The sequence below is a fragment of the Cibotium barometz genome, chromosome 19 (genome assembly GCF_041138505.1).
Source record: "Cibotium barometz isolate CiBa-2024 chromosome 19, ASM4113850v1, whole genome shotgun sequence".
NCBI lineage: Eukaryota > Viridiplantae > Streptophyta > Polypodiopsida > Cyatheales > Cibotiaceae > Cibotium > Cibotium barometz.
In genome coordinates this window covers 5,657,277-5,801,455 of record NC_141064.1, presented here as the reverse complement: position 1 = coordinate 5,801,455, position 144,179 = coordinate 5,657,277, and the positions used below count along the sequence as shown (strand labels likewise).

The following is a 144,179-nucleotide window of genomic DNA, read 5'->3' as shown; positions in this document are numbered from 1 at the left end:
AAGTATCTAATTGATGACCACGTAAGCTTATGATTTTAGCACTTTTTTAACATTTGATAACAATGAGACTCTAAAAGGTGGTGCTATCTGGAAAGAGGTATGCAACAAAAAGAAGTGCTATTATAAGTGGAGCAAGAGGAACCAAGATCAAATAAGAAGATTACTCTATCAAGTAACTTGATTACTCTGGGAAGAAATGTCTTGTAAGCCATTAGCTAGGAAATGTGCAACTTTCTCTCCCCATTCAAGAATCAAGCATAGTTGGAACAGGGGGCATCTGGCAAGTCATCAAATCATCAACACCCATCGACGGCTCTCCTTAGTAATGCACGACATATGGCTACTTCATGTTGGGAATCGTTATGTATGGTGTCGGTAAAATCAAAATCTAGGAGAATTAGGAGCCATTGGTTCATCCTACTCATGGTGTAAGGTTTATTCATCACCAAATAAAGAAGAGCTTGATGGTCTACAAAGAAAACAAATTTGGTTTCCAAAAGATAATGGTGGCAAAACTTTTTAACTATATAGACCATGGCCAACCCTTGTCTTTCCGTGGTGGTATAATTTTGTTCTGCTTTGTTTAATTGGTGAGCAAAGCTAACAGGGAAGTCCTTGTTATGTTCTCTAGATTGAGCTATCACACAACCAATTGCGAAGGTAGAGGCATTTATGTGGACATGAAATATGATTTACCAATTAGGGGATCCCAAAACGGGAGCACCTGTGCCAATTCTTTTTTGAGGTTATTATATGCTTGTTGGCACTCCTCTCTCCGTTAAAAATCACTAGGAGTCCATAAAGGGGACGAGCTATGTTGGCATACATAAAGATGAAACGTTAGTAATAACGTACATGCCCTATGAATCCTTGGACTCTCGTGAAGTTGATAGGGGGTGACAGATCAAGAACAAGTCACATCTTGCTATCATATGTGGAGATACCATGTTTTGAGACGATAATGATTACCAGCGCTAGGAGAGGCAACACACACACACACTCTCTCTCTCTCTCTCTCTCTCTCTCTCTCATTACTATGATTGGAGAGCACCATACTTGCAGCACCACAACTGGTACTGAAATAGCAAGACGGGCAACACAATGCCATGCGTGCAACAGCCACAAACATGCTACGAATCGAGTGCAACATCGCCGCATCCATAGCCACCACAACGGTGCAACTTCATCATGTTCAGTAGCAAAACCACAGAGGGTGCATAAAGGCGTGTTCGATGGATGGAGTTGGTTTCCATGCAATGAGTTTTTTTTCGAGCTTCCTTCAATGTCGTGGATCGCACAGGGTTTTTGTCAGTAAAATATGATGATGATGATGATCCTCCATGGGTTGGCCACCATCAAGCTTCCATCAATGCTACCACCATGCATCACAGAGAATTTTCATGTGCAAAAGACAACGATGTGGATCCTCCATGGGTTGGGGCCGGCCATGGATGCAGCTACAATAGCAACAATTCTAATGGATCCAATGGCCTGAAGCCACGCGCAGATATAATAGTCGAGATGATGAATGTGGCCTGCCAAATAAGCATGGTTTTTGTTGGAATGGTTTGTTAGCTGGAACCAAGATTCATCCCATCGCTACTATCGATGTATCACACGTTCGAAATTGGAGACCGCATAATTGCAGAAAAGGTGCACCCAGGCATTGGTTTCCAACAAAGCATAGTCCTAATTGCCCATTATAAGGTTGTTGTGACATAGCTCACAACGACCATGTTGAGACAGTTAGGATGATTTGTGTGTATAGGGGTGGTTGCAAGATGAGGGTACTCACTTTCGTTCACTCTCTCTAAAATTGGGACATCCATGCATCTCGGGCGGAGTACCTCGATCGTGATAGTGCCGCGAATTAAAAGACGACACGTGCCTCCCGAACCTAAATCGACATATCTCGATCGAGATGCCAACTAATGCCACGCTAGCAGGTCTGGGTTTCCAGGCGTCATCCATGTCACCAATACATGTCACCGCCACCACATTATCTCGATCGAGATATCTATGCCACTCGGATCCACATCAGGGCCACGCTGTATCCCCCTAGGCATATTTGACCAGCACATCTCCATCGTCCACGTATCTCGAACGAGAAATTAACATCAAATCGTGACCATTCATTGTTCGAGGTAATGGGATACAATCTCCACCGTCCCCATATCTCGATCGAGATACTGAGATCAAATCTCAACCGTCCAAATATCTCGATCGAGATACAGAGATACAATCTGCACCGTCCAAATATCTCGATCGAGATACGTAGATGCAATATCCACCGTCCAATTATCTCGATCGAGATACGTAAACGCAATCTATACCGTCCATTCACGTACGTTGGAAGATGCGATCTCGGTCGTTTAAATATCTCGATCGAGGTATATAATGAATCTTGACCGTCGACATACCTTGTCGTGGTAATGACTTTAAATCGTGGCCGTCCATGTACCTCGAACGAGATAGTAATATCAAATCTCAGCTGTCGATCCTTCCCCAACCCTAAAATTAGGTGTGTATCTTGGCCGTATGTTGCACTAACCCTAATATCTAGAGCGTTAATCTTGCAAACCCTAAATTGCATGATGTTACCGAACCTCGATCGAGGTTATAAAATCGAGAATTTTTTTTTGGCCTCATTGTCATAAGTCGTTTTCACTCTCCTTGCTCTCTTGATTTGGATTAGCATTAGTGAGCCCATTAGCATTGTTTTATAGTTTCATTAGTGCTACTTAGCACTAAGCATTAAACCCTTCACATTAGACCCTTCACATTGGACCTTTGTGTTTGGCTTAGGTTTTAGCATGGAGTCACACGAGGAGGGCCGCTCATCTATTGCGGACGTCATCGCGGAGATAGACCGCGAGTTAGTGGCTATCCGTAGGAGTGCTAGAGACACACCGTCTACATTACATATCGTGGCAGACTTGGAGGCGATGCTTGCGTCCCTTCGTAGCCTTCACGATATTGTTTATGTAGATGAGTGGATAGCCCACCATCGCGTTGCTCCTGTGTCACATGGCCTGACATATCGTCAGGTCTGTGATCTTGCTCCTATTAGGGATGGAGTCTACCTAGATCTTTTCCTCGATAGTCGTGGGATGAGGCCTGGGGCGGGCAAGCCCCTTACTATTTCGCAGTGTTCGCATCCTCGTATGGCGGCACATATCTATAGTCGATATGTTGCCGCATATGGGAGGATGCCGAACAACCGCCAGATTCCCATATACTTCGCAAAGCAGTTATATGCGGAGTTTGTCTTAGGGGAGGAGGTGGATTACACCAGCCATCGTCCGGGTGTGGTGGTGCTGGCCAAGGCCGTCTCCAGGACCAGGGTAGGCGGCCTCCACCAGCCCTTCGTGTAGCACCTACCACAGATCCTTCATTTGTGCCATTGTCGACAGTAGAGGCTCTTGGCACCCAGGTTGGCATTGACGTACGGAGTACCACGAAGAGCATCCAGCACGTGGTGCGCCTGTTCTCACGATCTATACCGACGACAGATGTCGAGGTATTTACATATATATTACGTCTTAAGTTTTTTTGGTCATTTATCTATATGTTTATATATACTTTTCTATATTTTTACATGAGCAGCATGGTTGATTGTGTCACGTAGGTTCCCACACCTACCACTGAGAGGCTCACTCAGGAGTTGGTAGAGGCGAGAGCGGAGATTGACCGCCTCGGAGCTGCATTACAGATGGCAGAGGCAGCTAGTGCAGAGGCACAGCATCTGAGAGAGTCCGACATCCAGCAGGTAGGTTTCTCTTGCACGTAAAAGAGTTATAATTAAGGTCCTAAGTTATAAATTTCTTTAAGTAATACCTAATGAGAGACTAATCAATTATTTTAATGCTTTACTTTTTTGCGTAGGCTCGGACCGAGGAGAGCTCCAGAGCTGAGGCACAGCATCATCAGATTATGGAGCAGATTGCCCAGCACAGGGCAGAGCAGCTGATGCTGCATGTTCGAGAGTTTCGTAGATCCTCGGACGTGACAATGCCTTACCTACCTTTATATCCACGGCCTGTCACATCACAGAGGTTTTTTGACGACCTCTCCCATAGGATGCACCACCCTTCCTACGTGATGCGTGCTGCGCTTTATGTATGAGGACATTGATAGTACAGGTGGATATGCCCTGGGATGTGGACATATTTTCCACTTGTCTTGCATCACCCAAGAGCTAGTCCGGTTCTCAGCATGCTCCTCCTGCCGTGCACGCGTCGACCTAGCGACGTACAGGGTTTTGGGCATCGATGATCTTCACCCAGGCCTCGTTCGAGTAGATGCCAGGACTGGCAGGCCTATGGATTTTACATCAGCTATTGACTTGGGACTCGACGCCTTCGACGATAGAGCCCAGGAGCCTGAGGTGCCTCCTGAGATAGAGTGGAGCTCACATGAGTTCGATGCTTACCAGAGAGTCCTACATGAGAGCCAGGTCACAGCATATGAGCGCGTGGGTGGTGTTGGCCCTAGTGGCACCTCGGGTGATGGTGCTAGCAGCAGTGCTGCTTCTCATGAGCAGCGTGTCCTTACAGCAGCAGAGGAGCTTACACGAGCAGAGTGGCAGACACGTACCATTGCAGATTATAGATTTTGGGTTTACAGACAGAGGCGTCTTGCATTAGCACGACGTAGAGAGAGAGAGAGGGCCATAGCAGCTTTTGGGACTCGTGAGCTCCCGAGTACATCGGCACCAGCTCACGATCCTGCCTTTGAGGCAGACCTCCCCGCAACCATTCGACGACCCCCGCAGCCGGCACAGCCTCCTCGACGTGCATAGCAGCCTTGACGCGCACGTCGACCGGCAGTTAGAGATGACGATTTTGATTGGGTTGCCGTTGATAGTGACTAAACTCAGACTAGCTGGGCTAGCTCACTTACATTGTACTTAGATTTTTGGGCAGTGACTAACCTCAGACTAGCTGGGGTAGCTCATTTTCATTCTGATGTACTTATTTGATGTTTATATCATTATGAGTTTTTTCATTATTGAGTATCATTACATTTTAGTTGATGTTCTTGATTTTATTATATTTTTTAACACTTTGGCTAACATATTGTTTGTTGAAAATCTCCATGCCATCGTACCCAAACATGCTCCGATGGGGACTAAACTTTGCAAGCATGGGGGGGGCACCCACCCCCACATGCTTGCAAAGTTTGGTCATAATCAGAGCATGTTTGGATTGGTAATTAGCGCCCAGTGCGGGTTTTTGAAGTCTCTTGGTGCTTAAGAGGCCATGGAAAATCCGGGCCTTCCCCATACCATCGTACAAAAACATGCTCCGATGGGGACCAAACTTTGCAAGCATGTGGGGGTGGGTCCCCCCCACATGCTTGCAAAGATTGGTCACAATCAGAGCATGTTTGGATTGGTAATTAGCGCCCAATGCGGGTTTTTGAAGTCTCTTGGTGCTTAAGAGGCCATGGAAAATCCGGGCCTTCCCCATACAATCGTACCCAAACATGCTCCGATGGGGACCAAACTTTGCAAGCATGTGGGGGTGGGTTCCCCCCCACATGCTTGCAAAGTTTGGTCACAATCAGAGCATGTTTGGATTGGTAATTAGCGCCCAGTTTGGCGGGGGGTTTTCAAGTCTCTTGGTGCTTAAGAGGCCATGGAAAATCCCGGCCTTCCCCATACCATCGTACCCAAACATGCTCCGATGGGGACCAAACTTTGCAAGCATGTGGGGGTGGGTCCCCCCCACATGCTTGCAAAGTTTGGTCACAATCAGAGCATGTTTGGATTGGTAATTAGCGCCCAGTGCAGGTTTTTCAAGTCTCTTGGTGCTTAAGAGGCCATGGAAAATCCGGGCCTTCCCCATACCATCGTACCCAAACATGCTCCGATGGGGACCAAACTTTGCAAGCATGTGGGGGTGGGTCCCCCCCACATGCTTGCAAAGTTTGGTCACAATCAGAGCATGTTTGGATTGGTAATTAGCGCCCAGTGCGGGTTTTTCAAGTCTCTTGGTGCTTAAGAGGCCATGGAAAATCCGGGCCTTCCCCATACCATCGTACCCAAACATGCTCTGATGGGGACCAAACTTTGCAAGCATGTGGGGGTGGGTCCCCTCCAAATTCTTGCAAAGTTTGGTCACAATCAGAGCATGTTTGGATTGGTAATTAACGCCTAGTGCGGGTTTTTCAAGTCTCTTGGTGCTTAAGAGGCCATGGAAAATCCGGGCCTTCCCCATACCATCGTACCCAAACATGCTCCGGTAGGGACCAAACTTTGCAAGAATGGGGGGGTGGGTCCCCCCCACATGCTTGCAAAGTTTGGTCCCCATCGGAGCATGTTTGGATTGGTATTTAGCGCCCAGTGCGGGTTTTTGAAGTCTCTTGGTGCTTAAGAGGCCATGGAAAATCCGGGCCTTCCCCATACCATCGTACCCAAACATGCTCCGATGGGGACCAAACTTTGCAAGCATGTGGGGGTGGGTCCCCCCCACATGCTTGCAAAGTTTGGTCACAATCAGAGCATGTTTAGATTGGTAATTAGCGCCCAGTGCGGGTTTTTCAAGTCTCTTGGTGCTTAAGAGGCCATGGAAAATCCGGGTCTTCCCCATACCATCGTACCCAAACATGCTCCGATGGGGACCAAACTTTGCAAGCATGTGGGGGTGGGTCCCCCCCACATGCTTGCAAAGTTTGGTCACAATCAGAGCATGTTTGGATTGGTAATTAGCGCCCAGTGCGGGTTTTTCAAGTCTCTTGGTGCTTAAGAGGCCATGGAAAATCCGGGCCTTCCCCATACCATCGTACCCAAACATGCTCCGATGGGGACCAAACTTTGCAAGCATGTGCCCCACATGCTTGCAAAGTTTGGTCACAATCAGAGCATGTTTGGATTGGTAATTAGCACCCAGTGCGGGTTTTTCAAGTCTCTTGGTGCTTAAGAGGCCATGGAAAATCCGGGCCTTCCCCATACCATCATACCCAAACATGCTCGGATGGGGACCAAACTTTGCAAGCATGTGGGGGTGGGTCCCCCCCACATGCTTGCAAAGTTTGGTCACAATCAGAGCATGTTTGGATTGGTAATTAGCGCCCAGTGTGGGTTTTTCAAGTCTCTTGGTGCTTAAGAGGCCATGGAAAATCCGGGCCTTCCCCATACCATCGTACCCAAACATGCTCCGATGGGGACCAAACTTTGCAAGAATGGGGGGGTGGGTCCCCCCCACATGCTTGCAAAGTGTGGTCCCCATCGGAGCATGTTTGGATTGGTAATTAGTGCCTAGTGCGGGTTTTTAAAGTCTCGGTGCTTAAGAGGCCATGGAAAATCTAGGCCTTCCCCATACCATCGTACCCAAACATGCTCTGATGGGGACCAAACTTTGCAAACATGTGGGGGTGGGTCCCCTCCAAATGCTTGCAAAGTTTGGTCACAATCAGAGCATGTTTGGATTGGTAATTAGCGCCCAGTGCGGGTTTTTCAAGTCTCTTGGTGCTTAAGAGGCCATGGAAAATCCGGGCCTTCCCCATACCATCGTACCCAAACATGCTCCGGTAGGGACCAAACTTTGCAAGAATGGGGGGGGTGGGTCCCCCCCACATGCTTGCAAAGTTTGGTCCCCATCGGAGCATGTTTGGATTGGTAATTAGCGCCCAGTGCGGGTTTTTGAAGTCTCTTGGTGCTTAAGAGGCCATGGAAAATCCGGGCCTTCCCCATACCATCGTACCCAAACATGCTCCGATGGGGACCAAACTTTGCAAGCATGTGGGGGTGGGTCCCCCACACATGCTTGCAAAGTTTGGTCACAATCAGAGCATGTTTGGATTGGTAATTAGCGCCCAGTGCGGGTTTTTCAAGTCTCTTGGTGCTTAAGAGGCCATGGAAAATCCGGGTCTTCCCCATACCATCGTACCCAAACATGCTCCGATGGGGACCAAACTTTGCAAGCATGTGGGGGTGGGTCCCCCCCACATGCTTGCAAAGTTTGGTCACAATCAGAGCATATTGGATTCAAAAACCCGCACTGGGCGCTAATTACCAATCCAAACATGCTCTGATTGTGACCAAACTTTGCAAGCATGTGGGGGGGACCCACCCCCACATGCTTGCAAAGTTTGGTCCCCATCGGAGCATGTTTGGGTACGATGGTATGGGGAAGGCCCGGATTTTCCATGGCCTCTTAAGCACCAAGAGACTTCAAAAACCCGCATTGGTCGCTAATTACCAATCCAAACATGCTCCGATGGGGACCAAACTTTGCAAGCATGTGGGGGGGACCCACCCCCACATGCTTGCAAAGTTTTGTCCCCATCGGAGCATGTTTGGGTACGATGGCATGGAGATTTTCAACAAACAATATGATAGCCAAAGTGTTAAAAAATATAATAAAATCAGGAACATCAACTAAAATGTAATGATCCTCAATAATGAGAAAACTCATAATGATATAAACTCAAATAAGTACATCAGAATGAAAATGAGCTATCCCAGCTAGTCTGAGGTTAGTCACTGCCCAAAAATCTAAGTACAATGTAAGTGAGCTAACCCAGCTAGTCTGAGTTTAGTCACTATCAAGATAGAGATCTAGTCAGCAGCACCCTCTCTAGCTCTCAACTGCTCTAGAATGCTCTCATGGTCATCCACTCGAAGCCGAAAACGAGGGTGAGAACTGTGTTTTCGGCTCTGTACTCGAACAAGAGTGAGCTTGGTAGCAACCACTAGATGAGAGAAGTGAAATGCCTCTAACTCTCACTTCCACTGCTGCTGGAACTCAAGACTCCCCCGATGAAGTCGAATCTGCTGGTAGAACCGGCCTTCCACCACAATCATGCTATGGGCGTCATAAGAAAACCCATGATCATCCACTGTATCCTGGTCAAGCATGCACTTTGGCCTAGTGCAACTCATCAGATAGTAGTCTACTCCCTCGCTATTTCCCTCATCATCACTGGCAATAACAGCAAATACATCACCCTCCTGTAGCAAATCTGTCAGGTCATCATAACTGACCATGAACGCAGGACCTGTGTGCTCATCAGACACCACTGTGGATGTGAAGGATGCTCGGGGGAGAGGAATGTCTGTATCCATGCATCTGCCCATCCATACATGCTCCACAGAAGCATGCAAACCGTCGTGTGTAAATCGTGGGAGCCGCCATGCACGTGCTCCTGATGGAATGTAAGCCCAAGGTGCCAGGTACTGTGTCACAATCATGGGAGGCTCTACGGTCAATCATGCCACCATCCACATGCCAAAAAATCTCCTGACAATCCGAGCATCACGTTTGGGGTACGATGATGCTGCACTCCCACACAAATGTTGGGAGCACCACTCGACTACGTGGCCCGCATCTCTGAACCGCTGAGCATCCTGTCGTAGCTGATGACGCCTCAAGGCACGTTTCACACACGCGCCCGCACCATCATGCTCTCCCTTCCCGTGACCAGTCTCAAAGAATGACCAAATCACTGGGATACTAAACTGCACATGCCACCTATAAATCCATAAAAGATAGTCTTAGTTATTGTTTTCTTTAAGATGTTCTAGTGAATTTAGTTTAATTGTAAATGTAAGAAAGCCATAAGTACTACCTGTAGAGCCAATAGAATTGACGTGATGACTTGAACTGTGCGCCACAACCATCCGACCAAACCCATCGCTGGACATGTCTGATCCCACAATCTCCTAAAAAATCGTCATGGAGACGAAAACAGTGTTGCACAAAATGTGCATCATGTGAACGATCATCACTGATATAGAAATGATACTCTCGAATAATGACACGGGTCTCGAGGGTACTCGCTATCCCATCTACATGAGCCTCTGCATGTCGATAGCTAATGTGGACCATAATAGCAACCTGGTGAGATAAGCAATACATACGTTTAGGACACAAAAAATCAAATAAGTAATGTAGCTCAAACATAAGACAAATATTACAAAATATAACCATTACCTGCTCTGAGAAGTAATACTCAGATTGTATCTCCTGAAAAGGTGTGAAAGTGTAGTTCTCTGCAAAATCAATCACAGAGACGACCACACCAATAGGAAACTCTGCTAGGCATGCTCGGAACTGACGATCCTGCCACTTGGCACAATGACTGTGTCGTATGTAGGGGTAGATCTGCTCCCTAAATGTGGTTGTGAAGTGACAACGTGGTGTATGTTTGTCCACGAGCTGCAACTTCCTGGACTGTCCACCACTCTGGAGCTGGTGTGTCACATACTCATAACGTTGCCATGCCACTATCTCTTGGTCACTTGCATCAAGGTCTACCATCTGTAGATGTGCAAGTGAACCACATGATGTCTCCACACAAGGCATCCTATGGAACTGGGCATCCTCCGTGCGTGCACACAAAAGAGCGTGGATGAAATCACATGGACTACGAGGCAACTCTCTATGCCCACTAAGAGAACGGAACACATCATAAAAAAGTTTGAACTCAACATGGTAGCGACAACAACATGTGTCATGCTGACGTGAGTACCTCACAAACCAAGGCTTACACCCCTCAAATGACCTTTGCCCAATTTTAAGCTCTGGATACGAAGCCACAAACTGAGAATACAACTCAGTTTGGGTCATTTCAAGAAAGCAAGCACCGTGCTCAATGAACACTCCTCTTGTCACTCTCTTACGCAAAGCTTTCTTAAAAATTGGCGATGCACGACAATTCTCCTCCCAAAAACTTTCTATCAAGGTTCTAGTGGTTTCATCTAGTAGGCGATCATGCCTAGCTACACGACCACTACTCGCCCACATAGCACCAACCTCATTGGCATCTAAACTTTGTCGCCTAATAGACCCAACTCTAAGTGCGTGTGGTGCTATGGAAAGGATGCGAGATGTGGCACTTACCTTACCCTTCATTTGGGAGCTACTTATGGCTGCCACAATAGCCCGTCGAGCAGCCAAAGCGTCCGCAGAGTTCCTCTTCTTGTTAACTATATAGGAATGACGAACACTTTGTAGCACCGCCATGCCAGCTCTCCTCTCTCTTCGACCTCCAATGTCGGAAAGCGCCCTGCACAGTTGGCCATGCAGATCAATCAAAGCATCAAGCACACATGCCTGTGATGAAGGCGTGAGGTCTTTGAAATAGGAATGGAAGATTGCATGGGCACGACGATGTGCCCCTGACTTTGATAGTTCTTTCCTATCCACACGAAGGGCGCCCAAAGGAGGGGGGTGGGTTCTTGTAGAAGAGAGGACTCAAGAAGGGCGGGTTCATGTGGATTATCTAAACTAAGGGGTAGTGGAGGGGAAGAGGGCGTAGGGAGAGAAAGTGGAAGAGGAGGAGCAAGGCTTGGATCATCGCCAACGGAAGGTGTTGCTCGTTGACGTGCTCTCCACTCTCTCTTTCTCTCCTCACGAGCTACCCTTCTCCTCTCCTCCTCTTGAACTTGGTGGATGGGGGGGAGTCTAGTCCTATCACGTTTCCGACTCCTACGACTTTGAGAACCCATTCTCAAGGAAGCTAAGAGAGAAAATATTATAAAGGCTCAATAATGGGATAGTACTAGAGATAAGTGTGGGATAGTACTAGAGATGTGTGATTATATAGGAAAAATAGGTTATCCACTTCAAATCTCATTGGATTTCCTATCTAAGATTGATTGGATAACTAAGATAAACACAAAGATAATTAAAGATAAACTATTATCCACTTAAAAATTAATATTATTTATAATATTTATTAACAAGTCTAAATATTTATCATTACTAGATATATAAATATATCTTTTATTTTATAATTATATAACTGTTTTTTTTAAATAAAGTATTTTTTTTAAATTTTATTCAAAGGTTTATTCTACATAAATTTTTTTTAAGAAATATTAAATTAATTTTTTTTAAATTAATAATATGATCTTTAATAATATTTTTATTGATCTAATCCCAAAATATAATCCTTTAAAATTAGTGATTTTAAATTCTTTTATTTAATAAGTTACATATATTTTATTACTTAAATTTTTATATTCTATTTCTCTAAATTACTAAATTAACTTTTCCAAAAATATGTTTTTGAAAAAAGAGGGGAGGTGGGAAGGAGATGCCACGTGTCACAAGCGTGTATGACACGTGGCATTCTCTTGACATGTGGCACTATTATGGTTGATGTGGCAATTCCATGATGTGGTATGCCATGTCACCATGTGCGAGGTGGCATGTAAAGGTGGCAAGATGATGTGGCATTAATGATGACTAGGATGATGAGGTGGGGAGTCAACTAGGTTGACCATGTTGACATGGAGGGTGGAGGTGGCAAGCTGAGGTGGCAAGCTGCTTATGTGGATCCTCTCGATGCTCATGTGGACATAAAGTGGCATGCATATATAAGATTTGTGCCTACCCAAGCCTCACACATGGAATGAAACCTAAGCTGTGAAGTTTACCAAGCCTAGATTTCCAAACCTAACTAGGATTGGTTTTAGACTTGAAAAGGGGAGAGTGGACACAATATGGGAATTTTCACTTGGGAGGATTGAAAATGGACCTTCCCATGCCAATTTTTTTTTAATAAATTCATGGCAACAAGAGTATTGATCCCTTGAGTTTTTAGATTGAAAGATTCAATATTTAATTTTCTAGAATTAAATTACTATTGATTTAATGGGCCTCTGACAGTCATAATAAATTTTCCAAAGTAAATCTACAAAAATCCAACCGTTAGATTTGTAATTTTACCTTATACCCGCATTATACTAATCTTTCCCAATCTAATCATCACTAGATCCATACAATTTGAGCATTTTAAATGGTAGATGTGGTGGGAAGATAAAATAGTATGTTTTTTAACAATTCTAATACCTTTTAAATAATATAGAAAATAGTAGAACACATCAAAAATTACTCGATAAATCAAGTTAAGCTCTATGTTATTTGTATTTGTGATATGCAAAGTGGGAACATCATATGAGTAATAATGTAAAAGTTATAGGCAATTTACTCACATTTACTGTACTTGTCTAAACCTAGGACAGGGCTTGTATACAAACTTGGTTCCCAAAGAAAAGGGGATTTGTAATTATTGGATATTCGATCAGATTATAGTTTTAGGTGCCCAACTTTGCATATGATGTTTCGTTAGAAGACCTTGAAGTGAAACTCCTTGGCTAACTATGAGAGATTGGCTATTCTTCTTGAAAAAATGCCTGTTTTCCAGCTAAAGCCAAGGGCGCCCACTACATGAAACTAGATAACCTCATCTTGCAACCACCCATAGTCACACACAGTGCACTTTATGCTATATACTTGATGGGCATGGGAAGAATCTTTTTTCATCAAAGTTTTCATTGAGAGCGTGGAGTAAAGGTTGGTGCTCATTTTTGTTTGCAAATTCTTGCGTATGGGGCCATAAAATGAATTTGTTCATATGATGTGTCATATTAATATTTTTAAGTTGTGTACATCACCAAGAACCATTACGTGCAGAAGGTCTTATACGCATTTTACACTCGTGACGTATGTGTTTGAGTATGATGGGCTTGGGATGTATGGGTTTGATGTGTTTCACACTCGATTATTTAAGCTTCATCCTCTAGTTACTCTGGTATTGGCCTCGTGTGGACATTTGAGTTTTTGTAAGTGAGCGTCTACATAAGCATGCATGTATGGGTCATACATGAGATTGAATATTATGTGCTTTTAGCATGCGATTAGAAGCATAGATATGTTTTGCATGCTTAAATCAAGTGTATGAAGGATGATTGGTCACATGTTTCAATACAACTGACTAGTGGGTGTAAGAACACCAGTTACGTTTGTTGATTCCTAGTGAAGTGCTAGTGATAATCAATAGTTAATGTTTTTAATGGAGTTAAGAGTGCACTACTTAGTAACTTACATAGCACTGGAAAGTTATGGACAAGAAATTTTTCCCTACTCTCTTTATGCATTATGTCGACAAATTTCAAACTATTTGAGAGTTTAGTTGAGGATTTGTTTTTCAAGTCTTTAATTTATGTCCAAGCAACTCATTTAAGTCATAGTCTACATGTCTTAGTGTAGTACCCTTGCTTGCATAGTAAACAAGCTTTTGCATGGTCGAGAAACCAATGCAATTGGGTTTACAAAGGGACATAGAGTTGTTGGCCCTAAAGTTTAAATATTTTTATGCATAGAGTTCACATCAAATAAGTTGGTTTGTGAATTTGTATCATAAGGTCCTATTGTGTCGATCAGATTCCTTTGGAAATTTATGGTCGAGGGTCTTTTACAATGTTGTGTGGCTAACCTATTAGCAAACACAGTTTGTGTTTTTTGTTAGTTAGTAACAGACTTCAATTTCAAAAGTTATGTCATATGCTCAATATGAACACATTCCAATGAGGTTTTACCTTTCCAAAGAAGTTTGTTACTTAAGGGGATATTCCTTTAATCATTGATTTTTCATTGAGTTCAAAAGGTTATCTAAAGATAAATGTTGATGTTTATGAATTGCACAAACAAGCACTTTAAGGTTGAATTCTTTTAGTGTTTATTTTGTGTACAGGCGCTTAAAGGTTAGTAATAACTATAGCGTTTGATCTTGATTTAGGTGAGTTGGCTCATAATGGAGTACAATTCACATCTATTATTAGGTAACTTCATTTGCAAAGTTTAAGGTTAATAAATGGTCATGGTGCCTCAAACGTAATCTTTTTAGGTTCATTTAAAAGTATGACTCATCGAAAAGTACCACTTTAGGTCATGAACAATACATGTTACCAATGTTGATTCGGGATGGTAAAGATAGTGAATGCATGGTAAAAGCAGCCTATCTATCTATAAATAAGAGTCTAATTCCTTGGAAAAAAGGAAATACTATAAATTCTCATGGTGGTGACATAATAAAGTGATGTTTGCTTCGGCCACATCGTAAAGGTATGAGTATGTGCTTGTATAATGAGATGTACTCATTTGCGAAAAGAAAAGGTGACCATAAAGAGAGGCACAATTACGAGTGGTTATGCTCATGGATTCCATAATGGTAGAGATGGTACAAGGAGCCTTATAATTGTTTCTTTATATGCATAAAAGTTATCAAGCAAATAAGTTGCTTGAAAAAGTGCTACCAGTAAAAAGAAATGTCTATGTGGACATTTTTTTCACTTACTGAAGTGTAACGAAAAAAAGTTATTGCATAGATCCAAATTTAAGGACGTCTAAACTTTTAAAAGGCAGGGTCTAGTGTTAATAACCGGGTTCTTGGAAGCAACTAGGTGGAATGGGATGCCTTGTGATGTGTGCTACGCCAACGTACGAGTAATCGAAAGGAGTTGCCTGAGAAAGGTTGAGGTTGTCTCATCCAAAAGAATTTCTCGATTGAGTCAACGGCCGAGAAGTAAAAGGTATTGGCCAAGGGAGTAAATGGTTACTTTACTCTTCATTGCTTATGGTATGCAAGGTCGGTCAACTAGTACATAAGGTACTAAAAGGTAATCGAACAATCTTATTTGGGAATTCTGTCTCACAGAAAGAAGGTTATCCGTAAGATTAGTTCTAGTTAAGTATATACAAGTGTGCACTAGAAAAAGGTTGATGGTAACTAGGTAAAGTTTTTAAGTGATCATGACGCTCAAGAAGTAAAAAAGAGCAATGAAAAGTCATTAATTGCATACAAGCCTCTGATCAAGGACACATGCAAAGTTGATCACATTGGTTTGTCCTCAAGTTTAGCATCAACCAGAATAAAGTATTTATCTTAGAATAAGGTGTTAAAGCCAACCAAAATAAAGTATTCATCTTAGAATAAGGTGTTAAAGCCAACCTCATTGTTCTAAGGGGAACATCACGTTCAACACCATGTCAAATTTGTATGGTGTAATGACACTTACAGTAGGTGTTCTTAAAAGAAAAAGATGCTCTCTTGTAGAAAGGGAGTTTAAAGGCACATGAACGAGGAAGTAATATTCCTCTACTAAAGGAAGTGTTTCTCTAACTGAAATACTTATAAAAGAGAACTTATTCCAAGTTAAAGAGTTGTTTAAGTTTGATTTAAAAGGAAAAACTAGAAATCTTTAAACAAGATTTCTATTATGATTATAAGCATGCTCTAGTATAAGAGAGTAAAAGTATTCTCTTGAAAAGAAGGGAAGTATGAGAGACGTTGAAAAAGAGAAGATTATCTTCTGAGATAGCAATAAGGTAAACCAAAGAGTTTAGGAGAACTCTGTTTATTTTAAAAGGGGGGAAAGGTTCTAACTTTCTCCAAAGTATTGTGCTTAATGGTTTTGAGATTTTTGACGATACTTAAAAGAATGAGTGTGATGAAAATTTAAGAGAATGTTGGCATACTCAAAAAGAAGTTACCCAGTTTTGTTTTCGAGGACAAAAACTTTTCTTTCAAGGAGGAGGAAATGTTATGAGACTGACAGGTAACACTAAAAGGTAAGACTAGGAAAGATTATTTATACGTAAAAGGTTGCATATAAATAAGGTTAAGGGGATTTCAAATAAAGAAATACCTAAGCAATGGTTAATAGGCATTAAAGTTAAAGTAAAAAGGAAAGTAGATGGTGCACAATGGAAGTTAAAGTAAAGTTAAAATAAAAAAGGGAAGTAGATGGTGCACAATGGAAGCCCAAGGGACACATGGGTAGTTGAAGAGGCGTTGGACAAGAAAAAGGCAATGACTAGCCAATGAAAGGTCAAGGGGATGAAGTTGGAAGGTCATGCATCATCTAGGCCTATATAACCACCATGAGGTAAGAGACTATTTGGGATATGGTTGGGTGGAGAATTAAGGTTCTAGTCTTATAAGTCCTCAAGCTTATAATGCAAGGAGAATTACAATGAACACCATGAGGTTGTGAGGACATGGTCATTGATGACATTTTGGATGAGTACTTGTTGATGACGAATGGGATGATGAATCATTTGTTGGTTTGACGACCATGCTTTGGATGATCATGCATTAAGTGACACATTGAGTGGTTTGTGGAAGATTCATGAGAATGCATTGTATGATCCATTTTCAAGTCTGGCTTGGAAGACATATGATTATCTCTTGTTTGACTATGAACGCTTAGAAGATGTGGATCATGATGCATACAAGGGATAATTGTCTCATGACAAGATTGTCCATACATGTGTTGAATGATCATGCATATATGGGTAATACACATGTTGTTCATGGAGATGATGATAGTCTTGAGGTGACATATTCTACTTCTATTGATCATGACTATCACATGGATTTTATGCATGCTACAAATGTTAATGATGCAGTATGCATTGGTATAGCAAAGATGCCATTCTTAAGGATGACACCTACACTTATGGGGATGTTAGTTATGAGACATGTGCCTTTACATTCTGTGGATGCCAATATGATTCTATGATCTATGGGAATGGTCTAACTTCTGCTTCTACCAATTGAAACCCCCAGCAGTTTCATCGGGCCAGGCCATCTTCTAACTTTACCTACTAGATAATAGATAATCGATTTACCTACTAGATAATAGATAAGGTGAATGATTTGGACTAGCCACTACCTACTTCTTCAAGCCACTAGAAGAGATCTTTACCTACTAGAGTTGATCATGATCCTATAAGCTGGTTTATGGTGGCCAACTATGTTTGGAGATTCTATGGATTTAGTCAACAAGAGGTGCAGTGAATGTCAATGCTTCAACATGCCTCAAGAGAAGGACAAAATGCCTCTAACCCTCGTAATTGTGTAGTAACCATTTGAAAAGTGGGGGATAGATTTTGTTGGTCCATCAGCCTAGTAGCTCTACAAAGTCAACCTCATTATGTTATTGTGTAGCCACCGATTATTTCACTAAATGGGCAAAGGTCTAGGCTACACAAAAGATGGACGCTTGTACCATAGGTAAATTCTTACATGAGCATATGATTTTAAGATTCCTGTGCCCATTAGAGCTAGCCAGTGAGATAGGGGCTTACCCTTCATTAATGAAGTGGTCGAACACCTTCTGATAGTCTAAGATCAATATTACCTTGCTCTCATCAGTGGAAATTCACACAATGTGCCATTTTTAGACACAATGTGCCTTAAGATTACACCGTGCGCTTGACCCAAAATTGACACTTTAAAGGGTTTAAGGATATACGATATAATTAACATCTTTCAAACACATTCCTCAAGCAAGCAAAGTGCTCAGTCCAGCATGAGTGTGCACATAGATCAAGCAAGCAAAGTGCTCAGTCCAGCATGAGTGTGCACATAGATCATCAATGAATACCTCCTGCCACTTTTGCATGTAGTCCTTGAAGGCTATGCACATCAGTCGTTAGAAAGTTGCTGGGGCATTGGTGAGGCCAAAAGGCATAACCTTGTAAGAATACGTTCCCCTCCTATTGAAGGCTGTGGTGCGAGAACCAACTGAGAAGACATTAGTGCACCTAAGTGTCCCCTCCTTAAGCTTGAATTGGGTTGAGGTTGCACAAAAGCTTGCCTTGAAGTTTTAGACTTCTTGCTTGTATGAAAAACTTGAGATTGAGAAGCCATGACCTGCAAAAAAATAAACAACCATGGGTAAAAGTTAATCTTGGATTCTAGAATCCACTACAGAGGACAAGAGAAGTGATCATCAAAACTAGAATCCAAATTCAAGAAAAAACTTGAGATTGAGAAGCCATGACTTGTAAAAAAAGTAACAACTATGGCTAAAAGTTAATCATAGATTCTAGAATCCACCAAGGACAAAACTAGAATAAAAAAATAGTAGAAAGAGGAGTGGAATTCTAGAATCCTGTAAAGTCGGGTGGTTGATAGTGCACATAGGTAAGTGCAGGCAACCAGGTTTGGTAGCACAAAATTTTAGGGTCAAGTGCAAGGGAGTCGGGGCAATGTATGTGGAGCAGCTGATAGTGTGGAGGATGAAACTATTCTTTTCATCCCTCAAGCCCCATCTGTAGAGCTGAGAACATCATCCAACTCAAAAGCCTCAAAGATTCAACAAAAAAGCTTCAACATGGGGTAGCCAAACTTCAATGCAGCTATGTGATTATGCATAGCTGCGTGTGATCTTGGGCATCAAACCTTCAGAGCATCAAACCCTCTGGAAAACTCTAACATAACCCCCACCAAAAAAAAACACACATGCAATCCACCTCTCTCTAATGCAATCCCCTCCTTTAGTGAAAGGAGATGGTTCTTCACCCCCCCACGATGGCCACCACCACTTCTTGTATATGAAAAATCCAATCAACATTGCTTCCCTTCCACCCATATGCTAGCTACTGTGACTAGCCGCCTTATGTTGTCTCCCCCTTGGCCACACATGAACCCATGCCTTTCGGGGTCTTGGCGGTGTTCACTCATAACCCCACGCTTGTTCTCTTTTCTCGGGAGTGATGGCCACACCTGAGAGCCAACGGTTTGGCTATTTTGGAAGCCACACACCACACCACACCCAACATAGAGGCGGGTTCTTGCACGGCTCTAAGAGAAGAGGCTATGACTCCACAGCCAAGAGAAGCGTAGATCATCTTGTCCACAACCTGCGCATCAAGAGAATACAAGCACGCGCATCAAGAGAAAACAAACACACTATAGTAGAGAGTAATATGTCTGCATCCCACACATCAGCAAAATTGAATAAAAGCACGCTTTTGTGGAGATTATATTGTTCGCAACCCACTTGTCCTCCCGCAGCCTGTGCATCCAACCACGCTTTTCTGGCCAAAACTGTCGAGAGAAGAAAAAGGCAGCCACCATCGCAAACACAAAACCAAACAAGAATTCTAAAAGCAAATCAACCATGCTAAATTTGCAAAACAAAGTAGCTCTCACCCCCACAGGTCGTAGCATGAGCTCAGCGCTCTGGGGGCTGTTGTCGAATCAAAACAAAGCTTTCAAAGCTTCAATAAGGGAAAAAAGCTTCAACATGGGGAGCTATGTCTTAGCTTAGGGGTTTTACACAAAAGCAACCACACAAAAGCTTCAAATCAACAAAGTACCTGCTTGATGGCTTGCTCCTTACAAAGCTTGCATGTTTTCTCTCCTTCTTCCTCACAAACCCTTGTGCTTTTGGTGCTTTTTGGATTCCAGAATCCACTTCTTCTGTCAAGTTGGATTCTAAAATCCACTTCTTATGTCAAGATGGATTCCAGAATCAACTTCTTCTATCAAGTTAGATTCCAGAATCCACTCCTTGTGTCAAGTTGGATTCTAGAATCCACTTTTTGTGTCAAGTTGGATTCTAAAATCCATTTCTTCAATGAGGCTGGATTCTAGAATCCAATTTTGCTCTTGAGCTAGATTATGGAATCCAGATTATCACAAAGTAGGATTTTAGAATCCACTTTGTCTCACAAGCTGAGTAGGGGATTATCAGAATTTACTCAAAGCAAAGATTTAAAAAAACAACTTGCACTTCATGTTTTGTTTTTTACCAAATAACTAACAATTTAATAATAGTACATGTTTTTCTCAAAACTTTGGATTTCGTTTCACCAAAAAAATAATTTACAAGTTCGATTTTTTTATAGAATTACAAAAAAGATTTTAGAATCCAAATGTTTTTTCCACTTGAGATATAGACCGTTATTTTTCACTTCAAAATTTCCAAAAAAAAGAATTTCAAAAAGAGAGTCATTTTTTAGCTTAAAATTCCAAATAACCAATATGACTTTTTAAATTTGTAAAAAATTTAAAACTTTTTTTGTGGAAAAAATGTTTTGTTTTCTAAATTTGTAGTTGTAGAATATTTTGTTCTTTTTATTTGTTTTAGGATTTTGAGACAATGTAATAAATTTTTAAAAAAATATTACTCCTAAAAATTCAAATTTCAAAAAGACACGCCTACCTTGAAGTAGAGTTTGCACAAAAAAAGACACGTTTGTAGAGAAGATAGTTGAATGCTCCAAAGCTCCAAACACAACTTGCGCATGTAAAAAATGAACCCCTCCCTCCCCTTTTAAAACCTCATAGCTTCTAAATTTAGAATTATTTAATTAATTAAATATTAAAATTATTTATCATTAAAAAAAGAATAACCCTACTAAGGCACCCCTTCAGAAGTCCAAGTTAGTTAATTTTGATTGTCACACTCTACCAAATAGAGCTTCTAAGTAGTCCTAGCAACTCACAACCCTTTTGACCTTCTATCTCACTAACACCTTCTGCGAATGAAGAAACTCCTTGTTCTAGACGGTGCTCAAGAATAGTTTCTTTTGACCTTCTATCTCACTAACACTTTTGACCTTCTATCTCACTAACACCTTCTCTATAAACACAAATTTAAATGCGAATGAAGAAACTCCTTGTTCTAGACGGTGCTCAAGAATAGTTTCTTTTGATGTGGTTGAACAAGAACCACAACAACTTAATGGGAATGTAGTAATCAATGAGGGTGATGTGAGCAACGACGACCTCGAATGGCAAGAGGTGAGAGAAAGCAGCGGCTTCTTTAACAAGATTTCAGAAAATCTAACTAGAGCATAGGAATTTTTTCAATTTAGGGAGAGGTCCACAAAATGTGTTTTTAAGGACTTGTGTGTGCGACACTCCACCTTGTCAACTAAATATGCGGTCTCAGATGTTCCAGTTTGCAGAGCAAGTTTCTTAAAGGTATTTAGTATAAGCAATCTCAGAATTTAAAAGAGTCTTAACAAATGTGACCCAAGAAGCTTTTCTTTAACATTGAGCACACATGAAACCCCCAATATTTTTCCTAAAGCAATGGTTTGGGAAACTTTATCACCTTCAACAGAGAATTACTACCTAACTCAAACTTCACACATCTCCCCGATAATTTTACTAAAAGATAGGTATACAATTTATATGTGGAGTCAAAAAAGAAAGTCTAAACGACACTCTCTCACTTCCCTCTTTCTTGAGAATATGGAGACAAGATTTCTCTCACGTCAAAATTACCAAGAAGAGTAGGATGGGTGTTTGCCAAATATGTGCGGAGTTGAAAGCAAAGCGAGACGCTACAAAGACTACAGTAAGTTAAGTTTGAAGTTCTAGATCTTTCAAAGTGGCTATGTTGGTCATTTTGAATTAATTTTTTATATTGAAAAAATATTGACACTCTTGAATCTCTTTTGCAGTGCCCATTCTACATGCCTTAAAGATCCACAGGGAGCAGCAAAGCACAAAGTGCCAAAAATTAGAAAAGCACAGGAAAAAGTGTTTAGAGAAGAAGGAGAAATATTCAAGCCTTATCATTGATGGCATGGATCAAAAGAAAAACATGTTTCCTCATTTTATGCGTCCTCCTAGGAATCTCCAAGGAGGAAAATTTTATCCAACTCCATGTTGTAGGAGCCTTAGTTTTCAATGGTGTCATGTCATCAAGGATCTCTGTTAATTTTCCTAACTCTCATAAGAATCCTAATTTGACAATCACCATCATTTAAAACATCATCGGAGAATGGCAAGGCGATTCTCTACTTACACAACTGGATAACACTAGTAGAGAAAACAAAAACCAAGTTCTCCTTGCGTACTTGAATATGCTGGTAAAAAAGAAGATATTCAAGAAAGTCAAGCTTGGGTTTTTGTTGGTGGGACACACATGACAGATTGACCAAATGTTTAGTAGGTTCTCAATTAAATTGGCAAAGAAAAGTGAATTTGACCTTCTAAACAGATCTGCACCTTGTTAGAGGATGCATATGTTTCCAAGCCCTCCATCAAAATCATGGAAGAAACATATGATTTTAGATGCTTTGCAACCAGCGAGGCCACTAACATGCCATCATTTGCATAGCTCAATGATCATAGTTTTCAGCATCAATTTAGAATTAAGAAAGGGGAGGAACATACTCTCATGTGGTCCAAAAAATACTCAAACTCTGAAGATTGGATGCCAGTAGAGGGTTTGAAGTTCTTACTATTTGTTCCTTGTCGTGAAATTAAAAGAGCAAAGTACATGTTGCTCTCTACAAAAAGCTGAGAAACAAAATCTCTTTGTTTATTTTCTGCAATGATTGAACGAGATTAAGGAGACAATACATGATGTTGCACATGTGTATTTTCCAGCGAGCTCTCTGGCATGGTGGAAGACTTTTTTGCAAAGTAGGAGAAGCTGGTTAAAGAGTTCAGGGATGACACATTTCAACTACAACATGCATTTGTGTGGCACAAGATTTGCCTTAGTGAAAGGAGTGTCATGCATTTGTATGGCATGAGAGTGGCCTTAGTGAAAGGAGTGACAATGATGTAGCTGTTGGTGTCAGCGATGTGCCAATTTCAGCAGAGTTATTATCTCTTGTTCATGGAGAAACAAGGGAAATGTATGTTGGTCCAAGGAAGATCAAAAAGCATCAACAACAAGAGAAAGAAATGTGGTTGGGAAGGAAATGTAAATGAGTTAAGTGAGGGCACAATGTTGATCGCAGTTCTTGCTACCAATGATGAAAAAGATAATCCATTTTGGCTTGCAAAAGTCACAAAGGCTTTCAAAGAGTAGGATGTATTGAATGTTGTGGAAGTGCATTGGTATTGGACAACTAGAGAAGATCCGTTGAAAGGCAAGTACGATCTTGAGATGCTGAAAAGTTATCGCCGCATGGACACGATCAATCTAGAGGACGTAGAAATCCTTGTGTATGGGTTTGATTTGAAAAATCTAGTCACTTGTGCAACACAACCATAGAGATCTAAGTTGCAACAAGGACAAGAGTTTGTTTTTTGCAATTATTGTAATGTTTTTTGTATTCAAATTTTCATGGAATGTGATGGTTTTGGTTTGGTACAAATCAAGTCTTTTTTTGAGAGTTCTCTTGATTTAAGTGATCAAATGCATTCTGAAAAGATAGCAATATTTTTTAATTTTTTAAAGCCCACCTACATAAAAAGTGATTTATTTCAAACAATCTCTAAAAACTAGTCCTTTTTTATGTTTTTTTGGGAAAAATGGACTTGAGTAATCGTTTGCACCTTGTTGTCGTTTTTCATGACTTGATGTTTCAACATATTCCCTAAGGAGTTGACTGAGATACTGTTTACACGAAGTGGACCATGAGATAGGGTTGATGCTTGGAGCCTAACTCACATCCAAGTAAGCATATAAGATGGCTATTTCAAAAGTAATTAAACTCGAGAAACAATTAAGGCAACTCCTAACGTAAGAGTTTATAGTGTGTCACCATGGTGGGAGGTGCGCTAGTGCTTTTCTAAAAGAAAAAGGATGGAACCCTTAGATTGTGTATTAACTACACAAGTTTAAATCATGTTAACATTTAAACTTGTGTATTAACTACACAAGTTTAAATCATGTTAACATTTTAAAAAAATATCCTACTCCTAGGATTGATGACCTTGTACATTGATTACATGGTATCTAAATATTACAAGATTGAAATGAAATCAGGGTACTACCAAGTCAAGATCAAGGAGTAGGATACCCCTAAGATAACTTTGAATACCATGTGTAGACACTACGAGTTCATAATTTGGGTTGACAAATGCTCTAGCTAGTCTCATGTAAGATATTTTTAGAGAAGAATTGGGATGATTGAAAAGTAGTAGACATGATGTGGCATGGGGTGAGGCTTACCAACTTGCATTGGTACCCCATCTCATAGAAGACTCAAGCTCTCCCTCTCCCCAGCATTCTCTTCATGGTATCAGAGCTCCGATTCCCGTTATTAGCACTCAGAAGGCAAGTAAGAGGCAAGAAAAAGGTAAGCAAGGAAGTGATACATGGGTAAGGGTATTTCTATCTTTGATTTTGGAGCAACACCTATGGGTAGCTGTGATGATGAGAGAGCTACACACGCAGATAGAGAAGTCACTATCTAATATTGAGGCATCATCGTCTTGGGTGAAGGAAGAAGACTGTATTCTGTGTAGTTAACTTTGCTTATTGACATTTTGCACGTTTTGATGTGTTTCGGATGCATTTTAGGGCCCGTTTTGGCTCTGCAAGTTTTTTGCAAGCACTCTGAGAAAGTAACGATTTTGACTGTGTATGCCAATTTATGGTTTGTTGCAAAGTTACGGTAGAAATATTTACTTCAAGATAGTCTATGCATAGATTCTATGATTTTCTTGGAGGACAATCTATGTAGAGATTCTGTGATTTGCTCTACTGGTGCTGGTGAATGTATGTGTATGTGACTGATTCACATACGTGGCATTGTAAACTGGTTTATAGTACCGCAGCAAGCAGTGGGACTATGAGAGTTTGTAGGTTATTATAAGTGCAGAAGTTATTAAAATTTCTCAGCTTACTGCAAGTAAAGATATCTAATAGCTTGTCTCACAAACAGATATTATAAGCAAGAAGTTAGACAAAAACAATTTGGAGGCATGAAAATTCAAGATGACCAATTTTGTTACGGGAAAAGAATATTGGGAGTTCATCACAGGTGATGAAAAGGACCAGAGATTGCTAAAGAAAATCTAACCCCACAACAAGTGCACACATATAAAGCATGGAATGAAAGAGATAAAAAGGTGTTTTATCGGTTGCCAACTGAGACTAAAGTGTGACAAACTCTATGGTTATGTATATATAGAATGCATGAACACCTAAGGAGGCTTGGGACACCTTGGTGAATATGTATAGTATAAACACCCAAGCTCTGAAGATACAACTAAAGCAGGAGCTACATAATGTGACCTTAGGAAGGCTGAGTATAAATGATTACTCAGTGAAGGTTAAAGGGCTTATAGATGCCCTTATTTCTATCAGATCACTATAAATGATGATGATGATATGGTGTATGTGACCTTGAATGGTCTGGCAAAGAATATAGCCAATTTTAGACCTCCAATGGAGTTTAAGAGAACTTCCTTGATGTTTAGGAAAACTGATAAATAATAGGGGAGGTTCATACAAGATGGATCCAACAAGGACACAGACTCTAATGTTTCATCATCATCCTCTGACAAGAGAAAATGATTCTACAACATCCTATGTTAGAGGAAGAAGGCATCGTTTATCAACCCAAACAACTTGCCAAAGAAGTTAGTAAGCACCCAAATCCCATGCAGATTGCACTCAAGATTTGGTCAAAGTTGCCAAGAGAAAATAGAGGGTGAACCTCCAATAGTCCCACCTGCATGAGCAGGTGCCCTATTCCAAACACTAACTTCACATTACTCAAGAGAAGACCTAAAAAGGAACCAGCTTCCTTCGTGGTGGTTAGGGAAGATTTGCAAGAAGCAAAGGATTTAAAATAGGATTCGTATGAGTTTTGACTTTGTCCTTTCCAAGGTCATATGAGACAACTTTCCACTCTCAAATGAAGAAACAACCACTAGGATCCCAAGCCAAAGAGAGCATGAGAAGCTACAAAACCATTAGTTCACCATGCATATGGTCCAAGTTTTACACTTGGACGAAGAAGAGTGGGAAGTTATGCGAGCCAGATTCTAGTTAAGCATGGCCACAAAGGGTGGAATTGAATAGAAACTAACCTTGCTTAATACTAGAGCTAGCTATAATCTTATGTCTCACAAAACCTAGTGTTCTTTAGGTCAACCTTCGCTAACACAAACTAAGGCATCTTTTAGAACAATTGATTCAAGCATTGTTGCATGCCTTGGGGTTTTTAGTAAGCTGTTTCACATTGGGAATAATCCCTCGGAACATGTGATGACTGTAGGTACCATGCAAGTCCTCCTTGGAATAAGTCCTCCTTGATTAGGACATGCGAACTGTGATGCTTTAACTTGCCTCTCTAGGCACATGACTATTCTCATGACACAGGAAGAACCCGAGCCCATGGTCTCCCTATCAATAGAAACCCTCCCTATCATTAAGTTTCCACCTAATAAGACATCATTATCAATTGTGCCGCCAAAGAAATAGCCCAGGTAAGTCACCTCGATTCATCGCGAATGCCCCTCCACTCAATAGCTAACTCTAGTGACCCATTAAAAGAAGCTCAAACAAAGCTAATCGCCACTAGACCCCAAAACCTCCAAGCCTATCATCAAAGCATGTCAGACGTGGTGGTGGGTACATAAGTGTTGGGTATCTAAGTGCATAATTCAAGCATAAGGGTACTACAAGGGTAACGGAAGTATCTCAACTCCTAAGATATTCCCCTAAAGCTATACCTACCATTACCAAGGCCAAGAAGAAGATGAGAGCAACTTGTAAGAATCCAAAGCTACAATCACACTCTTGGTGGGTCAAGGAAGAATTGTTGCAAGCAAAGGGGAACTAAGGGAAAAACATAGATATGGCCTCGAGGGGTTCACTATAAGTAAACCCTTTGTATCACGTGCACTATTCAACCTGTGAATAACCCCTTTAAATGGTACCCTTCTGTATGTGAAAAATGTGTAAAAAAGGGTTTTTTAAAATCCCTTTTGTTGAACCCACGTGCTATGCTTACATATTTATGAGTGACCCCCCACCCCCCCACCCCCCCCCGCCCCCCCGAGGATATGGCTCCTTAAATTAGCAACAAATCATTCTCCTACCTATAATAAGAGAAGGAAATATTGAGCCAAACCCATAGCAAAGAGATGGTGGGTACCAAGGCATTACTCACAACACAAGGCTATTATGAGGGTAACACCATGTGGTTGCCCAAGTCTACCCCAACCAAACCCCAGACCTCTTATGAGGGAAACACCCACATGTGGTTGCCCTACCCCAACCAAGCCCCAAACCTCATTCACTCAATCCACAAGCCACTACCGAGTGGCAATGATAGCCAAAAGCCTCCATACATACCTCAATGAAAGGCAAAGAGAAGACGCATGACGATCCAAAACATGAATGCTCATCGAGAAACCAATAGGAAAAGGATATTTCCTCCACATCCAGCATGCAACTAAAGGCACCAAGCTGAACCCATAATCCATTGAGGAGCTACCACAAAGTTGCTCTACTACCGGTAACCCAACCTCACCATCACCTTTAACATCACAACCACAACTAAAGCTCACCAAACTGTCCCAAATCTTGCTAAACCCTCAAGCCTTTCCGCATGGGGAAGAAACAAGTACAAACCCTCACACCAATTAAAATAAGAGTGTTACAACAACATCGTGATGTTGATTACCAAGAAAAGGGATAAGGCGTAAACGATGTAGAAGAATGCAATAAAGAGAGCCAAAGAAAGCCGTAGTGTTTGGAGATTGAGGAAAGCAACTAAGAAGAAAAAAGTAGTTGTGCAAGATCCTATGAGTTATAGAGAAATCCCCGTACACCAAGATTAAATAATTCCAATCTAAGTCCCCTCAAATGGGGACATGAGATAAGAAAAATTTCAAGTTAATTAGAGAAAACAGAGTCGAAGACAACAAAAGTGTTGGAGCCATGAGATGGAAGAAATGTTGAGAAGAGAAGAAGAACACACACTGGTGGACACACACTAGTCCATCAACGCATGCACAACACGTACATCTTACACAAATTGCTTAGCACTCACATGAAGGCAGCATAGCCTTATCATCGACAACATCTATAGATTTGGGGGGGGGGACATGGTAGTTGAAAGCCTAGTCCATGGTACAACCCATAGTGAGAAAAATCCTATTCACACTACTCAAACTCAACGCACCTTATAAACAAAGACTTATAAATGTGAACTAACATGAACTACTTGACTCTTATACACATGGACTACCTGATACCTATGCAATTACAAGTAGAGAATAAAGGCTAGCTTTGATTTTCAACAAGGACAAGTTTAAGCGCATTGCCTTCAAGTGATAATATAACAAAGCAATGCCAAATTCTTTGTTTTTTTTAATACCAATGAAGAAACTCATTTGAGACCCTTTCTTGCCAAAGTCAATTAAGAATATCAATTGGCATGATAGAGACTACTTTTTGTTGCAATGAAGTCTCAAAAACCATCATTTTTTTCATACAAGTCATAAAAGGCTCCATGAGCTAAGGTGCACATATGCAAATAATACATTTGTTCTTAAAATTGAATATATTTGCCACGTTGGCCATCATGTTTAAAAATGTTGCATTACTGTAAAACCTTATTATCGAAGTAATCGTTTCGAGAAAATTTTTACAATAATTCTCCCAAGAGCATACATCGCTTAGCTTTGGAACATCGTTTGAAAATCCTTGTATAGCTGACCAAGTGAGTGCTTCATTCTCTTACTGCCAAAACAAGCAATGTTTTGTGTCCCTTAAGAGAACAACATAAAACCCGCCACCACCATTCATTCCTTAAAATTGCAAATACCAAAATCTTCTTTGCAATTACCACCATTTTAATCCAACACTACACAATCTCTTTTGACAAACTTTATGATTGGAGACAATGGGTGATAACAAGATATCTCTTTTGACAAATTTTATTAGTAGAGGCAATGGAAGAGAATGTTAGGCTTCTAGAAAAACGGATTATTATTTCGTGATTTCTTTGATGAAAATGAAAAATCTCAGCATGACACGATTGCATCCGTACCTTCCACTACATACATACTTTCATCTACATTTGTATATTGTGTATGTATACCATGCTTGCATTGCTTTATCTCTGTATACTTGATCTCATTTCTCTATATATACCATGATTTTTCCTTGTTTCTCCATTTGGAGCTCTGTCCAATCTCTTTGGTTTCTTACTATTACACATCTATGGGTATATTGCTATCTACATGCATACTATCTACGTAAACCATGTATGTTTACTTGCATTGTTTGTACTTTAGTAAGATCTCTATATGTACCATGTATGTATCTTACTTGGTTTCTACTTCTCAAGTGTGAATCTTACCCATTTGATGCATCTCCCTATACTACTATGTATGCATGCTGTTGTATATCTTGCGTAGTTTGGTATTTGCATGTAAAATATCTATCCACATATTGACACATTGTTGTCCTTCAAAATTTTCATGTTTCTTTGCATATTGACTCTAAGAATGCATCATGTCAACAAAGTCTATATGTTAAGGCTTACATCTATTTTGGTTGTGATGCAAGGAGTGTGACATTGCACACTATCAATGAAAGATTTACCCTATATGCTTTAGTGAGTCAGGGGAGCAATGATCCTACAACAACAAAGAAATTGAAAGAGAACAAACACTCTATACATGACATTTTGGCATGTTTTAAGAGTCGAGCATTAAAGTTAGGATTTGGATTGTTCCAACACGTTTCTTTTGTAGTTATGTCAAATGGATCCTTCTATGGATGAGCCCACACGGTGGGTCTAGCTATGCAAAAAAAGAAACGGTTTGTTTTGCTAGAGGACTTCGCCCCTTTTCTTGTGACGTGTTGAAGAACCTCCCCCTCCCCCCCCTCTCACTCGCTCTCCTCCATCTCTGGGTGCCAATTTTTCCTCGGGGGTTTTAACTTTGATGAGAGTTGGTATCCTTGAATCACTAAAATGCAGTTGTCTGGAAATTTCTGTGAAAGGTTTCCACAAGACTTGTAAGTGTTGCTTTTGTGCTATTGTTACATGACAACCTATTGTGCCAAATGGTCTTTGCATGTGAGTACACGTTTATTTTGGTTAACTTCATTTCACTTTTTGTCTTACAAAAAACTGCTACCCAAGCACACTAGTTTGTGAAGATAAGTAAACTACTTGATGTTAGTCCACTCTATATTAATGATGGGTGTTTACACCAACAGGCCGGGCAGCTGACTTCTGGGGCTGCTTGTTTGCTGCCTTAGCTGTGGCAAAAATTTGAGCAGGCAGTAGTTCTTGGAAAAAAGGAAAGCTCATCTACCAACCTAGGTAGTACACTTAAATTGAAACAACCTGAACAACTTACATAATGTTATTGATAGATATTCGCCACAAGAGTTTAGAACTATTGTACATGGACTGCAAAAGCCGAAACTGCTTGAACTATGCAGTCATTTTCCTAATGACTGCAGGATATAGTATGCCCAACACAAATGATGGCAGGAGTCAAGGAGACAGCCATCTAGTATCTTCTAAAAAGATCCCTCAAGCCTATGTTTATAGCTGTTGTGAGGAGAGTTCTGTATTTATTTGAACCCGAGAAATACCTGCCAATAACAGTATGGTAAGGCGGACGCTGCTTCATTCGAGCCCAATAGTCCGACAGATGCAGCCGAGAAGATATGTACTCCTTATCTACATTCAACAACTCCAGCCTTGCGAGGACAGGAATGAACATAACATCTGCCATGGTGAATGAGCCCCCTGCTAAGTAGTCTGATGTTGAGAGCTCACTCTCAGCCGCATCAAGTAGATCAACAAGCTGGCTTTCATTTGCATGGACTACTTCCATGTTTCCCAGCAACTCTTCGGTGGCATAGGCCTTGTGCAGCTTGGCACGATACTTGCTCGAGAGTTCAGGGTTGCTCGCCATGCGTGCAATCGCCACCCTTCGTTTGAATCTGTCTACATAGCGACGGAGTCGGAATGGGATGTGGCTTAGTGTGAAGAGCTTTGGAGACCATGCATTCACTCTATTCATCCACTCAACCATCTTCTCCCGATCCACATCGTGTGCGCCAAGAGGTTCGTTGATGCTGTCTATAAACCTGCACTATGTGGAATGTATTTAGCTTACAGGTCAGCTTTTACACCAAGAAATCCTCAACATTTCAACATAGAATCCCATACAAGGCTGCATAGAGAAAACTCATGTACAAGAATTAACTGTATCAAATCTGCCAAGTAAAAGCACCCTTACTGTATGATAGGAAGAGTTTCACAGATGATGTGGCTGCCATTCGAGCAAACCGGAATCTTGCCGTTCGGATTCACTCGGAAAAATTCGGCATCCAAGTCTTTTCCTTTGAGAGGATTAAGGCTATGAGACACATAGTCTAGCCCTTTCTCCTCAAGTGCCAGCCTCACTTTCTGGCTGTTCATTGAAAACTCATGATGGTACAGATGCATTTCTTCACAAGGACTAAGCACACCAAGCAAGACCTGCAACAAATGTAAGATTGACTAATCAGTATTGAAAAAAGAATTGGCAAGAAAAATGCACAAATCGCATATATGCCTCAAGCCATTGGAGCCATTAGATAGTACCTGGTAAAAAGAGTTCTTTATAGCACATGGCACTTCCAAGTGTGTTTATTTGAGGTCAACCAACATTTGTGATTGTTGCACGTGCATCTTCCCTCGGATCCTACATAAGCACTATCAATAAGATCCAAGAGCATGCATGCACAAACACACACATACATAAATTTCACACGCATGCACCCACCCCCATAGTTGTCAAGTACAATACTGTACGGTTCGTACGATACAATACCGTACGGGAAAATACAGTATGATATATTTTTTTATTTTTTACTTTTTAAAAAAAATTCTTATTGTACGGTATCATATGGTCTTTTAAAAAAATACTTACAAACTTTAGTATTTTCAATTTCAAAGAGAAGACAAGTTGTCACATGATGATGACTCAAACCAAAATTCCATTAAAACCAAGTTGAAAACATGCATAGATGTTAGGCTAAAGCCTAAGTCATACAATGTGAGGCGCTCTAGGCGCATGTAGCCGTAGTAGTAAGTACAAAAAGTGGTGCACAAAAAAGGAAGGCTAGAGGGTTGGGGCTAGAATTTAGATGGAGAAGTGATCACTATCAAAATTAGACCTCTCGCTAGGATCATCTCCATCAGAAGAGTACCTATCGGAGCGCTTGCAGAAGTCACCCTCACTAAGGATGCTGCCCTCGTCATCAAACTCGGGCTCTCTAAGCTCTTGTGACAGGGAAATTAGAGCATCCTCATTTGCAAGAGCGGAAGAAGAACTACCGAAACCTCATCATGTGTTTTAAAAAATTACTTATAAACTTAGGTATTTCCAATTTCGAGATATGGAGTATTTTAAAAAGGAGGGAAGCATCATATCATAGAGGAAAGCTCATAGAGCCATAGAGAAGCAAAAACAAGACCATTACTCACCAAGAAAAAAAAAATGAAAAAAATATTTTTTTTGAAAAAACAATTTTCTGAAAAAAAAAATCTCAAAAAAATCCATGGAGTCCGTACAATATCGTACCGTACGGTATTCCATATGATATGTACATCATACGGAGACAACTATGCCCACCCCCAACCCTCCCCAAAACACACATGACAGAAGCAGAGTCCAAAACCTTCACACACAGAAAAAAACAAATTGCAAGGAGGACACATTGGTTGACACGATCTGGACATCTCGCAATGAAGGATGGTCTAGGTAGGCGAAGGTGGAGTGGCTACCATGGAGTCGAAGGGGTGAAACTAGAGATCAAAACAGAAACGCGGGAGGAGAGGAAGTGACAGAGAGGAAGGAGGGGTGGGGGGGTGGTGGTGGGGGGGGGGTGTGGGAAATCATGTAAGACATTGATATGCCATCTACACCACGTGCCTCTGGCATCTAAATCGACACATACATGCATAGAACAAAGGATATCACATGTAGAGTTAGATGTCCTAACTCGGGTAGTAGCTACTGGGTCTTGGCAGGAGCTTGGTTGACCCACAAGGCACGGCCATCGAGTTGGGTGTCATTAAGGGCCTCAATGGCTTTGTTCATCTCCAGGTTTCCTCCCCAGTGAACATGGTAATGAATCCAAAGCCACGTTAACGGCTTGTTTCACGAGGCACAATTGAGATAAAATGCATCTTGCTGGAGGTTCTCACCCAGCCAAAAATCCACCTGTGATAGAAAGGCAAAATCTTTGTGAGAAGAATGAGTCAAACTTCATCTCTGTGTGCAAAGCAAGAGAATCACAGATTTGAGAAAGCTGAATGAACAGAGCTTCCATCTTTGTAGTCTTTCCTGGCTTTGAAGTGTTGGCAACAGGGGGCCTTTGAAGGGTCAGTGGGAGACAGATGGAGGAGGAAAATAAGTGCTGGCATCTGCTGCTACTATGCGCTCCATCGTGCTTCTTGGCGTTGGCAATAGTGGGCCTTTGAAGGGTCAGTGGGAGAAGAGGACGGACATGCTGCAGTGAAAGTGAATTGACAATGGAAGTTTTCAGTCATCGCCATCCACTTCTCCTCTCTACAAAGGATGCGCATCAGCCTATTTGTTCCGTTCATTGTCCCACACTGCTGTACTGCTGTTCATACAGCATTTAATGCCATTGTATTTTCTGCGCAACATTTGCACCTTCTGTACCTGCTACTCCAGCCATTGTACTCGTTGCAGCCCCTGCTTCCCTTGCTGTTCCAGCACCTGTACCGACTGTGCTGCCATTAGTACTTGCTGTACTTGTAAGATCTCCACAGATTATGCCCAAGGATTTTCAAGACCTAGAACTGAAACCATAAGGAGGTTTCATAGACCTGACATCGTCGTATGCATCGTGACTGTGATGGATTGTGGCTAAAGACTTATCACCAACCATAGGTTTAGTGCCTCTAACCACCCCCAAGCCTGAGGTCTAATTACTGCGAGCCTTCTTGGTACCAATGGCTCCAACCTAGTGTCCCATACCACTAGGCAGAACCACCCACCTTGCAGGTCCATGGCCATGAGATCCTGCACGCGTCCTTGGTAGCCCCAGGACACCACGTGACTACCTGACCTCTTCTCTAATAAGTGACCCCAAGATCACTTATATAGTAATAACCCGAGTATTATTTGCTTTATTTATAAGTTTTTAGCCATTATTAGTCCTAGGCTATTAATTAAAAGCTCTTAGCCATTCTAGACTATTTCTTGCTAGTGCCCTTAGCCCACGTGTGAACTCTCCAGGTCCCCATGTCCTAGCTAAGCCTTAACCCTAATCTTGGGTTAACCCTATAAAACCCACGTGTGACCTCTCCAGGTCCCCATGTCCTAGCTAAGCCTTAACCCTAATCTTGGGTTAACCCTATAAAACCGGTCTATGGAGACATAAAGCGGTAATTCATTCACAAATAACCTGGACTTACTCAGACACACAATCACAGAATCCTCGCTCCCTCGCTCAACAACGCATTGGCCCCGAAGTCCGGCGCCCCTTGCGGTATTTCTTTATTGTTAAAAAGTTGGAAAAAATACAAAGCTCGAGTGCAACAAAGCACTCTACTTGCACCAGCTGAGTTTTACAAATTCTGGGAGAAATTTGCCAGCATAACTGCACTAAAACTGTTCCATAACATCTCAGAATGAGTCCCAACTGACAGGCTCACTTCCATAGGCATCAGACTACCCAATGGAGTACAAAACATCACAATTCAGCTTGCTGTAATTTTCTACACAGACCTGTTTTCAGCTCTGTTTTCAGCCCAAATTAACCCTTGTACTGTCCTGGAAGACTTTAGCAAAGTTCTACTGCATTCTGGCATCAACCGGGCAACATAACAGCCCAAAAACAGCACCTAAACAGTGCTGAAACAACGTTGTATTGAAGAGGTTATTACCCTCTTCCGTCCCTGCTTTGGTGTAGGAACTAACTACACGGGTTCCTGTTCAAGGAGGCAACTAGCCTCTCCATATAGGCATGAAATTCACACAACTGTACCTGATTTTATCTGATGAGAGCATTACCATAGTCTGCATACCATAGTCTGCAAGAGAGAGAGAGAGAGAGAGAGAGAGGCTGTGGGGAGCAAGCTCAACCCTCAATACATGAGTTGCAGGGCAAGGGAGTGCACCACAATAGCTCTTTACCTGCAACAATCCACCATAATGGCTGCAAATGAGCCTCATTCAGCCCAAAATCCCACGCTTCCCTCTTCCTAGTGTGGAAAATGCACAAAAATTTGACACTTGGCACATTTTTAAGCCTTTTCCACATGCAATCTTCCAAGCTAAAAATCTCTTGACTGGTTCACATTCTCACAACAGTCCTTTGCCAGCTTTTGGTCCCCTTGACATTCTGCACAAACTGACGCGAAGACTTTTCAATTCCGACTGCCAAAAATAGCAGTTCCCTAGATTTTAGGGATGATGTCATCTGCATTCCTTCTGGTCTCCTGACCATCTTTGACCACTATGGTCACTTCAGAATTTGCTTAGAATTCAAGATACATTCACATTTCGGTGGCAGCCACTTACTTGTGTAAACCGGCCTATGCTCTCATTCAGTGGCCATGTCCTGGACACTGTCATTCATCTTTCAGTGCAGTTCTCAGGCTTAGCCAACCACTGGTCCAAAGTCCCACCGGCTGACCCATTCTGACATTGCAATGGTCCAAGCCCTTCCAAGAGATCCTGGGAGATAACAACACCAACCAAAGAGAAAGAAAAGAAAAGAAAAAAATATATATATTTATAAAGAAATAAAAATAAAGAAAACAACTGCAAAGAGTTTCACCTCCTGGTGACATACCCCCCTCTTGAAAGAAGCAAGCGACCTCGATCGCAAGTCCACATGCAAACGGATGACACAGGACGATCACAAGATTCCCCAGGTGATTAGTGTCATCGCATGTATCTCCTGCGAACAGATGACACGGGGCGATGATAGGAATTCCCCACTACCATTTGTGTCATATGAGTCTTGTCCCTATCTACAATTGTGATTTTCCTGTTGAAAGCATCCAACACTGCATGTTTCCTATGACACCATGGAATTCCCAATAGGACATCACATCCTTCCAAGGGCATGATAAGAAACTCCTCTGTGTCGACATAACTCTGTATATGCATGCGAAGTTTGCCAAGTATAGGAGTGACAGGAACTGAATGCCCAGGGCATGCCAAATCAGCCTGTCCAACTGGTCCCATCTCTTCAGCACGAATTCCCAACTTGGCTGCCAATGCCGGTGAAATAAAGTTGGCTCGAGCACCAGGGTCAAAGAAAATCAGCACTGTAGCATCTCTGATTTTACCCCATGCTCTGCACAATTCTGTCGCATCATCACATGGCTGGTCACCAACCATGTCAGATATCAATCCTGCACTCGGCATTGTCTTCTTCTTGGGTGGCCCTTGTTTATCCTCCGCATCTTTTGCTGGCTGTTGTGGACATTTTGCAGCCATATGCCCTTTCTGTTCACAGATGAAACATTTCCCAGCTTGCATCAATGCCTTTCTCTCTTCAAATGACTTGCCATACAGTGGCCTCTTCTGTCCTTTGCCTTCAGGTTCCTTCTTCACTGTGCTCTTGAAACCACCTGAACCTCCCTGAAGCAGTGCATTAGCCATGTTTGCATTCTCAATTAGTTGAGTCATGTTGGAAACATTGGTCTTAATACAGTAATCCCTGATCTCTTTGGGCAAACCACAACAGTACTACTCTATTTGCTCTGACAATGGCACTGTCCTGTAAGAAGTTACTGGCAAGAGTGCATCCCAAAACTTCTTATTGTACTCTTCCAGATTTGCACAATTAGCCGCATCCAGTTTGTGCCATGCTGTCATCACATCCACTTCAAAAGTGTTTGTCAGCCATGCAAAAGAGAACTGCTGCTTGAATTGGACCCATGTAGCAAGTGCCTGTCCTTGCATCAACAGTGAGGTCCACCACTGCAATGCGTTAGCTTTCAAGAAAGTAGTAGCCTTCCGCACCTTAGAAGACTCTGTGAAGTTGCCTCCAGTGAATGCTGCATCAAACTGCTGAATGAAAGTCAACGCTTTCAATTTGTCCTGCATCCCACTGAAAGTCTCAAACTTGACTGCTTGACCACCTTCTTTGTAATCCTTTTGCTTACTGCTCTTGGGGGTCAAGTAATCATAGACCGGCGGCTGTAAGAATTGTAAATCCTTCTGCACTTTCTCTGCACCAGTCCTTGCTGCCCTTTGTCCACTAGGCTGAGAAAATTCAGCCACATTAACAGGTGCTGCAGGCATCAAAACTGGACTGAAATGTGTCTGAAGTCCAGGCTACACACCTATGTTGGCATAAAGAGGGTTCACAAATTCTGTAGGCATCAGTCCTGGTGACCCTCTTGGCATCAAACCTGGCAAAGCTGTGGGTGGTCTAGCCATGGCCTGGAAAATAGACCCACCACCAAAATAACCAGGTTGGGCAGCAACCAAAGGAGGAATGGTCGGCAGAACCATTTGTGCATTACTGCCCTGACCATTAACTGCCTGATCCTGTGCCTGTGTAACATGCTGCACTGGATCAGCTGCCACTGCTGGTGTCTGCTCTACATGCTGTGGCATCCTTCGCACTTGTTCCTGTGCCCTCTCAACTGCATGCTCAGATGATTCAGCCTGGGAATCCCCTGTCCTTGACTGCAAATATCTCTTCATCCTGGGAATCTTCACCAGCTGTTCAAAGGTACCAACCATGCTCAGGAGCTGCGCATGAAATAAATCCTCTTGTTCCTGTTCTTCTACTGACATGGCTGGTTGTGACAATGGCTGTGTCCACTCAGATGCTGACACTCTGGCACCTGTCATCTCTCTACGGTGTCGGCGGGTAGAAGAGGAACTCTCTTCTGCCGAGAGCTTTCCTTTTTTCCTATCTGCCATGCTGTCTACTGAGCCCTCAAAGGAATCCTGTATCCAAAGAAAGATCTCGTAATCTTTCTCACCTGTAATCAGCTGTACCTCTCTGTGTGTGTCTCTTGTTCACCCAATCCAATCCGTGTCCGGGCTCTTGCAGAAAAGAGGACCCTATCCCGGCAATGGAACCATAAAACCGGTCTATGGACACATAAAGCGGTAATTCATTCACAAATAACCTGGACTTACTCAGACACACAATCACAGAATCCTCGCTCCCTCGCTCAACAACACATTGGCCCCGAAGTCCGGCGCCCCTTGCCGTATTTCTTTATTGTTAAAAAGTTGGAAAAAATACAAAGCTCGAGTGCAACAGAGCACTCTACTTGCACCAGCTGAGTTTTACAAATTCTGGGAGAAATTTGCCAACATAACTGCACTAAAACTGTTCCATAACATCTCAGAATGAGTCCCAACTGACAGGCTCACTTCCATAGGCATCAGACTACCCAATGGAGTACAAAACATCACAATTCAGCTTGCTGTAATTTTCTACACAGACCTGTTTTCAGCTCTGTTTTCAGCCCAAATTAACCCTTGTACTGTCCTGGAAGACTTTAGCAAAGTCCTACTGCATTCTGGCATCAACCGGGCAGCATAACAGCGCAAAAACAGCACCTAAACAGTGCTGAAACAACGTTGTATTGAAGAGGTTATTACCCTCTTCCGTCCCTGCTTTGGTGTAGGAACTAACTACACGGGTTCCTGTTCAAGGAGGCAACTAGCCTCTCCATATAGGCATGAAATTCACACAACTGTACCTGATTTTATCTGATGAGAGCATTACCATAGTCTGCATACCATAGTCTGCAAGAGAGAGAGAGAGAGAGAGAGAGAGAGAGAGAGGCTGTGGGGAGCAAGCTCAACCCTCAATACATGAGTTGCAGGGCAAGGGAGTGCACCACAATAGCTCTTTACCTGCAACAATCCACCATAATGGCTGCAAATGAGCCTCATTCAGCCCAGAATCCCACGCTTCCCTCTTCCTAGTGTGGAAAATGAACAAAAATTTGACACTTGGCACATTTTTAAGCCTTTTCCACATGCAATCTTCCAAGCTAAAAATCTCTTGACTGGTTCACATTCTCACAACAGTCCTTTGCCAGCTTTTGGTCCCCTTGACATTCTGCACAAACTGACGCGAAGACTTTTCAATTCCGACACTGCCAAAAATAGCAGTTCCCTAGATTTTAGGGATGATGTCATCTGCATTCCTTCTGGTCTCCTGACCATCTTTGACCACTATGGTCACTTCAGAATTTGCTTAGAATTCAAGATACATTCACATTTCGGTGGCAGCCACTTACTTGTGTAAACCGGCCTATACCCTCTTTAAGTGGCCATGTCCTGGACACTGTCATTCATCTTTCAGTGCAGTTCTCAGGCTTAGCCAACCACTGGTCCAAAGTCCCACCGGCTGACCCATTCTGACATTGCAATGGTCCAAGCCCTTCCAAGAGATCCTGGGAGAAAACAACACCAACCAAAGAGAAAGAAAAGAAAAGAAAAAAATATATATATTTATAAAGAAATAAAAATAAAGAAAACAACTGCAAAGAGTTTCACCTCCTGGTGACATACCCCGCTCTTGAAAGAAGCAAGCGACCTCGATCGCAAGTCCACATGCAAACGGATGACACAGGACGATCACAAGATTCCCCAGGTGATTGGTGTCATCGCATGTATCTCCTGCGAACAGATGACACGGGGCGATGATAGGAATTCCCCACTACCATTTGTGTCATATGAGTCTTGTCCCTATCTACAATTGTGATTTTCCTGTTGAAAGCATCCAACACTGCATGTTTCCTATGACACCATGGAATTCCCAATAGGACATCACATCCTTCCAAGGGCATGATAAGAAACTCCTCTGTGTCGACATAACTCTGTATATGCATGCGAAGTTTGCCAAGTATAGGAGTGACAGGAACTGAATGCCCAGGGCATGCCAAATCAGCCTGTCCAACTGGTCCCATCTCTTCAGCACGAATTCCCAACTTGGCTGCCAATGCCGGTGAAATAAAGTTGGCTCGAGCACCAGGGTCAAAGAAAATCAGCACTGTAGCATCTCTGATTTTACCCCATGCTCTGCACAATTCTGTCGCATCATCACATGGCTGGTCACCAACCATGTCAGATATCAATCCTGCACTCGGCATTGTCTTCTTCTTGGGTGGCCCTTGTTTATCCTCCGCATCTTTTGCTGGCTGTTGTGGACATTTTGCAGCCATATGCCCTTTCTGTTCACAGATGAAACATTTCCCAGCTTGCATCAATGCCTTTCTCTCTTCAAATGACTTGCCATACAGTGGCCTCTTCTGTCCTTTGCCTTGAGGTTCCTTCTTCACTGTGCTCTTGAAACCACCTGAACCTCCCTGAAGCAATGCATTAGCCATGTTTGCATTCTCAATTAGTTCAGTCATGTTGGAAACATTGGTCTTAATACAGTAATCCCTGATCTCTTTGGGCAAACCACAGCAGTACTTCTCTATTTGCTCTAACAATGGCACTGTCCTGTAAGAAGTTACTGGCAAGAGTGCATCCCAAAACTTCTTATTGTACTCTTCCAGATTTGCACAATTAGCTGCATCCAGTTTGTGCCATGCTGTCATCACATCCACTTCAAAAGTGTTTGTCAGCCATGCAAAAGAGAACTGCTGCTTGAATTGGACCCATGTAGCAGGTGCCTGTCCTTGCATCAACAGTGAGGTCCACCACTGCAATGTGTTAGCTTTCAAGAAAGTAGCAGCCTTCCGCACCTTAGAAGACTCTGTGAAGTTGCCTCCAGTGAATGCTGCATCAAACTGCTGAATGAAAGTCAGCGCTTTCAATTTGTCCGGCATCCCACTGAAAGTCTCAAACTTGACTGCTTGACCACCTTCTTTGTAATCCTTTTGCTTACTGCTCTTGGGGGTCAAGTAATCATAGACCGGCGGCTGTAAGAATTGTAAATCCTTCTGCACTTTCTCTGCACCAGTCCTTGCTGCCCTTTGTCCACTAGGCTGAGAAAATTCAGCCACATTAACAGGTGCTGCAGGCATCAAAACTGGACTGAAATGTGTCTGAAGTCCAGGCTACACACCTATGTTGGCATAAAGAGGGTTCACAAATTCTGTAGGCATCAATCCTGGTGACCCTCTTGGCATCAAACCTGGCAAAGCTGTGGGCGGTCTAGCCATGGCCTGGAAAATAGACCCACCACCAAAATAACCAGGTTGGGCAGCAACCAAAGGAGGAATGGTCGGCAGAACCATTTGTGCATTACTGCCCTGACCATTAACTGCCTGATCCTGTGCCTGTGTAACATGCTGCACTGGATCAGCTGCCACTGCTGGTGTCTGCTCTACATGCTGTGGCATCCTTCGCACTTGTTCCTGTGCCCTCTCAACTGCATGCTCAGATGATTCAGCCTGGGAATCCCCTGTCCTTGACTGCAAATATCTCTTCATCCTGGGATTCTTCACCAGCTGTTCAAAGGTACCAACCATGCTCAGGAGCTGCACATGAAATAAATCCTCTTGTTCCTGTTCTTCTACTGACATGGCTGGTTGTGACAATGGCTGTGTCCGCTCAGATGCTGACACTCTGGCACCTGTCATCTCTCTACGGTGTCGGCGGGTAGAAGAGGAACTCTCTTCTGCCGGGAGCTTTCCTTTTTCCCTATCTGCCATGCTGTCTACTGAGCCCTCAAAGGAATCCTGTATCCAAAGAAAGATCTCGTAATCTTTCTCACCTGTAATCAGCTGTACCTCTCTGTGTGTGTCTCTTGTTCACCCAATCCAATCCGTGTCCGGGCTCTTGCAGAAAAGAGGACCCTATCCCGGCAATGGAACCATAAAACCGGTCTATGGACACATAAAGCGGTAATTCATTCACAAATAACCTGGACTTACTCAGACACACAATCACAGAATCCTCGCTCCCTCGCTCAACAACACATTGGCCCCGAAGTCCGGCGCCCCTTGCCGTATTTCTTTATTGTTAAAAAGTTGGAAAAAATACAAAGCTCGAGTGCAACATAGCACTCTACTTGCAACAGCTGAGTTTTAGAAATTCTGGGAGAAATTTGCCAGCATAACTGCACTAAAACTGTTCCATAACATCTCAGAATGAGTCCCAACTGACAGGCTCACTTCCATAGGCATCAGACTACCCAATGGAGTCCAAAACATCACAATTCAGCTTGCTGTAATTTTCTGCACACACCTGTTTTCAGTCCAAATTAACCCTTGTACTGTCCTGGAAGACTTTAGCAAAGTCCTACTGCATTCTGGCATCAACCGGGCAGCATAACAGCGCAAAAACAGCACCTAAACAGTGCTGAAACAACGTTGTATTGAAGAGGTTATTACCCTCTTCCGTCCCTGCTTTGGTGTAGGAACTAACTACACGGGTTCCTGTTCAAGGAGGCAACTAGCCTCTCCATATAGGCATGAAATTCACACAACTGTACCTGATTTTATCTGATGAGAGCATTACCATAGTCTGCATACCATAGTCTGCAAGAGAGAGAGAGAGAGAGAGAGGCTGTGGGGAGCAAGCTCAACCCTCAATACATGAGTTGCAGGGCAAGGGAGTGCACCACAATAGCTCTTTACCTGCAACAATCCACCATAATGGCTGCAAATGAGCCTCATTCAGCCCAGAATCCCACGCTTCCCTCTTCCTAGTGTGGAAAATGCACAAAAATTTGACACTTGGCACATTTTTAAGCCTTTTCCACACGCAATCTTCCAAGCTAAAAATCTCCTGACTGGTTCACATTCTCACAACAGTCCTTTGCCAGCTTTTGGTCCCCTTGACATTCTGCACAAACTGACGCGAAGACTTTTCAATTCCGACACTGCCAAAAATAGCAGTTCCCTAGATTTTAGGGATGATGTCATCTGCATTCCTTCTGGTCTCCTGACCATCTTTGACCACTATGGTCACTTCAGAATTTGCTTAGAATTCAAGATACATTCATATTTCGGTGGCAGCCACTTACTAGTGTAAACCGGCCTATGCCCTCATTCAATGGCCATGTCCTGGACACTGTCATTCATCTTTCAGTGCAGTTCTCAGGCTTAGCCAACCACTGGTCCAAAGTCCCACCGGCTAACCCATTCTGACATTGCAATGGTCCAAGCCCTTCCAACAGACCCTGGGAGAAAACAACACCAACCAAAGAGAAAGAAAAGAAAAGAAAAATATATATATATTTATAAAGAAATAAAAAAAAGGAAAACAACTGCAAAGAGTTTCACCTCCTGGTGACATACCCCCCTCTTGAAAGAAGCAAGCGACCTCGATCGCAAGTCCACATGCAAACGGATGACACAGGACGATCACAAGATTCCCAGGTGATTAGTGTCATCGCATGTATCTCCTGCGAACAGATGACACAGGGCGATGATAGGAATTCCCCACTACCATTTGTGTCATATGAGTCTTGTCCCTATGTACAATTGTGATTTTCCTGTTGAAAGCATCCAACACTGCATGTTTCCTATGACACCATGGAATTCCCAATAGGACATCACATCCTTCCAAGGGCATGATAAGAAACTCCTCTGTGTCAACATAACTCTGTATATGCATGCGAAGTTTGCCAAGTATAGGAGTGACAAGAACTGAATGCCCAGGGCATGCCAAATCAGCCTGTCCAACTGGTCCCATCTCTTCAGCACGAATTCCCAACTTGGCTGCCAATGCCGGTGAAATAAAGTTGGCTCGAGCACCAGGGTCAAAGAAAATCAGCACTGTAGCATCTCTGATTTTACCCCATGCTCTCCACAATTCTGTCGCATCATCACATGGCTGGTCACCAACCATGTCAGATATCAATCCTGCACTCGGCATTGTCTTCTTCTTGGGTGGCCCTTGTTTATCCTCCGCATCTTTTGCTGGCTGTTGTGGACATTTTGCAGCCATATGCCCTTTCTGTTCACAGATGAAACATTTCCCAGCTTGCATCAATGCCTTTCTCTCTTCAAATGACTTGCCATACAGTGGCCTCTTCTGTCCTTTGCCTTGAGGTTCCTTCTTCACTGTGCTCTTGAAACCACCTGAACCTCCCTGAAGCAGTGCATTAGCCATGTTTGCATTCTCAATTAGTTGAGTCATGTTGGAAACATTGGTCTTAATACAGTAATCCCTGATCTCTTTGGGCAAACCACAACAGTACTACTCTATTTGCTCTGACAATGGCACTGTCCTGTAAGAAGTTACTGGCAAGAGTGCATCCCAAAACTTCTTATTGTACTCTTCCAGATTTGCACAATTAGCCGCATCCAGTTTGTGCCATGCTGTCATCACATCCACTTCAAAAGTGTTTGTCAGCCATGCAAAAGAGAACTGCTGCTTGAATTGGACCCATGTAGCAAGTGCCTGTCCTTGCATCAACAGTGAGGTCCACCACTGCAATGCGTTAGCTTTCAAGAAAGTAGTAGCCTTCCGCACCTTAGAAGACTCTGTGAAGTTGCCTCCAGTGAATGCTGCATCAAACTGCTGAATGAAAGTCAACGCTTTCAATTTGTCCTGCATCCCACTGAAAGTCTCAAACTTGACTGCTTGACCACCTTCTTTGTAATCCTTTTGCTTACTGCTCTTGGGGGTCAAGTAATCATAGACCGGCGGCTGTAAGAATTGTAAATCCTTCTGCACTTTCTCTGCACCAGTCCTTGCTGCCCTTTGTCCACTAGGCTGAGAAAATTCAGCCACATTAACAGGTGCTGCAGGCATCAAAACTGGACTGAAATGTGTCTGAAGTCCAGGCTACACACCTATGTTGGCATAAAGAGGGTTCACAAATTCTGTAGGCATCAGTCCTGGTGACCCTCTTGGCATCAAACCTGGCAAAGCTGTGGGTGGTCTAGCCATGGCCTGGAAAATAGACCCACCACCAAAATAACCAGGTTGGGCAGCAACCAAAGGAGGAATGGTCGGCAGAACCATTTGTGCATTACTGCCCTGACCATTAACTGCCTGATCCTGTGCCTGTGTAACATGCTGCACTGGATCAGCTGCCACTGCTGGTGTCTGCTCTACATGCTGTGGCATCCTTCGCACTTGTTCCTGTGCCCTCTCAACTGCATGCTGAGATGATTCAGCTTGGGAATCCCCTGTCCTTGACTGCAAATATCTCTTCATCCTGGGATTCTTCACCAGCTGTTCAAAGGTACCAACCATGCTCAGGAGCTGCGCATGAAATAAATCGTCTTGTTCCTGTTCTTCTACTGACATGGCTGGCTGTGACAATGGCTGTGTCCGCTCAGATGCTGACACTCTGGCACCTGTCATCTCTCTACAATGTCGGCGGGTAGAAGAGGAACTCTCTTCTGTCGGGAGCTTTCCTTTTTCCTTATCTGCCATGCTGTCTACTGAGCCCTCAAAGGAATCCTGTATCCAAAGAAAGATCTCGTAATCTTTCTCACATGTAATCAGCTGTACCTCTCTGTGTGTGTCTCTTGTTCACCCAATCCAATCCGTGTCCGGGCTCTTGCAGAAAAGAGGACCCTATCCCGACAATGGATCCATAAAACCGGTCTATGGACACATAAAGCGGTACCATTCATTCACAAATAACCTGGACTTACTCAGACACACAATCACAGAATCCTCGCTCCCTCGCTCAACAACACATTGGCCCCGAAGTCCGGCGCCCCTTGCGGTATTTCTTTATTGTTAAAAAGTTGGAAAAAATACAAAGCTCGAGTGTAACAGAGCACTCTACTTGCACCAGCTGAGTTTTACAAATTCTGGGAGAAATTTGCCAGCATAACTGCACTAAAACTGTTCCATAACATCTCAGAATGAGTCCCAACTGACAGGCTCACTTCCATAGGCATCAGACTACCCAATGGAGTCCAAAACATCACAATTCAGCTTGCTGTAATTTTCTGCACAGACCTGTTTTCAGCTCTGTTTTCAACCCAAATTAACCCTTGTACTGTCCTGGAAGACTTTAGCAAAGTCCTACTGCATTCTAGCATCAACCGAGCAACATAACAGCCCAAAAACAGCACCTAAACAGTGCTGAAACAGCATTGTATTGAAGAGGTTATTACCCTCTTCCGTCCCTGCTTTGGTGTAGGAACTAACTACACGGGTTCCTGTTCAAGGAGGCAACTAGCCTCTCCATATAGGCATGAAATTCACACAACTGTATCTGATTTTATCTGATGAGAGCATTACCATAGTCTGCAAGAGAGAGAGAGAGAGAGAGAGAGAGAGAGAGAGAGAGAGAGAGAGAGAGGCTGTGGGGAGCAAGCTCAACCCTCAATACATGAGTTGCAGGGCAAGGGAGTGCACCACAATAGCTCTTTACCTGCAACAATCCACCATAATGGCTGCAAATGAGCCTCATTCAGCCCAAAATCCCACGCTTCTCTCTTCCTAGTGTGGAAAATGCACAAAAATTTGACGCTTGGCACATTTTTAAGCCTTTTCCACATGCAATCTTCCAAGCTAAAAATCTCCTGACTGGTTCACATTCTCACAACAGTCCTTTGCCAACTTTTGGTCCCCTTGACATTCTGCACAAACTGACGCGAAGACTTTTCAATTCCGACACTGCCAAAAATAGCAGTTCCCTAGATTTTAGGGATGATGTCATTTGCATTCCTTCTGGTCTCCTGACCATCTTTGACCACTAAGGTCACTTCAAAATTTGCTTAGAATTCAAGATACATTCACATTTCGGTGGCAGCCACTTACTAGTGTAAACCGGCCTATGCCCTCATTCACTGGCCATGTCCTGGATACTGTCATTCATCTTTCAGTGCAGTTCTCAGGCTTAGCCAACCACTGGTCCAAAGTCCCACAGGCTGACCCATTCTGACATTGCAATGGCCCAAGCCCTTCCAAGAGATCCCGGGGGAAAACAACAGCAACCAAAGAGAAAGAAAAGAAAAATATATATATATTTATAAAGAAATGTAAATAAAGAAAACAACTGCAAAAAGTTTCACCTCCTGGTGACACCTTAACCCTAATCTTGGGTTAGCACACATCGCTAGCACTAATCCTAGGCTTGTTGGGACGTAACATACTTTCCCCCTCAATCCAATTCATGTCCTGACTTCAAGAAAAATAGTGGCAAAAAGGTGATGGGTTATGGGCCGTAAAGTGAAAGGTTAGAGAAAAGATTTTAGGGTTGGTGAGAGGGTTGAGATGAGGTATGCGGCACAAACCTGCAGTATGATCCAACAAAGAGGGCAAGGTTGAATTTATAGGAGCAAGTGAGTTTATAAAAAGCTAGCTTTAATTTTGTGCTTTCTTAAAAAGCTAGGGCTTAAAATAACACCCCCCCCCCACCCCCTCCCCCTCAAAAAGAAAAAAAGAAAAAAAGAAAAAAAACACTTTTAGCACAAGAAAAAGCTTTTCTTGCTTTTATTTAAAGCACCACCCCCCTTTTTAGACTCAACATAAAAAATAACACATCCCTCTCTAATTTAGATCAACTCAATGTTTGACGTGAGCTTTTTTCACCATGTGCCAAGATGCCTTGCTATTTTGTGTGCCAAATCTGTCCTAGCTGGCTACCATGTGCTATGCTAAAAGCATGCGTGCCGGCCTGTTGTTCAGGCCTTGTAGCCAGGCAGGCTGCCGCCTTGTGCTTGCTGCCTGCTGCCCTGCGCATCAACACTTGCAGCTGCCCTGTCTGCTGCCTAGCAAGTGCATGCTGTTCTGGCCGCCCAGTTTGCTGCCCAGCCAATGCATGCTGCCCTGTACTGTTAGCAAAAAGCTGGTGAGATTCCACAACAAAAAGCATACTACCACCTTCTTAATCTGGCTACTCTTAATCTGGCTACTCTTTGCAAGCTATGCATAGACCAGTCCACGCCTGATTGCCTTTCCTCTTCTTGTGCGCATATAAGCCCACATACGCCCAACACTCTTGCTTTTCCTGTCTACCATCAAAAGGGTAAAATCAAGCAGGGCAAAGAGATGCTTTAGTACGTCATGGCTTCCTCACACCAGGGGTGTCTTCAGCCAGCATACCAAGGATGCTTTTTTTTACCCTCTCTCAGATCCTTGTGCATCCGTGCGAGAGATTTCTCCCTTTCTTACTTTCTTGCACATCCATGTGGAGAAACCATGGCTGTCATGCCAAAAACAGCCCGCACAAGGGTACTATCTTTGAGGGCAAAAGGACGAAAGGACCAGACGTACGAGAGATCAGAGCAAAACCACACAGCATGAAATAGGTGAGTGAGTCTATATATAATGGTGAGTGAACATATGTACAAGAGCCCTCTGATGTGAGGTGACTTTGAGTAGAAAGATCAGTGCAGAAGCAGAGATGATGTCGGAGTTGAAGCATAGTCCATGACGAAGGCTTGCGTCAGTGGAAGCAGAGGCACTCCGAGGTGGTAGTGGTAGCGGAAGATGAGGCGATGCAGGCTCTGGTGACAAGGGTGTTGTTGTACCTGAGGTGGTAAATGAAGAGCAGAGAGGGCTGCCGTCTCGAGTGGTGGTGGTGGTGCAAGCTCTGATGACAAGGGTGCTGCAAGACCTGAAGGGTGTAGGCTCTGATGACAAGGGTGCTGCGTACTTGAGTGGTGCAAGCTCTGGTGACACGGGTGCTGCGTACTTGAAGTGGTAAGGAGCAGAGAGGGCTACCGTCCCAAGTGGTGCAAGCTTTGGTGACATGTGTGCTACATACTTGAAGTGGTAAGGAGCAGAGAGGGCTGCCGTCTTGAGTGGTGCAAGCTCTGGTGACATGGGTGCTGCGTACCTTATGTGGTGTCGATGATGAAGATAAGGAGAGAGCGGGTTGCTGTCACCAGTTTGGGACATTTCCCAGTATGAAAGGGGTCTAGTGGACTCCAGGATGTCTAAATATTTGGAAAGTACAAGCTTTGGGAATGGGGGATTATCCTAGAATACAAAGGACCACACTCCTAAAATTTAGGAGAGTTGCTATTTTTGGCCCGACTCGGATAGAAATTCTGTTTGCGTCATTACATCTGGAACTGAGCAAATACCAAGAGTTGGCAAAGTGTCTATGACAGAATGTCTACTAGTTGAGATATTTTTAGAGGTAAAGATTATGGGAGAACCCATCTCTTAGATTGGGACATGTGGCAAGAAAGTGGATCAAAGTGAGACAAGTGGCCTCACACTTGTCACTCCAGCTATTGTGTGGCTCTCCACTTGTCATCATAGCCTTCTCTTTCCATTTTCACTCATGGGAGCCCCAAATCTATAGATTGGAGCCCTCTCTCTTCATTAATGGAGGCTCTCTTGCTGCACACTAGCCTCTACCACCGTTACAGGTTGCCCTAATGATGGCTACTCTCTTTCCCTCTCTCTTGAAGGCTGCCCATAAAGAATATCGGCTGTTGGGGACTGTTTTGGAGGCTTCCATCGCAAAGAAATAATGAAGGTAAGGGTATTTAATCATTTTATTATGATTTCTAGCCATTGTACTTGTTGTACCAACCCTTGTACTTGCTATACTTGTTGTACTAACCATTGTACCAACTGTACCAACCATTGTACCTATTATACCAATCATTGTACTTGTTGTACCAGCTGAATGGAGAGTTGTACTTGCTATACCCACTCTATTGCATGAAGACCCGTGGTTTTTGGGGAAGAATCGATATCCACACGGAGGTATATGGATTATACTGTTGGCTCGGCATTTCTACAGCCTATGTTCCGGCTTGGTTGCCTCGTGTTGGACTGTGTTATGGCATTTGTATATGGATAATCCGGCATCTCTCGTGGGGGGAGTAAGGCCCTCGAAGCTTGTACATGATATTATTCTCCTTGGGTAATAAAATACTCCAAGGGGGGGTCGGCCCATTCCGGCCTCTATGCGGTGTCACATGTGCAAGCTCCATTTTCAGCATTTGTGGATGTTTTGTCCAGCTTTATGTTTTATGCAAAGTGATGATGGATATGTGTTAAGGCTGTGGCCATGTTTAAATGTTTTAATATGCATTGATGGTATCAACAAGTGTGCCAAATGCCCTAGTCACCCGGGCGCCGCGAGTTTCATTGGTATCAGAGCATAGGCTTCCTTGGAAGCGGAGGCTTCCTTGGAAGCAGAGGCTTCCTTGGAAGCAGAGGCTTCCTTCTATATGGAGATATATCTTAGGATATCTTAAGGATATGGTGACGAGATATTTCTTTTGGCTTCATGACCAACCTGGCAAAGAAAAGCTAAGGAAACATTGTTTATGGCTCCCTTTATTAGGATGGATTATATCTATGGAGATTTCTTTCTTGGACGAGATTTATATAGATATTGGGCTTCACAAGCAATTTCTATGGACGAATCTGTTCTAGTTTATAGAGAAGAAATATTTGGATATCTCATGGATATGATGCTTTTATGGATAAAAGTCCACCTCTACTCCAAGGTGTGTCGTCAGCACGGAGCATGTGGTAAGAGTTATGGTATACAGGTCTATGGATTCCTGGATTTCTTTTCTAGGGATTTGGATCCATCCTCAGGTTTATGGATTATTCTTTTTAGCTCCCTTTATTTGGGATGCATTGGACTTATGAAACTCATTGTTCACATACCCAGTGTAGTGTTCTCTTGTCCTACGTGCTCTCTCGAAGATTGTTTCTACCATGTGTGGGTGGAACAATACAGAGCATATGGAAGGGAACATGGGCACTTCAGAGGATAGTGTCAAGCATAACATACCCTATGTAGTGTTCTCTTGTTCTACATGCTCTCTCGAAGATTGTTTCTGCCATGTATAGGTGGAACAATAGAGAGTAGATGGAAGGGAACATGGGCACTTGAGAGGGTAGTGTGAGTTAGTGGCCGAAATGCCTACAAACTATTGGTGAAATGCCTATAAACTATGTGTAGCAAAAATGCTTATGGAACACCAGGCTATCTATGCTTGCGAGTGATTGTTTTATCTTGTTACTTGAGCCCACCTCTCATCCAAGGTGTGTGGTCGGAGTACCAACACGGAGTGCAAGTGGTAAAGTGGACATGACGCCTGGTTGGCACGGGACTTATGTCTATGCCAAGGGTCATGTGGACTGATGCCTTGTTGGCAGGAGACTTATTTTGTCTCACCCATTTACTTGGGACATGGATTATGATATCTGGACTTATGGGACTGTTTTGTCTCGCCCATTTATTTGGGACATGGATTATTTTTTTTCCAGCCATATTAGAATCACTATCTTCCCATACAAAGGCCAAGAGATTCATTGTTCATCTCACCATGCATGTGGATTCATGTTGGGATTGTGACAGGGCAACTCAATGAACACTCCACCATACACGTGGATTCGTGTTGCGATTGTGGAGTGAGTGTTTCATTGTTTCCACACCATGCTTGTTGATCAGAGTTAGGATTGTATGGGAGAACATGGGAACTGTTGGGATTAGGAGAAAGGATTGCCAGAACTATGGAAAACCAACTTTTTTGTCACCATGGTTTGTGCTCTTGAATGGCACCAGTTTGTGTGCATAGCACATGTTTCTGTGCGAGACACTAGTTTCTTGTGCATGGCACTTAATTAAGTGTAGTTGGTGATTTTCATTGGCATATGATTATCTCATTGATATTGGTGATTGAGACACAATTGGCTCTTGTGCCTGTGTCTAGCATATCTTCCATGGAATTCTCACCCATTTATTTTGGGACATGATTTTGATATTGGTATTATGGAGACTTATTTAGTCTCGCCCATTTCTTTGGGACATGGATTCTTCAGTTATATTGGATTTTTGAGACTGGCTTGTCTCGCCCATTTAATGGGACATGATTATATCTTGAATATATGGCTTAAAGCTTAAAGTTGCGAGCAACTTTTAAGAAGCTAGGGAGGATGTCACCAGCCTGGACATTTCTCAGTATGAAAGGGGTCTGGTGGACTCCAAGATGCCTAATTATTTGGAAAGTACAAGCTTTGGGAATGGGGGATTATCCTAGAATACAAAGGACCACCTGCTCGACTCCGATGGAAATTCTGTTCGCGTCATTACATCTGGAATTGAGAAGATACCAAGAGTTGGCAAAGTGCCTATGACATAATGTCTACTAGTTGGGATATTTTTAGAGGTAAAGATTATGGAAGAACCCACCTCTTAGATTGAGACATGTGGCAAGAAAGTGGATCAAAGCGAGACAAGTGGCTTCACACTTGTCAAAAAGTGGATCAAAACAAGAGGCAATAAACCAAGCTGAGGCAAGCAATACCTGATTAGCCACCAAAGCTCTGGAAGCTAAATCTAATCTCCTAGAGCTCCAATGAAGGAGCTTCTTCCGAATACTCATAAATACCGGAGCAAACTGCTGTGCCAGAGAAATATCAATCCCAACCTGGCATCCCAATATCTAGCAGTGCATCCTCTACTGATCCAAGTAAAACCAAGATCTGCACCCCACGCAACTCTCGGTGAATCACTAACCCAAAAACCAACAGATTTGTGCCAATTAATGAGTGCCCCTGCTGCCAAACAAAACTCCTCTAGTGCTACCCGGAAGGAACATAAGCATATATGTGAAGCCTCCAAGAACATGGTTGTGTCATTAGCTAACTCAGAGTCAACCAATTCCTCTTGACTAAGAAGAGGCAACCTCAATCCAGAAATACCAACAGTGGAGCGGAGAAAGATGCTCATGGCCTCTGCAACTATGATATATAATAATGGGGCTAAAGGGCAACCTTGCCGTACTGAGCGAGAAATCTAAAACCGCTCTCCTCTATCACCACAAGCGGGCACACTACTGTGGGCATCACGATACATGCATGAAACTCCCTTGATCCATCTCTGAGAGAAGCCCATATAGCTAAGAGTACCCTCAAGGAAGTCCCAATCCACTCTATCATAGGCCTTCTCAAAATCCAAGAGCAAAATGGCTAAGGGCTGATTGCTCGCTTTAGCCCATTCAACGACCTCCCAAAACGAGAAAATGTTATCAAAGATGCTCCTTCCATGAATCCATTCTAAGTATCATGAATGACATCCTCCAAAATTGGCTGCAATCTGATACTCACTGCCTTAGCAAGAATCTTATATGCAGTCCCAACTAAGGTGATAGGTCTCCACTGGCCAATCAATGTCTTATCCCCACTCTTAGGAATAAGATATTTAAGCCCCTCAGTGAGAGAAGAAGGCATAGAACCAGTGTCCCACATCTCCTGGAGAGCCGATGTGATCTCAGCACCAATCTCATCCCAAAATGTAATGAAGAAAACAGGGGAGAGGCCATCCTCCCCTAGACGCTTACCATGAGGTAAGGCATCAAGAGCATGACTGAACTCTTGCATAGAAAAAGAGGCATCTAGAACAGCACACATCTCCTCGATGATCAAATGTGGCAATGCATTCCAAACCTTCCTTTGTGCCCTGCGTCTCAAATCAGAGTGCGGCTCAGCACTAAGAAGCTGACGATAGAAATCAGTGGCAATCTGTCCAACCATAAGAGGATCTGAGTGAAGAGTGCCATGTGAATCCTGCAATTGCCTGACACTATCTCTGGCATAAGATGAGCCATGAGTAGCAAAGAAATGTTTGTTGCATCTGCCACCCATCTTTGTCCAAAAGGATTCCTGGGGATGGTAACGGTACTCCGGACGCTGCTAAAGAGAGTGATGAAGTTCTGCCCTAACAATACATAAAGAATCTGCAACCCATTGAGCATGAGGATATTTCTCGTGTTCTTTCTGTAAGGCAGCCAATCTACGTCTAATAGCCCTTTCTAAATCCAAGGCCTCTTGCCTCTTAGACAGGGTACATGTGTCATAAAAGTCACTAATATCACAAAGTGGAGGCCAAGCTTTGAGAGGCCTGTGAAAAATCATGAGATCTCCAAAATCAAGCATACGACATGATAGCTCTGCATCTGAAAACAAATGATCAAGGATGCGTACATGGGGTGCTGATCCATGGCAATTTGGATCTCTAATACATAAAACCACTAGGCAATGACCCAATTTAGAGGTGCCTGTAGCAATAAAAGTATGCCCCCCTCTATCAAGCACCCAATCATCCACATAAAATCTGTATAGCCGTGCATAAATAGATCCTTAATCCCTTTTCCTATTAGACCATGAATAAAGAAGAGTGGATGGTCTCCTCGAAATGTCATCCTCATGCCAACAATCTCTGCCATGAATGGAGAGTATAAACCTCTCCCAAGACGCTCTTTCAAGAGGATGCACCAAGCCCTCATGTCCACCTCTTTTATCCGTTGGCATCTCAACCATGTTAAAATCCCCACCAATAATCCAATGCTCGGCAAGAGGCATCAACGTAGTGAGAGATTTCCAGAAGACAATCCTCTCACCTCTATGGTTAGGAGCATAGAGGTTGAGAATACCAATGCGTGTAGTACCCTACATAAGAAGGATCTGCTGTGCTCTTGCAAGCAAAATGACACCATGTCCAATGATGCAAGGCAAGATCAAAGCTGAAACAGAGATACAGACGCCACCCTTGGTACCAATAGTTGGTGACCAAAAGGTGTCCCAAGAGAAGCTTGCCTGATCTCCCACTCGCTAGCATCCAGTTTATGCTCTTGCAAGAGCAATACCTCCAGAGTCCATAGGTCCACCTGTAACTGCACAATGAAGCTGGGTTTTTACAATTTGTTTCCGCCGACGCAGAAAAAAACCCCCAAGACCCTGAATGTTCCAAGAGACAATCCTCATAAGGACTCAGAGTAGGAACGACCAGATCTCATGGTCGACAAAGGACCCCCTTTAGAGACGGAAGTACGTCTTGCATAGGTAAGGGAGGGAAAATCTGACGATGTAAACCTTACCTCTCTCTCCCACTCCGAGAAAAAGCCAAGGCTAGTCCTCAAAACTGGAGAGGTACCATGACAATGCGAATGCGCAACATCATCCTCAAGGGTACAATCATCCTGTAACTGTAATGCATCATCCTCCTATGAAGGATCTAGATCATGTGCCTGCAAAGCCTCATCCTCTAAAGAAGGATCAACGTCCTGTGAAGCAAGAGCTGCATAAGGCTTAGGGTGCTCCACAAGGGGTGTGGGTGAAGGGGTAGGTATGGGGGTCCGAGGGTGCCTGCCATCCCTAACCACAACCCAACGTTGTGTGGTCTACTGTGGCAAAGGAGCAACTAGAGTCTGGGCAACTGCAGAAGGCATCTGATGGGTAGGACCACGCCACCTCCTAGCATGGCCCCTCGATCTAGGACAATCTCTAGCAATGTGGCCCTGTCGACGACAAATCCGATCCTATTCAAGTCTGCTTGCAATCTCCATCCTCTGGTGGAAATGACTTCCGTCAAGTCTCTGAAGCATAATATGGTCGTCAGTAATCGATGGATCAAGAACAAGCACAAGGACCCAGGGTACACCATCAAGGGTAGCGGTAACAGCCGCCGCGGAAGCTGAGGTGAGAGAGCTCGAAAGGACTGGTACCTCTATAACCTGAAAGGATGCCCCTATGGAAGCTAAAAGCTTCCAATAGGATCGAGGAAGAGCAAGAAACCACAGTGAGACCAAGGTAGGACGTTGATCCTCCGCCACTGGATCAAAGCCCACCTGGTACTGAAAGAAGAAAATCTTCCTAGGGCCAAGAGGGAAGGGGCTGCCACCCAAAACCCGAGAAGTAGCTTTTGGAGAATGAAAGTCCACCTGGAAGAAGCCTCGACCAAGCAAACGAGTATTCTTGAAGTGCACAATCAACTCCGAAGGGAGAGCTGCTAGAAGTCATTCACGGGTCTACAAATGAGAGGGGTGGGAACCATAAACTCTCGCAACAAGGGTGGTCTGGACCTCAATGTCAATGTCGTGCTGAAGAGAGGTGAGCTTGTCTTGAGAAAAATTGATAATTCTCCCGCCCGATGGGGGTGACGAAAGATTGGCTGCGGCGGCAGAAGAAGCCATAAAGCCAATCTAGAATGTGTGGGCGGTCGACTTGAATCCAAATAAAAATGTTGTTGAAAGAAAAAGGGGAACAGAGGATGACAAGGCAGGTGCAGCAAGGTGGAAGCAAAATGCAGGAGCAACAGAGGCGGGTGCAAATGAAGGGGGCGGCAAAGGCGGGAGCAGATGGAGGGTGGCAAGGCGGGAGCAACTGGGGCAAAGGCAAGAGTAGAAGGGCAGGCGGGGGCAACAATGGGACAGGCAGGAGCAGCAAAGGTAAGGCAAGAGAAGCTAGGGCAGAGGCGGAAGGGGTAGGGGTAGGCGGGAGCAGAATGGGCAGAGGCGGGGCAAAGAGCAAGCGGTTGGGGCAGAGGCGGAAGGGGCAAGCGGGAAAGGAAGGAACAGAGGCGGGGGCAGAAATCAACAACGCAAGCTCACCCTTCGAAGCACCTTAGCCCAAAAAGCAGGGGAACACATTTTCTTTTGTGGATCCTTGCGATTTTAGGCTACCTAGTGGGTACCCAAAGTGAGTAATATTTTATTATAAAGTGGAAAGCAAAGGGAAAAAGGCAAAAGCAAAGGCTTGGTTAAGCTTTTGGCAAAAAACAAAGCCCTCTCAAGTATGAACCTCTCTTGTAGCATCATGAAGGAGATCGTGGAGTGTGTGGGCATCATTATGATCATGGAGAGCTTCTTCTTCACCATCAACACCTTCTCCAACTTGCTTTTCAGATGTACGATCAGCCCTAGACTTGTATGGACATATGCATGGGCAATAACGGACGCATGTATGGAGCAGTACAGACATGTGTGGAGCTCATAGTCACAGGGGACGGAAGGGACGAGGGCTTGGAACGGAGGGACGCTGAAACGAGACGGACCGGCGGGGACGGCAAGGGACGGACGGACATCCCCTAGGAATCGTCACTCACAGGGGATGGGGACATGGACGCCTTCAGGAACGGGGACGCCGGTGGGGGACGGCAGGGAGCCGTTGCGCAATTTTCTGCCTGTTCCTAGCCGTTTCTATCCGTTTATGGCTGTTGGCTTGGCCGTTTGGGGATGGCTTGGGCCTTGGCCCTTGAGCCTTGAGGCTTGGCTCTCTCTCTCTCTCTCTTGCCCTTGAGGCTTGCCTCTCTCTTGCCTATCTATATAAGAACAAGCCTCTACAAGGCTACAAGCACACACAACTTTCAAGCTTTCAAGCTTCTTCTAGCTTCCAAGTTCCAAGTTCCAAGCCTCTCACACACAAGGCTTGCAGGCCGCCGCCCTACTATCTAGACTCTCTCTCTCTCTCTCTCTCCCCCTCAAGCCTCTTGAGTCTTCCAACTTCCAAGCCTCTAGGCTCTAGGCCTCTCTCTCTCTCTCTCTCTCTCTCTCTCTCTCTCTCTCATTCCTCAAGGCTCAAGAGTCGAGCCATCTTCAACCATGGCATCCTCCTCACGTGCCGGGGCTTCCCATAGAAGGACAACGGGATGGACATGGTGGAAGGAGGTTAACTACACCCCATTCGCTCATGGAGGCGGTTCTCGGCCATGGGCATGCAAGCTTTGCCCATACCGGCGAACGGGTGGCGCCGAAAAAGTGCGAGCCCACCTCTTGCATGAGAGTGGGCATGAGGTGAGGTTTTGCACGAATGTCACGCCCGAGAAGAGACAGGAACTTCTTGACAAGCTTAGCGTCTACAAGGCGGTCGAAGCAACAAGGAGGACACCACAAGTGGCCGTGGATCCCACGACGATGGGGAGAGGAACTCAAGCCTCTACAATGGAGTCATGTGGTGGATCGAGATCATGCACACCATCACCTTCACCATCAAGTCGGAATGTTACTCCATCCACGACGCCGGCACCCTCCATCTCCACGGCCTCTCAACCATTATGTGGTCCACGACGACAATCTACACTTGGGGAGAATTGGAACCCCAAGTTGAAGGAGGAGGTGGATATGGCGGTGGCCGCTTCTTCTTCCACGACCACATTGCCTTTCAAGCGGCTAGGTAAGTGCAATCGATCATTGCCAATTCATCATCCTAGTCCCCTTCTCATTAGTAAATTACTTTCTTGAATAGGTCGGAATACTTCAAGGTCATGGTTAAGAAGATTGGGGAGTATGGCTCAACCTATACGCCCCCCTCATTCGAGAGCTTGCGCACTACATTGCTCGAGAAGGAGAAGCGCATTGTAGAGGCAATGGTGGGAGAGGAACGGAGTCTCCCTCATTGTGGATGGATGGAGTGACACCTGCAAGAGGAGTATTCACGGCGTTTGTCTAGGAAGGTGGAATTCCTACTACTCTCCATTGCATGCAGCAGCTTATGTGGTGGACCCAGAATTCCAAGGCAACAAGCAAGAGAACGACCGGGAGGTGAGCGCTGGATGGAGGATCATCTTGGATGGTCTTGTGCCTAATGCATCGGTTAGGCGCAAGATCAGGGACCAGCTTTCGATGTACAAGTCATTTCATGGCTCCTATGGCTGTCATGATGCACAAGTTGACCGCTCCAAAGTTGGTGCTGCTCTATGGTGGGAGGACTTTGGTTCAGATGGATCGGAGCTGCAACAGCTTGCCATCCACATACTTAGCCAGGCCGTCAGCTCCTCTTGCTTGGAGCAACTTTGGAGTACCTACAACCACATTGCCTCTAGGAAGAGGAACCGACTCGGGGTAGAGCGTGCCAATGACCTTGTCTTCGTCAGCGCGAACTTGCGAATGCTTTGCAAGAGCGTGACCAAGAAGGCAGATTCCTTCACCGAGTGGGAGATGAGTCAACAAGAAGAGCAACAAGAGGATGAGGTGCAGGAGCACCATGCCAATGAGGATGAGCTTGCTGCTTCTTTGACACAAGCTACCCATGACCATGAGGCGAGCACTCCACGTGGATGATCATTCATGGATCATGATTCATGGGCCTTACTACTTAGCTCTAGCCTCTAGCCTCTAGCCTCTAGTCTTTGTTGGGGTAAAGGCGTTATGCCCACCCTTATAGTGTGTACAAGCCCATAAGTTATAGTACATAGTACACTTAGTACTTTTAATGTACTAAGTGCACTATGTGTACTAGTGCAATATACATGTGTGATAGGGGAGTCACACACTCATGCTTTTCATGAGTTGACTTATCCCCACAACTCTCTCTCTCTCTCTCCCTTGCTTCTCTGTGTATGTCTCCCATGAATGATCTCTAAACCCTAATTCAGGTTCCTTCTCCCATCAACTGGTATCAGAGCAGGTGTTTGTCCCTCCCTCTCCCCCTTCTGCTGGTCGTGCTCTCCTGCTGGCTGCCCTTCTGCTGGTCGCCTCTTTCTGCTGCTGGCTGCTTCCTTTTCTGTTGGCCGCCTCTTCTCAGCTGGTCGCCTTGCTCCTGGTAGCCTCTTGAGCTGGTCGCCTAGCTCCAGCCAGCTGCCCCAGCTGTTCAGCCAGCCCACAGGGCTGCCCAGCCAGCCAGCGCAGCCCCATAGGGCTGCCCAGCCAGCCCACGCAGCCCCACAGGCTGCCCAGCCTGCTGTACGGCTGCCCTTGCTGCCCACCAGCTGACCACGACACCCCCCCCAGGTGCTGTCCAGTACACAGCAGCAGCATTCATCTAGGCAGCAGCATTCATCAACCCCACTTTTCCTGCAACAACAAAAACTCGCCTGCAAATCAGAAAATCAGAGGTATTTTTGCTTCAATTTTGCGAATTTCTTATCAATTCAAGCAATTGAGCAGGTACAGGTGCCCAATTGCTCAATTTTTGAGCAAAATTGGCAAAATTGGGTGACATTGGTCACAATCAGGATAAATTTGCAGGAAATTGGTCAAATCAGGATCAATTTGCAGGAAATTGGTCAAATCAGGATCAATTTGCAGGAAATTGGATGTCGAAATTTGGGGCTTTTGATGTAATTGTGCAATTAAGCACTCATACATGCTGTATGATGTGAAAAATTGCACATTTGGGCAAAATTGCAGCAAATTGCAGTGCAAATCAAGGGGCTTTTGTGCCGATTTGGTTGATTTGCATGCAGGCAATCGCATTTGATGCTGTGGATAATGTGTTGATGCCTTACAAGCACTCAATGTGCCTGTAAATCAAGGGGCTTTCATGTATTTGATGTATATGTGGCCAGGGGGAAGGATCGTGAACACTCTGGATGCCTTTATGTGCGTCAATGTACCATGTATGATCAAAAATTAATCTTAAATCAAGGGGCTTTTCAAGTTTGTATGCTTGTTGAGCTTGGCAAAGCAGCAGGCAAGACATTTATGCCTTGAATCTTCAGAAATCAGCTTGCAGTCAAGGGGCTTTTGCCCAATTTCTGTTCGGGACTGTTTTATGCAGTGTTCGGGACTGTAAAAGTCTGATTTTTACTCATTTGGACAGCCAGGAGAGCATTTATTGCTATTGTACCTGCTGGTACAGATTTGGCACAGCTTTGTGCATGTTTTGGCATGGCTGTACACTGTTTTGAGTGACCAAAAGGTTCAAATTCAGCTGCTGTACTTGCCGGGACAGGTTTGGTACATCATTGGTGAGCACTTGGTACTGCTGTACAGTACTTTGGAAAGGCAAAAGAGCACATTTAAGGTGCTGTCCAAAATCTGCAGCAACCAGATTTTGGTGTTTTCATCACAAAAAGTGGGAGAAAAGTTGCATTCTTGCTTCCGCAGTGGGAGATAAAGCTTGGGAGAACATTTGTGAGCACTTTGTGTGCTTTGGGTGCAGTGTTTGCACATTTGCAGGGAGTCAGGCATTACAGGTTGCATTTTGCTATGGCAACCACAGGTGAGAGCTCTTCATTGCTTCACATCAAGAAGCTTGAAGGCTCTCATAATTATGATATTTGGCAAACCCAGTGCTACAATGTGTTGCTTCAGAAAAAGCAGCACAAGCCTATCAAAGAAAGGGGTGTGATGCCCGCTTCTCTTACAGCTGAAGAGTGGGAAGATATGGATGAGCTGGCAAGATCTACTATCATGTTGTCTGTGTCAGACTCATTACTTTTCAGCATTCGTGAAGAGAAGACAGCTTGGGGAATGTGGCAGAGATTGCAGGACTTGTATGCCCAACAAAGTGCCTCAAGCAAAGTGTATTGGTTGAAGAAACTCATAGGCCTTCAGATGAAGGAAGGGGCTTCTATGACAGCCCATTTAAATGAGTTTAATGGTATTGTCAGCCAGGTTATCAATCAAAAGTTGGCAATGGACGATGAGTTCAAAGCCACTTTTTTGTTATGCACTTTGCCAGAGAGTTGGGACACATTCAGGACAGCCACTAGCAATTCGCATGCTATGCTGTCATATGCAGATGTTGAGGGTGCTCTTCTTCAAGAAGAGATGAACAGGAAAAACAACTCTGTTGGCAAGTCTAATGCAATGAATGCACGTGGGAGATCCCAGCAAAGGGGGAAAAGCCAAGAAAGGGGAAGGAGCAAGTCTCGCTCCAAAAAGGATTTGGAATGCCATTATTGTGGCAAGAAGGGACACATCAAAAAACAATGCTACAAATGGAAAAATGATCAAAAAGAAAAAGGAAAAGGCAAAGACAAAGAGAAGGATGAAGCCAAAGATGTAAAGCCGAAGGGCAAAAGTGGAGTCAAGATCGAAGAAATCAATGTGTCACATGCAGGTGGCAGTGAGGATGAGGTCCTCTTTACGTCTTCACTTGATGCCCATTCACTTCTTACAGGTGGTCATGGTATGCACTCATGGATCATTGATTCAGGTGCCTCCTTTCATGTCACAGGTTGCAGAGACTTGTTTGTCAGGTACACTGCTGGCAATGAAGGAGTGGTTTATTTGGGTGATAACCATGCATGCAAGATTCTTGGCAGAGGTGATGTAAGGCTTGTATTTTCAGATGGCTCACAGCTTATGCTCCATGATGTCAGGCATGTGCCTGAGATCAAGAAGAATCTGCTTTCTACTGGACAGCTTGATGATGCTGATTATGTTACCACATTTGGTAGTGGAAAGTGGAAGATTAGTAAGGGCTCACTGGTTGTTGCCAGAGGCTCTAAGGTGGACACTCTTTATTTCATGCATGCAAGTGTTTGTCACCATGCTAATGTAAATGCAACCGAGCTGCCGGAAATTTCTATGTGGCATAGCCGGTTGGGACACATGAGTGTCAAGGGAATGGAGCAATTGTCTCGTTTGGGTTACTTGCCTTCTCTAAAGTTTTCAAGTTTTCAGTTTTGTGAGCATTGTATATATGGTAGGCAACTACAGTGCCCCCACAAGAAAGCTCTTGGACAGAAAGATGCTCAGTTAGAGCTTGTGCATACAGATGTATGTGAGATGCCTCAGCTTTCTTTGGGAGGGGCAAAATATTTTGTGTCTTTTATAGATGATGCCACACGCAAGGTGTGGGTCTATCCTCTTCGCTTGAAGAGTGATACATTCTCAGTGTTTGAGAAGTTTGTTGCTCTTGTTGAGAATCAAACTGGCAAAACACTGAAGGCTTTGCGTTCCGACAATGGTGGAGAGTACATGTCCAAACAGTTTCAGGACTTTTGTGATGCTAAAGGCATCAAGAGGGAGCTCTCTACTCCTTATGATCCTCCACAAAACGGGACAGCAGAGAGGATGAACAGGACCATTCAGGAGAAGGTCCGTTCTATGTTGTCACATGCTGCATTACCTCATGGTTTTTGGGCTGAAGCTGTTATGACAGCCGTTCACCTTATAAACAGGTCACCTAACACGAGGCTTGGTGGAAAAGTGCCAGAAGAAGTATGGACAGGGAAGCCTCCGTCATACAAGCACTTGAGAGTGTTTGGTTGCGTTGCGTACGTGCACATACGCAGGGAAATGCGCACCAAACTTGATCCTAAGTCTCATAAATGCATATTCCTAGGATATGGTGACAGAGGTGAAATGGGGTATAGACTTTGGGATCCCATAAATAGAAAGATCATACGCAACAATGATGTCATTTTTGATGAAACATGCATGTATAAGGAGCCTGCAAGGCAACAGGAGCCTGGCAGAGTCATCTTTGATGATGATGGACATCATGTACAACAACAAAGGGCTGTAAATCAGCCATTACAGCAGGAAAACCAGCCCTTAAATGGTGCTGAAAATGGTCCAAATGGACAGCCAGAGATGGCAGAAGATATCCCTATGGATATACCACAGTTGGAGGATATACCGGGCATGATTTTTCAGCCTTATGGCATGGAACAGGAGCCACCAATGGGTGATATGCAGGCTGGACAGCAACCTGCAAATGATGGTCATTGGGTACGGAGGTCCACTAGACCCTCCAGAGCCCCTGACAGGTTTGTTCCAGGGGTTGACTACTTGATGCTCACTGACTGTGGGGAGCCCTCATGTTACAAAGAGGCTTTACAGAGGGCAGACAAAGCTCTATGGGAGCGTGCCATGAAGTCAGAGATGGATTCTCTGCATAAAAATGGAACTTGGAAGTTGGTGCCTTTGCCTGCAGGCAAGAAAGTTTTGCCATGCAAGTGGGTATACAGGCTCAAAGTTGCACCAGATGCAAAGCCAAGATACAAAGCCAGATTAGTGGCTAAGGGCTTCAAGCAGGAATATGGTGTGGACTTTGATGAGATCTTCTCTCCAGTGGTCAAAATGACCACACTTAGAGCTGTGTTGGCTTTGGTTGCGCATGATGATCTGGACTTGATTCAGATGGATGTGAAGACTGCTTTTCTTCACGGTGATCTCCATGAGGAGATATATATGCAGCAGCCAGAGGGTTATGCAGTTAGTGGAAAGGAGAAGCTTGTATGCAAGCTGAAAAAGAGTCTTTATGGGCTCAAACAGGCACCAAGAGAATGGTATCATAAATTTGATACATTCATGAAATCTCAGAAATTCAAGAGAAGTGACATAGATCACTGCTTGTACACCAAGAAAGCTTTGGATGGCAGTCTATTGATTCTCATTTTGTATGTTGATGATATGTTGATTGCCGGGAAATCTCGTAAAGAGATGGATGCTTTGAAGCAGAGGCTGCATCAAACCTTTGATATGAAGGATTTGGGTGATGCAAATCACATCTTGGGTATGCGGATACTTCGGGACAGAAATCAGCATGTGTTGTATTTGTCTCAGAAGGAATACATTGGCAAAGTCTTGCAGAGGTTCAATATGGACGGGGGGAAGAAAGCTAGTACTCCTTTGCCTCCATATGTGAAACTCAGTGCTATGGACAGCCCACAGTCAGATAGAGACAGGGCTGATATGGCCAAAATTCCGTATGCTTCAGCTTGTGGCAGTCTCATGTATGCCATGGTTGCTACTAGGCCGGACATTGCATTTGCAGTGGGAGTGGTTTCTAGATACATGGCCAACCCTGGCAAGAAGCATTGGGAAGCAGAGAAAGGTGTCATGAGATACCTAAAGGGCACACAGGATTTGTGCATTTGCTTTGGCAAACAGAATGCATTAGTGCATGGTTACACGGATTCGGATTATGCCGGTCATCCAGATAACCGGAAGTCTACTACCGGTTATGTATTTACATTCACAGGAGGTGCTGTGTCATGGATATCCAGGATGCAGAAGTGCATTGCCTTATCTACTACAGAGGCCGAGTATATTGCAGCCACAGAGGCTTGCAAGGAGGCATTATGGCTATCTCGGTTAGTGGTTGATTTGGGCTATACAGGGGATATTCCATTGTTGCATTGTGACAGTCAGAGTGCCATCCAGTTGGCAAAGAACCCTGTCTTTCATGCAAAGACGAAGCATGTGGATGTGAAGTATCACTTTATCAGAGAGGTGATAGAGAACAAGCAAATTCAGCTTGTTAAGATTCACACGGATGACAACCCGGCTGATCTGTTGACAAAGAGTTTGCCTCCGGAGCGTTTTGCTCATTGCAGACACTTGATGGGCATTGGATGAGGCCATTTTCAGCCTTGATATGGCCTTGTATATTATCATGTACATGCTGATTTTTTCTTTTCCTTTACTTAAGGGCACTTTGCCTTTAAGTGGGAGGTTGTTGGGGTAAAGGCGTTATGCCCACCCTTATAGTGTGTACAAGCCCATAAGTTATAGTACATAGTACACTTAGTACTTTTAATGTACTAAGTGCACTATGTGTACTAGTGCAATATACATGTGTGATAGGGGAGTCACACACTCATGCTTTTCATGAGTTGACTTATCCCCACAACTCTCTCTCTCTCTCTCCCTTGCTTCTCTGTGTATGTCTCCCATGAATGATCTCTAAACCCTAATTCAGGTTCCTTCTCCCATCAGTCTTTAGCACTTTTTTGTCATTGACTCATTTGAGTCCGTCCATGTATTCTGCCTCCTTAAGGCTTAGTCCTGACTCTCGAGTCATGACTCATTTTGTATCTACTTAATTATTAATACAATCAACCGTGAACGCCTTCACTCTTTGATTGGCGTATTTTGTTAATATGACTCAAAAGCTTACCATTTTAGTGTAAGTTTGTGCTCATTTTGATGTACTTCCAAAGTAGAATAAGTGTAGAGTAGAAAAAATTTTTAAAAAAAGTATTTTTTGAGTGCCGTTCCATCCCCATCCCCGTTCCCTCCCCATCCCCGTTCCCTACTTATGGCCGTCCCCTGTCCCGTCACCGTCCCCCGTCCCTTGTGACTATGGTGGAGCTGTACAAGCATGTGCGGAGCTGTACGGACTGAAAATTTCAAAACCCTAAAAATTTCAAAAACCCTAAAACTGCTCCAAAAATCCTAAAAACTTCTTTTTGGAGATTTTTATTGCCCAAAAACCATTAAAACAAGTTTTATATAAGTTTTCTTGCCAAAAAGAGCTTTTACATGGTTTTCTTCATCGACAAAGGCTAAAGGAGTTGCGGAGATTACTCATGGGATGAGCGAGTGATTTTTGGACTTGGGGATTGGACCTGGAACTTGGACTTGGGATTTGGACTTGGATTTGGATTTTGGATCTGGTACTAACCTGGTGAGAGATACTTGTGGGTGGTGTGCTCGGCATCAAAGATCTTGTGCCTCGACATCGACATCGACTTGGATATCCTACATCAGCATATCTGTTTGTTTTGTATTCATTAATTGTATTGACCCTGGCCAGCGTGCCCATGGATTGTTCTTGAATAAATTCCTAAAAGGGAGCGGGGCCTGTTCCCCGCTTAGTGTGGTGTGCTGTGCAAAGTTCCCTAACCTCTTCTTCTCTCCCCCCTCTCTCTATATCTCTATCTCTTGGATACGTGGTTGAGTCTGTCACAGCATGACCTACTAGGCTTACAGTCGCACCTCTGGAGGCCTCCACCTTGGTCTGCAAGATTGTGGGTAGTCGCCCGGCACGTGGACACTCAAGGATTTGTTGCAAGCAAGACTTATTGGCGAGCCTAGAAAGATCACTGATATTCATCCCTTGGGACATGGTTACTACCAAGTTGAGTTTGATTCGCCTGCAGCATCGAACAGAATCATGCAGTTGAGCCCCGTGGTTGTTGTATAGTTTTGCTCTGCATTGTTCAATTGGCAGCCTAAAAAATCGATCTTATGCTCTTCAGGTTAGGTTAGCACACAACCAATTGCAAAGGTAGAGGCATTAATGTGCACATGAAAGATGACGTCCCAATTGGGAGAAAGTGTGAGAAAATTCACTTAACTTGTTCAAACAGGCTAAAAAGGTGCCCAGACCTTGGCCCCTTGGCCACGCTGGTCTACACATGCTTAGGCTGCCCATACCTAATTCAGACTGCCATGTAGACTGCCCACACTAATGTCCACCCCTTCATGGGCAAGAGATATGCTGCCCAACTTGTTTGCCTTGATGTCCAACGCCCAACACTTAGCTTCCTTGGACTAGGGCTCTCAAAGAGACCCAATACATATCACTAACCCAAAACTAGCACATAATAGTGATTCATATGTCACATGGCAGGGGGCACGTGACACATCCACACCCTCCAGGCGCATCTAGATCACCCAACAGATGATTCAAGCAACATTAAACACGTCGAGCCTCTGTCCCTTCTCACCCAACTAGATGCCCCCACCATCCATGGAAGAAGCTCGCTCCCCACTTTTTCTACTAGAATAGCTTTCCTCCTTAGAGGATTGTAATCTGCATGTGAGCACACATTCTGTTACTACTAATAGATGAAAGCATTGAATTGCAAAAAGAAGTGGAAAGTAAGAGTATTACTGCTTGCAAACTTTGATTACAACTAATGGCTGTCCACCCACCAGTGACACTTTGGATGTAGAATGTCTTGCTTACAAGAGCGCTTGAACATAATGAACTCGATGATGAACAAAGCCTGCCAAACAAGTCTATATATAGTGCCCACGGTCATCATGGACGTAGGTCAGCCATGCCAACCCACGACCTAGTCCAAAATAACCAACTGACCATATCATCTGATTGGGACCATATTAGACTACAACAACCATATGAGACCATCTCGACCCTCAAACAACCCCGCAACCTGAGAACATTGTGGTCACATACCCGCACAAGCATGCATCCTACTTAGCACAGTGCCAAGTCTACATAAGTTGTCTCCTAACCATCTAGCCACATTAGGCCACCATCTAGTGTCTAGACTCGAAACTATCAAGTGCCCAAGTGCTCACCACACGACCACTCCTCAAATAGGGGGCCTTAACGAACTAGAGCACATCCATCACCCATAATAATAACAAGAGCGTGGAGCATTGAGCAAATGCTTCCCCCACCCCCCTCGCACAACCCCTTAGCCGCCCTTCCCTCCCTCTCACAGCCATCACCCCTCCCTCCTACGCAACCCTTCCCCGCATCCCCCCCTTTTTTTCCCCTCGCTTTCCCACACCGCTCCTAGGTCTCGCCTGTTCTCATTTCGACACCAACAGTATTCCCCCCCTCAGAGGACTCCACAACAACCGCTCCATCTACCCCGACCAAGACCACTTCCCATTGTCTTCTTTCCAAAGCGGATCTCCCAACTCCTAGCCTCTTCTGCCGCCTCGTCGGAGGCCAGCATTGTTGGGCATTCGAAGCCTCGTGTACACATGCGTGTACCACTGTTTGTGCACAACGTTGAGTTGCAACCAATGTGCAAAGGCAAAAAATGGACACTCCATGCTGTTGTGTGAGGAGCCAAAAAACCTAAAATGAGTCGCTTGTAGAGCTCTAAGGTGAACGATGTTGAACAATGGTCAAATGCAGAAAAAAAAAAACCCTGCTTTGATACCATGAAGGAAATCTATGTTTGTAACCTTGTAGAGAAGAAGCTATGGAGGGTGGAAAATGTTGTTAGCTCTGAGAGAGAGAGAGAGAGAGAGAGAGAGAGAGAGAGAGTAGCACGAACTCAATGATTAGATATGAAAATGAAGTACACCAAGCACATGCTTTTATAGGTTGCAAACATTATCTATTGACTCAATCAAACACACTAGGTGATACATGGCATGGTCATTGACATCATTGCCTACTTCACACACACATAATATCTTATCCACCTAAGGGTGGGTTCACACACATAAGCACACTTACACATAGGTGAGTGTTCACACCCCTTTAGGGGCTGTCCACACACATACGGCCACGGACCCCTTGCCACAACAACTCCCAATCACCATCTCTGCTTAGCGACCAGCTTCCTGCCGCTCGTGTCCTACACCTCAGCCCTCCAGCACTGTTTCCCGTCAGTCCTCTGTCACGTGCTCCACCGCTTGCCACGCTTGTTTGAGCTCGCCATCACCACTATCACTAAGCAAATCAGCCGTTTACCTCCAACTTCTATGTGTGACACATACAGGCAAGCACGGTCAATAACTCAAAGGCCTCATTCGACGTCCAGCACATAGCCCATCTTCATACATACTTGCACAAAAGGCGGTGTGACCTCCAATGAGAAGATAAGGTTCTCAAAAACCTTGGTTAACAATTGCGAGTTTGTGTAAAGGGACCATTATTAGGGGGTTAATCACATGGTGATCTTGGTGCACTTTCTTCGAGCTATTCACATAACCTTCTTTCACCGCTTTTTGCTCAACCTTCATCATGGGTCCTATTCACATGTATTTTCTTGGGTCACCATCAACTTGGGCTCCATCAAGAGCATCATCATTGACTATTTCTCCATGGATAGAAACCTCATCAATGACATATTCATCGACCTTCATTGACATATGTAACCTCATCACCGATTTCAAGTCATCATCCATACTTAAATTCCAAGTGACTGTGCCGTGGAAACGTCGTCGCAAAAAGGGCAACATCACCGGCATCAAGGGGGGAATCTACCTCGAAATTTTGTGTTTAATTTTTATGTGTGCGCATCAAGGGTTGTCTGCCTTAGATGTCCACCAAAATCTAAAAAATAATCTGTGTGTGTTTTTCTCTTATATATTTGTAATGCTCCTTTATTTTGGTTTACCCCTATTTTAAAGCAAGGGAAGGGGAGGGGGGAAGGGGCGCCGGGGGGGGGGGGGGGGGGGGGGGGTGTGGGGTGTTGGGGGGGGGATTGAAACCAATGTAGGACATAGACCACTAACTCCCTTGGTCTCCGAGTCTCTATTGGGGACAAGCTACATGAACCTCTGAGCTATGTATGTTAAGCCTCTGAGCCATGCTAGTGTTGAGTCTTTGAGCCTATTGAGGCCAAGCTCACCAACCTCTGAGCCAAGCTTATCAGCCTCGCAGCCAAGTTACATGAGCATGTGTATTCCTGCCTAGTGAAAGTTCCTCATCACAGTTCCATCTTCACTCCTAAGGGGGGTTTGTTGGGTCATGTACGAGTGCATGTACCACTATTTGTGTACCCATATGCGCGTGTGTGTGTGTGTGTGTGTGTGAACAGCTCCTAACACTCACTGATGTGTAAGTGTGCTTATGTATGTGTAACATGTACGAGTGCATGTACCACTATTTGTGTACCCATGTGTGTGTGTGTGTGTGTGTGTGTGTGTGCGTGTGTGTGTGAACAGCTCCTAACACTCATTGATGTGTAAGTGTGCTTATGTATGTGAACTGAAACCGATCCCGTCAAATGGGAATAGACTCCGTTGGACACCCACACGCGTAATAGCACAACTTAATATCACAATTTGAAATGGACAACTTAATAACAACTGGAATTTGAAATGAAATAGATGGACACTAGCACTGGGGCCGGAACGGGCCGACCCCCCCCCTCAATATTTGATATATTATTGGGAGTATTTAACAAATACAATGCTCCATGGGTTCCAAGAACCAGATGATGTCCATGTACAAATGAATACAGTACCAAACAAGAGGCTCGAAGTCGACGTTCGAAGTAGAGCGACCACTTGAGTGGTCCAATCTCTACGGTCCTGTGCCTTCACTGGACTCCGCGCAGAGCGCCCCACTGGTGTTCCAGGACCACGCACAAACAGGCGCTCTCGTACTAACGCCTGGCTCTCCCGATCTCAGCACCTTTGGACCGTGGTTCTCCGAGAGCTTGGACTACCCGGCACCGAACGGGTGTTGCCGTGGAGAAAATCCCTTATTAGATTTACCACAAAGTTCTTTACTTAAATCTGAAATTCACTTACTTGTAGATTGTAGACGGAAGACCAATACTCATGGTGTCTGTGTGCAGCTACTTGAGTGGGACACCAAGGTGCGGCAGCATGTTGTGAGGAGTAGTTGCCTGGGGGAAAGTATAACCTCCTGTAAAGGTGGCACACCCGCCTGCAAAGGAAAACAACCACCTGCTGTGCAGGACACAGCCACCTTCTGTGGAGGAGGAGTTGCCTGGCTGTAGGAGCTCAACCACCAACTGAAGGAACACCAGCCACCTTCTTGTGGGAAAGGAAGAGGAGTAGTAGCCGCCACTCTGAAGAGAAGCCGCGTGCAAAGGAGATGAAGCGCACAGTCGACAACCGCCTGCTGGAGCTGGAGCGCAGCCTGCTGGTGGTGGACACAGCCGACTGCTGTGGTAGGCAACGCAGCCTGTTTGGCTGCCTGTCTGGAGGCACATACACAGCCGCCTGCTATGATAGGCAGCGCAGCCTGTTTGGCTGCCTGTCTGAAGGTGCACACACAGCCGCCTGCTGTGGTAGTGCAGCCTGTACAGGAGGAGGGGCAGCAACCACTGTGCAGAGGAAGCAGCCGCTTGTATGGGAGGAGATGCCTGGCTGCAGCCTGAAGAGGCGTGGAGGAATAGAGTCGCCGGCTGCTGAGGTGGTGGAGATGGAAGCGCACGATTGTGTTGAGATGGTCGTGGTGTTTTCTTTTGTAGAGGTAGGAGAGAAGTAAACGATTAGAGCTGGCTAGCTCCCCATGTTTGCATGTGGGCGGCCAGCTCCATGGTGGTGTGGGTAGGTGACCATGCACCCACCCCCACACACACACACAAGTTAAGTGTGGCTCTCCACCTTGGCCCCTAAGTGGGTGCCCACTTTTTAAGTGAATGTGAACATACAACCTTATAAAATGAAAGGTTAGAGAATAAAGTATTAAACCAACATGTGCAATACACTTACCACCTGTTCACACGCAACAAAACTCGTCAGAAGGCAGAGCAAACTTCACGACTCACTGGCAGGCATCCCTGCTCAGTAAGTAACACGTCAAACAAGCAAACACAAAAATACAAGTCATGCGAAAACAGTTTCAAACATGCAAATAGTATCATGGACATATCTCCCGTTCATGGAACAAGTACAAAATATCTGTCGGCACAAAAATGACACGACATAAATATAAATCCTGGTCTTCCTATGGAGTGACAGTCCCATAGGTAAAACACAGTTCCATGCACGAGCCTCTCTATGGAGTGACAATCCCATAGGCAAGACACGGCACGAATACTGGCTCTTCCATGGCGTGACAATCTCATGGATAGAACACAGTCCAGGTCATACACAGGTGGCACCAGTCTGGCTACCGTTCATGTCAAGCAAAAATACTGGCCTCTTCACATGAGACACCGGCCTGGCCTCAAGTGAACGAGACACAAAAACTGGAGATGGACCAAATGGTCGGTCAATTGGTGACATGAACCCACCCTTAGGTGGATAAGATATTATGTGTGTGTGAAGTAAGCAATGATGTCAATGGCCATGCCATACCTGTGTACATATTCCAACTCAAAGTTACCTTGCGTATACCATTGAAGAAATAGCTTCATTAGGAAATGATAAAAAATAAGATCATATTTGGAAATTACTCCTAGGGATGTTCGGATTGATGCTTATATTGCATTTTATTTTCAAAATTATTGGACACTTCTTTCCATGTTTCAGAGTGTCACACCTGTCAATAAGGAATCTCGTTTCATTTTTGCCAAACTTCTGTGACCCGATTTGCCTTAAGTGCAGCCTTTTCTTCCACACTTTCACTCCTTGAATTCTTTCTACATCCCATGTCAGACTAGCTCTCTCATTGAAGTTATTGACAAGACCTATGTAGCCGTTAAGAACTTTGTATGTGTTCGCTTGACATAGTGAATCGCCTCAACTAGCGCCGCTGCACTAGTACGCCCAAGGCCGCCAAGCTCTAATGTACATAATGGACAAGGCCTGGTGTCTAGTTTATTTTTATGAAGGACCACAAAGCTGTGACGTAGAACAGCTTTAGGGTTTTTGAAAGCAATACAAAACACAAAGGACTGTGTGTCCTTGTTCATCAAAATCCCATTATCAAAAATTCAAAATACAGACATTAGAAAGAAGGGATTTTACTTTTGAGAAAAATCAGTAATGTAATATAAACTACATTGTAAGGCTCCCTCGTGTGCTTGAAAGGCCTGCATGTTGAAGAATTGGTTGCTTCATATTTTAGGAACAGAAACAAGAAAGGAAACAGGTATACATGATGAAGAGAGGTGCAGATCACCCCATCTCTCAAGACCCACTATGGAAAGAAGGCACATTTGTAGAAAGACTATGTAAATACCTGTGATTTAATGATGATGATGATAATGGGCAGAGCTGCAGAGAAGGATGGTCTGAAGAAGGGGCCTTGAGTGTTGGAGCCTTAGGTCTTTAGAGGTGGAAAGTGTGAGCGTTTTGAGCTGAAACTTCCCCCAACCTACGCTAGACGCAAACGAAGACCCACCAACGCACTCCTGTCTGTCTGTGTGTTTTTTTTCTTCTTCTCCATCTTTTTTCTTTTCTTTTTTTCACAACGCTCTTTCAAACCTTTACGCCCATGGAATTTTAACTTTGAATGGGAATATGTACCCGGATGTCTCATCACTCCAGGTGGCATGCATGTACCTATGTAGCTCGTGACTCTTCGGGAACCGGGTTTTTGGCTTTGGGATGATTGTTTTTTTGGTGGGTTCAAATATTCCTGCCTCCTCCAAGCCTTCTAGTAAAGCTGGCTACCTTAGTTATGTTGGCATATCCTATTGTATAATTATTTCAGTTGAATTGAAATTCGAACTATGCTGGCATATCCTATTGTATAATTATTTCAATTGACTTGAAATTCTTCCATTTTGTGAAATTGTTCATCGTTGGTTATTTCTTGTTGCTCCAGCTAACAACAGTACTCCCAAAAAAAACACAAAGCCGCTAGTAAATCTCATGTCTGAGACACTACCAACCCATTCTGCATCTGTATACCCATGTACATGTTCCTGTACTCCAACCTCATAGAAATGTCTATTGTGTATTGTAGACTTTTATATACCTGAGTATCCATCCAAGTGTGGCTTTCTCGGGGCTAGTCATAAGCTGACTCACCAATCCAATAACATAGCTCAAATCTGGCCTAATGATAGTCATGTAGATTAAACTCCCTACAATGCACATGTACATAATAGGGTCTTGCCCAAAAGATCACCTATATCTACAACCAATTTTGTGTTCTACTCTAATGGCACTGAGATTGGCTTACAACCTGTCATCCCCCATACTTGGACATGTCCAAAGCATACTTCCTCTACAAAAGCCAAATCCACATGATCTAATCACCTCTATACCCAGGAAGTATCGTAGCTCACCCAAATCCTTCATTTTAAATTTTTTCTTCACCTCATAAAATCAACATCAATGTCCTGTGTGATAATCAAGTCGCCAACATAGATAACTACTAGAACAATGCCCGTGTCACTGTTTTTCCATATGCTTTAGATATATGAAATCCAATAGTGATAAGGTATCCTCCTATCTTGCTCACTATGCTCTAGGTGCATGTTTCAAGCTATACAAGGCTTTACACAACCTGCAAAACAAACTCTGGGAGTACATGGTCCCCATATCCTACTAGCTACACCATATAAACCTCCTCCTATAAATTAACATGTAAAAAAACATTCTTTACATATATTTGATGTAAAGACCATCCCTTAGCAGCCATAGTAATGAGTACTCTCACGGTTTTCCATCATAGCAACCGAGATGAAAGTTTCCTCGTAGTCAATGCAATAGCAATGAGTACTATCACGGTTTGCAATCTTAGCAACTGGGCTGAAAGTCTTCTCATACTCAATGCCATAGGTCTGCACGTGTCCTTATTATCGCTTGCACCACCCTTTGTAGGATTGTTTAAATATCAAGTCATGCTTACCTTAACTTATTATGGGGACTTGCCGATTCTTGAGCTCGTATCTCTATAGACTCCAAGCTCCACTAGTTGATGCTAGCTTCTTCCCCTCCGAATCCCACCCCTTATTGTCTCACACCATAAGGAGCTCCACATACACCTCCAAGGGCTCTCAAACCTCCCACTCTCCTATAATGGACAAGAGCCACATGTACCAAGAATTATGCACACGATCCTTATATAAAGCACACATGTAACATATGAGAAATGAAAATGAATGCGATGTATCCTAGGGAATGATGCTACTAGGGTTATACATCTTGTTATCTTAAGTTAAATTACCATCTTGTGAACTCGACGACTATATGAGCTTATGCTATAACTATGCCATAGCTCTAGTACTCCAAAGTGGTTGTCACACAGCTTGTCACATCCACCAGTAGCATATCAACCATAGTATCACTAACCATGCTAACGGCATAAGTGCAGAAGCTATCACCCAGGTGGTTCATCAATTTCCACATTGTTAGTTGAGATCAATATCTCAATAATGTACCAACTTTCCTGACAATCAATAACACCCATGTATGTCTACAATCTTTCAAGCAAAAAGAACTTCTGATAAGCCATAATATATCCATTTGTAAAACTACTCTCAACTCTATCTCGCATACAAGCCTAGAGTACGAGAAAGCAAGTAGACAAACAAGACTCAATTGGCACAAAGGGGGATTCTCCTTTAATTATGATAAAAAGTTATATACATCTAGCCCTTATTCACACTTCAGTTGCCCAAAAACTTATAGTGAGCTTGGTCACTGGCCAGCTTTTCTCATAATACAACATTTTATAGTGTTGTTTTATGACACTTATAATGCCATCTCTCATGTGTAGAGAAGAGATGTTTAGTTAACCCAAAATGGGGTTAACATCCCCCCACTAATGTAGATTCCATCCTCGTAATCTTTATTTTTTAAAGGCATTTGATCCAAGCTAGATTTTATATCTAAACATTCTAGTTTGTAGTTACCATCGTAGGGTGCGCCTTAGGTCTAAAATCCTATGTTGATCATGTCTTCAAAATTTTTTATGCATGTAACATGGCATGCATCAGAGTTTATGGTAATAGAACATGACGACGTCTTCTTTTGGGCCTTTGTTAAGATCAAAATCATTCCCTACTGAATGTGAACACACAATCATCCTGTTGATCAATCAAGATAATGCATAACTTGAAAAACCTGATTGTGGCTGCTGCTACAACTGTTGTATCCATAATGTTTTGCCAAGCTTTTATGATCCTCATCATGTACTAGCATTGCTAGTTCAAGGTAGAAAAGTTATTATGCTCGAAGAAGGAAAAATTGAAGCAATAATGGGAATCCCTTTATTTATGAGCTCAAAATACTTCTTCAATCAATCTTCTTCTTATTGGCATATACACTAGTACCCACGACAATCTTCTATAGATAGTGGGCCAAGCATCTACGTACTTTGTTTTTAGAGTCTCTTTTGCCTTGGACTTTGTTGTTTCATCATCACATGCATGCCAAACAGGGTTTTCAGAAAACAGTGGGTCTCTTCCAAGGCTTTGTTTTCCATGTTTGTCTACGCAAACATTACTTTCAGTTTCAGCTATACGGAAACAGAATTTACAAGAGGGTAACAAGTGTATACTTGTGCTACCTAGCCGCTGCAGACCGCGTGGCATAACTCGAGCGATGATATAAGTGGTGAAAAGAGGACACTACGGTCTCCCCGTAGGGTGATGATATTACCCCCAGACTCAAACTGTAATGTGTTGTGTAAATAACTCCGAACTAAGCTAGGACCGAGGCTATACAGCCACTCCCTGCCTAAGTCAACATCTGCTCTAGCCAAATGCATGACCTGGAAGTCAAGCACAACCTCATAGTCCTGCATGATCAAAGGGACTCCCAAGACCACGGTATTCCATACCTTTTTATCATAACCATTGGCCAAACCAACGGTATACTCATGATCACTTGCGGTCTCTTTTAATTTCAACTTCTTGACCAATGAATAGCTCAAAAAGTTATGGCTAGCCCCATCGTCTATAAAGACAGTGACTCTACGGCCACCTATGGTGCCATACATGCGCACCATGTCATGCGGACCAACACTAGGCTGCCACATAGCTGGTGTCACTGAACAAGCATGACGCTCATCACAATGACTCACCGTAACCTCTCTGAACTCTCCGGCACTGAGAGGTAGCATCTGCACCGTGTGCAACTGCCTAGAGGATTTACCATCGCTCTTAGGCGCCTTGCCACTAGTGCTTGCTTTTAACTTTGGGCAATCAGCCTTGTTGTGCCCCACTTCATTGCAGTTGAAGCAACAATTTTCCTTTTATGCTTGCAAGTACTGCTCCTTTTTGTGGGTTTCAGAACTTCGTTTTTTCTTGAAGGGTCTTGGTTTTTTAGACCAACGACCCCCTGACTCCCCTCCGTCCTCTCCCCTATTTTTTCACTACGGAAACCCTTTCTTTTAAACTCGACCCCTTTTTTTTTCTTTATCCACTGATCTTCCTGCCCCATCTCGCGCACCACGACGCTTGATGTCATCATAGATTTGCGCATCCTTGATGGCCTGAGAGAGGTCCTTAGGCTGCAAGGGCTCTACATACTCAAGATAATCATTTGTTAGGCCTCGTTTGAAGCCCCTCAATGTTTGGAATGCATCGATTCCCTTCAACTTAAGTATGAGCTCTCTGTAGTCAGCAGAGATGTACTGGGTGAGGGTCTTGTGTTCTATCGAACACTTGTCCCACGCATCCCAACTTCTTTCTTCTTCCTTGCCTAGCAAAAACTCCTTTCAAAACATTGTTTCGAAAGCTGCCCAAGTGGTAAGACTCATCCACCACTTGTATGCCTTGCCAGACAATAAGAAACTAGTTTCTACGGGCTGCACATGACTAGGCTGCTTACGCAGCTCATGAATGTCCGACCATTTCGCTAAGAACATATTAACAGAATCCTTGTTACGCTCTCGTTCCTCGCCGCCAAAACTAGGCAACTTAACATCTTTAAGTAACGCCAAGGCTGTTTCTACAGCCTCGCAGGCACTGCGGCATGTCCTCCCGGGACCACGAGTGAGGCTGTGCTCATGCGTGTCGCAAGCGGGCGTCTATCACAACGAGGAAGAGGAGAAGATGTCGAAATAGCGGACAACACGTCTAGGCGTGTGGAGATGTCCTGCAGCATCATGACAACGTCATCCTGGACCCTCTGTAAGGTTGTCAATTGCGTGTTAACATATCTAAACATCCCACTAGAGCGCTCCGTCTTCGTGAGGATGTCGGCAGGGTCAGTAAGGTACTAGTCAAAGTCGTGGTCTGCCAAGAGGTCATCGTCCCCCTCGACGACGTCAGTGTCCATATAATCCAGCTCATCGACCGGAGCGGGGTCAACCAGGTCGGCGGCACGATCAATTAGTAAACTGAAAAACAAACACACTTGAAAAAACAAGGTAAGAACGTGTTTGTACAAGTTTAGTTACTCAACGCTATGGTCAAGGAGACGGCTTTTGTTTTGCAAACAATTTACAAGGCACAATGGCCTTCGACCACTTGCTCTAGGCACTACGGCGTAGGAATTTCCAGGCGCTACGACCGTATGTTTTCTCCTCTAGGTGCACACATGCAGTGCACACGTGCTGGATGAAATTTCCTCTAGGCGCTATGGCCATAGAAGTGTTCACTAGGCACAACGGCCATAGAACGGCTCGAAGGACTCGGCACTACGGCCGTGGGATTTGTCTCTCTCTTAGCATGCGGCGCTACGGCCGTGTGCGGTGGGTCTCTTTCGTGGAAAACGGGCACTACGGCCACATGGCGCGACGGCTGTGTTGGGTTTGTTTCGTGGAGTGTATTGTTGTTTTGTGTTTTTTTTAAAAAAATAACGGGCCGGGGCCGCTTCCGGCGTGGCCGCCCGCCCGTGGGGAGTGTCCACAACAACGGGCCCGATTCTGGCCGCCGGCCGCTTGGGCTGGCCGCCTAAGGGATGGGCCGGCCACCTGCCTGGCCGCCGCCTAGGCTGGCCATTTGGGCTGGTCGCCTGGGTTGGCCGCCGTGGGGCTGGTCTTCGCCCCCCCTTCAAACGTGGGGTTGGTCTTCGCCCCCACCCACTCAAACGTTGATTGTTCCAGCAGTCGTGGGGCTGGCTGGTCTTCGCCCCCCCCCACGCTGGTTGATTTGGCGTTTGAGCAACTTCAACGAATTCTTTCGCAGACAAGCTTCTCTCATTACCAAACGAATTTGATTCGCAGACAATTTCAACGCAGAGAAAAAAAAACAAAACAAGATGCTTACCTGCAATTCGTTTGTTGTGTGTGACGGGGAGAGAGAGAGAAAGAGTGAGAGAATTCTTCCCTTCAATTCTGGCCGCCTCCCTCCACACACTCCATTGGAGATAAGGATGAGAAGATGAATGGTTGAAAACCATTGAGTGGGCTCTGGTCCCCCGGTCACGCGCGGACCCTGACGACCCCATCGAACCGACGCTCTGATACCAGTGTTAGATATCCGTAACGCCACTACCGGCGTTACCACGAGAGGGGACGGCCTCTGGCTCACCACCCAGCCATAGAGGAAGAATGAGGATTGCCCCTCATCCCCCCAGGCTATATAGTGTGTGGCCTGCCATCCACACTAGCCTGGCCGCCCATGACTCCGCATGGGCGTCCTCTCCCACTGAACCCCGGATATGGCTTAGATATCCGGTCTGCCGTCGGTCTCACAGGCGTTACAGCCTACGTGACACCCATGGAAGCTCTGCCTACCACAACAACACAAGAAGCCTCACGATCACCTCTAGCATCCTTAGCAAAGTTACAAAAGTTGGAAAGTGAAAAGATAAAAACTTATTCACCACCCGGAGCATTAAAAAAATGCATGAGAAGCTGAAAGAAACTAATGTGTTAAGGAAAATGCCTAGCCCTCCAGGAAGGGAGAACTGTTGGTGATACAAGTGGCTCTAGAAATGCCTATAATGGGAATAATGGTATGCAATGTATTTGGCTAAGGTGATGTAGCAGCATGCACAATAGTAGTTGACCACCCCTTTTCCCATGCACAATAGTAGAAATGCCTATAATGGGAATAATGGTATTTGGCTAAGGTGATGTGGCAACATTCACAATAGCAGTTGACCACCCCTTTTCTTATGCAACAGAGCATAGCAAAAGGTAGAGCCACCACCTCTCAAAAGTGCAAGAGGTTTGAGTTGACCATGAATAAGGCATATGTACTCTTAACCAAGAGGCCACACCTAGAGAACGCCAAAGAGTATGACAAGGAACCATGCATGCCACTCATTCACCGATTCCTTGTTGATAGGATTTACGTTGAGAAAAAATATGTATTCAAAAAGTTGACACATGGATTGGAACATTGCCTTTCTAACAAATATCAGTTCGCAAAGCTACTCGGAAAATAAAAACACAAAAGATGTAGCTCAAGAGGCAACGATAGTCGACTTGACACATTAGCTATACAACTCTAATGGAGAGGAATCAATACTTATAGATTGCTAAAATAAAGAAGCTACAGGAACGCCATGAACAAATAAGTGTCAAAAAGAAAAGTCGGGAAATAAGCTGAGCTTCAAAGTAGGTTGCAAAACTTCCAAGAAAATTATGGTAAATGATGCAGCAAGATGAACATTCTAATAAAAGAGCTAGAAGATAAAAACAAAAGTTTAAATGATGAGAAGAAACTTCATGCAGAGCTTCCAAGAAAATTATGGTAAATTATGCAAAAAGATGAAACATTCTAACAAAAGAGCCGTGGAAGACATAAAAACAACAATTAAAATGATGAGAGGAAACTTTATGCAGAGCTAAACATACAAATACATAACATGCAGGACAAATACGATATAAAAACTAGTTGAGGTAATCAATGACACCAACATAAAAGTTCAACATTTGTTAAATCAACTGGAGGTAGAGAAAGAAGCAAGGATTAATGTGCAAAATAGATTGCAAAATAAAAAGCAAAATATTAATCTAATAGAACATAGCCACAAAAAGTAGCTAGAGGCCATGGAGGAGGAAAAAACCCTGGCTAGAAGGATATATGTAAATACATGTGAAGGGATAAACAAAGCACTATAAAACAAGGGTATAAGATATAATGCAAGAAAAGGAGGCCATGATCAAAATCCACCTAATAGTAGCAACACATTTAAATAGACAAATCAAAAATGCTAAAACTGACTGTTAAGGTTGGAAGACACAGTTGAGGCTCTCATCAAGGAAAGAGACGAGTTAGTAAACACAAACTCGAAACTAAGAGACTCCAGACAAAAGAGAGAGGAACATATTACCCAAGATTTGGAAGAAAAGGAAGCATATTTAATGCAACTCCACCAAAGCCTTTCAAAAATAAGTCAACCCATGACTCCCATAGAGACTAGTAAACTGTTCAATAAGTTGAGGGAAAGGGTAACACCATTGGGGCAGATCTTCTGGTAATACCTTGGGCCCCTCTCCAGACCTTTACTTTGTGTTTTGCTTCACTAACCATCTTCCTATGTTAATATGTAACCTCAATGTCAATGAAACTAACGTGGGGGGGGGGATTTAGTATTAATCAAACAAAATATAGGAGGGTATGTTAACCCCACTTTAATAATGGGAGTATTTCATGGGGATATAGAATTAAAAGATCTAGAGAATATCTATCACTACTTCCTCCATCCCAACAGTGCTAAATTTTATATCATGGTGTAGAGTCTTATCGACATTCTACTAACTTTCAAGAGGGGGAATAACTTTTTGACTTAATGAATCCCTTCATAAAAACCTTCGTATAGAAAGATAAAAAAAGTTTAGAATGGATGTAAGAAGAGGGATGGTTTGAAGCGTGGGATACACACCACCATGTTTTAATGCACAATAGTATTATGTGTGACCCCTATGGTATTCGTAAGTTGTATGACATTATTATGTTTATCTAACCTCCTTAACATCTACTCTAGTGTATGAATTTGATCAAGAACATTTAGAAAATACCCTAAATTTTTGGAGGATAAAGATGTACATATTGTGCATAACTCATTTCTCTCAAAAACTATAACCACCAAAGCCAAGGGATAGATAAAAAGATGAACACACTTATCCCATCCATAGGCCCCTAATTTCTCTTACTCTGGAAAATAAAGAAAATAAAGATAGGAAGAATACTGACAACCCAAAAGATACTGACCCTTATTCTTTCCCAGTTTTTAAACTTCCCACTAACGCTCTCAACCTCGAGGAGCTACCAGAATTTATGCCAACAAGTGTGACTAATCCTCCACAGTAAGAAACTCCTACTAAAGAACCAAAAGCTATCTTTAACAGTACAGATATCCTGGATATGTCTACTAGTAGTGAATATGAACTAATGATTAGAATTGATAACCTGCTGCTGTAACCTAAACTCATGTGATGAAGGCCTCATAGCAAATCACACCATTTTCATTCGACCACGCCAATCTTGATGGAAGCTTATGTAACCATAGACAAGTAACCATGGTTACCTTACCCCATCAGAGCTCCAAGGCCAAATGTGTAGGAATTAATGCCAATGGTAGGGGAAGGAACCCTATGGGAGAATGTGGCTAGGCTTACCAAGCGGGTAAATCCAAACTTAGTAGATGTGTTAGAAAGTAGAATTGTGGTCCATATGGTTAATTACTACGACAAAAGATGACGGATCAAGTACCTTGTAAAACAAAGAGGAGGATACAAAGAGATGTGCTAGAAATTGGAATTGTGGTCTACATGATTAATACTACTACAATAGATGTCATATCAAGTACCTCGTAGAACAAAGAGAAGGATATGAAGAGATACAACCAAATGTGACGGTCCTTGCATTGCATATTGCTATGGCATCTAACTAGCATGGAGATCACCCTTCTTGGAGGTAAGTTTATTGCAAGAATTTCAGATGTCTTTCCTACAGAGCTTCCAGATGGTTTACCACCATCAAGGGAAGTAGACCATGGCATCGAAAGTTATGCCTTGGTCCAAACCAATAAGCAAGCCTGCTTATAGGTTGAGCCACTCCGAGGCACAGGAGGTGGAAAAACAATTGACCGAATACTTAGAGAAAGGGTTTATTCGCCCTAGTTCGAGTCCTTGGGCATCACCGATTCTTCTGGTAAAGAAGAAAGACGGTTCTATGTGCATGTGCATAGATTATCGGGCTCTTAATCAAGTCACGATTAAGAATAAGTACCCTATGCCACGTATGAACGAGTTGTTTGATCAACTCTATGGGTCGAAATATTTCTCTAAGATAGACCTGAGATCTGGGTATCATCAGGTTAGAATTAAGGTCGAGGATGTTGCGAAGACAGCATTCAGGACACGATTCGGTCACTTTGAGTTTTTAATTATGCCGTTTGGGCTAACCAATGCTCCAGCGACTTTTATGATGCTAATGGACAGTGTTTTACGTCCGTACTTAGGAAAATTCGTAGTAGTTTTCCTAGATGATATTCTTGTGTATAGTAAAACGCGTAAAGAACACTTGGCACATTTGCGATTAGTGTTCGAGTTATTGCGACAACACAAGCTATTTGCGAAGGAGAGCAAATGTGATTTTTTTGAAAGAGAAATTCACTATTTGGGCCACATTATATCCGCCCATGGTACGCGGATGGAACCTGAGAAAGTGGAAGCTATTCTCAAGTGGCTAGCCCCGAAAAATCTCGAAGAACTGCAGATTTTTCTTGGCATGTCGAGGTTTTACCGACAGTATGTAAAGGACTATGCAAAGATCGCAGTCCCGTTGACGGATCAATTGCGCACAAAAACAAAGAATATATGTTGGGAGGGAGACCAACAAAAGAATCTTCGAAAAACTTAAGGTAGCCATAGCAGTTGCACCTGTTTTGACTATAGTTGACCCTACTGAGCTATTTGTCTTGGAGACAGACGCTAATGGTGAGGCCATTAGAGCCGTGCTTTTGCAAAGGGGACGCCCTGTTGCATTTGAGAGCAAGAAATCAGATAGGGCTCAGCGTAACTACTCGGCTTACGAGCGGGAGTTACTGGCCATCGTACATGCACTTAAAAAGTGGAGACACTATTTATATGGTGCCACTTTTGAAGTACGTACGGATCACGAAATCCTGACATGGCTTTCGAGTCAAAACAAGTTGAACGGTCAGAAAGCTCGGTGGGCGGAGCTCCTACAGGAGTTTGACCTTCAGATTCGCTACCAAAGGGGTAAATATAATGTTGTGGCGGATGCGCTTAGCCGCATGCCACAAATAAATGAGTTAAGCTTTACGGTTTTTAAGAATGAGTTCTTGGAATCACTCTGTGGCTTGTGTGAGCATGATCCTGTCTTTACAGAGGTCTGGCGCGCTGTATGCGCACGCACTTTGTCACAGCCGCGCCCACCTTCCTCATTGGCACGTAATGCTAGTCCGAAGAGACTGGCCGTAGGTGCGGCGGGTAGCGAGGCGAGAGTTAGTCCGCCGGAGAGGCTAGGCGAGTCTTCGGGGTATAGTTTAGAGCCGGAGAGCTCAGACGTAGGCCCTTCATCACCTTTGTTTTCCGACACGGTTTCAAAGGATGATGCTAAACTTCGTCGGGGGGAGAAGTATGTTAACTACTCCATTGACGACGGGTACTTACTCTACAAGGATAGGGTGTGTGTACCAACTATTGTGACTTTCGAGCATGCATTCTTAGAGAAAGTCACGATAGTCCAAGTGTTGGTCATCCCGGGATACAAAAGACCTATGCACTAGTCAAACGACATTTTTATTGGCCTAGTTTGTTCAAGGACGTCCAGACTTATATGTTGCAATGCAATAAGTGTCAGGTCAATAAGCATGAAAGGCTAAAGGTTGGGGGCTTGCTCCATCCTTTAAGCATTCCTCAAGGGAAATGGGAAAGCATTTCCATGGATTTCATCACTGGTTTACCCACGACAAGTCGAGGGGATGACTCGGTCTAGGTGGTGGTGGATAGGTTAACCAAGATGGCAAAATTTATTGCCACCAAGAAAATGGTAAAAACGCCAGAGTTGGCAAAACTCTTTATTGAACATCTCTACAAGCTATATGGCTTGCCCACAGATATAGTGTCAGATAGAGATAGAAAGTTCAACAGCCACTTTTGGAGGGAAGTCTTCAAAAAGCTGGATACTACTCTGAGTACGAGTACGGCGGACCATCCGGAGTCTGATGGTCAAATAGAAAGAGTTAACCAAATACTCGAGGATATGTTGCGTTCTTATGTAAGTAAGAAGCAATCAAATTGGGAAGAATATTTGCCCATATTGGAGTTTGCTTATAACAGCTCCAAGCATTCAGCGCCGACTGGATTTACACCATTCAGCCGAGATCTCCAATGGGATGTAGGCCTAGAAAAGGAGAAGATTCAATCTGTCAAGGATTTCCTTGAAGATATGAATGATATGCTCAGAGTCGCATGTGATAGCATTCGTAGCGCTCAGGATCGCGCTAATACTTATGCGGATAAAGGACGTAGAAAGGTGACCTTTGCAGAAGGTGACTTTGTATTCCTCAAGGTTCCTGCGCAGTCAGAAACCATGAAAACGGGAAAGTGTGATAAACTTTCTCCGAGATATTGTGGTCCTTTTAAAATCCTTAAGAAGATTGGGAACGTAGCATATAAACTTGAGTTACCGGAGAGTTCTCAAGTCCATCCTGTCTTCCATGTCAGTAAACTGAAGAAATCAGTTCACGGGTTAGAGAATGCGGTTTCTCTAGAGATTTTGGTGGACTTGATAGAGCCACGAAAGATACCACATGAACCTGAAAAGATTCTACAGTATCGTGACAGACAAACCCGACACGAAAACTCTTCTTAAGGGGGGGTAATGTCACGTAGGCTGTAACGCCTGTGAGACCAACGGTAGACCAGATATCTAAGCCATATCCGGGGTTCAGTGGGAGAGGACGCCCATGCGGAGTCATGGGCGGCCAGGCTAGTGTGGACGGCAGGCCACACACTATATAGCCTGGGGGATGAGGGGCAATCCTCATTCTTCCTCTATGGCTGGGTGGTGAGCCAGAAGCCGTCCCCTCTCGTGGGTGGTAATGCCCGTAGTGGCGTTACGGATATCTAACACTGGCCAAGCCAGGCTAGTGTGGACGGCAGGCCACACACTATATAGCTTGGGGGATGAGGGGCAATCCTCATTCTTCCTCTATGGCTGGGTGGTGAGCCAGAGGCCGTCCCCTCTCGTGGTAACGCCCGTAGTGGCGTTACGGATATCTAACAATGGGGGTTGATAATTGCACATTTATGGTCTCTAAATCCGTGGTGGGCTTGATAGGCATATGCTTCATCCTTTGTTTGGTTGCCCCTCTTGGTTTCTTTTCTCCTCTTGGAGATTTTGCTACACTTCTGCTTGTCTCCTTAACCACTATTATTTTCTTCATCAAATCTTTTGTATCAGCAAGATATACATTCATATCTTGCTTCATTTCTTTGTTATTGATTGAGATGAGGGGGCTCTAATAAGTGATTCATCCAAAAGAGGGATATTTATAGCGATATTAGCATAGCATGGCTAAGGATCATGATCTCATCAACTAAGGGTTTGCAACCTTACATTCATGCTTATTCATGTATACATTGAAATCTTTGTAATGCATTTGTGCCCCAGTCATCCTTCTTGGCCCTTTGTGACCTATACAACTTATGCAAGTCTACGTGGTTATACATATCCATGGGCTTTACGTGCATGATCATGGTCTGATATGCATGCCTTCCCAAGTTTTGTTCTTTCATGTAAGAAAAATCTTCCCTATTGTTGTTTACCTTATTCGACTAGCATATGTCTTTGCAATCCATGTGAAATAGGTGGGTATTTTCCCCTTTGGTAACTACAAAGCATCTCGTATGAGTTGTTCTACACTAGGATAGGCGTTTTTTTCCGTCATCGAGGTAGGTTATTGTACCCTTTTTGGTACCCTGGTCATATGTTGCCAAATACTTTGTAAAAAATTTAGTATTGACAAGGCAATCAATCGCTTCGACATATCCTTTTAGCACCACTTGATGTAGCTTTTATTGGGCATCCTTGTCCTTAATAAGCATATGCATGCATTACAGCAAGTGCCTAGCTCATGGGTCTTCTAGGGTATGCCCTAAGGAAGTAGCAAAACGGTCTCTGAAACTGGAGATGATGAAGCTAATGACAAAAGTGTTTCTCTGTTTAAGTCTCAGAACAAGCTTGCTCGCTTCTAACCTTGGCTCGAAAAAAAAAAACCATTACGGCAAGTGGCATTGGAAGTACATCTTTTTGTTATGTACTTTCTTCTCATACACCAATATGTTCCCCTACATCCTATCAAAGTAATCCCCTAGATGTGTGATCTTTTGCTTGATGGGCTTCTGTTCGGCCTGATGCTTTGCTAGAGTCCTATCCTTAGTAGATGCATATTTAGAGTTGGATGCCATCCTATTGCTAACATTGAGAAACATTTCGATCTCTTGAATCATAGGTTGGTAAGAGCTTCCCCCCTTCTTGTGTTTAGAGGTGTTCAATGTTGGGACACACATGCCCTAGGCCATGTGTGGGAGGATTTTTCTTGGTCATCAGAAACCTTACAATGCCAAGACCCAATCAGCAAAGTTAGAGTGACTCTTAAGATACCCAAATTTTTAGTATATGGCTTCTCTCCATGGATCTTAGTCATGGTCGTTGGTGGTTGACAAGGTGCATAATTATAGGTGGAATTTGCTATGCTTTCTGTGGGGTATACACTTGATTTTAGTTTGTGTGTGCCTTGTTGGCTGTAACATGCCCTAATTTTAGGTGCCATGATTATGGAGGTTTTGTGTTGGGGCATGACCACCATGGCATGATCACCGATCACACGAGAGTGCTTTTGAAGCATTGACAGTGCAATTGGTTAATTGATAGTGCAATTGGTTAATTGGAAAGATCAATTTAATAGCCTAAGGGGACACGTATTTCTAGTAAGCTTGAGGAAACGTGATTTTGTAAGCATGGGGCGTGACTGAAGGAGATAGCACATTGTGGAAGCATAAACTGTAAACATATAAGAGAGTGCAAAGGAGATAGAGAGAGTTGGACAAGATCACCTTTTATAACAGCAGTAAAGCTTTAAAATGGCAATGTCCAGCAACTGAATGTTGAACTATGTGCAAGTGGATTGGATAAGTGAATAATGGGGAACTCCTTATATAGTGCCTCAGTGAGCTGGCCGACTGCCTCTAGGGCTTGCCGACTACTCACATGACAAATAAATAGGAGAAATACAATAAAATGTTAGATAAATAGTAGAAGCCCCAAAACAATGAGATGCACAATTCTAACACCCCCTCTACAGCTCATAGTGTGCAAGGGTCGGATGAAGATGCAACCATGGACCCTCCAGCACCACGAATACTGGAATTACCTCGGAGAGAGCACCCACCAACATGTTTCCTCGAAACAAGATGCCACCACGAACATCAAGGAACTTTGCTTGGCCCCCATGAATTCCTACACAAGTGTGTAGTGAACTCCAAAAATAGATGATGAGCTGCTAGAGACACCGTGCCCATAATCCCTAATAGTGGACGGAACATATCACATCCTAAAACCCTCAAAAAATGAACTTGGAATAGATCCAGTTCATAATCTTTACTGTACCAAAAATAACCATATCCTGCCAGATGTTTAATGCTTGGAACTCCAAATCACGATCCCCATGCACCAGTAAGTGGAGCTGTAATTAGCCCCCTCTCCTGCCCACAAGCCTCTTATGGCTAGAAGCACATGGGGGGAGCTGTATGTGTACTAGAGAAGCACACCATCTGGGGTCTCTTGAGTTGGAAATGCCCTGGGAGCCCTAGAAGTGGTACTAGAATCTGTATCAATTTCATGTGTCATGTCTTGCCTTTTCTTTGAGATGAAGCCTTGCCCTTGGTCTTGTCCTTCTTTTCTTGGACAAACAATCCTGGATAGATGTCCTCTTTTCCCGCAAGAGAAGCAGCAACTCCAACCTTTCTTTTGAACTGAGGAAAGTGCCTACTCCAGAACTATTGTGACTAACACCTTCAACTCCCTGTGAGATGAGAATGGACTCCTCCTCCAAAAATTAGGGAGCTAAGATCATCAAAATCCAACTGAATGGATGTGACCTGGCACCGCAAAGATCGAGAAATCACATCATAGTCCAGAGGAAGCTTGGTAATAAGGATAAGAGCAGCCAGTTGAGAAGAGGACAAAGCAGCACCCATAGCCAGTAATTGGTCATGGATAACCTTGGCCTTTATGAGAAAAGACTGCATTGAATTGCCTTCAGGAAATAACAAACCATAGGGCTGCCCCTGCAAGGTAACTGCCCTCATCGATGAATCTCGTGCAAAGAGATCCTCCAACTTTAACCATACTTGATGAGCACTGGTAAGAGTTTGCACGGTCGGTGAGACCTCCTTAGTGATGGTCCGCACAAGCACATAATGCGCCTTTGAGTCCTGATTCTCCTAGTCTTGTAATTCCACAGCAAATTCATACTCCTAATCTTGAGTCCAACTCCTAGATTTTTGATGACGCTCGTCGGCTTCCTTTCAATGCCCTGAACAATGTCCCACAAACCCTTGTGGATGAACCAGGCCCGCATTTGAAGCTTCCAAGCATAGTTGGGTCCTTTCAACTTGTCATCTTTGTTCGTACAAGGGGGAGCCATATCCACAGCAGCAGCAAAGAACAAATCTCAGCTCTCAAATACTTCTCTCAAGTGCTTTCCAACGAAGCGAGGCACCAGGAAACAATTAGCCCCCTCTCAAACCATAAAGAGAAAGAGGCGGGACAACAGCAAATAGTTTAAGATCCACCGAGAACCTCCTACTAGAAGGGTAGGGACTCGTGGAGGAGGAAGAAAATGTATAGCCACTTGTCTGGCAACTCCACATGTAGAACTCACCAAATTTGATGCCGGTGCAGAAAACACAGCCACAACTCCACCATTTGCCTCTGTAGAAGAAAACGCAGCGACCAAAACTAGCCAGATAGCCTCGGTAGGAGAAAACATAGCCAAAACACTTCAAGATCTGCCTCTAAAGAGCAAAACACAACTTGTAGGGCTAGCCGACAGCAACTAGAAGAGGGCTGGATGAGAAATGCAGCAAGGTACTAAAAACATAACAACAGTATATGGACTGATCTGCAGTTGGAGAAGTGGAGGCAAAACGCATAGCAAAAGTGGGCAGACTTGCAGGGTTTGGAGCAGCCTGGACCTAAGCGTATAATACCATGACGGAGATAGCACAGTGGGGAAGCATAAACTATAAACATATGAGAGTGCAAAGGAGACAAGAGAGAGTTGGACAGGATCACCTTTTATAATAGCAGTAAAGGTTTAAAATGGCAATGTCTAGCAGTTGAATGTTGAACTATGTGCAAGTGGACTGGATGAAGAAGTGAATAATGGGGAACTCCTTATATAGTGCCTCAGTGAGCTGGCCGACTACCTCTAGGGCTGGCCGGCTGCTCACAGGACAAATAAATAGGAGAAATACAATAAAATGTCAGATAAATAGTAGAAGCCCCAGAACACTGAGATGCACAATTCTAACAGTGATTGCAGACCATGATTATGTTGGGGTATGACTGCTAATCATGGCATTCATGGGAGTGCTTTTGAAGCATTGTAGCTCAATGGGGTACATGCATTTTTGGTAAGCTTGAGTGAGGAGGCATGATTTTGAAGGCCATAGGGCATGACTACATGATTTTGAAGGCCACAGGGCATGACTACATGATCCCGCCCAGTCAATTGGTCTATTATTATGCGGTTATAGGTGATTTCAAGCTAAGACCCCCCAACTTTGATTGGAAAAAGATGAAGATGGTGGCTTTTAAGTAGTGTGGTCAATTTACATAACATGGACAACCTCCCTTTGATGTAGATAGTAAGGAATACAATGGTGTTGATTCAAAACATGGACCCTAGTAGATTGCATAAAGAAGAAAAAAGACATGAAATATCACACAAGCTAAGGAAAGATCCTACCTTGTCAGTGAAGTAAAGTAGAAACAATGGTGTAGGATAAGGCACATGCACACTACAAGCAGAAAACAGTCAAATGCTTCAAAGTTATAAACAAAGATCAATCATAAGCAAAAATCATGGTCAGGGAGTTTTAAAGTTAGGTCATAAATGGAAGGAGGTTGTGTGCCACGTGGTGAATGTTAAGTGGACTTTGAGAGTTGCAATATGATCCTAACATGTAATAACACCATAGGATCACGTTGCTCAAGCACGCCACAGAATCACAACATAGATGGAATCACACCCTTTATAGGCAACGGAATCATGTCACGGAATCACGACCGGATGGAACCACGCGTGTTATAGTAAAAGGAATCATGTCACCCCTGATCATGCTATGAAATCATGTCGTTCGATTATGCCATAGAATCATGCTGCCCTTTCACACTATGGAATCATAGCATAGATAGACTTACACCCATTTTATAGGTAACAAAATCATGCCACCCGATCATGCCATGGAATCACATTGCCTGATCACGCTACGAAATCACATCGCCTAATCACATCATAGAATCACAGAGAGGATGGAATAATGCCCATTTATAGGCCATGGAATCATGCCCATTATAGGCGACATAATCACGGGTAGGATAGGTAGGACAGAATCACACCCATTATAGGCAACGGAATCATGTCACCTGATCATGCCACATAATCACAGTGCTCAATCACACACCCGATCACACAATGGAATCATGCATGTTATAGGCAACATAATCACACCATAGGAACACATTACAAATGGAATCACGGTGCCCGATCATGATTGTTATTTTGCAGCATGGGGCGTGCTTGCCTCATCTTTTTGTGATTACTCCTGGGCTAACCTAGACATGTGGTGTTTGTCGATCCATGGTGTTTGGCAAGGTGGTGTGCTTAAATTATAAGGAAGACTTTAGTAGAATTTTTCCATCAACCTATGTTGGCTCTCTGCACCATCAGTTAGTGGTTAGAAAGAGGTTAGTGCATTAGTGCTTCAGTATCTCTTGAGCACACTAGTTATTCCCAAGCATACCTTGAGGTTGTTTTGGACGTGGAGGGGTGGTTTTGTTGTAGACCTAGTAGATCCTCTCTAGAGCATACGAGTTCTTGTTCCATCCATTTTATTAAGATCTCCATTGATTCGTTGGTGGATTCTTCTGGTAACAATTCTAGATTGTGTTATTGTGTTTTTGCCAATTTTCCCTTACCCTTAGAGTAATTTATATTTTACTCCATGTCACCGGGGGGAGCAAGTATAATCTTTGTTTGAGAGGTTGTGCATTTGTCATAGGTTCTTGTGGCTTCTCAATTGCATTATTGCGCACCATTTTTGGGATGCCATTCTATTAAAACCTTCCCCTTTCGAGGTTTATTCTCATGTTTTGGTCCTCAGCCTTTCATTGTCTTTGGAACCCAAATAATGTTGTTTCCTTGATGGTATCCTTAGGCTTCCAGAATTCTTATCGATATCCATAACTTTATGTGGTGTTGGTAGAAATAAGTTGTTCCTGTCTTGGGTTGTCACGGTAGAGGCTTCCCATTAGCACATGTATCCCTATTCACTTTCCCATGTTGGCAGAAATAAGTCGTTCCTCTCTTGGGTTGTCACAGTAGAGGTTTCCCATTAGCACATGTATCCCTATTCACTTTCCCATGTTGCTTTGAAATCCAAATTTATGTTTGCCCTTCATAGTACTCTTCAGGTCTTAAGAGTTCTTTAGGTACCCATTATTTTCGCCTTGGAATACTCAAAGACCCACCTTGTTTTGAGGGGATTTTTCTTTTGGTTTCCTCTTTAGGTAAGGTATGAAGTGATTTTCTTTGTCATCTTCCTGAGGTGCTAGCAACATGTGTACTCGGTTAGTGGCCCTTTGTTTGGATTTCCTGGGTTAATTTGTCATATTTATCTTCTCCCAATGGCATGGTGTAGGACATTCCATCATGTTGGAGTTGTGTCGTTCTATGAGCCTAGCTGATGGTGCATCCTAATGCACTAATCCAAGCTCTTTTGAGCAACATCTCTTCCATCATCATATGTGTAGGCACCACATATACCTTCTCGGGCAAGGAATTATTTTTGGTTGACATAGAAATTTTAAAAACTCCAAAAGCATTGACTCTTCCTAAGTGTATGCTTTGGATTCTATCTCTTGTGGGCTCTAGCTCAGGTTGTCCCATTTTATCTCAAGTTTCATACGAGAGTGCAGGTTGTGACTGCCCCTCTTGTGTTACTTATGCAAAGTAGGGTGTGCAAATTCTTGAAATAAACTCAACGTCGCACAGTGTACAAATTTCTAAAATAGACACACCTACCTTTAACGTCATAGGTTCAATCTCTAGGTCCTCTTTCTCTATCATGGTAAGAGTAGCCACGTCGATTAATGCAATGCAAGGTTTTAGTGTTCGATACCATTGGTGAGCCTTTCCTTCTAGGGTCAAAGAAAAAGCATGTATCATGATTACACCACTTACTGGCCCACATGTTTTACAAGTAGACTCAAAGACCTCTACATGTTGGATCGGGCCCCCATCTCTCGAGAATTTTCGCACAAGCTTTGAAATAATATGTGGCTTCATCATCTGGGATGTTCTGAATTCTAGGGTGGTGCCTAGCTCCCTAACTATACCTTGGCCCATTTCCCCACCGCAACCATGTTCAACAGATCCGCCCTTGTGAGACTGTGTTTAGATCTACATTGGGATCTATAATTGGCTTTCGAGGAGCTACTCCCCCCTACCTAGACCACGTCCTCTTCCTGGATAGGTTCTTCTATTTAGCTCAGGTCTATGGTGGCTGGGTACGGGTAATTCTTCTCACTGCCTGGCTCATTGTTAGCAGCAGCCTTAGCCTGCCTTTGTTCGATCAGGAGTTCCATGCTCTACAAGAATGTGGGATCATTGATCATTTCTTGTATACCCTCTCTTGTATAGAGATGATCCTCACCTCTCCTATAGGTGCCCTAGGTATATTGTCCTTCTCCTCTTATGCCTCAAGGCTTTCGCAAGCCCTTGGTTCCTCATTGATGGGTTCTAGAGTTGGTGTCACTCCTTCCGTTATTCCCATCCACATGCTATTAGTGGTTTTTCTAGATGTTTCTAGTTCTTTGCCATGTGGTTGGAACTAATTCAAATCCTCCATTTCCCTCTGTTCCACCCTTGTTCTTCGTGTATCGAGATCTTGTTTTCTTAAGCTCAATAGCCGCAATCTCAGCCCTCTTCAAGTCTTTTCCTATTTCCTCAGATGTGGGGAAGAAGACTTATCGTGGGTGGCAATGCTTTCCTTATCCCTTCTAACTCTGGGGGTCATCCCATTGATCCTTACTGTGTTAATATTCATAGGGCCAAAAGATTGGGTAGGTAATTTTGGTCTTAGACTATTTCGTGCGCTTGTTGAAGGGCCCGTGCGACATGTGCTACAGATTACGCTTCATCTTCCGTGCCGTGCTGGTGGAGACCAAAATATCCCCTGGCTATATCAACGATTCTGCTGGATCTCACAGCAGGAGGAGAGGGCTTTTCTTACTCTCCAAGGCCAGAGAATCTTAGCCCTTCTTCCATGGATTCCTCATCCTTCTATGGTGGTCAGATTTCTCCAAGCTGAAACACTCAATTGAGAGTGGCCTGAACCAACACTCCTTTGGTAGGAAGAACCTAGGTGATTTGATGCACTGTCGTCAGGGGATAAGATTGTATCCAATGAGTTTATTGGACCTCAAGTGCATGAGAATGTATTTCGATAGGCAAAATCACTACTCCAACCGTTTCACCTGTTTTTCTGCTGAACTGTCTTTTCTAGCTTGTGAAATAGCAGATATCCATGAAACTGCAAAGAATGGTCCATGTCGTGAAGTAGCAGGCAACAGTTCACGTCGTGAAATATAATATTGTTCATGTTGTGAACTATTTTTTACGGTGCAGCACTTGATGTTTCACGTTTCAAAATTTTAGCTCAGAATGACTTCAATTTGAGTCGGATAGACTCCAATGGTGTAATTAGGGTACTTCTCTTACCACTGGTTTGACCACCCTTAATTTGTGAATTAGCAGTTTGTGAAAGCTTAACTCGTGAATTACTAACATGTGACGCGCTAACGCGTGAAGGGTTAACTCATGAAGTATTAACCCATAAAGTAGCAGGTTATGGTTCACACGTGAAGTATTAGATGCTTCACACGTGAAGTATTAGATGCTTCACATCGTGAAACAGAATATGATTCACGCCATGAAATAGCATGTGGTTCACGTCGTGAAACACTTCACTACTATTTCATGTGATAAGATTTTTCAGTTTCGTTATGTCAAGATAAGACGACCTAATTTTAGTAAGGTAATCTCGAGATTCCCAATGCTGATGCGAAAGGTGTTTCACATTGTAAAGTAGTAGGTTATGTTTCACGTCGTGAAACATTTCTTGCACTTTTAAGTGTTAACAACCGCGTCAACAGAGAATGATGGTTTAGAGGGTGATTTCCCTACCCAAATGATCCAAACAGGTTGTGCCAAGGATTAGGAATGCAATGGCGATCGCTCCTTATTTTTGTAGTTTTTGTGATTTTTTGAAAAACAGAACAAAACGTGTCACCTACTAGCTCACGTTGTAGGAATTGGTGATGACGAAAAACAACAAAATTGAATGTAAAATTGAGTGTAGCTTTCCTCTAGGTTCTCCCAAGTACTCACCCACACTTTCAACACAATTTTTTGTAATTCCTCCTCTACCAGTCAAACCTTATCTACACAGTGTCTTCACATTGCACCTTTCAAATGCAAAGGCAATGGTGAATCTTGCATAGTGGGACCTGAAGCTCTAAGAGAATGGAAGAAAAAAAGATGTTTCCCCGGCAGTGGCACCAAAAATTTTATGCGCTACCACACCTCCTAAGAGGGAACTCCACACAACCACAAACGGGAGAAGCAATAGACACCACAATCATTGGGTACTTACCAATTCTTCGAGCTCATGTTCCTTGAGGCTCCCCAAGCTCACTTAGGAATCTCCACTCCTCTGATCTCCACCTCCATGTTGTCACGCAGAGTTGCTCGTACCACAATACAAGGCAATCTACCTCTCTCTCTCTCACACACATGCATGAAAGAGGAATATGCACTAGAGTACACTCTCACTCTCTCTCTCTCAAGATAAAGACAAGAGCTCTCATAGCACAAAGGGGGATTATGTCATTTCATGGATGAGAATTGCCTTTTATACAACTGGCCCTTATTCACATTTGGGTGCCCAAAACTTACTAACTAAGGCCCTAGGTGGCCAATATCTCAAAATGTATAACTTTTATAGTGCCTTTACATGACACTTATTAATGTCCTCAATTGGAGGAGCATCTTTGTTAATCCAAAATGTGGTTAACAATGACCATCTTGTATTTTGCCTAGTTGTGCATGGTTTGTTAACAAGGTATAACTAGGCTTCATGATCTACAAAGAACACAAATTTATTGGCATAAGCAAGTAATGCATGTACTTCTTAACCGCATAAACCATTGCCAATACCTTTCACTCTATAGTGGTGTAGTTTATTTCCACCTGTTTAATTGTCTACTTGTAAAGCACACTAGATAGTGTAGCTTGAACTCACTAAGTTGCACCAATACAACCAATCACAAAATTGAATGCATCGATGTGGAAATGAAAGATCAAGTCCTAATTAGAAAATAGGTGCAGTTGCATGTTGTTGATACTTCTCAGTCCATTCAAAGATTCGAGTAATCTATATAATGGGCATGCTATCTCAGCATAAAATACGATGAATATTTGATAATAACATACGTGACCCATGAATCATTGCACTCCTTTGTGATTGGTGGGTGTGGCGGTAATTTAAGAACTCGCTTCACTTTGTTATCATCAGTGGAAATTTCATTTTTTGATACTATGTGATCCAAATAACACCATGCTTTGCCAAGAATTGACATTTAAAGGGTTCAAGGATATATGTGCGACACCTTTAAAATATTTATCTTAGGTAATCCAAATGCTTCTTCCATTGTGAGTTTACACAAAGATCATTTGTGAAGACTTCCAACCACTTTTGCAAGTAGTCTTTAAACATAGTACACATTAATCTTGAAAATTTTGCCAGAGCATTGGTCAAGACAAATGGCATGACTTGTGGGAAATTGTTTCCCATGTAGTTGTGAATACAATTTTATGTGAATCCTGAAGGGTTATGGACACTTGATTGTATGTTGAAAATCCATCCAGAAAGTTGTAAGCTTCCACCCCTGTCACTCCCCAAAACATGCTTAGTGTATGGTAAAGGGTAACGATCTCCCCACGTTTGCATCCACACATACCTTGAACCATTCTTTTTTAGCACTAGGATGGTTGTCGCCACCCAATCTCGTATGCTGCACAATGAGTTTATTAATTTCCTCCTATTGAATAAACTACATTGCATAATGAGTTTATCAATTTCCTCCTTTGCAATTATTGAATATTTTGAGTTCATTTGATAGGGTTGTTGCTTTATGGGTCTTGATCCTTCAATGATCAGAATTATATGCTGAACGTAGCACACCCTTTATGTCCTTATAGATCCAAGCGAAGTAATCTTTATACCCTTTCAAACAGCTCTATCGATTCCTCCTCTTCCTTCAAAGCTAGGTTGGTAGCAATGTACACTGGATTTAGTTCCCCAGGGTTGGCAATGTCTACCTCCTAGACCTTCGCCAGTCTATCATATGAGATTCCTAACGGTCCATCCTTGGAGAGCTTGTGCTCTCAAATGGACTACGCTTCTCTCATCGATATTAAAGGTCTTGAAGTGGTTGAGAACCTTTTATAAGTGGATCCTCATCACCGTTTTAAGCCAAAATCATTTTTTGCTTCTTTCTCATCCTCTTCTAAGGCTCTATTTCATTTACATCTCTTGGACCTGGATAACTTAGGCTCTGTTTAAGGTTTTGGCTTCCTCATTGCCTCATCCTCTTGCTGTATCATTACTTAACTTAATTTCCTCTTGTGAGTGTAGCATTATATGGTAGTGATGTGTGTGAACACACTTAGGACCGTCGTGGCACTTTTTCCCTCACTACGAGGTTTTTTCCCCCGTGCGTATGTACACACTCTTATCTACTCATTTTGGGATGTGTACTTATCTTTCGTATATGGCACACATTTGTAGATTCTAATCTAGTGAGTTTGTGTTCTCTCAAGCTTCTCTATCTTGTGTGTGTGCATTGTTGCAACCCTAACTCTAATTCCAACCATTGGTATTAGAGCTAGCTTCCTTGACACTTGATTTAGTAGTCTGCCTCCCTCCTCCTCACACGACCCTGTTTTTCTATCTCCGATTGAGATACCCTCTTAGGAGAAGAAGGTATATAGTGTAGTGTGTTGTATACGAAAGATAAGTACGGCGTATACAGAATTTTCAGGGTCCATGGTACGAAAGAAGGGCAAGTGTCACTGTTGGGGCAGGAAACTAGGGCACTACATAAATGAGTGCAAGAAAAGGCTAGAGAAGGAGAAAAAGATCAAGCATGGCTGTGGTTGATGCATCTACAGCAAGTACAGAGAAGAAGGAATCTGCAAGTTTTGCTCAAGATGATTGGGCAAGGACTGCACATTACAGTTATGACTCTTTTGTTCATGATATATGCATGTCAGTGGGCAGAATCGAATGCTTGGCACTAGTAAGTGCATTACTTCACAAAAAAATATGTTCTCATCTCTGGAATCTGTCTCAAGTGTAGGAACTGTCACATGTGCAAATGGTTCCTCATATCCTATCAAAGAAGTTGGTAGAGTTGTAGTGCAAATGGGGCCGCATTTACTCTCTAAAGTTTTATATGTGCCAGGCATTAAAAAGAACTTGTTGTCAGTTTCAGCCTTAGCCTTGTCGGGCTTGACGGTGAAATTTATGGATGACAAATGTACAGTTCAAATGATGGCTATTCTATCATTACCTCAGGTACCTTGTTTCATGGCCTATACAAGATGGATGTATTTGAGAAGTTACAGCAGGATGCTTGCTCAGTCTCTCTATGACTTGTGCTATGAGATGCAAAATTATGGCATGAACGATTTGGCCATCTGAATTATGGCAGTTTGTTACGCCTTCAAAGGCATAATATGGTGTCTGAGTTGCAAACTCTTGACCCCTACTAGACATGTATGTGAGGGGTGTATTCTTGTTAAAATGCATTGGGCATCATTTCGAAGGATGGATCTATGAGAGTTGTTAAGAAATTACAGCTTATACATAGTGATGTATGTGGTCCTATGAGGACACCATCTATTGGGGGATATCTTTACTTTCACTTTTATTGATGATTACTCCAGATATAGTTGGGTGTATCCATTAAAGCAGAAGTCAAAGGTTTTTATGTGCTTTAGGCAATTCATATCCATGGCTGAAAATGGATGCGAATGTAAAGTTAGCACCCTTCGTTCAGATCGAGGGGGGGGAGTATATGTCCAAGGAATTTCATGCATATATGTCTGAAAAAGGCATAAGGCTTCAATGTACAGTGCCATACACACCTCAGCAAAATGGTGTGGCTAAGAGGAAGAATATGTCTCTCATAGAGATGGCATGATATATGGTGAAAGCCCAAGATTTACCTCATGGTTTTTGGTTAGAGGCAACTATGTGTTGAACAAATGCCCTACTAAGGCCTTGTAGTCTAAAACTCCTTATGAAGCTTAGCATGGCAAGAAGCCTTCTGTGGCTCATTTACGTGTTTTTGGTTGTCTTGCTTATGCTCTTATGCCTGAGCAACAACGCAGTAAGCTTGATGATAAGGCAGTTAAATGCATATTTGTGGGATACAGTTCAGAAAGCAAGGGATATAGACTCTACCATCTAGCTTCAAAGAAGATTTTGGTAAGTAGAGATGTTGTTTTTGTCAAAAAAACTTAGTTCAGCCCATGCTTTCATGCAAAAAATAGTAGAATGTATGCTCACACGACATGTTTGATTCACTCCTACCTTTGTTCAATGGAGGGTAGCCATATGTAGAGCAATTTAATGCTCAACTAAGTGCTGAAATTCAGCCTTTGCAGGTGCAAAATCAGCCTTTTGATGAGGCAATTATTGAGGATGTAGTGGATGAGAAGAGAGCAGCCATAAAAGAATCTAAGCGTATGCCAAAATGGCTTGTGCAGACATTAAGGGATAGCAAGTTGGCAGCTCCTTTGCCTAGTAGAACTCGTGCACATTTTCATCATGCAAATTATTCTCATGTGTATCATGTTCTCATTTCTACTTTATGTAATGAGGAGGAAATTGTTTCCTTTGAGGAAGCATAGGATGATGATCATTGGATGCATGCTATGCAAGATGAGTATAACTTTACACTCAAGAATGACACATGGTATTTGACAGATCTACCTCATGGCAAGAAGGCCATTGGTACTAAGTGGGTTCACAAGTTAAAACGTAAAGCAAATGGTAGCGTTGATCGCTATACAAGGCCAAACTTGTTGTTGCAAAGGGGTATGCCCAGCAAAAGGGCATTGATTATGATGAGACCTTTGCACCCACATCTCGTATGACTACCATTAGGTGTCTCATTGCTTTGGCAGCACATCATGGGTGGAATGTACATCAGTTGGACATTCAGACTACATTCTTGAATGGTGATTTACATGAGGAGGTGTATGTATCGCATCCTCCTGGTTTTGTTGTGAAAGGATATGAGTCTAAAGTATACAGGTTGAAAAAGGCTCTTTATGGCCTTAAGCAGGCTCTTAGAGCATGGTATGAGAAGATTTATACATACTTGGCTACAAATGATTTTTGCAACACTCCAACAGAGAGTACCCTCTATGTGAAGAGGAGTAAGGATACATTTTTTATCATCGTTCTATACATTGATGACCCGCTACTCATCACGATATAGATCAGATTTCATCCTTTAAGGCTGATTTGCAATCATTGTTTGAGATGTCAGATTTGGGACCGTTGCATTACTATTTGGGGATTCAGTTTATGCAGTGTAATGATGGCATTGTTATGTTGTAGTCTAAATATATACATACGCTATTGAAGAGGTTTAATCTTGAAGACTGTAAACCTGTGGCTACACCTATGGAGACAGGTACTCGACTTAGTCTTCAAGATGTAGGAGACTCTTTTGATGCTAATTTGTATCAGCAGGCTGTTGGATCCCTTCTTTATGTATGTAACACGAGACCAGATATATAGTATGCGGTCTCATAGTTGAGCAGATTTATGCATAGCCTAGGTACGAAGCATTGGCAGGCTGTTAAGCGGGTTTTTTGCTATTTACAGGGCACTCAATATTTTGGATTGTTTTATCCAAAAGGGAGTACTTTTAGTGATTCAGATTGGGCTGGATGCTTTTAGTGATTCACATTGGGCTGGATGCTTTTAGTGATTCACATTGGGCTAGATGTTATGACACACGAGTGTCCACTAGTGGGTTTTGCTTTTGCCTTGGTGATTCATGTATATTATGGCTCAGCAAGAAGCATCCTATAGTGTCCACTTCCTGTGAAGCTGAGTATAGGGTAGCTTTTATAGCTACAGCTGAGTGTGTGTGGCTCAGACATCTTATGGCTAATTTGGGTGTTGGACAGTCGTCTAGCACTACGATTTTCACTAACACCCAGAATGCATTAGCAATTGCAAGGAACTCAGTGTTTCATTCTCACACTAAGCACATTGAGGTGCATTACCACTATGTCAGGGAAAGACTCTTTGCAGAGCAGAGATCAGCTTGGTCTATGTGCCTACACATGACAACATGGTAGATTCATGAAGGCTCTTCCTCGTGAAAAGTTTGAAGCTTTTCGTAAAGCTTTGGGCTTACTTCCTTTTCAAGATTGATCGGCCATACCCTGTACATGTTCACATCATCACTCCAGGGGGGATTTGTAGCATTATATGGTAGTGATGTGTGTGAACGCACTTAGGACCGCTGAGGCACTTTTTCCCTCACTAGGAGGTTTTTTCCCTCGTGCGTATGTACACCCTCTTATTTACTCATTTTGGGTTGTGTACTTATCTTTCGTATCTAGCACACATTTGTAGATTCTAATCTAGTGAGTTTGTGTGCTGTCAAGCTTCTCTATCTTGTGTGTGTGCATTGTTGCAACCTTAACCCTAATTCCAACAGTCGTGTAGCCTAGTAGCATTTCTTCTTTAGCCATTTGCAAACATTACATTTGAAGACCTAGTTTCTAATATAGCTTCATCTAATTCACTGCCAGAGCTATCATCAAATTGACGTGCTCACATGGTTGTCAAGAAATGGGCTCATCATTCTCACATTAGTGATCTCACTTACTCCCTTGGGATCTTCCATAACATATTTTGTTCCTACCATCCCCTTCACATCAATTGTTGCCAAAAGATGCATCCAATTCTCACAAAAATCATCCGAGGGAAGAGATGCATATAACTTGTCTTCTTCCTTTCCTTGCTCTGCTTTTTTCAGTGCCTTGCAAAGCTGTACTGTTGTGGCTTCTTTCGTGGTGTTAGAATCATTTCCAAACAACTTGCCATCCATAGGACATAGGATTTGTTTTCCATGAGAGCAAAACAACCTTAAGGATTTGCGAATCCTTCATAAGTATATGTGGTCTGTAGCCCAATCATGCACCAACTTGGCCTCCCTCATAAAAGGTCTTCTAAGGATGATGTCATATGAGCCAAGTTGGCTAGAAATGTTCATAACCACAAAGGTATAGATATCTTAATTTTTGGATTCTACAAAATTCCCATGGGTTTGGCTATCATCCCATCTGCCATTTTTACGATCATGTTTGCTTTTTCAAATGTCAGATTTTTACCCCACCTCTCCCAGCATTGTTTGGTAACAATATTAACTCCCACTCCTCTATCTAAGATAGTTATAGCTTGATAACCCTTGTGCAATACCGGTAATGTTGCATTCTTGTCATCACTCTTTAAGAGATGATTCACTAGAATTTGTGCAAGTTGTAGAGCAGCTTTTCTTCTCTGATCAAGCTCAAGTCCTCCTCAATAGTTGCTGGTAGATTGTCATTAGACCTCAACCTAGATCGGAGTCATCCTTCTACCCATTCTTTCAAATCAATGCATTGATTTTCCCTCAGTAATCACCCTATTGGCAACTTAATTTTTGAAGAAAGGAAAGCCATAAGTCATCCTTCTACCCCTTCTTTCAAATCAATGCATTGATTTCCCCTCAGCATATGGTGGTTAAATTCTCGAACAAAAAGAAGGTCGTAAGTCCTATTACATCTTAATTGGAAACTTAATTTTTGAAGAAAGAAATTAACTTTCCCTATTAGCAGCTTAATTTTCAAAGAAAGGAAGACTGTAAGTCCTGGTACATCTCAATGTAAATAGTTTGTGTAATCATCAAATTCTAGGGATACTTATTCATGAATTGCTGATTTCCTAGGAGAGGGTCCTCCCCCAACCTTTAAACAAATCCTCTTTCATATGAGACTCAGAGTGAGAAACTTTTGCAATTTGTTCTAGCGAGGGTCTCGGAGTTCTCTTGGGTTCCCTTGTCATTTCCCCACTTGGATAGACTGTCTCTGTAGCCCGACTAGCTATGCATTAGGATATTTTCCCATTCACTTTGGAGTATTTGGCATTGTTTAAGCTCTATTTTCCTTTCCAACTACACCCTTCCTTTCCTACAATTGTGGTTTCTCCTTGACGTGGATACGGTTTTTATAGTCCCCTTGTTAGACCTGATCTAATGATTCACCTCTTCCTACCTTCCTCACTCTTGTCCTTCTTTCAGCCTTGTGCCAAGTTTGAAGTAGGGTTCACTAATTAATCCCTTTGTAGCATTCATGCTTTTGCTCATGTTAAGATCTTGAGAGATACAATTTCCAATCCAGACTACACACTCATTATTTAGAGTCCCGTGGTAGGGTTGGCAGAAATGGATGCTTCATTATAGGTTTATTGTGTAAGGACAAACCTTAATTCCACATTTTACAGAGCTTGCGATGGGGTTAGTAGCATTTGGTGTAGATTGTTAGCTTCAGCCACACGATGAGGACCTTGGCAATGGTAGCACTACAATGGGGCTCTATTCATGTCCTTTGCTTTCCATTGTGTTGTGGTTTGAAACAAAGGCACTAATGTACCTCCTTGCATAATGTTTTATTCAAGACTAATCTCTAGAGCTTCATCAGGGTAATTAACATTCATATCGTAGCCCCCTAGAGTACTCTCCATCATCCGAAAATACTCAATAAGCACTTGTTTGATGGGAATCAGATTAGGTGTTGATGGTTGTGATGGCAATACTACCAATGCTATAGGTACATCAAGTAACCTATATATCCTCTTAGATTGGTTTTAGACATTAGACACATGGGTTTCCTAAACATTCCCATGGACACAACGGGTGCTAGTAATGCCAAGGGAGGTCTTGCTATTGGCAGTTATGAAAATTGCGATGATTGTCGTGGCCATGTGTGGCACATACTATTTTGTGATTTCCTAAAGGCATACAATGTGCACAATACATCAAAGTTTGAGGCCTTACATGCAGACATTATGTACTTGTATGATTCTGTCTACAAATCGAGCACCAAACCAGCTCTCTCTTGGATAGAGGTGCTAGTTCATCAAACCTTCCCTCATGTGACTCAATCTTAATTTATCTAGCAAATGCAGTGTTGAATTCATCGACAATAAGACTTTTAATATGTTTTTCCACCTTTTCGGAGTTGCTAAGCTAGTTGGAGGCCTGCAAAGTAATAGCTGAGATTGTGGAGGAGGAATCATTTGATTGGGGAAATTTCAACATGTTATCCTCAAAATCGATGGCTAGTTTGCAACATTCATTAAGTGTTATCGGCTTGGCAATCAAATAGGTAATCCATCACCTATAATTTTTTACATGAGTGTTACCACATGTTGTGGTTTAGCTTATAAAACTCTCAGAGGTGTGGAAGAGCCATACCCAACACCCTAGCAACCCCCCAATCTATTTCTTCAGCCATTTTATAGATCATTGGGTGGGTGTTGTGAGACGACTACTAAATGTGGGGGTGGACTTACAATTTCTTCTGGTAAGATTCTCGACAGTGCCCATTGTGAGGTGAAAAAAAGAAAGAAAACCCTGCCTCTATAGCCCTTCCACCTCGCAAACTTGGAATAACACACACGAACGGGGGCACCACCAGCCATCGGCTGGAACCTTCTCACACTTCACCACCCAACCCACGCCAGACAGACAGTAAAAACAGGGGTACCATAGACCAAGATAAACACCTTGCAATATATTTCCAATCAAAACATTACATACAAGCTTCTCCCGACACAGAAGCCTTACTCACACAACTTACAAACAAAACACTCAGGCCTGTCAGCCGAGGATACACCACATCCCCAATCACCGCATGATCCACTCGCCTACCTACTGTACCAATCACACCAGAATGAACCCGGCCACTCTCACTCTAGAAGGCGCCCACACCAGCTAACCCTCGAGTCCTTTGCAGCCCATCACCTCTGCATGTGTCATCAGCAGCAGCTACCCAAACATCTCTCTCTCAGTCTATCTCTGTGCTGATCCTCTGCCAGCCTCGCACAAACCCAAGCAGCTGATCTACCTTGCTACCGGCCCACCACCAAGCAGCAACACCAACCTCTCTCTGCTTCACTCGGCACCCAGCTCTGTCCACTGTCGGCTTCACCTACGCAGCCCACACCAGCCCTCGTAGATCACCTGCCCACAGCCCTATCTTTAACGTGCCATCAGCCCCACCAGCCACCAGTCACCTGCGACTTATCTGCATCCCTTTTGTCCTCTCGCTAGCAGCTCCCTTTGATGCCAGCACCCGCCGGTGCTTCCACTAGCTCCCACACGGCTTCACCAAGCTTGTCAGCACCTCTCTTCCACGAGGCGGCCACACCACATCACCTCGTCTTTGACGCCAGCCACTCTGCAGCTTCCACTCACACGTCCACCACAGCCCGTCGCTCAGTCGACTAGCACTCCTCTGCAATGCTTCACAACAAGCCCAATCATCACGAGGCGGCCACCTCAACAATTGCCAACCTTCAATCCTCTCCTCGTGCGCTGGTAGCCCGTCACCCCACACATCATACTCTCCACGTGTGTAGCAGCTACCCGCATCATTAAGGCTCTGTCCGCCTGTGGGGCTGCACTTCACAAGGGGAAATCCCCAGTTGCTACACGACGGCCACCTACCAGCTGCGCACCTTACCCCTTGGCTTGGCTTGCAGAGCTGTGCCTCTGAGCCCCCCCACCAAAACAACTCGGCCACACCTTTTTCTGCCAGCTGCGCATCACTCTTCGCCAAGCTTCGTAAATCTCCAGAAGGTGGGCTGGCAGCGTAGTAAAGCTCCACGCTTACTCTAATAGCTGGCTAGGTTTATCCTTATATTTTTATTTATTATTTTTGAAAAAATAGCCACCATGCTATTCCTTTCACACCAATGTTCCTATGACCTTGGCCCATTACCTTTTATTGCCCATTAGGCCATACCTTCAACACAAACCGGCTAGTGCCCACTCATCCTTTGGACGCGCACACACTTCAAGACGACCAAGCGACTGATACCATCTCCATGGACCCTGTTTCGGATAGGCCTGCACAAGCCTCAAAACAAACCCGTCCACCCTGTACACCTGGCAAGGCATTCCCAAACAAATCCTTTATTCACACCATGCACACGCATGTACACAAGCCATAAAAACCTCTCAGAAAAATGCCTGACATACTTTGCCACCCCCCCATCTGCTAGAGCATTCATGCTCAGCAGCATTCAGCATAGTCCGATAGCTATCCACCAGGATCAAAAGGAAACAACAATTCACCATCCCATTCCCCAGCATCCCTCGAACACCATGGCTGCATCACTGCACACCAAACATCAACCATATAAACCACAACATCACTCACGTCCACTTCATCCACAACAAACCTCCCCGTCAAAACCTGTGGCATTCCAGCATTTAGCATCCCATTCATCAATACCTGTGAAGGCCAGGTTCCAATATTTTGACCTTTCTGCACACCAAGATCCGCATCCTCTCCACCATCAGCAGCATCCACAAGCACTTCCAGCTCTTGTACTTCAGGCATCTCTCCACAATCATTCAGCTCAACTGGCTCAGAATCCTTGTCATCCAGGGACTTTGCCTTTAGCATTTCAGCAACACGTAAGGTAGCCTTAGCTACACTTTCAACCATGTCAACATCCATCTCCACCTCTGGCTCCTGTTCATCAAGGCTAGCAACTTCCCAGATATCATCCTCAGGCATACTACTCTCCTCACAATGCTCTTCATCAGCCAAATCAACATGCATACTTTCTTGAGTGTTGCCAACCCCCCTGGTATCATCGTCCAAAGACTCCCCAGCACCTAATGCATCCAATGGAAAAACATCCACATCATCCATCGCGCAGGTACCAGACCACCATCAAGCTGTCCAAGAAAATCCATAACGATGGAGTCTTCCTCCACGCTCTCCACATCCGCATCACAAGCCATCTTCACTTCATCACAAGTCTCTACCCCATCCTCCTCCCTCGTAGAATCTGACAAAAAACCATCTTCAAAGTAACCTGTATCCAGCTCCTCTTCCTTCTTATCAGCAGCCAATCCTAAGGCATCATCCTCATTACTTCCATGCACATGCATATCATCCAAATCCTCCAAACGATCTCCAATAGAACCTTCCAACTCACTGTCCTGTATAGCTATGACCTCCCTATCCAGAGAAGAATCCACTGGCAACTCCTCATCTGCACTTTTCTCCTTCACCTGCTTTTCATCCACCTGCACATGCTTAAAAGACTTTGGAAAAAAATCAGAAGGCAAATAGAACATACCCCTTTGCACCTGTATCGGCCTTTGAGGCTCTTGTCTAATCAAACCTTGCATAGGACTCTTACCCACCTCAACCAAATTTACATGCATATCCCTTGCTGACACAACACTTTTATACGGATAAATACCCATCTCCATCTGCTTCAAAATCTTGCCTTCCTTTTCCCTAGCAACCCTAACAGCATCATCAAATGACTTGGGATTTTTCAACTCAACCCTTACCTTCAAATGGGGTAGCAAACCATCAATAAACAAACTCTTCTTCAAAAACATAGGAGGAACTTCCTGCCTCAATGTCATACACCACTTACCCCACAAGCATGTAAATACCTTCACAAAATCGTCCAGTGATTGCCCATGTACCTGCTTCAAGATGCTCAACTCCTGCCAAAGCACACTAGGATCCTCCACTTGTTGCTGAAAACGCTCCAAAAGGCCTTCCTTCAACTTGTCTAAGGTCAAGACACCAGCATCCTGTGCTTCAAAACCCTTCAGCCAGCTTCGGGCATCTCCCTTCAAGAAAATCCTTATCAGCTTCAGAACCTGCTCTTCATCCGTGACATGATTTCTAATGCATGCCAACTCCATCTGCTCCAAGAAGTCACACACATCTTCTCCCTTCCTGCCATGAAACTCTGGATAAGACCACATCATGACAACCTGTACCAATCCCTGAGCTCTCCTCAGTGGAACACACGCCAAAGCACAATGCCAGAGTTATCCTTAGTGGGACAATGCCAGAGTTATCCTTAGTGGGACAATGCCAGAGCCACTCCTCAGTGGGTTAAAAAGCAGAAAACACCTTCCTTCAATCTCCTACTCTGGGGCATACACCCTCGTAAGAGACACTTGAGCAATCCTCAGTGGGGGCACCAGAAGGATGTGAGGTGAAAAAAAGAAAGAAAACCCTGCCTCTATAGCCCTTCCACCTCGCAAACTTGGAATAACACACACGAACGGGGGCACCACCAGCCACATCGACTGGAACCTTCTCACACTTCACCACCCAACCCACGCCAGACAGACAGTAAAAACAGGGGTACCATAGACCAAGATAAACACCCAGCAATATATTTCCAATCAAAACATTACATACAAGCTTCTCCCGACACAGAAGCCTTACTCACACAACTTACAAACAAAACACTCAGGCCTGTCAGCCGAGGATACACCACATCCCCAATCACCGCATGATCCACTCGCCTGCCTGCTGTACCAATCACACCAGAATGAACCCGGCCACTCTCACTCCAGAAGGCGCCCACACCAGCTAACCCTCGAGTCCTCTGCAGCCCATCACCTCTGCATGTGTCATCAGCAGCAGCTACCCAAACATCTCTCTCTCAGTCTATCTCTGTGCTGATCCTCTGCCAGCCTCGCACAAACCCAAGCAGCTTATCTGCCCTGCTACTACCGGCCCACCACCAAGCAGCAACACCAACCTCTCTCTGCTTCACTCGGCACCCAGCTCTGTCCACTGTCGGCTTCACCTACGCGGCCCACACCAGCCCTCGTAGATCACCTGTCCCCACAGCCCTATCTTTAACGTGCCATCAGCCCCACCAGCCACCAGTCACCTGCAGCTTATCTGCATCCCTTTTGTCCTCGCTAGCAGCTCCCTTTGATGCCAGCACCCGCCGATGCTTCCACTAGCTCCCACACGGCTTCACCAAGCTTGTCAGCACCTCTCTTCCACGAGGCGACCACACCACATCACCTCGTCTTTGACGCCAGCCACTCTGCAGCTTCCACTCACACGTCCACCAGCCCGTCGCTCAGTCGACTAGCACTCCTCTGCAATGCTTCACAACAAGCCCAATCGTCACGAAGCGGCCACCTCAACAATTGCCAACCTTCAATCCTCTCCTCGTGCGCTAGTAGCCCGTCACCCCACACGTCATACTCTCCACGCGTGTAGCAGCTACCCGCATCATTCCCTGTGGCTGCACTTCACAAGGGGAAATCCCCAGCTGCTACACGATGGCCACCTACCAGCTGCGCACCTTACCCCTTGGCTTGGCTTGCAGAGCTGCGCCTCTAAGCCCCCCCACCAAAACAACTCGGCCACACCTTTTTCTGCCAGCTGCGCATCACTCTTCGCCAAGCTTCGTGAATCTCCAGAAGGTGCGCTGGCAGCGTAGTAAAGCTCCACGCTTACTCTAACAGCTGGCCAGGTTTATCCTTATATTTTTATTTATTATTTTTGAAAAAATAGCCACCATGCTATTCCTTTCACACCAATGTTCCTATGACCTTGGCCCATTACCTTTTATTGCCCACTAGGCCATACCTTCAACACAAACCGGCTAGTGCCCACTCATCCTTTGGACGCGCACACACTTCAAGACGACCAAGCGGTTGATACCATCTCCATGGACCCTGTTTCGGACAGGCCTGCACAAGCCTCAAAACAAACCCGTCCACCCTGTACACCTGGCAAGGCATTCCCAAACAAATCCTTTATTCACACCATGCACACGCATGTACACAAGCCATAAAAACCTCTCAGAAAAATGCCTGACACCCATCTTGAAGTTGGTGCACCTTTTCCTCTTTCAAGTCATTGCTTCATGAGGTAACAATGTAGGCTTCATAGCAATGGGGGTATGGTGACTAGCTCCCCCATAGTCCTCTAGATTAGGCTTCATTGCCGTATCATGATCATGTATAATTACATTTCTCATGTAGTCCACAAATGAGGGGTTCCTAAGTAGCATGGCATCAACTTTAGCCCTTGTGTAGATTCGTTCCCATTCATATGAGGCCTCAATTTGTTGTATCGGTATAGGCGACTATGTCTATACCCTCTTGAGATTCTTTAAGAAAGGGTTCTAAGGATGGTATCCCTTCCTCAATGGCCTGATCCAATGCTTGTATGTCGAGCCGAGCGGTTTGATCCTTATCCAAACTAGGTCGCACCCTTTCTATGTTATCTTGTTGAATCAAGCCGATTCGTCTCTCAACCATACTCTCCTGAGTTCCAATTGTAATCTTTCTTGCTCTAGGACCTATATTTGTAATTGGGCCTTCTCTCAACCATACTCTCCTGAGTTCCAATTGTAATCTTTCTTGCTCTAGGACCTATATTTGTAATTGGGCCTCTTACAGTCTATCCTCTAGGTCCCTTTCTTTAATGGTGGGGAAGAACATCCTCCTCGGTAGTTTGCGAAGTCTCTCCTAATCCTAGGTCTAGGTTGGTGGTGGATGCCAATCCACCAGCCTCTTGGAATGTTATTACAATGGTGGATTTGAAATGCATGTAGAATTATATAGCACGAAAAAATCATACTATGCCCATATGGAACTTTTATCAAAGCTTTTCGATCTACCATGCCTCAATGTGTTGTAATCTATAAGATACCAAATGTGGCTCATGGCTGAAGATCTCAGCTATTCATCAATGTTTTCACCCTTTCCGCTAAATTTTGATAGGCATGATTGGCAATCACGGCTGTGATCGCAAAACGGAATCACGACTACCAATCCAGCGCTTTTGGCATGATTGTCAGTCATGTCTGTGATCACAAGATGGAATCACGGCTATCTTATCAACGATGCTTCTGGCGTGATTATCTGTCACATGGTTGTGATCACGGCGTGCTTTAGATAAGATAGGATGGTGCTGACACCTGATTGGCACCCGTGATTTGCAAAGAATCACGATCGTGATCACGCGTGATTCTGTAAGAAAAGAAATCACGATCGTGATTGTGCAGGCTTTGATTTTCAGCTTATGTTTGGGGCGTGTAAATCTGTCCAGTATGGACCCATGTACCTTGAATTTTATGGTGGATAATGCAATGGGATCCAATGGGTCCTTTTTTTTTTCATTTTTAAAGCAAAATATGGGGTAATTCTTGCATAACCACGACATGATTTTGCAAGCCTTGTAATGTAGAAATAAATGCAAATGATAAAATTTTGTGGTTTTCTTAGCTTGTTTAATGCATACAAATAAAAGACAACCAAAAGTACAAAAAAAAAACTCATTCCTCATTTCTTTTCCAACCTTACCCACTTCTCTACCACACATTTCTTCAAGAAGCTCTGTTTTTTGGGGAAAGGGGCTTGAGGGGGGGTAGTGGGAGACTCAAAAAGGAGCTTCAAGAAGCCGTGTTTTTGGGAAAAGGGACTTAAGGGTGGGTAGTGGGGGACTAAAAAAGGAGCATAAAATGAATTGGTTGCTTCCTCAATAACGGCGCCAAAAATGCTATGGCTTGCATCACCCTTTATAAGATTTCTCAAACATCAAGTCATGCTTACCTTAACCTTTTGTAGGGATTTGCCAATTCCTAAGCTTATATCTCTCAAAGACTCCAAGCTCCACTACTTGGTGCTAGGTTCTTCCCCTCTAAACCCCACTCCTTGCTGTCACCCATAAGGAGCTCTGCAGACACCTCCACAAGGGCTCTCACTCTTCCTTACTCTCAAACAATAGACAAGAGGTACATGCACCAAGAATCATGCACACCACTCTTAACGCTCTCTCTTACACAATACTAGAGCACAAGAAAGCAAGTAGATAAACAAGAATCATGCACACCACTTTCAACTCTCTCTCTCTCATACAAGACTAGAGCACAAGAAAGAAAGCATTAGAAGAATTCGGAGCTCATTTTGGGGCCCTGTAAGAAATTCACTATTTTCTTATTTATCTTGCTCTTAAACTACGTAAAATAGTCACAACAGGTCCAAAACCGTCAGTTTGAGGCAATAAATATACTATTGCTCACAAACAACGAGGTCTTATCATTAAAAGCTTTGAGAATATACCTTTTTCATAAGTTTGGCTCACACGTATGAACGATTCTTCTGTCAATATTACATAACTAATCTCTCTCATTTTGAATTTAAAAATGTTTAGCGCCTTCTTCAACTCTCAAACAAAATAATATATAGTAAGAAAGAATACATCACATTGTTGTGAAACATGGCAGAAGGAGAAACCAGTAGGAAACGACTTCATCATTTCCATGTCGACTTGGAACAACAGTATGCACTGATATTGAAGCGCCAAAAGAGTTTGCATCTATGCACTGAGCAAAGAGATATGCTGTGGAAAGGAGGTTTGCAGCAATGATAGACTTGTGGTGTGACGGAGGCATCTATCCAACATGCATCATTAGAAATTCAACACCTCCATTCTCTAATCCAACAACTCTATTGAAGTTTGTAGGCAATGGAGTAAATGGATTGTATGGATACGTCTCAGCTCAATGTGCTAATGCAAATATGTACAAGAATTTATATCTACGAGAGGAGGCAAACAGAAGGCAAGATAAGATAGAGTGTGTGGCATTGAAGCAACTTCTAGAAAATGAGAAGGAAGAACATAAAAAGACAAAGGCAATGCTACTGAAAGCAAGGAGAAAAGGCACTGTATTAGGAGAGAGACTACGGAATAGAAAAATCCGGAACATTGCAGAGTTGAAGGCTGGCTCTGGAGAATGTAAGCGCAGAATTCAAAAAGCAAGGTATGACGATATCTCATTGTTAACTTCCATTAATGAGCATCCAAATTGTTTAAACGAATGAAGAAGCTCCAAAAAATTTTAATGTAAATCAATGAACTTTTAAAGGTGAGTTATAATTGTCTCATTGTATAATTGTAAATGTGTTTCTTTCTTGTTATAGGGAAATTTTAAGGCTTGGTGAAGTAAATGAAAATTCCAATCTTGTTCCAGTGAAGCAAATGAAAGGTTTAGTCTCTAAAGTTGTCGTGCAGAGCTTGATAGATAAAAAAAAGCTCAAAAGGGTGAAACGTGATGTCGTTGAAAAGTTTATATCAGAAAGTAGAGTTGATGTTGAAAAAATTCAAGAAGCCCTAGATATGAGTGGGGTGAGTAGAAAAGGATATGCTTCAATCTTTAACATTGTTTCTTCTACTCTCAAAGTTCATCGGATAAAACGTGTATTGTTACCCACCCCAGCAATAGTGTGGCACCAAAGAGATCTTCTAAATTAGGAAATAGATGACTTCATTGGACAATATTTACATATAAAAAATGTATATGAAGGGGCCAAAGGAAGGACTGTATATGATCCTTTGAATAATATTTTTGTGGAGCTGCAACAATTACAGAGAAGAATGGTGGAGTTTTATAACATCACACTTGAGGAATGTAAAGGAGTTTTAAAGTTTGTTGTTAAGCTTGATGAATGTGAACTTGTAAAAGAAAAGAAGATAGAAAGAGTGACTATTACCTTGATGAATTGGGCACTTGATCCATCAATCACAAAGACCAGTTCCAAGTACTTTAGCGTTCAATCAGAAAAACATGTATGGTGGTTGGGATCATTTGAGGTATGGATTTTCTTATTTTGGTGTTAGTATTTGTTGAATATACATGTATATTTTTTAATAAACTTCTACCATATATCATTCTATTGTAATGGCAGGTGAATACAGAGGACCATGAAACACTTAACTGGGTTTTTCAACAGACAGATATACCCTCAACTATAAGGAGTCAAATTTTAGGGGTCATCTTCATGTTCCAGGCAAAGGTGATTTTCAAGTAGAATGGCATATGGCAGGCGATCTTAAGACGTTGAAGTGTATGTACAATATCAGTAAAGGGGGTAACTCCAAATCTCCTTGCTTGTATTGTAAACAACCAGCCCATGTCTTGGATTTCAAATGGTGGACAAGAGCACCCAATAGAGACAAGGAAGATCCAAATTTTAAAGCAGTTCTTGATATTCCATTATGCAATGTTCACATTTGCACATTGCATGCATTGTGTAGAATTATTGAGAAACTTGTTTTTCTATATATTGGATTTGCTTGGAAACTTCGGCCTGAGGTGAAAAGAAAAGAGGCAATACAATCATTGGAAGCGGTATTATCAGAAATTGGTCTACATGGTGGAGATGTTCATATAACAAAAGATCTAAAGAAATCTACAAATGGTAAAGAGGTACCTATCAAGCCATCCATTGGTGGAGTAAAGGCCCGAAGGTTTTTATCACGTCCAAAAAATACAACAAGAAAAGGGGGTAGATAATCACAATATGTATCCAGAATAAAATACAGTGTGTGGAAGCAAGTCCACAATGCAGTAAAAGATCATCAGGCAGATGGGATGGCACGAGATGTCAAGGCTGAGGTGTGGAAATCGTTGGACAAGCTATTTGTTTATTGTGACAAAGTTTCTTGGAACAAAAATGATCAACATGCATTTCAGAAAGAGGTTAAGAATTTTGGAAAGGCAATGAAGGAAGCATGGACCACCTGCGACATAACCCATTACATGGTGACAACACTAACTTCCACACAATTGTTCAATTTTGAGAACAAAATGATTTGTATTTTCTACGTTTTCTAATGCTAGACTCTTTCTGTGTCCAAACAGCATATTATCTACAACCATCTTCCATTCTTTGTAAAAAAGTATGGATGCCTTGCAATCTGGTCTACACAAGGAATGGAAAAATCACACTACATGGCCCGTAATGCTTTCTTTAGACATACACAACATTTTGGAGGAAAACAAAAAGGCAACAGCTTAAAGGAAGTTTTTCAATGGTTTTATCGAGGCGTACTTCAAAAGATCGAAACCAAGAGAAAGGTCAATGCATCTCAAGTCAAGATCGAAACCAAGAGAAAGGTCAATGCATCTCAGAAGCAAAGAAGACAGAAAATTTTAGAGAGTTCAAATTCAGCAGAGAGACATGCTAAATGGAGAAAATCAAAGGTCTTTGTAGCTCACAAATGGGTGGATAGAATACAAGTGTAAATGTTGTGTATCTCATAATCTCATAATTGAAAACACTTCTCAAATTTTGATGCATAGAAATACAGAAAGAATGTGTGTTTACAATTTCTTTGTGGTGGATGCAGAAGAATACAAGTGTAAAAATTATGTACCGCATAATAAAAATAGTTCTTAAATTTTGATGCATAGAAAATACAAAATACAAAAGATACAGCAGAAATAAATTGTTGTTCTATGCTAAATATACAATGACAATCATCTTATAGCTAATAACCTTAGGGTTTCTCCCAAGGTCTACCAATGGGAACCCTACCTTTCACTTTACTTGGAGACTTCTTTTTCTTCAATGGCACCATAGTGCTTTGAGATCTTCCTTGTTCTGGTGAGGTTGGTTCTCGAGCACTTTCTCCTTTCTCCAATTTCTCTGGTGATCCCAATAGTGCTGGCTCTCGATTCCGTATAAGTTTGTGCTTACCATAAGGCTCGAGATCGAGATGATTTTTTACACCAGCAGAGCAGCAGCGAGCGTATAGGCAGTATATGACAAAAAATATCCTGCTCTAGAGTACTGTTTTCCAGAATAATAACCAAAAATATATAAGGCAAACCTCTTCTCTATCAATATTACTTTGTCTGCAGACCATGAAAGGGAATGGCCACCCAGGGGCTATGACATACACTTGAAAAAAAGAATTATTGCTTCCCCATTGTTGCTTATTGTCCCATGGTATATTAACAATTTGGCAGTACATAAGTCTGCAAGGAAATGGGAAAGACTTGACAGTTTACCCAAGCCAGCAACTCTGCTTCCTTTGGACCTCAAGAGGAAGGTTTCATCTTCAATATCTAACTGCATGTAGACAATATTGTCAGATTACCTAAATGGTCACTAGAACTCAAAAACAGGGATTGAATTATCACAAAAGTACACAAATAGGATGCCATTACCTTCATATTCTCATTGTGCTCAAGCAAGTTCTCTCTCCACAATGAGATACTATGTTTTGATGTCTTCTCAAAATGATGTGCCAGAGATGAGCTTCTAGTGAGATTCATACTGGCTTGTACCTCTTTAAAGACTTCATCATCCACCTCTTGAAAATTACTTGCCTCCTTAAAACACGTAGAAAGTTCCAATGTAGGATTGAACTTGTCTTCTAGGTCCAGCAAGGGATCATCATCTATCATTACCTCCTTGTCTTCTAGGTCCAGCAAGGGATCATCATCTATCATTACCTCCTTGTCCACCTTGCATGATTGAGCTATGAGGCCAAGTGCATAGTCCTCTCTTAGATTGAAAATGCACAATATGTCGTTTAGGAAAACATATTCTCTACCTTCTATATTGAATGATGGAAGGATGGGAACATCATAACTGGAACTATCAAGCTCAATTTTATCCACTGTAACTGCATCTCTTAAAGTCTCTGATTTCAGAGATATAAGATCAAGTGCTGCAATAGAAGACTTCTCCTCCTCTAGATTAATGATTTGCTCCTCATCTTGAAGTTCTTCACTCTGCTCACTTGCCATCTCCTCCTCCTTTTCCTCATACTCTTCGAAGTCATGTTGTTGAGTAGACTTTTCAGAAACACCAAGCTCAACATAATGTAAATAAAATGCAAATGCAAAGTTCTCCTCCAACATCCTACAGCCCCTCTTGTGGAGATTGCAGATACCCTTGAAGTAGCAAGGTAATACATCAAATCTCCTGTTCATTTGATACCGCAGCTTATCACTTTGGCATAAGTCCTTGATATGCACAAAAGCTTCATCCTTATAAAAGAATCCTTCCTTCAGTTGTCATCTATCTAAAAACCGCAAACTGTTCCTCCAAAAAGTGCTTGTGTTGAGCCACAATGTCAATCAATTTGAAAGGAGTGTTGAACATCCTGTGAAATGTTGGATACTCCTTTTGGGCATTGGATTTCTGGAGAAACTCAAAAAGCTGTAGATCTGGTGACTTTTGCTCTTCTAGAAGTTTCCTTGGCTCACCAGATTTGATTATTCCTTTGCTCTACTGGTGCTCATCTTCTTAGCTGTAATGAAAAATGAAATAGCAATTATAAAAAATAATTCTAATTTTCTCACCAGAGGAGTAAATTCAAATATTTCTCACCTGGTCTTTCCTCATCTTTGATAGAGTATTTTGACAAGTCCAATGTTCTCTTGACAGGAGCATTATCCAAAACTGTACATGCACATGATCAGAACAATAAATATTATTTTGGTTGGAAAACGCGATTTTGACATGCAGAGAAAACATTGAAATCGTGTTTCATTGCAAATATTCTCATTATGCCTTAGAACAATTATACAAGCATATTAGCTAGAAAACGCAATATCAATGCCCATCTAAAGCAAAACCATCCTATTCGCGTTTTTCAACAATACTCTTTTCGGTATGGAAAATAAAGTTAATTTGGAAATCAAATAGAATAGTACCTCTTTTTCCTCTGTCCATTCCCTCCTGACTTAAGTGTATGAAGTCTGATCTTGGAAGTTTGTGGTTTAGGGTAGTAGGAGATCTGACCTAGAAAAGATGTGGCTTAGGCTAGTAGCAGATAATCTGGTGTGGGTTGTAGCAGATTGTCTGTGAGGCTAACGCTTGCTGGAAGTTGATTGAGTGAAGAAGATGGTGAAATTGGTTAGTAGATGGTTGATGCGGAGGAGATGGCAAAAAGGACCCAAAAAAAGTGCACAAAAATCAAGGACACATCATCATGACGCACGTGGGTAGGTACCGTTAATCACACGTGTCAAATTTATTGCGGCACGTACCACGCGGGCATGAATTCCGAGGCATAAAGTATACAATGTGCTAGTATACTTGTTCTCCTCACATGTCTGTTCAGTACAACATCTCCTCCATAGAGAAGGCCTTCTCCAATTGAAGGATAGCATTCGGCATCAGCTTCTCCTACTGAAGTAGCCCCAACTCCACCGAAGTCAAGTACAGAGAGCATTCTATAAGGATTGCAGCAGCAGAGAGGGTACACTCCTTGCATAACTGAATCCCTGTTATTTATTCTTTCAGAAAATTTTGTCATATAGATTTTGTCTGGAAATGCGATTTAGATAGGTCTTTGCTTGGAGAATATTGAAAATCGCATTTTATTGCTGAATTTGCAACTAGGCTATTCCAATTTACATTTAGGCTATTCTGTCAAAAAATTCTTTCACAAAATGAAGTAATATATATTTTGTCGGGAAACACGATTTAGATAGGTCTTTGCTTGGAGAATATTGAAAATCGCGTTTTATTGCTAAATTTGCAATTAGGCTATTCCAATTTTCATTTAGGCTATTCTGTCAAAATAATCACAGTTATTAGATAGTATAAATGTTTTAGTGGGAAAACGCGATATGAACTTATTTTCCATCAAATGTTCCGGAATCGCGTTTTCTCGTAAATTTTTGGATTCCCTATTTTCCTCTTTCATTTTTTGTTCAATGATAGTTCCTATTATTGTACCTATTTATGAGTGGAAGCTTACCTTATGGATGTCATCTTTAAAGTTAACTAAATATTTTTCTTATTCTTTCAGTTCTGATGGCAAGGACAAAGGCTACTGCAAGGAGAAAGGGAAGTGGGCCTAACCTTGCAGTGGTGGCTGGAGGTCAAAGTCCTTCAAAGGGGAGGTCCAAGTCCTCAAAGGGGCAAGCCCATGCACATGCTCTAGATAAGCCAGAAGAAGAGAATCAATCAGGGAGCAAATGTTCTCAGGGAGATCAGGAAGGCACAAAAGACTGTAGGTTTCGCAATGCCCATGGCTCCTTTCCAGAGACTTGTGAGGCAAGTATGTGATAATTGGGGTGTCGGTTTCAGGTGGTGTAGGACAGGCCTTCTCACCCTATAGGAGGCAGTAGCGGATAGGCCTTCTCACCCTACAGGAGGCAGCAGAGGATTTTCTCATAGAGTTCTTCCAGGATACCATGCTAGTTGCTACCCATGCACATAGGGTGACAATAATGAAAAAGGATATTAACACGTTAGTGAGAGAAAGGTACAGATATGATAAAATTCTGAATGCAGCAGACTGGGATGATATTAAGATGAGAGACATCTTATTAATACCACCAACAAGCAGGAAGCAGTCTAAGGATGAGGTGAAGATAGGTCACACACAACTATGAGACTAGAGGGAAGTCAACCTATGAGGATTTGATGAAACAACAAGTGAAGGACTCATCTTCGGACCTAGAGTCAGAAACACTTGTTAAGGAATTGAAGATAAAGGAGAGGCTTCTGGAATTGGGGCCCAAAATTAGAATAAAATTAGAGACAACTGATTTTGATATGGCTGATTTGGAGTTCAGGCTCACGAGGGACTGTTTAGAAGCTCTTTCCCAGAGGAAGTCGTACCTGATAGATACTCTCATCCTGGCTACTCTCTAGTACGTGTTTAGAAGCTCTTTCCCAGAGGAAGTCGTACCTGACAGATACTCTCATCCTGGCTACTCTCTTTCACGAGGGACTGTTTAGAAGCTCTTTCCCAGAGGAAGTCGTACCTGACAGATACTCTCATCCTAGCTACTCTCTAGTACGTGTTTTCCAAGATTTCTTGTCTACAAAGGTATCAATCCTTTTCAATCTCAAACTGATTCTTTGGGTCTTTCCTTGTGCAGCATGTTCAAGAACAAATTGCATCTTGGAGTTGTGCACAGGATCTTCATCAATCACTGATCCAGGAATCTCTTTCAAGCTCAGAGATCACACAGAGAGCAGTGCAGACATTGCAAAATGGTTCAATTACTGTAATTTTGAAGTAGTTGATATCATCTTCCTACCATACCACTCCAAGTAAGAACACATGGATTTCAGATTACACAGTACTTTGCTTTTTTGGTTCCTTTATCATTCTGGTCCTTATATTATTCTTCTTTTTGTAGCTCTCATTGGAGTTTTGTTTCCATTGACCTTGAACAAAAGAGATGTTATACATTTAACTCTCTTCAGGGTACCCACCAGGAGCTTGGCCTGTAAGTCTTATCCTTGATGTATTCTCATGAAACTTTGGGGTATGGAGGATGCTAATATCAAAGTAATTTGATAGTTCTCACAGTTCCTTTGGTATTGTAGTGGCTTGAAAAGACTTTTTGATGCCCTACACTTATTTCCTCCAAATACAAATTTACTCAACCTGATTGAACCAATTGCACTGCAGGTTTGTGGAAGAACACCAATCTTATCTTATCTTCTGTATAGAGAACTGTTTATCTTTATTGATATTCTCATAATTTATTAACAGACACCACAACAAAAAGACCCATATACTTGTGGATGGAGATTACATGTTGGACTCCTACTTTGGAGAGAAGCAGCCTGAGTTTGTAAGTCAAAAGATTTACAATCATCAAATCTTTTAACATAAATGCAGTTAGTTTCTGAAAATAATATTTTCTTTATTGTAGATGCAAGAAGATAGTTTTGGCTCTGACTATGTCTATAGTTTCAAAGCCAATACAATTTTGAGGTTGCTAGGACTTGCTTCTCCTATTCCTGCATCTCCTCCAATTCTAAACCAGCCAATATCCCCTTCCAATATTGATGTAGAAGTAATTACTGAGCCGAAAGATGATCTGAAATCATTCAATCTAAATGATAACATTCTTGATGGGTTCCAAAAAGTTCAGGAGCAGCCTTCCAAAGTGCCTGAGGAGATGAAAATGGAAGATGAGCCTCTCCCACGAAATATGAAGTCTTCGGATGTAATTGAGGAGCAAAAAGAGAACCCGAGGGAGAGCCGTATCGACAAGGAGCCTTTATCTGAATCTTTGGACCAAAGCCACGTTCAACCTGAGCTAAAATTTTGCCAATCTTGAATGAGTACTTTAAGAAACTCAGTTTACCTTTTTGTTGCTTAAAATGAATGAAAATCCCATGCAGACACTCCCTTCAGTCTCGTTTATAATGTCATTCCGTAATCGAGAGAGTGTGCAGTATCTTCCAGGTGTGATGGATGCTATTAAAATGCCATTCTCGACAACATCTATATCAATAATATCATTTTCTAGATATGTAGAGCTCTCATCTTGTTCCATTGGTACTAGTTGTGTACCTATCATCCTGCTTCGTTTATAGTAAAATGAGAAAATAAAATTCTGGGAGGCAAACATGTACTTGAGATTGATTGTGTCATGGACAACCTCACAATACAGTGTTGGCCATAATTTTATCCCAACCATCATCCAAAAATTTTGGAATGTCATCACATCCTTTTGCTTTAAAAGAAAACATTGTCTTACAAACTCTGATCGAATATTCTTGAAAAATATCTATGAAAACATTGACAGGCATAAAGACTGTGATTTTGACTATTCTTGTTGCAATATTTGGTTTCAATGAATGCTGCACTTCTACATATAGTTTGGCTCTATACGCCTCTATTATACTTCCATCGGGAACAGGCCAGTCTATTATATTCCATTCCAAAAAATCTTGCCTTTGCAATATGCCATAAGAATGAGCATGGTCCAATAGCTGGTAGAAGTGATCATAGAAAAAAATACCCACTTTAGCCAAGTCTCTTACAGATCTACCTTTGTACTGTAGCTCTCCTATCGCGCCATGTACGACATTGAAGAATCCTAGAATGCATTCCACTGGTTGCCACTCCTCGTATGATGAAGGATATAGATCTGAAACATTCAGAAAGATCATCTTAGTTATAAAGAGAGAAACACTTGTGCCTTGAAAATAATTTAAGTTATATTATGCGTTTATAGTTTGGTCTATGATGTGGAAGATAAGTTGGATATTCTCACAATTGAAGTTCTCGATGCATATAAACATGCTGCACCAGAATCTCTTTTACACATCTTCTGCCTTCTTTCACTCTAAAACCTTTTACTCTGCCTTTCCAGGATGTCAGGAAAGTACTCGTTGATTGTTGCTTTTTGCTCTTCTTCCTGATCCTCTTGGGTTGCGTTAGTACCCAAGCTCCTTTTCCCACTTCAAACATTTTCTAGCTAGCATTTGCTGTTACAATATTGGAAACTTCTATGCTTGAAATCTGTGTGATAGGCCTTCGTGGCAAAGATATGTTTCGTACATCAGCAGAGTCTTCACCATCTAAACCCACCGAACGTTTTCTAATGCTGCGTCCATTGTTTCTAGGTTCCATCTCAGGCTACGAATCTAACACACTCCTAATAGAAACCAACACAAAAGAAAGATAGTATGATGTTAGATTTCAATTAATCTAACATTCTAAGTAATGCAGATCGACTTAAAAGAAAGAACAAAAAGATATCCACAACAGGTGAAATGTTGAAGAGAGCAAATTACAGCAAAGCTATGGCAAGGAGAGATGCTTGTCAAAGATGGAATAGTCCCTCGAAAGTCTGAGAATAAAGGAAATTGGATTGTCGCGAGCGGGAAGTTTCAAACAGACTCTTACGCTCAAAGATGGTCTAAAATCTCATGATAGAGACATGCTGGAGAAGAGAATAAAAAACAAATCTCCCTATCCATCTCGCACGCTTCTGCCGCCATAAAGTACTGTTCTATTTTCTATTTTTCTCTCTTTTTTTGTGGATTTTCTACGTTACATTGACCTTCTCCTGATTGGTTGCGAAACATTTTCTCCAAACCCTAAAAGGCCCCAAAATGAGCTCCGAATTCTTCTAATGTAGATAAACAAGAATCAATTGGCACAAAGAGGGATTACTTAAAAAGTTACTTATATACATTTGGCCCTTACACACTTGGGCGTCCTCCAAAAACTTTAGTGAGCTTGGTCATTGGTCAGCTTTTCTCATAATACAACATTTTATAGTACTATTCATGACACTTATTATAAGACATCTCTCATGTGTTGAGAAGAGATGTTAAGTTAACCCAAAATGGGGTTAACGGTCCTTTAGCTACTAATCATGACTTGTACCTACTCATAGACCCATTAGAATTCTACTTTACTTTATAGACCCACTTGCATCCAATTACCTTCTTCTGCTTAAGCAAAGGCACCGGTGGACTCCCATGTCTCATTTGTATCCAATATATCCATGCATCCATCTCTTCATCCATGGAATCTTCCCAATTCTTATATCCAAGTGCCTCCTCAAAAGCGTAGGTTCTATCTCTTATATTGCTTTGACTATATGAGCATAATGATAGGTTGTATACCCATCATATCTTAACTTGTCCACTAAATATTTGACCCTCAGAGACCTACGTACAACTTGATTACTATTAGGTGTTCTTAATGTTGCTTTGGCTCTTTGTGCACCAAGTGTAACAACAATCGAGATCCCAAACTCCTCATCAAGGCTCTATTCTGAGCCAATATCTTCATCAACAAAATGAATGACATGTTGAAACATCAAGCATTATGAAAGGCGGATCCACCTTCTCTTTTTTCTTTCGTGATAATGTGAATTAGTTGAGCTTTCAGTAGCTATAGTACCACCAAATGATGTGTCAGAATTCCTGGCATTCTGTCTCAACCTTCTTGACCAAGGTCTAACAATAGACCCATTTCTTGAGGACTCTCCTAAGCACATGTGATTACTGCAACCACATTGTTGTTTACATTAGGCTCTATGGAATCCTTCAGTGTGGCGTGTTATTAGCTACTCATCTCATCAAAAACAACATATGTGCTCACTTATGTCTTACGCATAGTGGGATTATAGCATTTACAACCTTTCTGCTCAGGGGAATATCCATTAAAGATACATTTTTTACCTTGGGATCTAATTCTCTTCTCATCTCATCTCATCTGGTACATGTACATATGCAATGCACCTAAACACTTTGAAGTGTGCCAAATCTACTTTTCTATGTTCAGGCGTCATGGCATGAATTGTTGCAGTGGGGGTTCTATTCATAATGTAAACTATAGTTATTACTGCTTCAGCTAAAAAATAATGAGGTATTTTTTTTCTCATTCATCAACAAACATTCCTTTTACAAACCCATTTTGTTGCGGGATATACCTGCATGTAAACTACCTCTTTATCCCATGCTCTCTTAGATATGCATTGAATTCATTGGAGAAGTATTCTCTCCCACCATCTAATCTTAGGCATTTTATGTGCATACCTTTGTCTTTCTCAACCATAGCCTTGAAACATTGAAAGTGCATAAACACTTTGCTTTTCTCTTTCATAAAGTATACCCACACCTTCCTAGTGTGATTATCAATGTGAAAGATACATGATAGTGGCATCCTTTGATTGATGTCGTCTCCCTAAACATCATAATGCACCACATCCAAACATCTTTTACTTATATTCTTATCATATGGAAATGCATGCTTAGACTGTTTTTCGAATTCGCATGCTTGACATACTTTTTGCATTCCATCCACTTTGAACTTCGACAATTCTGTAATAGTACTTTGTGCATTCCATTCACTTTAAACTTCGGCAAATACTTTGGGCTAAGCCTACATATTTTTCAACTGAGCAATATGATTATGCCAAATATCAATGTTTGCAATCACATAAGTATTATGCGCAAACATAATGCCTTCACTTCATGCATGTTTACATCCAATGTAAACATTCTGCCAACTCTATTGCCCTTTGCAACCACGTGGCACTAGTTACCGAAATCTTCTATATAACATTCATGAAAGATAAATCTCACTTATAGACCTTCCTCAACTATTTGTCCAATAGAAACCAGGTTCTTTGTAATTCTTGAAGCATGAAAGGCATCAGCCAGGTGTTGCCAACCTCCATAGATAATGGCACCTTACTACAAACATGCACAATAGGATGCACAGTATCAAGATAACCTAGTTTTTCTATTTGCAACCACGCAGCACTAGTTATTGAAATCTTTTATATAACATCCATGAGGGATAAATCTCACCTTACTACCAACATGCACAATAGGATGCACAGTATCAAGATAACCTAGTTTTTCTATTTGCAACCACGCAGCACTAGTTATTGAAATCTTTTATATAACATCCATGAGGGATAAACCTCACTTATTACAAACCTTGCTCAATCATTTGTCCAACAGAAACCAGGGTCTTTATAATGTTTGAAAAATGAAGTGCATTAGCCAACTACTTCATTTTGCCATCCTCCATAGATAATGTCACCTCACCAAATAGGATGCACCATATCAATATAACCTGGTTTTCTATTTTTTGCATCTATAAACCACTCCCCATGATTGGTCATGTGGTTAGAAGTACACAAATCAATATACCATACATCTCAAAGATTCTATGCATCTACAGTCATGGAACTAAGCATATGATGTATCACAAAAAGCCACTTACTTCTCTCTTCGACTTGCTTGCTTGAGGATGCATAGTTCCCTTGCTCTATAACTTCCCACTTTTAATATCATTCTGATTTTTATAGAACAGTCCTTTGCTATATGACTTGGTTTGCTAAAGTATAGCACTCCATGCTATTTTCCCTCGGATTTCTTTGCTATCCACCTCGGCTTCTCTGGCTTCCGCTTCCTCTAGAGTGGCCTCTTCCATTGTTTGTGCATTACATTCCTGTGGTATTTATCTCAGTGATCAGAAGAGGGTTATAAGAACTTCAAAGTTTGGAAAGTTTTTCGAGCTTGGATAGATGTCTGAAATTGATCATTATCTTCGCCGAGCCCATTCAATATGATCGACACAAGTTGTCATCTCATCAATTGGAGCTCCAATAGAGACAAGAGTGTATGTGTAAGCCCTTTCACTTTCAGTGAGTAATCATTGATATTCATCTTATTCCTCCACATTATTTATGTAGCTCTTGCTTTAACTGCATCTTTCTTGCCGTAATACTTTTGCTTTACAACTTAACTAAGGTATCTCATGTATCCTTAAGTATTGTTACATCTTGTCTATGGCTAATCATAGCATCCGACACACTAACAGCAAACAACCAGTACATTACTTTGATGGCTTTCTCATGCCAAGTCTTAAAGGCCTATACTTATTGAGGAGTGACATTTTCTTCCAGAAGCTACCTTCTCATCACCTAAAACAAGCTCCTAATATCTTTTTTCCATAAGAAAGTTCCTTGTCCTGAATTTCCGGACTTGGAAGTTGTTTTTGTCTAGCTTCTCGCTCATAATCTAGGATAGACTGTTAGATATGAAAACCTACAAAAACTTACCAAAAATTGCTTGCAAAAGCTTTTGCACTTATAATAAATCTACAATCTCCAATACAGTTGTCTCTTGTGGTATTGTAAACCTGTTATACTATAACTGTATGTAAACTAGTCACATATACATACATTCACTAACAACCTGCAAATCTCAAAAGCTCATAAAATATTGCAACCAAATTTATACCACAACTATGCACCAAACTAGAAATTGGACATACATAGTTAAAATCGACACTTTCAGAGAGTACTTGCGAAAAATTTACAAAGCCAAACCGTGACTCGAAATGGCCTCGAATCCAACTTTTGAAATCATTGAGGTTCGTAGGACCACTCCCACAGAAATTAGTGCCCCTTTTCCCTTTTCTTCACTGTAACGAGCAGCTCAAGAAGTGACAGTGCACCTTATTGTTGTGCCTACCAACTGCTCTTAACTATTGCTCTACTTCCTTGTTTGCCTCTGGAGATCTTTGCATGAACTGGTGCTTTGATACCATGAGAAAAATGCAAGTAAACACACACACACAAGAGTAGACAAGCATACAAGAGAGATGGATAGCTAAAATTTCTTATATTCTTTTCTCTTCTCTATAACCAAAACATAAAGATAAGAGTACATACTATAAAGGAAAACAATCTCCTACTAAAACAAGGTCGATCTATAGTGTGAACCCGACTACTTGAGCTGGCACTATAACTATTCCACAACTTTAGTGAACCACTTGTATAAGCATGCGTGTGTTTTCAACATTCACATCTCATTTTCCATCAAGCTTACAAGTCTTTTGTTTGGGTTGAGGGGCGAGATCTAAGCATTGTATTGGGCTGAGATCTGGGATCATCATTTTGTCCTTGGGATTCAGTTGTAACACTTTCTTTGTACATAATACAAAACAGTAGATTATGAACTAGTGTAATCACATTTTGTCCTTGGGATTCAGTTGTAACACTTTCTTTATACATAATACAAAACAGTAGATTATGAACTACTTGTGTGTGCTGTGTGTTTGAGATCCACTGCTCTCCTCTCAAGTGTTCTACAACTGTATACAATGAGGAAGACAAAGGACGACCCTGCCTAACTCAACTTAAAAGCTCAACAAACTCATTTAGCATCACTTAAGAAAAGAATCTTGAGTGAGGACGTGTCATATAAATGAGCTTGGTGATTTCAGCTCAATAAAAGCCAGTGAAATCTGTCATAACCTTTCTAAATGTTGAACTGCAAGGAATCACCTTCTGCTTGGAATGTTGAGCATGCTGAACGCCCAACTGCACAGATTTTGTCATAAATAGATGACGACTTCATAAAAACATTCCATGATGGATCTCTATCATTAGAAGACTTAATCCTAGTGGCTACAACCTTTTAAAAAATTATACCACATTCATCATCATTATAGCCCTCCAATGATTCAAGGCAGAGCAAGGCCAACTGCTTTGGGATAAGCTTAATAAGCCCAGTTTAATGCCATGATGAAATTGCTGATGAATAAGATCCAAAATACACACCTTGACATAAACTACCAGTGGACTCCCCAAAATGCAAAAAGAGCTCAACAGATAAGCCATCAGAACCAGGAGACTTTTATCTTTGTCAACCTCTTTTAGGCTCCGGAGAGCTTAAGATGCTTCTCTTTGCATCCAATGAGCTTCCGGGTTTGAAACATAAGTAGGAACCTTGTCAAGAACATCATGAAGTAAAGTATTACCGATAGAAGCCATATGAGAGAAAGAGAGAGAGTGGAACAAAAAGAGACCCAAGTAGAGGCTGACTGAGAGGAAAAGAACTGATAAAACCATCTTCAAAGGAAACAGAAAAAATGAGCTCCTTCATTCTCTAATGTTCTGAAGATGGTTTTAAAAAACTTAGGGGAAGAAATGATAGAACCATCTTCAAAGGAAACAAAAAAAACGAGCTCCCTCATTCTCTTATGCTTTGAAGAATGGTTACAAAAAGTTCGGGAACAAACTTAACTTCATTTAAAATCCTATTCCTAGAAAAAAATCCACACCCCTCTGCAGATTACTCTGAATAGCAGTATCAGCCTCCTTCCACATAAGAAATGCTTATGAAATAAAAGTTTTCTATCTTGTAAGACTTTATCCAACCGCCCCTCGAAGAGATTACTTCTTGCTTTTCCAGCCACTTTTATTGCTTTCTGAACATCAACAACTACTTTTTTTCCAAATGGAAAAAAGGTGATCCTGTCTACAGTTTAACATAGAAGCAGCAAAGTTAACTAACAAGTTAAACACAGGATCCTGAAGTAGAGAAATTAATCTCTCAAGCTCCTTTGTTGGAAGTCAGGCATCTGTAACTCCTCTTAATCAATCTTATTTAAAACAGAATTGATCTGACGAATTCTGTAGAAAATCAACCTTGCCCTTGAGATTATGAGGCATCCAGCCTATGTTGGAGACTGAAACCAGACATCCTGCCAACCTTTCAAAAGAACCACGTTGTTCCAAGCCTTAGCTCCTTCCAATTCCACATTTAAGTTCTACACTTAGCATCACTAGAACCATATGCATACACTTGAAAATCCTCATGCTGAACAAGAATGACTGAGACCTTCCATAATTGTGATTAGCCAGTACCAAAGGATGAAGATCTTTATGTACCACAGAATAGACTCAACCCATAAAAAACCAGTTAATCCGCTGGATGAGAAATCCCGCTTCTATCATCACCTTGTAGCTTATTATCCTGTAAACAAACCATAAAAAACTCTGCTGTTTTACATTCCTAATCTCTTTGGCATTCCAGGATGATATCTTCATAATCAAATTTTGCATTTTTAGTAGCTCTGTTTTTGCCAGAAGCTATGGGGGACGCTTTGAGCTTCCCCCTCTTTAATTGTCTCCCTGAACCCCTGCAAGAGTATCCAAACATCATCCTACGAGTAGAAGAGGTCTTCTGAGAAGAGGAACTACTGATTCTTGGAAGCTCTGGACTGTTAAGTGCCCAACACTTTTTCAGAAAAACCAGAACCCAGAATTAATATTTTCTTTTGAAGTAAAAGCAGTTGCTGCCACCCTCCCCACTTCACAATCTTTAGGGAGGTGTTCCAACACCTTAAACCTGCTTTCATTCAATCTGTCCAGAAAAGAAGAAGGAAAAGACCAGCAGGGGTCTTATCCTTACCCATAACAATAAACTCAGCCTCAACAGCTTTGCCCTTCAGATTAGACTCCATTCTAGAACCACCCTTCTGTCCAGATTTATCAATAGACACCAGCCTACCACGTGCAAAATAGGCAGAGTAAAATTTCACAATCTGTGCTGAATATCCAAATACCTGAACTCCCCAACTCTGCTTGCATAACAGAAGGTGTAGGGATATCAGTGTCTCAAAGGAGATAGACCTTGTTAGATCCCTTGCCAAAACCAGACTTGTGAGTTTTTAGGCACATAACTGCATCTTTCATTTGCACCAGCAAGCTCTTAAAAATGATGTGAATTTTTTCAGAGTTCGTGGATTAAAGACATTGGCTACAAGAGATAGAAAGAAGAACGGTTGGAAGCTGTGTATCCAAGAAGCTTGACTCTCTTGCTTTGACAAAATATTGATGTGTAGAAGGTGATAAAAGATTCCCCTTCCAGGCAGCCAGCAAGCCTTACAAGTGAGCCACTTGGCTGGTTGGAGTGAACAACCTGCACAGTTGTTAGGAGAACCATGTGTTAGAGCAGAGTCTCGATATTTGATGATTACAGCAGCCATTGTCCCTTAGCCAAAGGTGACAAAATATTTTGAGGAGCTGGATTGCACCGCCGTCATCGTACAGTCACCACATCTGAAAATGGATGCACCAGCAAGTTGCCTACCAGTGCATGGTTGTGATGCCGACCTGCATGGGACAAACATAGTGAACCCCCCTAGCAAGCTGAGGGGGTGCCCAGGCGACCCAAATCAATGTAAGCAACCTGAATAGAATGGCACTTCCAAAAAATAGCCACAGCCACAAGCTCATGAATTTGATTCAAACCATCGTAACAAGTCTCCTTTCACTTCCATTCCATGTCCTTCAGAAGAACTGCACCATTGTCATGTCATAATCTGCCTTGCATTGAGGGAATCCTTAATGATTTCTTTTCTCTGGCCACAGCATTACCAATAATCTCCACAAGAGCATATCCCACTTTTAAAATGATGGAAACGGTGAGCATCTCGCAGATAAATTTCCCTCCCAACAATCTTGGAGATGAACTTGGTGGCGGTGTGGCAGTCACCACACACTCTGAGATTCTTCATGATACGAATAGGAGTCATTGGGGGCGTACTTATGAGCCCAAAAGCAATGGCTAGCTTCTCACTGTGACGGCTGAGAGAGGACTCCTTTCGTTCCTCCACATTGTGCAATGCAAAACGTGTGTCAGGAACATATCCTGCCTCTTTCATTTGCAGCAACAGACTCTCCAACTCTGCATGGATTTTCGGCGTTTCTGGATGTGCAGTGTCATCCGCAATGAATACATGCACCTTACCATTGACTTCTATGCAGCTCTGACCTGCATCTTTAACCAGACCTCTCTCCGCCACCATCTTCATCACGCTTGCTTTCTCTTCCCACCGACCAGCTGCAGCATAGCTATTTGATAACAGCACAAGAGCAGCAGTGTTTTGTGGCTCTAACTTCGTAACACGCTCAGCAGCGTATTTTGCTAGCTCCGCATCTCCGTGAACTCTACAAGCACCTAGAAAGGCCCTCCACACCACAGCACTTGGTGAAAGCGGCATTGTCTTAGCCATCATCTCTGCCTTGTTTAGATCCCCTGCACGACCAAGAATATCAACCATGCAAGCAAAATGCTCTGCACATGGTGAGATCCCATAAACCCTGCTCATCAAACCAAAGTAATAGAAGCCTACATCTAAAAGGCCTGTATGGCTACAGGCAGAGAGTATATGTACAAAAGTGACATGATTCAATGGTATACCTTCTTGTTGCATTTGGCGGGCAAGCCTCAGTACCTCCTCACCATCACCATGCAAAGCGTATCCGGCAACCATTGCACTCCAACATACAACATTCTTGTTGGATGTTCTACGTAAGACCTTCCGTGCATCCCTTAAACTCCCACTTTTTGAATACATATCAATCAAGGCACTACCCACAAATGCATCCAACTCAAGCCCAATGTCAATTGCATAAAAATGCATCAGCTTGCCTTCTTCAAGGTCTGCCATGATGGCACATGCATTGAGTACACTCATAAAGGTGAATGCATTCGGTTTCACACTTGCTTGCTGCATTTTCAAGAATAAATCAAGAGCCTCCTGGCCACAGCCTTGCTGGACGTAACCCCCGATCATTGCTGTCCATGAGACCACATTTTGCTTTGGCATATTGTCAAACCATGCACGGGCGTCTACTACGCTCTGACATTTACTATACATGTCAATAAGGGCACTGCCCACAAAGACATTTGCTTCATATCCATGTTTCATAATCCGCTCATGGATCCACATGCCGTAATCCAAATTTCCCAAGCTAACACATGCCTTTACAATGCTTACATAGGTGACATCATCTGGCTTCACTCCTCCTTGTTCCATTTGTCCAAACAGATCGCGTGCCTCCTCAGCAAGGTTACCTTGTCCATATGCTGCAATCATTGTAGTCCAAGAAATCACATTTCGTCTGGGCATTTTCTTGAAAAATTCCCTTGCATCCATTATGCAGCCACATCTGACATACATGCTAAGTAAGCTATTGCTAATTGTAACATCCAAGTCCAGCCCATCCTCGATAATTTGGGCATGTATGTGCTTACCCTGCTCCAAAGCTCCTATACTAGCACAGATACTGATAATATTCAGAAGGGTGACTTCATTTGGACTTACCCTTTCAGCTTTCATTTGCTGGTAGAATTGTAGAGCTTCTTGAGCCTGTACTTGCTTGTAGTATCCTACAATCATGGCAGTCCATGAAACCACATTTCGCTTTGGCAACCTATCAAAAACCTCACGAGCATCCTCTAAATCCCCACATTTGATATACATATCAATTAGTGCATTTCCTAGAATAATGTTTGGTTGAATTCCATTTTCGATCACCCGATTATGGATATGCTCACCCTGCTCTAGAGCGCCTTGGCTGGCACATACTTTTAGCAAGCTCACATATGTGATTTGGTCCGGCTTCAAATTTTTCCCTTCCATTTGTCCAAAAAGTTGGAAGGCCTCCCCCGCACATTCTTGCAAAGCATACCCTGCAATCATTGTATTCCAAGAAACCACATCTCGCTGAGCCATTTTTTCCCACACTTTCCGTGCATCTCCTATGCACCCACATTTGGAATACATGTGCACAAGGGTACTCCCAATTTGAATGTCTGACTCGAGTCCAAACTTGATGATGTGTGTGTATATAAGCCTTCCTTGTCCTAGAGCTGCTATGCTAGCACATGCATTAAGAGCACTCATGAATGTTATCTCACCTGGCACCAAACCCTCATCTTCCATGTCGTGAAGAAGCCTGAGGGCAGCATTTCCATGTCCATGTTTAGCATGTGTGGAAATCATCACAGTCCAAGAGACAACATTCCGATTGGTCATTCGATTGAACACTTTCCACGTGCTTTCTATGCACCCACATTTTCCATACATGTCCATGAGTGTGTTGTCCACAGAAGAATTGAGCTTAGTTCTATGCATCATGATGTAAGAATGGATCTGTTTGCCCAGTTCAAGGTTTCTTATGGTAGCGCATGCCTTGATAGCATTCACTAAAGTGCCTTCATCCGGTACAACATCACTCTGCAGCATCTTCCAAAACACATGGATAGCCTTGTTGACATGGCCATTTGAGTGAGATCCCTCCAGAGCATGTGAGTCTTGTTCAAGCTTTGCCTTGCCAGCATGGCCATTCTTGGAGCAAGATCTGATCATCATGTCCAAAGCATGAGAGTCTGGTTCATGCTTTGTATCTACATGATGGGGGGCAGCCTTATCAGCATGGCCATGCTTGGAGCAAGATCCAGTCATCATGTCCAAAGCATGTGACTCTGGTTCATGCTTTGCATTCACATGATGAGGGGCAGCCTTGTCAGCATGGCTATGTGTCATTATGCTTGAATTATTTAAGTCTGGTTCATGCAGGACCAGTCTACTACACGTGGAATACATCCTAGTGGGTGGCATTCGAGCAACATCGTCAGTTCTCAATCTAGTTTTAGTGACGTGCGTAAGAAATTGCTCGACACTCATCCTGATACAATTGACAAATGAGAAGAGCGCATTCAAGTGGGTGCATACACTTGGTTTTCCAGCATAAGCAGACAATGGGTTTCCTCCTTCAAGGGGCCCTGTGGAAATACTGATCTTGGATGCTCTTTGAGGTCCTGCCCAGTTTCCGCAAGTGCTCCAGCAACAGAAACTCTGTGCGGTGAAGCTAGACTGCCAACCCCTAAGACATGGGGATGTGGGTGAAGCTCCATATCGCCCTGACACTCTTACACAACGGTTTGTTCGACTGCATGCGCTGATCAAACGGCGCTCCTCCAGGGCCTTTGCACACTATCCCCGCCCATCAAAAAGCTGCCACTGTATGGTGGAATCTGCCGTCTACACTCCCCCGCGAGGAGAGTTTGCGTAGGTGCATGTATGTGTACGCGCGCTCGCACTGTAAATTACAAAGGGCATTGATTAAATGTACTAAGGCTCCTCCAAGTTGTACAACTACACAGGATAAACCATCCTACAGAGAAAGAGAGCCATGCATCTAGAGGGACAAACACACATACACACGCAAAGAGAGAGAGAGAGAGAGAGAGAGCCTCCATAACTTCTTTTCCATCTCGTGCAACTAGGAAGGTCATTCTGCTTTGCATTAATAGATATTTGATCTATCTTGGTAGATGAGAGAGAGAGAGAGAGAGAGACATGGTTGTACGCTAGGTTGATCGATGGGCTTTTTTTGCAGCAACCTATCCACCAATCTTTTCTAAAACAATGCATGCTTTCCTTTGTTGATGCCCATTTTTAGCTACTGCCATCGGGGTATTCCTCAATACAGCTCTATTGCTTCTACTAGGGCCCTATCCATGATGCAACAAAGGGAGAGAAGGACACGTGAAAGCATGTAGAGAGAGTTGAAGAGAAAAATAATGTAGTATTTAAATTATCTTTTTTTTAAGTTTCTAAAAAATAAACCTTTTAAAAAACCTTGGTTCGTCAAGCAAGGCTTCATAAAATTTCCAATATAATCAATTGTATAGATTGGAAATCTGCTTCAGGGTGCCGTTCATAAGGTTGGGCCTATCTTGGCCGCCCCTCAAATCTTGTCTATCCAATCCCTCCCCCATCGCTCCCGCTTCCACTCCTGTTAAGACAACCCAAATGTGAATTTGGACATCTTCGTGGAAGACAACCTCATTTATCTACTCAATGAGGTGCTTAAGCAAGCTCAGATGGTAGCTTAAGAACAAGCTATGTTTGTCTGAGGCCACCATTCTCATGCCATGGGGGTGCCAAAATCTCACATAGGGCCACACCACTCCACATTTGTCATCATGGAAGGAGACCAAAGTGCGTGCACACTTTTGATTTTTACCTAACCCTTACTAATATGATAAGCCATGTGTATGCAATGTCTTCAAAAAAAAAGATTGAATGATCAAATAATATTTAAGCTTGATTTAAGTTGTAATCATGCTGAATGTGATCTAGCGTTTTTTTTTAATGATGAACATGTGGCTTTTATGAATTAGAACTTGTGAAGTGTTTTCATGTCAAAAATCTTACAAATGCATGGATGAGGGCTCACGATACTCTTATTTAATAGATGCATTGCTACATTCCATGTTGCCTTTATATAATTTGCAAAACAAGTTATCCAACTATGACCTTCAAATAACATTTAGTTGGTGAAGGTTTTTTTCCGAAGAAAATATCCTTCTAATGAGGTAAAATAAGCACCCTAGAAAGGGGGAAGGGGTGGGGGGTTGACAATGTGGCCTATAATGCCAAGGGATGTCGCCATCCCAACATGAAAGGAAGGGACTCATGATTGTGCAACATATAATGCCAAGAAATGTCACCATCCCAATAGGTAAGGAAGGGACTCAGGATTATGCAACAATGTTGCATGCTTTTTGAATCACATGTCAAGCATTCCAATTGGCTTGGAGGCTTTGAATGATGTGTGTCCAAGTAAACCACATGGTCTCGCTAGATTAGGGTGACTTAGTGCCCTCGATGTTCACAGCATTATGTCTCCAATGTGCTAGGGTGTAATGCTACTTGAGATCCCACTACTAGTAAATATGGGTCTAGGGGTCCTAGGTGCCAATGGGACTGTGGCATAGTCCCAATGGTGATCCAAAAGTGAGTGAGTTGAAGTGTAAGACCCTCACCATAGTGCCAGTGTGATACCCTCACTCATTAAAGAGCCACAACATAGTGAATTAACTATTAAACATTCATTATGTAATCATGATAGGAGTCGGAGGATAGAGATATAGAAGCGTGGCCATTATGTGGACCTTCTTGACATCCTCTAATTCTTGTGGGAGCTTAAGGGCACATAGTATCGACCGGCCGAAGGCAATTGTCCAAACTCACATGTGTCTTGGGGATAAGTGCTTTTACCAAGTGTTCAGGCCCCATGTAGCCATTTATATGGTAGTGATATGTGGACATAATAATGAGTCGGGGCGCTCTTTCCCTTCTTAGGAGGTTTTTTCCCTCGATCATGTGTACACACTCTTATGGGTGAGTGTGTGAGTGACCTTGCCATGTCGCTTCACTTGTACTGCACTCATGCTCTACTTTAAGTGTTGTCGTTCTCTCTATCTATGCTTCCTTGTTGCATTTACGTATGATTTTTTATCTTTGTCTCCAATCCAACAGTTGGTATTAGAGTAGGCCTCATCAAAGGTGCTCGTCTAATTTTAGATTAAGCTATCCTCTTAGGTGGAGAAGGTATACTCTATAGAGTAATAATGTTAGCTACATTAATAAAAATTTTATGCCTTTCAAGCTGTTTCGGGTGTGTTTCGAGGCTCGTTCATATGCTATAAGGTTTTCGAGACTTCTTGAGGGAGTGTGAGTTTGAATTGTCTTTGTTTGATTTTAGGTTTTTTGCACTACTAGCATACATTTTGGTGTGCTGATAGGGCCGTCATCCCCGCTTCTCCATTGTCATTGACATAACATCTATGAGCTTAACTTATAACTTTGACATCTTCATCATTATTGTTATATACTTCTCATCAAAAACATTTCTATAGTCTACACTGTGCGATATTCCATACACTTTGGAGGTTTCTTTGTCATCATCTCCTATTGGCAAGCCATCTCGATTGGCATAAATAGTACCTTTAGGTTATTGGGATATTTGCATTTTATGTCAGAGATTTGTTATTTACAGGTTGAAATGGAAGACAATGATGTATTTGGGATAAGCTTGATGACAATGATGTATTTGGGATAAGCTTGATGGGACCAATTACCCATTATGGTCGTATATGATGCATCATGTATTGGTTGCCAAAGGGATTTGGAATGTTATTATTGTCATCAAGGCATGTCCTATCTTCCCAGCACAGGATAGTACAAGAACTTTTGATGGTGATACTAGTTAAGATGTAACCGTGGCATCTGCCACCTCCCACAGCGGAACAAGAGAGGTGGGATGGCAGGAATGCACATGCATATGCGTTGGTGGAACTTTCCATGAAAAGAAGCATTATTCTCATGTTTTCTCATGAAAAGAAGCATTATTCTCATATTATCTCATGTAAAATTGCCAAGTAGGCTTGGGATGTGCCTGGTACACTTTACTAGGTGCGTAACAAGGTACAAGTGGTGCAAGTAGTTACGTTCGAACATATGAATGAGCAAGACTTTGCAAATGAGTTTCTCTACTTGTGCAAGTAGTTAGAGTCCGAGCATATGAATGAGGGAGACTCAACAAATGAGTTTCTCAAAAGGATTAAAGATCTCAGAGATGTATTGAATGAGGCCAATCTAGACAATTCATTTATGTGTCTATTGTTCTCACAGCTTTACCGGATTCATACTAGGGTTTTTTATCCACACTTTGGCTCATGATAAATGGTAACCCCAATGCCCTTATGTTTGATGAGTTGGTTTTATAGTGCTCTTGTAAGAAGAGCGATCCCAATAAAATCAGAGTAGTATACGTGTGGGAGATTAGACATTGCTCTTGCAAGAAGAGCAATCCTAATAAAATCGGGCTAGTATACGTGTGGGAGATTAGGTATTCGCTACCAATCAAAAAGGTAAAGGTAAAGCCTTATCTTACGGTCGTACAAGTTGAAGGCAAAATCAGCCTAGACTTCTGGCAAGGATGTCGAGAAGGGGGTTGATAAGAAAGGCAAATGTAACTATTGTTGGAAGCCAGGCCATTATATCAATGAATGTAGAAAAAGGTAATATAAAAAATTTGGCAGTGCTCCAAAATATGTTTGAAAAAATCATACAGTATCTCATGATATAATCCTGATGAAGGAGAAGAAGAAAGAGTCATGCATGGAACAAGTGCTAAAAAGAAGGAGTCATCAAACTATGCACAGGATGATTGGTGGGCACTCGTTGTGCACTGTAGCGATAACCCTTCAGGCTATGTGGTGATATATGCATGTTAGCGATAGATCAACATGTCTGGTATTTTGATAGTGGTTCTAGCAAGCACATTACTTCTCAGCGTGATTTGTTTTGCCCCCTTGATTCTGATTTGCATAGCAACATGTGCAAAAAAACTTCTCATATCCAATGAAAGGAGTTGGTAAGGTTATGCTCACTACTACAAATGGTAGGAAAATCACTCTCTCAAAAGTCTTGTTTATGCCAGGTAGCATTAAAAAGAACTTGTTATCAATCTTTACCATCGCTAAGGTAGGCCTAGTGGTTAGATTTATTAATGATAGTTGTACAGTTCATGATCAGAGTGATGGAGACATCACTGTGGCATCTAGTACTCTAAGCCATGAGCTTTACAAGTTGGATAAGTATTAGATATTGACACATATAATGCTTATTCAATTACTCACACGTGTTATAAGTGATAAGGAGCTATGACATGCTTGCTTTGGTCACTTAAAATTTAGCAATTTGCTGCACCTTAAAAGGTAAGAGAGATGGTGTTAGAATTGGTTTCAAACATGTATGTGAGGGGTGTATTTTTGGCAAGATACAATAGGCATCATTCCTGAAAGATGGATTAAGGCTATCCATAAATTATAGCTTATACATAGTGATGTATGTGATCCTATGAGGACACCATCGACCATGGGATATCTCTACTTTGTGACTTTTATTGATGACTACTCTAGGCACACCTCGGAGTATTTCTTGAAAGTAAAGTAAAAGGATTTTATAGCCTTAGACACTTTGTTTCTATGGCTAAAAATGTGTCTACATGTAAAGGTGGCACCCTTTGTACAGATTGAGGGGGGGGAGTATATGTCAAAGGATTTTTGTGATATATGGCTAAAAGAAGCATAAAGCATCAATTCACGGTGCCTTACACACCTCAACAAAATGTGTGGTTGAGAGGAAGAACATATATCTCATGGAGATAGCACATTGTAACCACTCCATATGTTAACATAGTTTCACCCACACTGTTGGTCTTATTGCTATAAGATGAGAGCATGGATGCTCCAGAGGAAGGAGTTTCCTGGTCAGTATATAGACCTTATTTTGTCTCTATTTTGAAAGTATGTTGGCGGTTCTTTGTTAGCCTTCAAGAGTTCTAAGAACATGACATGGGAGGCCTCAAAGAAGGGGTTATCTGTGCTAGCCCATGGGGATGTTGAACTATTTGCTATCCTATCTTTCACGCGCACGTTTTCTTTGTTTAGAGCTTGGTTGGCATCCTGCAGCTTTCGGACCTCCACCAGTAGCTCTCCGTGCTCTTTCCTTAGCACACTGGCGGATGGTAGCATCTTCGAGTTGTCTGTGGCTAATTTCGCATCATCCTCCATCACTGTAAGTTCTGCTTGTAGCCTGGTGGCCTCTTCTTTTGCTTTATGCAGCTCCAGCACCCAATGCAGTCTGGTCTTCTAGGTCTGTCGTACCCTTTCCTACCACCACTGGACATGCTTCTTCTATTTGCTTCTAGCGTGCCATCTTGTACTCTGTCCAATCTCCGGGCTTGTCTCTTCTGAGTTGAACTTCATTCTCCAGATAGTGCTGCATCTCTAATTCTACCGCATTCAGTTCATTGATTGTGTCAACAATTTCAAACTTGGTGCTCCTCTTGAGATTTTCTTTGTATTCCTCTGCTTGTGTCTCGGCCTTGTCTTTGTCCTCCATGGCTTCTCTCAAGACCTCTACATACTCCTGGGAGGGTGTGGCAGTCAGTTCATTGATTGTGTCAATTTCAAACTTGGTGCTCCTCTTGAGATTTTCTTTGTATTCCTCTGCTTGTGTCTCGGCCTTGTCTTTGTCCTCCATGGCTTCTCTCAAGACCTCTACATACTCCTAGGAGGGTGTGGCATCCTACAATTCCTGGTGTAATTCGTGATTTATTTCTGCTAGCTTTTTAGCCTCCTTCTCCCAGTGAGGTGCCTTCCAAGCCGTGGCCTTTTAGGGCTAGCACCATGTTCTGGTCCTTGTCTTCTTGTTGGTGAGGGTTTTGATTTTTCCTTCACTTAGCTCTTTCTACTGGACTCAAGCCTTCTTCGCCAGAGTGAGCTTGTTTTGTATTTCCATGTTATGCTCAACCATTATATGTTCTTTGCTCTCCAAGTCCCTGGCTTTTGCTACAACATTTTTGAGCAACACATGTTGTTTTTTGCTGATTCCAGGTGTATATTTGATTGATGGTGTTCTGGGCCTTTGACTCGTATTCTTCAATGGAAGCAAGGGCATGGGAGAGGATGCTCTAGGCCACAGTCATCAACCCTTTTTCATGTGTAGTTGTTGGGTAGGAACTTGTGCCTCCAGTTCTCCGAGTAGTTTGGGGTTGTAGCTTGGTCCTTTCTGCATCTTCTGTGCTAAGGCTGCCACCCAAGGCTCCAGTTCCGGTGAGATGGACAGATCAGCCCCTGGACAGCTTCCCCTTTTGAGCTTCTTCTTCTTTATTTTTCCGTTGTCTTGCAGTAGAAGCATCCACCTTGCCATCTTCCCCACCAAAAAGGCTTTGTTCACTAGATAAATTAGGGCTTGATGTCCACATGGAGAACAAACTTATTTTCCAAGAGGGCATAAATAATTGAGAGAGCTTCCCGCTCTATTGTTGTAGTTCCTTTCCACCCTTGTGAGGGCTTTGCTAGCATAATGAATGGGTTACATATACCCCTCTTGCTTCTCGTGCATCAGTGCACTACCCACTGCTTTGTCTGAAGCATATACATACACATGGAACATTTCATTCTAGTCTGGGGGGTGGTTATTACTAGTGCAATTAACACCAGGCTCTTTAGACATTAGTGCAATTAACACCAGGCTCTTTAGACATTAGAATGCCTTTATCTTTCTCGGTAAGTGCTACCGTTTCTCTCGAAGGGTTGTAAAGATACAATTGGGTACAGGGGCATGTGGTCCTTGAAGTGGGGAATTGCTGAATGCACAAACGGTGGGGATTATTCTTTTTGAATAACATAAAGATAAAACTTATTTTCATAGAATTTAAGAAAATTTTGCCATAACCTCCTTTGTATGGCTGACCATTTCTCAATTTTTACATTCTAAATTTACTTTAAAATTTATCTCAAGATGAAAAAAAGCACTCTTATCTAATCAATTTTCACTTCTAAAGAAACTACATCTAATTGCCTTATTTTACTTACACAAAGGCACTAACTCCCATTTTGCATTTGTATCCAATGGTGTCATCTCTTTATTCATAGAATCTTCCCATTTTTCATTTCTAATTGCTCACTCAAAACAAATCGTCTCTAGCTCTTACATAGCTTTAACCAATGAAACATAATGATGGGCTATATACCCATCATAACTTAACCTGTCAATAGGGTATCTAACCCTCAGTAGATCTATATACATCTGGATCAATTCTAACCCTCAGTAGATCTATATACATCTGGATCAATTCTAGGTGCCCTCAAATCAACCTTGGTTCTCTTTGCACCAGGAGTAACCACTGATGGAATGCCAAGATCCTCATCAAGGCTCTGCTCAGAGCCACTAGAGTCACTATTCACATATGAGTGACCTGTGACACATCAGGCATAAAAGGTTGATCTACCTTCTCCTTGATACATGTGTATCTACATCTATCCTCAACCTGCCTGACCATGGACCAATACTAGATCCATTGCTAGAGGACTCTCCAACTCCACTGAGCACCTGTGAGATTAATGCTCTACATGTAGAGCAACATCATTACTTCTTACATCATACCAACAACTACTCATCTCATTGAAGATAACATCTTTACTTACATCTCATAGAGTACTATGGTTATAACATCTATAACCTTTCTTCTCCAAAGCATAACTAACAAAGATACATTTGTCTTCCTTTGGATATAATCCACCCGTTTTGGACCTAATCCACCCGTTTTGCATCTTTTGGTCCATCACAAGGACTCCTGGTTCCTCAAGTTTTTCCCTTTTTTGGTGGTGGTACACACACCTTTCGATTTTCCACTTCATAGTTCTTGAATCAAGAAGGGACTTGTTTAGAGTCCTCTTCCTGATCAATGGTTATTGGGCTTGAAGGTTTCCCATCTTTGCCACATGTCTTTGGTTGCAATGCCCACTCCTGCTCCCCCCTCAAGGATCGTAGTGGTGGGGTCTCTCCTCCCAATTTGATTGGAATGGTGGTGTTCATATCATCTCCCTTCCTTATAGTACTTCCCAGCTGCACTGACTGGTATATTCTTGAATGTTTATCATGGGTTATATTTTTTAGCTTGGTTTGTCTCCTCAATTTCTCCCATTGGTTTAAGATTTTCTTTCTGTTAAAATTACAGCAATGTGATGAGCTATGGTGGATCAAATGCTAGAATCAACATCATTAACAAAGCAATTAGTAAATAATTAAGATGTTATTAGTGAGTAATTAACAAATAGCTTAATGTAGGCATGGATAATCAAAAACCAGCAAATTCTCATTAGGCCAATGCCTCAATTTATAGAGTTTACATCCAAGCATCTACTCCCACTGATTTCTCCTTGATTCACTCCACCTCTTTTGCTTGATTCTCTCCACCTCTCCCAAAATATCTCCACACTTCCTAAATCTTCTCATGCTACACACACACCCTATTCACTTGTAATATTTCAACACTTTCATCCATTGATGGACTTCATCCCAAGCTTCCGGCTTGCAAGACAAGTATTTAGCCATGGTTATGGTGACTAGAGTTGAAAAGATTACTCTCTCAGGGATCACGTTTCTCCTTTTTAATAAAGGCCTTAATGATGGCACATTAGCAACTATCATCAACTTGTCATCCATAGGATGGTGCAATCGATAAATGAGCTAGGCTTAGATTTGTATGGCACTCATCCCTTTTGAAGGTAGTCTTTCAGTGTATCCTCCCATTAGGGATTCTGCGAGGGCATATTGCCTCTCTTAGTCAAGCATTTCTTTTATAATGTGCTCATGGAGCAACCTCATATTCTCTGTTTTCACAAGCTCTAAGAGCTCGTCCAATGTTTTGTTTCATTTTCATGCTCTTTTTGTGAGGCTCAAGAGTTGCTTTGGGCAGTCTTGGTGCTACATCCCTTGGTGTTTCCTCTTCTAGTACAAGGTTATTTATCTTATGGGATCTGGACATCTTCGATCTTGGCATAACCTGGATGGTCTCTTGTTGTCCCATTACCACTAGGACTTTTTGAGATCCCTAGTTGATCGGGTACTTTTGTTGGATCTATGGAGGGAAATGCAGCTTTTCCCCTGTTTGCTACTACGGTCCTTGCCTCATTTCTTGTTTTTAATGCTCTTAGAAGTTTTCCATACTTGGATCGTAGATTGAGAACTAGCCTGATCCTACTTTTGTTGGGCCTTTGCCTTGGTCATAATCCTTGTTGCTCTGCCTATTGCTACTTCCTATTCTTCTTTTGTGAAGAGGTTTGGCATTGGACACTCACTATGCCAAAGCTTGATAGTGTTGGATGTGATGTGATGGTAGATGGATTTGAAGTTGTAGGCTTATACTAGTAGCCATCATTGGTCAAGTGATCTATGACAATCTATCCAACGATGTGGTAGATTTGTTGTTTTTACCACTTCAAGATTCACCTTCATGGGGTATTCAACCACTCTGCGGGGGCCATGACAACTAAAATAAGCAAGAGGGGCTCTCCTTGGGCCATTAATGTCTCATGATCTGTAGGCTCTCAATGCTATTTACATTAAAGTTTGCACATCCCACTTCATTGGTCCAAATGGTATTCACTTATGGGTGGGCTCCCAAGGATTGAATCTGGATAGTCCGTAGCATTCGGACATGCTAGGAGGTTCATTTGGAATGTGTTTAATATCAAACTAGCCTCGTTATAATGGTTCTTGGCGGCACTAGTTATGTGGTGGTAACACTAGAAGTGGAACATCCAATGTTCTACATGGTAGGTGCATAAGGTTAAGCATAAATTATATGAATCAGTGGTGGGTAGGTATAAAGCAAGATTGGTTAACTTCCAAGGATTATGTGCAAACCTATGGCATTGACTAATGAAGAGACATTTAACCTAGTTGCAAGAATGGAAATCATGAGAGATGTCGGTATATATAGCCGGCATGCCTCCCTCATATTTCATTGGTTGCCTAGCTTGTCTAGCTGCAATCCCTCACGAGGTTCTCCCCTCTTGCTCGGGACATGTATTCCTTTTGGTGATGATATTGAGAGCAGGTTCTCACCTATGTTTCCTCTCTCTCTCTCTCTCTCTCTCTCTCTCTCTCTCTCTCTCTCTCTCTCTCTCTCCTGTGTTTCCACTTTCCCTTCTTCCGCTGCACATTCTATCATAACCAAGACAAAAGCAAAAACCACTCATGGACACTCGTGTGTCATAACATCCAGCGCAATCTGAGTCTGTAAATGCATGTAGCTGTGACTTACCCCCCTTGGGATAAAATAACCTTAGTGCCCTTTAGGTAACGGAACACTCATTTGACAGACTACCAATGATT

General features: G+C 42.8%; 4 protein-coding genes and 1 pseudogene across 7 annotated transcripts; all 5 read right to left on the bottom strand.

Annotated features, from left to right (window-relative positions):
* Positions 1–30,460: 30,460 nt before the first annotated feature.
* Positions 30,461–73,174, bottom strand: LOC147628139 (glutathione S-transferase TCHQD-like). Of its 4 annotated transcripts, XM_086814100.1 has the most exons (6): positions 72,856–73,172; positions 72,642–72,706; positions 72,214–72,515; positions 31,857–31,956; positions 31,510–31,751; positions 30,461–31,357 (listed from the first exon to the last, which is right to left on the bottom strand). In XM_086814100.1, the coding sequence occupies exons 5-6, from the start codon at positions 31,716–31,718 to the stop codon at positions 30,772–30,774; spliced, it is 795 nt and encodes a 264-aa protein (XP_086670226.1). In that variant the 5' UTR covers positions 31,719–31,751; positions 31,857–31,956; positions 72,214–72,515; positions 72,642–72,706; positions 72,856–73,172; the 3' UTR covers positions 30,461–30,771. The 4 variants fall into 4 exon arrangements, with proteins under 4 accessions (XP_086670226.1, XP_086670227.1, XP_086670225.1 ...); XM_086814101.1 differs by lacking the exon at positions 72,214–72,515; XM_086814099.1 differs by lacking the exons at positions 72,214–72,515; positions 72,642–72,706 and having other exon boundaries at positions 72,856–73,171.
* LOC147628142 (uncharacterized) lies at positions 36,947–38,178 on the bottom strand (annotated as a pseudogene).
* On the bottom strand, positions 39,885–44,937 carry LOC147628141 (uncharacterized). The gene is made up of 4 exons (XM_086814080.1): positions 44,827–44,937; positions 44,656–44,733; positions 41,366–41,912; positions 39,885–41,245 (listed from the first exon to the last, which is right to left on the bottom strand). The coding sequence occupies exons 1-4, from the start codon at positions 44,935–44,937 to the stop codon at positions 39,885–39,887; spliced, it is 2,097 nt and encodes a 698-aa protein (XP_086670206.1).
* Positions 44,400–47,103, bottom strand: LOC147628140 (uncharacterized). The gene has a single exon (XM_086814098.1). The coding sequence runs from the start codon at positions 45,565–45,567 to the stop codon at positions 44,971–44,973; it is 597 nt and encodes a 198-aa protein (XP_086670224.1). The 5' UTR covers positions 45,568–47,103; the 3' UTR covers positions 44,400–44,970.
* A 54,826-nt stretch (positions 73,175–128,000) lies between the features above and the next one.
* LOC147628138 (pentatricopeptide repeat-containing protein At3g12770-like) lies at positions 128,001–133,914 on the bottom strand. The gene has a single exon (XM_086813173.1). It carries the CDS (start codon positions 133,317–133,319, stop codon positions 130,218–130,220), a length of 3,102 nt encoding a protein of 1,033 aa, XP_086669299.1. The 5' UTR covers positions 133,320–133,914; the 3' UTR covers positions 128,001–130,217.
* Positions 133,915–144,179: the final 10,265 nt, after the last annotated feature.

Bases quoted from the DNA above. Each gene is read 5' to 3' on its own strand.
- LOC147628141 (XM_086814080.1), bottom strand. From the start codon at position 44,937: ATGCCTGCAGCACCTGTTAATGTGGCTGAATTTTCTCAGCCTAGTGGA. The intron at 41,913-44,655 runs GTGCGGAAGGCT...CTTTGGATACAG, and splicing joins ACTTCACAGAGTCTTCTAAG to GATTCCTTTGAGGGCTCAGT. The intron at 41,246-41,365 runs GTTTGATGCCAA...TGATGCCTGCAG, and splicing joins ACCGCCCACAGCTTTGCCAG to CACCTGTTAATGTGGCTGAA.
- LOC147628138 (XM_086813173.1), bottom strand. From the start codon at position 133,319: ATGAGTGTCGAGCAATTTCTTACGCACGTCACTAAAACTAGATTGAGA.
- LOC147628140 (XM_086814098.1), bottom strand. From the start codon at position 45,567: ATGGCAGATAAGGAAAAAGGAAAGCTCCCGACAGAAGAGAGTTCCTCT.
- LOC147628139 (XM_086814102.1), bottom strand. From the start codon at position 31,718: ATGCATCTGTACCATCATGAGTTTTCAATGAACAGCCAGAAAGTGAGG. The intron at 31,358-31,509 runs GTAAGGGTGCTT...CACATAGTGCAG, and splicing joins GAAACTCTTCCTATCATACA to GTTTATAGACAGCATCAACG.